Genomic DNA, 107,371 nt, shown 5'->3' with positions numbered 1-107,371 from the left:
TATATGGGATTGATGTGAACGTCCTCCTCACTTTCCAGAAACCCGAGCCCTGCACCGGAGTTCAGTGGGGTGTACAGAAGGGCTGACGAAGCTTCGAAGTGGGTGTTGGAGGTGTGGAGGCTCCTGTCATTTCCTAAGACTCCAGATGGCGCCTCATCCGAGTGGACAGGACTCTCCGCGCAGACAGAAATCTTTTTTTCTAGGATGTTGTTTTTTTTCTAAATAAGTGTTTCTAAAATGTTCGGTTTTGTCCGTTTTTACTGTCTTTCTGTACGTTTATTTGATGCAATGTTTGGAATCCACTGGTGTTAGACAATCATTCTCAGTTTTTATACTGAAGAAACAAATGAACCCCCCACAATGCAGCAGGTACAAGCGTGTCTGCAATCTCCATTTTAGTTAACGGCTTTTTTTTTTATTTCATAAAATGACAATACAGTAGTGATCTGCTTTGTTTACAGGGACCATAAATGGGCTCATTGCATTACGAGAAGCACATCAACGTTCTGCATGATCTTCTGCCAAGTCCTCACCACCCGCCCGTCTATTCAGTGTTATCACAGATGTAGAACAGTGAGCTCCATCCCAGTACACAAGCCCACACCCCACCACATCGAGGGTGCCCTAGGAAAATGTGCCAACTGCACAGACATTCAAAACCAGCCTCCTGGAGCTGTGAGGCAGCGGCACCACCCATTTAAGATCTGAACCGTATCTTAAGCCAAAACACTAATTAACAAGAAGATCCATTGCTTAGCAGTGGCTACTTTTCAGAAAAGTGCCATGTAGGTTGGTTTATAGAGAATTAGTGCAGTGTGTGGCATTTGTATGAACTGGTTTTACACCAACGCTATACTGGGAGCGGCCTGTTCCTGCTATCAAGCTCATTTAGAAACCTGCTGTTCAAATGGACTCCAGCATTCCATAGCCAGAACCTGAGGATGAGGCTTTATTCAACTAAACAAGTAATTAGCCACACGACTTAAATGGTTTAAAACCTTACGATTTAATCAGAAACGACAAGCTGCCTTCTTACGCATTTATCCATCACCCTTGCACGTATTCATCTGTGAACGACGTTTACTTTAGGAAACTGGGCACAGGCTTGTCGTTCAGCAAATCAAATGTAGTTCTTGATGTCTAACAGCTGATCACTGCCCTTATTTGAGCCCCTAACACCTGCCCCCTGCTGGGGGGCTTACTGACTTAAACCACACTTCAGCAATGAAGTCGAGTTGCCAAGTGGTCAGTCAGCATCTGGCACACTTTTAGAATAAACAGAATCCATGAATTCACAGTTGGCATTCAGGACAACCATACTGAAGAAAAAGGTTACGCCAGGGAGACGAGAGGAGAGGATTCCAGCTTGTCCCCCAATCACGCCGATTATCTAATCGAAGGGTACATTAGAGCATCAAACTAGAGGAACAAGAAAGTCCCATCGTTAAACAGGAACGTCAAGGCAAGCGAAAGCGTCGCCTCTTGACCAGGGAGTCCAACTGCTTGCAGCAGGCCACTGCACTTCATCAAAAGTCCCATTTGCTTCACAAGTTGCAAAGCCAGGACTTCAGTCGAAGTGCGTCCCCATCTGCAGGTTTTCTGGCTATAAGAAATGTATTTTATTTTTGGCGATGGCTTATTTGTCAAATTGGACTTTTATTTATTTTTGTAATGAACTGATAAAGAATGAAATGTTTAAGAAAAATAAATGTGTTTAATTTATTCTGAATAACTCGTAACATTTTGGCATGTGACTTTAAAACAGGGGAAAACATTTAAAGGTTACTAACACAAGCCTCTGTGAAAAGACCAGTAGTGGCAGACAACTTTACTACAAATGTCCATCTTGATCCTGCAAGGTTAGCGGTGGTTGGCTATGGAGGTTCTCTGATAGGATGAAGCCAAGTGGTCTTTCTGTAGCTCCTGCAGGGCAAGTCCATCAGCCTCCTGAAGGTTTTCGCAGTCCAGCAGCAGTGGAGAAGGAATTTTAGTCAGGTACTCCCGATCTCCACGACAAAACCTTTTAGGGTTGGCCAACTCTGGAATACAAAAAAAAAAATATGGACTTGTGTAAAAAAAATAAAGTACAAAAGATACTACACAAATATTTATTATTATTATGAGAAAAAAACACTTGTGAATATCAAGATGTGGCTACCATCTACCAACCTTCCAGTCTCTAAACGGCTTATCTGTACCGTTAGAATTTGTGATTCAGCATGTTTTGTAACATCACCAAGGACCCATAAAGCAGCACACACATTTAAAAATGTCCAAAATTCAACTGAGTATCTGCAAATTAATTTCACTAAATTCTCCATAATCAAATCTTCACCTCGGCCAGTTAAGATGCTTGGTGTGAAGGCCGGGCTTTGATCCTGCACAGGAGACGAGCTGTAACACGGCTGATATATGGTATGGACATGCAAGCAGTTTATGGATCATCAGAAATTAAGAACACAATGCTTATACAAGAAAACCTGAATTTTAATTAATCTTAAAATCACTACAGATTAGCCAGATGTGTTAACATGGCCATAGTGTCACTATCAGTAAATTCACTTCACTCCACTGACCATGGCCTCGTCTTTTTGAATGTCTAAACACACAATCTGACTTTCTGTCTCCAGATAGTCAGGCTTACTGGTGAAGATGGAGACCTGCTGCTAACCTCCAGAGACGAAAGCCATTCCTGTCAAACATCATGGCAGCCCATGCAGTCTCGAGCCCAAATGCAAGTTCAAAGTTTCTGACATGATTGTGAGAGTCCTTTATGAACTTGAGGCCTTGTATGTGCCTGAAGCCTCTGGTAAGACTCTCTACATGAACTCATTATAAAAAATGCTCAGGAGAATGGAGGATGACCTGTGTTAATAGATGTTTAAAGCAGATGTTCTGGAGTCAGCCCAAACACTTAAGGAGGGCAGACTGCTTTGGAGACAGGGGTTCTAAATGACAAATCAAGCCCAAATTAAAAAAGAGGCTCTGGAAACCCCTGGCATGTTTCCAACTGCCATCTAGGATGCTTTAATCCTAACCTTTAAAGTCCAAGTCACAGTGTGTCTAGCTTACGGAAATCCTCCAGGCTCCTCAATGACCTGGCAAGTCATCAATGCACAAACACAGCTGGCTAAGTCCATTGCTTCCTCAAAAACGGAGCTAATCAGTTGCTGCCACTGTGGATAACCAGAACATTTCAACCACATTTTGCACCATCTTAAGCCTCCAAACCCACTTCGATGATGTCCTGACTGTCCGGAATGACATTTCAGTGTGATTGTTGAAGTTCATGGGTGTGTGCGTGTCTGTGATGTTCCTGCATGAGGATTACTTCAAATTATTTTTACTTGGCACCCATCTCGGTGCAATCTGAATGCTCAAGTGTCTCACTCAGAATGCCGATTCCAACAAATCCCTTTGTGACAGACCCCAACCCCTAAATTTAAACCAAAATGTAAACTAAAACTAAAGGCCAAAGAGCAGGATGCAACTTGTTACGATTTCAGTGAGGACGTGTTGAGTATCTGAGAGCTGATCTGTCACCCAAAGTAAACAACGAAACGCTCAACTTGTGCTGCTCCGCTGCGGAGGTCTACCACAACAACTTAAAACATCTGAAAAGCTGAGGAGCTCCACCATGTGTGAAATAAGGTGGCTTCAGTGGTAAGTGAACCGTTAATGCTAAGTGATGTATACAGATTTTGTTAGAAATAAACTAAAATTCTGAGAAACACAACAAGCCCAAAACACCTTATTGAAAACAAAGGATGAATGCAACACACACAAATACATACATGGGGGTGATCCCTCCACTCATGGCCAGTGCCTGTGGAATTGATGGAATGCAATGTGGCTGTGGTGTCAGGTCTCCAACTGGTGATGTTGGAGGACCATCTTGCTAAGAGTGAACCACATGACTCGCCACCACTAAAGACTGCATGATGAATGTGAGTGAACAGCAGCATTGATTGGAAATGTCTGAGGGGAGCAGAGCAGGCAGGTGTGGCCCAAACCCTCAGCGGGAGGCAAACTGCTGCACACTGCGGAATGGATCAAACTGGAATGGAATTTTCCTCCTCTTCCTCCCAACAGAATTTCAGTGACAACCTAAAAATGCAGGCTTAACTACACACAAGCAGCAGAATCCATTTTCTCAACGCAGCACACAACCGGACACCTTCAAGAGCGGACTGGACAACAGCAACAAAGGACAAACCCCAGTGAAGAGGGCAGCCTGTGCTGGAGACACCACCAGTGACCCAGTCTGGTCACGGCTTTGTAGGTCAGAAGATGGAAGAGCCGACACCACATCATCTTTTGCTGGTGTATTTCCAATGCCTTTGGCCACAGTGCCAATAAAAATTATTCACCCCTATAAGTTTTCCATTTTACTGTTACACAACTTTAAACCATAGTGGGTTTAATTTCACATTGTTGACACTCATTAACAAAAAAATGAAAAAGATCCCTGCAAATTGCACAAAATGAATTACAAATCTACAACAAAAATATGAATAACCCTAGGTATTCACCTCCTTTAATATGACAACACCTAAATCATCACTGGTGTGGCCAACTGGTCTTAAAAGCCACAGAAGTAGTCCAATGGTGGCCACCTTGTGGGGTTTTAGTTGACTTAACTATAATACACACATCATCTGGAAGGTCCAACCTGCGGTAAGTCAATATGGGGGCTTCACCTACATAAGAGTATCACTTATTTATATAGCACAAAGTATAATTAAACACACACTTCAAGGAGCTTACTGAAGAGTACACATTAGGATGGAGACGAGAAAACGTCCAAGTCACTGAATATCCCTTGGAGTTCAGTTAAATCAGTCATGAAGAAATGGAAAGAGAACGTCACAGCTGTACATCTGGAGAGCAGGCTGCACACAAAGGGTTAACGAAGAGGACAAGTGAGGGAGGCCATCAAGAGTCCTGTGAGTTAAGTGACAAGCTGTAGTGGCCGAGATTGGACAGACAGTGTAGACAACAACTGTTGTGTGGGAGCTTCACTGGTCACAGCTTTATGGGAGAGAAAAACCAGGCAGAGTTTGCCAGAAGGCACATGGGAGACCATGAAGTCAGCTGGAAGAAGGTTCTATGGTCTAATGAGACTAAAATGGAGTATTTTGGCCATCAGACTAAATACTTTGTTTGAACACTGCACATTTTTAAAAACACCCCAAAACCACCATGAAGAACTGTGGTGGCCACATCAGGCTGTGAGGAGGCTCCACTGCAGCAGGATCTGGAAGGCTTGTAAGGACAAAACCAATGGAGCCAAATACAGTGAAATCCTGAAGGAAAACCTTAGGCACCTTAAAAGAAGATTTGTTTTCCAGCAAGACGATGACTCAAAGCTACACAGGAATGGCTTAAAAACAACAATGTTAATGTTGTGGAGTTAAGACAAGGCAGAGTGTGGATTTCATGGCAACTGGGTATTGAAGGCTGGACTTGACAAGGGCGGCTCACTTGTGATCCCCATGAAGCCTGACAAGAGTTAAGCAAAGAACAAAAAGGGAAAACGTTGGTGTGCAGATGTGCAAAGCTGACAGAGACCTAAACACACACACTCGACGCTGTCATGGCCGCCAAAGGTGTATCAGCTAAACATTGACTTGAAGGAGGTGAATACTTAAGTGATCGATTATTTTGGGTTTTAAATTTGTAATTAATGTAGACCACTTTGCAGAGATCTGTTTTCACTTTGACATTAAATAGTCTTTTGCTTTAATCAGCATCAAAAATACCAAATTACATTGGTATCCGTCAATAAGGGCGCGCACATAAAGGCGACCTCAATTGGGCGCGGCGAATAAAAGCACACATAAATAAAAGCGATCTTCAAAAGGACAACCTCAATTGAGCGCCGAATAACTGCGCGCATAAATAAAGGAGCGCTTCAAAAGGGTGACGTCAATTGGGCGCAGCAAATAAAGGCAAACGCAACAAAATTACAGAAAATTTATTAGATAAAGGCAATGATTGAACGTATAAAAAGGTGAAAGCAAGAATATTAAAACATCCAATTAATTAATGCATGAACTTCTAACGAACTACTTCTAATGAACTATTTCTAAAGCTCTCTATATTTCGTTGTTTTCAAAATTACAGAAAATTCGATTAAGGCAATGACTGAATGTATAAAAAGGTGAAAGCAAGTTACACTTGAAGCTGTAGATTATGTGCAATGCCACGTAGATATTCGAGATGCGGTCTATTAGCATAAACAAGGACAATTAATTTAATTCGCTCCGAAGGTCATCCTATTGAAGCGCTCCTTTATTTGGCGCTCAATTGAGGTCGCCCTTTTGAAGATCGCTTTTATTTATGTGCGCTTTTATTCTCCGCACCCAATTGAGGTTGCCCTTTTCAAGGTCGCCTTTTTGTGCGTGCCCTTATTGAATAGAACCAATTACATTAGCTATGATTCAATGTTGAAATTGCCAAGGGAGTGAATACTTTTTTTTGGTCACGGTATACCCTTCTTTACACTATAAAGCAGCTATACGACGAAACAACAGATTGAGTCCATTGCACTGCTAAAAGAGTCAACAATTATGTATAAAAAAAACATAGGAAGGACAGCTCTTTCAGTTACGAAAAAAACAAAATCAATGGTGCCCATTAAGAAAGCAGATATTTAAACGAAGAACTGACTCATTTGACCAAATGTTCTGTTTACCCGAGTATGGTAGATTTTTAAGGTAGCAGAAAGTAGGTGATAAAGCCTGTATGCCTAAATGACCATTAGATGTTGCAAGGAACCATGTCTTTTTGGTAGGCTAATTGGTCCAAAGAGCGGACAAAGACCACTGTAATAGAAAACCCAAATAAAAGTGAACCAAGAACAGGGATTCCTGGACTCCCTCATGCAGCCGGACCCCCGCTGATGGTGTTCTGTGTTGCCTTTCTGCCTGCATCAGGGTGGGTACGACGCCAGTCAGGAGACGGCCCTGGTAAATTCAGTGCAAAGCGTGTCCTGTCAAGGGTGGCTGTGTATGTGGCGAGGGGGAAGTTCTTTCTTTGCCGGTGTTTCAAGTCTCCCTGTTGTGAAGCTCCCGACACACAGTTAATAATAATAAACTTGACTTATATTGAGTTTATAGCATACATGAAAGGTAGCTCACAGTATTTACAAATTAAATAAGAAATCTAACACAAGACATAAAACTAAAGTCATACAAAATGAACAAAAAAGGGACAATAAAATAAAAAGGAAAAAAAGATACTTTAAAAAGCCAAAGTGAAAACATACGTCTTTAGCACTGTAATTTTTTAGAAATAAGTTAGCAATTCAGCTTCTATAATTCCATCTGGTAGCGACTCCATGACTTTAGGGCCTACTAGCTCTGTGCTGACTCTCCACTTTATATTTGTTTAATTCTAAGTATATAATGAATCTTATACTGTAATTACTACATCTCAAGGTTACTGTAAGAGTGTATAAAGTCTGAAGTTCATTCATGTATGACGGTACTAGGCTGTTATGTGCTTTAGAAGCAAGTCAATGAACTTTAAAAATCTACTGTAAAAGACACTGGGAGCCAATGAAGATTGTACAGAAGTGGTGCCGCATGATCAGTTTTCTTTGTTCTTGTCATTGTTCTGGCTGCTTGATTTTGAATAATCTGTAGTTTACTAATGTAATTTTTGATAGGTCAATAAAAAGGAAGTTACAGTATTTAAGGTGACTAGTAATAATGATGTCCTTTCAGATGTTAGTTATTAGTAACTGAGGGCAGTAGTGAATACTTACTCATCCTTTGTTCTGTTGACTTGCACCATGGAGTCATTTTGCAGGTCAGAATGAGAGCCCTACAAACATGGCTGCTGCTACACAGAGCAGATAGGAAGTGCAGCAAAGGATCCTCCCGCTCTTCAGTAACCTCAAGTAATAAAGATCAGCAAATGAGAGAATTCAAGAATGTTAGCACACATTTAGACAAAAATGTTTTAAGGCACTAAAATGCACAAATGTACAAAAACAAAAGGCAATATGCAATTAAATACACTTTTATAAAAGTAAAAACATTACGGAAAGGGCCTTAATTTAAACAAATCTAGTGACTGCAGCTGTTTTATGTTGACTGGGAATGAAGGCCAAATTTCTAGAGCATTGTAATTAAAGGCACGTGTGCCTCAAAGATTTTGTTTCTGCCAAACTGATCAGATAAAGATGATGATGAGAAAACACTGCTTTACTGTAGGCATGAACGACTCCAAACTGGCAAACAGGCAGGAATACAGAGGTTTGAACATTAAGGCAAAAATGCTGAAGTGTGTATGCTGTTCATCAAACTACTTAAAATGGGCTAACTGATCAGAGCCTTGTATGTATCGGAAGATGAACAGATCAATTTATATTTGGACTGCTTTACAAGACCACAATACAGAATGTTTCACTGGTTCAGGTGTGAAAAAATAAAAGCATGAAAAATATAAACAAAATCAAATTTCAGACATGTTTCTAAAGTGAAATGGAAGTGCATACACAATACTTGGGTTGCGAAAACTTGAAATAATAAACTGGGATAATTCTTAAAATGAAATAACTTAAAATTAAGATTTTCAGATTTTTGCAAGAATCATCACATCATTTCAGTTTTATTCAAAATAATACTCATTGAAGCCTGTAATTAATTAAAAGATTATGAAAAAAATACACAGAGGGGTCTTTCTGTACACGACAGTAAACCTGAAATTGAACTTAAAATTGTTGATCTGCAATAGTTAATATAAGGGACCTAATTACTGTTTATAGAAACAAAACAGGATCTAAAATGGATCCCTGCAGGAACAATGATGGCTGATCTGAAATGATTTACTTCACTAAACTGAACACAGTTGGACAGATGCAGTAAGTAGCAAACCATTCCAAAACTGTACTTATGGTGTCAAACTTTATTAAACATTAAAGTTCAGTACAAGATAAATTTAATACTCAAACCAAAGTAGTCACAAAGCTGTGGGCCTCTTTAAATCTAACCTGTAAGTATTAGAGCAGATCAGTAGGCAAATGATGTTACAACTTTTTAAAAATAAACATCTCTAGAATTATACACAGAAAGGAAAGATAAGACATTAACCAGAGAAATTCTTAAATATCTTAGAATTTTATAAGCAATAGGAAATTAACTAACTTTAGAAAAATCTGTGACTAAGCTAGATATGACAAATTGACCCTTTGAATAATCATGTAGATAACAATGAAGTAGACCACCTAAAAACACCATTTTGTTTACATGCAGCTTACCCCATGTGGTTTATGTGTGGTTAAGCACTTTGTATAGCACATTTTCATACAAAAAAGTAGCTCAAATAAATGCTATTATTATTATTATTATTATTATTATTATGGACATTCAGCTAACATTCTGCCTTTTGAACTGTAGAAATGACTCTTGACCAATGAATGAGGGGCAGAGGTTGACCTTTAAGTCAAATGCACAGTATTACGGGAATGACATTCTTCCTGTTGATATTCAGTACTTAGTTTTCAGGAAGTAACTGTGATTAGAATGCAAAAATTTTGAATGTTATGACTATATCAATGGATAACAGACATGTAGGATTATATGACGCAAGTTACATAATAATTTTTTTCATTTTTTCATGGATGTTTTCACATTGTTTGTTGTTGAACAGAACTGGTCACCATTAACAGTCTATTGTCTATGTAATAAACACGAGATTAACATTTTTCCTTGGCCATCACTGCAAAGCACATGGGGTAACATTTAAATAAAATATGATTTTTGGATGGAGTATTCATCTAAGGTTATATACACTGTATACAGAGTCTAATAAGCAGATAGTGGTTCTTAGGCACTTAGGTACGTTAACAAAATCAATAACATTAACACAGGGGTATGCACAGATTTCTAAGCTAGACGTACATTTAAAATCCTTAATACTGGACAACTTTTAACAAACATTCCATTAATGATATACATCCAATGAAGTGGAAAATTGGTCAAACATAGAAAATAAAAACTGAGGTTTGACTTTATTAATAATGATAAGGGGATAATTAATAGATATTTTTTGAGAGCTTAGGTTTTTCTGAAAACATTTATCTTACCCAAAATCTGCTTATAAACATTCTGAATTTTCAGTTTCTATTTCTTTTTAGTATTGTGCATTTTTGATATGTTAAATAAAAGAACATTTGGAAAGATGGAAGAGATTACTGAAATAATTATAATTATAAAAACAATATAAACTAAAATGTATAATATTATATACAGTATAGGTAATTGCTGTGGATATCAAGGCACTGACTTAAGTCAAAAAATTCAAGTATGTCGGTTTTTGAAATGACACCAGAATGCAACAAGGCTTCAGTAACAGAACTTGATGCAATGTTCTTAAAGAGTCAGAAAGAAAGAAATATGTCCAGAGATTTTTGGAAACTTTAAGCTAAAGAAAAACGGACCTGAAAAACAATACTTCCACATTAATTGAATAAAAATTTTAAAAAGTACAAAAACAAAAACATTAAAAGCAGATTTTGATTGTGCTTAGAAAATGGTTCAAATTAAAATCCCTCACTAGGATTAATCTACTTGTAGATATAGTACAAGCAGCATTACTGCCTATAAAATGCTGTATCAATACTCAAAATGCTGCATGCAACCCCCTGAGATGATGGAATGAAGGTGGATGTCTCAGCTGAACACAAGATCAGCTTCGTCAAATTCTGTCATGTGAAGCATGAAAACTAAGAGGTTTGCTTTAGGAACATTTATGTTGGGTAGAATGCCCAGTGGAGGGCCTTGGGACCCCTATAGATTGTTTTTTTTCTGTCCTCCCAGCCATCTGACCTTACCTTGTTTTGTTGTTACTTATTCTTTAATATTGTTGCCTAATCTTATTTTTTTTTTCTTTTCTTGCAACTTTCTTTTCAGCATCTTGTAAAGCGCTTTAAGCTACATTGTTCTAGGCTATATAAATACATTTTGTTGTTGTATGCCTTTGAATTTCCCTATGGGATTAATAAAGTGTATCTAATCTAATCTAAAAAAAAAAAAACACACATTTGATGGTGAGCACGGATACTAGGCACAAAATATTTAAGAGAGCAAAAATAAGAGTTAAAATAATTTCATGTTTTAAAATGAATTACAAAATCAGTCTGACATCCCTCTTTCTCAGATACTCAGGACAAGATTTATGAAGACATGTAAAGGCCCAGAAGAGACATTGTAGTCACTGTGTCCATATTATTTTGAAGGTAACCAAAGTAGTGCCAAAAAAAAAAAAAAAAAATTTTCTAACATTATAAAATCATAATAGTCTTATCAGATGATAAACACATATTCATAAGTGCCACATATATTTCTAGATATAGGACATGTTGGACATTAAATAAATGAGTTGCTTGAAAAGCACCAGGTTTACTTTACTGTAGTGAAATGAGATTGAATGAATCTTGTTTACAGGTGAATGTAAAATATGAATTTATGACCCGTAGTGAGCTCAATCAGGTACAAGAGTGCAGCAGATTCTTGAAGATGACCCATATATAACTCAACAATTTCATGTTCATGAGAAAACCTGCCTGCCATTCAACAACTGATATTCAGGATCCGTTCCAAGCAAAGATAAATCTCACCCAAGAGATAGATGGGGTAGGGCTGGCAGAGAAACTTCAAGGGTAAAAACAGGGAACTCAGATGCAACTACAGTGATCCCTCGCTATATCGCGCTTCGCCTTTCGCGGCTTCACTCCATCGCGGATTTTATATGTAAGCATATTTAAATATATAGCGCGGATTTTTTGCTGGTTCGCGGATTTCTGCGGACAATGGGTCTTTTAATTTCTGGTACATGCTTCCTCAGTTGGTTTGCCCAGTTGATTTCATACAAGGGACGCTATTGGCAGATGGCTGAGAAGCTACCCAACTTACTTTCTCTCTCTCTTGTGCTGACATAGGGGGGTGTGAGCAGGGGGGCTGTTCGCACACCTAGACGATAGGGACGTTGCTACCTTCTGTGTGCAGCTGCTTCCTGAAGGACATGCTGCACGGTGCTTCGCATACTTAAAAGCACGAAGGGCACGTATTGATTTTTTTTATCTGTCTCTCTCTCTCTCTCTCTCTCTCCCTGATCCTGACGGAGGGGGTGTGAGCTGCTGCCTTCAACAGCTTTGTGCCGCGGTGCTTCACATACTTAAAAGCAAACAGCCCTATTGATTTGTTTGCTTTCCTCTGTCTTTCTGACAGACTCTGCTCCTGACGGGTACTCCTTTGAAGAGGAAAATATGTTTGCATTCTTTTAATTGTCTGTCTTGTCATGGAGCACAGTTTAAACTTTTGAAAAAGAGACAAATGTTTGTTTGCAGTGTTTGAATAACGTTCCTGTCTCTCTACAACCTCCTGTGTTTCTGTGCAAATCTGTGACCCAAGCATGACAATATAAAAATAACCATATAAACATATGGTTTCTACTTCGCGGATTTTCTTATTTCGCGGGTGGCTCTGGAACGCAACCCCCGCGATGGAGGAGGGATTACTGTATACCAAAAAAAGGCCACAAACTGCACACTCAAAAGATGGAAAGATGTGAGATGGAAAAAACAGAAGAAGTCAATTACTTAAAAAAAAAAAAAAAAAATACAAAAAAAATACAAAAACAAAAAATATTCAAGTTAAATGTACACATTTGTAATGGGAAAAATAGAAAGTTTACTGTGCCGCAGTGTAAAGTAATTTTACTTCAGTCCTCTCATGCAAGCTTTTCCCTGGAATCTCCTTTGTGTTAATGTATCAGCAAGGTAAAGAACAATCTAAGTCACTTCTGTGTTTATCATATGTTTTGTTTTCATTATTTTTTTCTACAATCAAATAGACACCCACAACTTTTAAATGTGTTCTAGCAATAAGTCTTAAGGAAGAATAGTTAATTGCACCCAGTAATACCCTGCTTGAGGTTTTTTTAGTTTAACATCTGTCTTACTGCAATAATTATACATCCTTCCCTTACCCAGTGCTCAGCATTCCTTCCCAAGTTGACATATTTAACATGGCCTCTGACCCTTATCAACTTCTGCAGTCCATCCCACTCTGAAGCAGACAAATGCAGCAGCTCTGAGATGATGTCATCTGAAAATAAAACTTGTGCTTCTCCTGTGCCATCTTCCACAACAATCCTAAAAGAATAAGTACACAGAATAAATGAAGTCTCTAAAAGCTGAATGAACATGGTGACATTGTACTTAAAAACTGTTCTCCTAGGTGGTTAATTAAGAAAGCCAAATTTAACTTATTAATTTTTACTGATACTATTGTTAAACAAATAATGTTAAAAGTCTAACATTTGGGTATTTTTGCAGGCAATAACACATTTCTGAATGATTTGCTCCTTGCCAAAATGTCTCAAAATGCCATTAAGGTATAATTGGAAGGCTACAAATATGTCACTATCAACTGTACTATTTGGTAACTTCTTCTATGCCACCTCAACGGACACTTGCTGGGTTCACCCGGGTTAGCTAGTGCCTCTCAAATTTTGAGGTTACGGGAGCAGTTTTTAAGACAAGATGCCATTACTGATGACAACCTTCTTTAGTCACCTTTTTACAACCCCACATCACAAGGTATATGTATGTATATGTCTCTGTCTGAAAAAACAATGCAACATTTACAGCATGTGCATTTGCCATTTATAAACAAATTCAGCCATTTCATTTTAATAACTCTACAAATATGATTAGCAATTTATAGCCTGTTAGTGCTGTACATTTTATTAGTCATTCAGTAGGTGCTTATTTCGTTAAAGTTATTGATTTCAATATTATACTCTGTCATTGTGAGATTTGTGTATCTGAAAATATTCATTAATATTACTTTATCTGAAAATGTGAAAACTTTACCCGATTAAAGGCTCTGAGAACTACCATCTGTTCTTACTGCTTATTTATTGGAAGTAAGTGGTTTCGTTACGTAGACATTTATTTACAAATTAAACAAAGCTATCTACCTCCAACACATCAACAGATTTGCCCATGTCATGCATTATCCCAGTCTTCCCCTTGAACTGGATCCCCAAGTAAGGTAACTTTTACACCCATAAGACAAATCATATTTTGAAGTTGTCAATTACTTTATTATTTAACTTAACAGCAAAACACTTGACAGTTTACAAGGGTTATCAATATTAAAAGAAGGCTAATATCATGTACAATTAACAAAAACCCTTGTATAGTTCAGGCATATTGCAGAGAAAAACAAAAACAGTTAATGACTGACGTGCAATCTGCTTACTTAGCCGTCCCATATAAAAATGAAACTAACTTGTCAAAGTATATAATTTCAGGTTGCTAGAGAACAACACTTACTTAGCTTCTGAACTGAAGACGCCATTTTCAGAGTTACAGACCGGGTTCTCCCTGGTGCAGTGCCCCTTTTGAATAAAATAAAGAAAACAGGTTAAAAACGATATAAAGCAAATTGTCTGTAATCATAATCATACAACAGCTTAAAATATTAGTGAAAATGTTTACCTCTTTAAATATACTGCTACATAGAGAACACATCCACTTCAACTCAAGAGAAAGAACACAAGTTACATGGCATAGTACTCTTCCTTGTCTCCAGCTTTGTAAACCACTGGCCCAGTCACCCAGGTGCACCAATGCAGATGTGGCGTTATAATGGTCTATTCTGTTTAACAAAAAACACACAAAATTATTAAAAAAAAAAAAATTCTTTTGAAAGACGGCTGTGAAGATTTATATTTTGAAGAATCTATGCTTCAAAAAGGGAAAACCTACCCATCGTTTCCAAGGAAATGATAACCCATTATTGTCAAAGAACTCAGAGTGCCATAGCAACAATATACTGTGTTAAACCTAGAGAGAAGTAAAAGACAAGTCCTTATTTAGGTTAAAAATGTGCATACAGGCATTATATAGAATACATTCTTTGGAAGTTGATTGAAATATATTGCTTTGCTGTTAAATATGATTCTGAATGGTTCACTCTGTCATCTGGAGCAGAGTCTATGTTATATGCTTTGACTTTTTAAAACAACCATCTCTTAAGTGCTTTCTTTGTACAAGACTAAAGGTTTAATGGCATAAGATAGGAAATATTTCTTATTATGGACTTTAGTAAATAAACAGTTTGTGATCACTTATACCTTAGAAATCTCAATCTACTATTACAAAATCATACAAACAATGAAAATCCATAGCCATTACTCATGCTGCACTTTACTTCTTAAAATACATTCTGTGAAAAATTCAATGGTTACAGCTTTTATATATATATATATATATATATATATATATATATATATATATATATATATATATATATATATATATATATATGTATCTTTTAAATGTACAAGTCACACCCTACTTTGGGTATTTTAGAGGGCCACATAAAATCAATTTAATAACATATGCTATTTATATACAGTATATCTGTCATCTATACATTGTCTTGTGCACTGTATAATTATAGCTGCTGACATGATTACCAGACTTCCTCACTTTCTCCTGCACTACTTTGTATTAACTTGTTGCAGGTATTTAATTACATCATAGCTTTATGTTCAAATACAACATAACCAAAACTCTGCAAACTGTGCAACATGCAACCTCAGACGTACACTTTTTTATTTTTTAAAAAACAGAATTCTGATGCATTTTTATTTTATTGTTTCGTCTTAACGTTGTCACCATGACATATAGTAAAAAACTGGGGATATACTTATTGCAAATGACATATATTCATAACAAAAAAAGAAGACACTACTCACCCACCATGAATGAATGTCAACAAATATGCAGCTGTATTACTCAGTTTTGTGTATCTAGACCTGTTATTCAGTTTTCATTTGACATCACAGCTACATTTTAATCTTTAGTTACTCAGAGAAACTTTTTTAAAGTTAGCAATACATAAAAACAAAATGAATTTTATTTATTACTTAACGCATTTTGATGTGATTTTTATTATTTTTTTTTTTAATAATTGGTAAGGTTCCACTTTTTTTTTAAATGAACTAGATTAGCACTATGCAAAATATTACTATTTATTATAACCATTAAGCAATTGATTAAAAATTATAATTAAGCCCAAAAAGGTTGCTGTAAACATTAAAATGCAATGGAAATGGTTATGTGACTAAGAAAGTAACATTTTATGGAAATGGTTATGTGACTAAGAAAGTGACATTTTCCAGGGAGGCATCAGTACCCCCACCACCCCTTACTCCCCAAAATGGTTGTGCCCCCAACTACTATATCAGATTGTATCCTACAGAAAAAAGTTATGTTTTATGTCAAATTTCAATATTCTTATTACATATAAAAAGCCTTAAACGGCCAAGGCTCTGTTTGCCTATCTGAACTTACACTATACTTACTTACAAACAAGAGCATGCATTATGATATCAATATGCCAGCCTACTAAAGATTTCAATGATTAAGAAAATAAAGGCAGGACGATGAAATTATTGCTAAAGGGACCCAAAACTGTGGAATGATCTGCCAACTTATATAAAAAGTTACTCCTTTGGTCTTGGTTTTTAAAATCCTAGATGAAGACTCACTCTTACAGTTCAGCATACTCTGGTTAGAGCTGCTGAAAAGTTGTGCATATTGCATCTGTTTCTTTAGTCATTTGTATAAAAATAAAAGTAATCCAATAGTTATGATCTTTTACTAACCATCTTTTATTCTGTTTTTTTTCTTGATATCCTGTTGTGGCATTAGGTGCCACTTCTCTATTTCCAAGTAGCTTTCCAGCTCATGAAAAGGGATCTGAAGTACACGGAAGACTTGGAATCATTGGATTGAAATATTCTGTCATCATACTGTATTAGCCAGCTCAGCATAGCTGTATGCTGTAGAATTCTCAAGAGGGAGTGAGCAGTAAGTTGGCCTTGGTCTCCAGGATCTGTGCCCGATTTTGTGTTTTGACTGTTACAGCAAACCATAGGTTTCCACAGATTTATTATCTTCACCAATGCTACTACATGATTTTTTGCTTTCCTCTCCGCCGTCATTGTTCAATCATAACATTAACGGACATATATTGTTAGGTTCCATTTATGCTACTCAGTCTGCAGCCGCTTTCTTTTACTGTGAGTTTAAAGAAAGTTGTATCTTTACATATATGCATTACATAATTACTAATTTGTAAAGTTGCAATTGCATTTTACCTGTGCACTTCTTGTAACACTCTGAGTTGCACACAATGAACAGCACTACAGAAAAATGTACTAAATTGAACTGAACAGGTGATTAATTTATACTTGCCTGTTTTGCAATTTCATTTAATTAAATTATTTGTAATTTAGTTAAAAATAAATAAGTAATATTTTTTTCTTAAAATAAGTAAATATGTCTGCAAAATAAATTTTACTAGTTCCTAAACATAAATTGTGTGTAAATAAAACCGTGTACCTTGAAATTTTCCTCTCCAGCCTGTAAAAGCAGATGTGAGCTCCAGGTACAAGACCAGGTATATAGCAGATCTGAGAGAAATCCATGTAAATGTGCAGAGTTTGAGAAGAAAGTTTCATGTCTCTGACAGTCAGCCGAATTTTCAGACATTCTTCTGACAGTACTCCTATTGACATAAAAAATTATACCAGAACAAAACTGAAACCCGAGTTTAAGTTTAAATATAAGTCTCCTGCTTCAGCATACTGATGGAATTCTATTGTGGTCCATTCTCAGCAATTTAAGTTTTACAACATGTTTTCTGCTTTCTGTCAGTGTAAGATCAAGCTCAAGCTTTCTATTAAGTTTAATTTACAATAGAGTACTCCAGGAATATACTGTATGGAACAGAGATTGCTAAAAAAAATGTACATTCACTGATCCCCCGCTATATCGCGGTTTAGCTATCGAGCCCCCTGCTACATTGTGGATTTATTATTATTACTACTACTACTACTACTACTAGGGGGCTCCGTCCCTTGCTCGCCCACCCCCGGGTTTGTTTTACCAGATAAACAATTTAAAGAGATTATTATTTTCATGGGAATTGTTACATATGCATTATTTTCATTTTTACTTTAAAACATTTGTAAAAACAATATTTGTCCTTTATTTCCTGCCCTGGGCGTAGTTAAATCTCTTTCTCGTGGGACTTATAAACGCTGCTTGCATTGTGAAGGGGGGGTCTGAACACACGCTAAAGAGATGTGATCAGTTCAGCTGCTGTCTTGCTGCTGGGCAGCTGTGTGTTCTGCTTGTCGCGCTTTGAGTCAATCACTTAAATGTCTGCACAGCAGCTGTCCTTTTGCCATTTCGCGTCTCTGCCACTAGCGTTCTGGGGGGGGGGGGGTGGGGCATGGGGGCTGAATGCACACTAAGGAGAAGCGCTTGGATCATCTGCTGGCTTGGTGCAGCTGCTTCTGGCGAGCTGCGTGTTCTGCTTGTCGTTGTTTTAAGAGCTGGGAGCACCTGAAATGTGTCTGCCAAAAGCATTCCAACAACTGCTAGGTCAGATGTCCGTGATCTTGTTTTAAATTTTTTGTAAGCAGGGCGTGTCGTGCAAAAGTCACCGTCTCATGGGTTTTGCTTCCTAAGGTTGTAATGTCTAGTCTCGCGTGTCGTCAAAGTGTCTCTCTGAGATGATCTGGTCTTGATCGCTTCACTCAACCCCCCCCGGAGGTGCGCTATGCTCCTGCCACTTCGCATCTCTCCCACTCGCGTTTTGAAGGGGGGGGGGGGGGCTGAACGCACGCTAAGGGGAAGCGGACGGATCAGCTACTGGCTTTGTGCTGCTTCTGCCAAGATGCCTGTTCTGCTTGTCGCTCTGCACGTCGATCATTTAAAAGCCTGTACAGCAGCTGTCCTTCTGTCTCACCACCTTGTCTTGCATGACGTTAAAATGTCTCTCGCGGGATGTCAAATTGTCTTCAAGCCTCGTCTCCCTGCCAATATTTTTTTTTTTTTTTATAATTGTGAGATGTTACTCATATCCTTAGCCCGACATCCACATATCATATGTGTTTACAAAGTGTGTTTTAATAAGTTTAAAGCATGTGGGAGGGGTATGTTAAGGCTTAAACTAAAAAAATGTTTACTTGTATGGTCTTTCTTATCGCGGATTTTCACCTATCGCTGATGGGTCTGGAATGTAACTTCTGCGATAGGCGGGGGATCACTGTATATAAAATTTGATAGTGAAAGTTTAATAAACTCTGTAAAAGATTAAAAAGCAACTTAACTTCTTAAAGTACATTCTGCTCATTACTCATAACATTACACTACATTACAATAAACCACAGGGTCTAGGTTCTGCTACAGGTGTTGTGAAACGAAAACTATATTATAAATAACAAATACTAAGAAAAATACTTAGGGTGGCCAAAACGTTTCATTCTACATCTGAAAATTTGTGACAGATTCTATCAGCACTACTTATGGAAGATCCTCAGTATTACCTTGGAGGATTCTCTGTACAATTTCCAACGTCAATGATGGCCAGTATTGAAGAACTAAATAATTACATTCGCTGGATGGCACTCTGCATCAGAGTGCTTAACTCCTATCTTCCCAGAAAAAAATTTCACTACCACCAGTTGAGCTGACAACATAAAACCTGTGGCAGCTTGAGGAAGACTTTCAAAGATACTCTCCTTACCTAGCTTGTCAAATCAACATTAGTTGGAAGATTACAGCCAATGAAAACTCCAGGTGTGAAGGAAACAAATAAAAAAGTATTGTATTATATGATGTAATAGGCATTACATATATTATCTGTTAGTATTGTCATTTTGTCTTATTCTTATTTAACCAAACTTGCTCAAAAAGTAAGCAAATGTAAAAGTTTGATTGTCTATGAGAAACAAAAAAAAACAAACTGAATTTATGCACATGCAGGCATACTACTGTATTAACCAGACATCCATTTGAAATCATGAACATAAAAGTCACAGACACACACAACACCTAACTGTATACATGTTTAACCAGTTTCTCACCCTGTTTAGTGTCCTGTATTAGAGAGGCAGAAAGCGGCTTATTTTCTTTTTCCAAACTAATGCGCTCAGTAATCACACATGCAAAAGACACAAGACAGCTGATGGACCTTTAAAAAAAAAAAGAAAGAAAGAAAAGAAATACTTGTTGAGCATATTTAGGAAAAAATCTCACATTGGATCATAATTAAACATTTAGATTAAAAAAGACTTTTGAAAATGATTAATAAAAAAAACCTGAAATTGTGCAACATGATTGCTACTGTGCTCATAATACATAAAATTTAAAATGGAAAATGTTTTAAATCTATAAATTTTATGAATATGCAGTACAGTGTAAAAAAAAATTTTTCTTTCAACTCAGTTTTACTACTATAGAATGGAGCAAATAATTGGAATTCTTCAGAAGGAAGTGAAAAAAGGGTCAATGTTTAAGGATATGTTCATGATTAAGACTATAGTAGTCTGTGAGTAGAAGACTGAGTAGTTGTGAAGCTAGAGAGTAGAATAATCTAGAGTCATGTAGTTGAAGTGTAAATCATGGTATCTGGTTGAGAGATGAGGGCAACTTAGCTATCAGGTAACCAGATCAGCCAGAGGGACTGAATGGTCTCCTCTCTGTTGTGAGACTGTTAACTCATTATCTTGTGTTCAGTCCTTTCAGTGATGTTACAAGTGAAATGGATTTAGCTAGTTTACTTTAAAATTACTGAAAAAAGCTAAATGTATTGCCTTTTAAACTGAGGAGTGTAGGATACATTAGTTAGGTTTTAAAAAACAAAGCTAGAGCTATGTGTAGTGTATTGTACTACAAGAGTGTCACTTGCCAAACAATGAGTTTGCAGAATCTTTTAAATTTGAATTTAAGTATCAGAACACTTTCAAAGATAATACTGATATAGCAGGGACAATCAAACAAGCAGTCCATAAATATAAAAAAGCATTACCAGAAAAAGCAAGTACAGTACTGGTAAAAGGCCCTGTACAATATTACCCACAAATGCCTTTCAATAAATGATTTTTTTTTGTTTGTTTTTTTAAAAAGAGGCCTACCCTGCTCATATTTGATGGTTCACCAAAAATAAACAAACACCATAAGGATTAAACAGAACCCTGCGTGTGCACTGTTAGTGAAAGACAATTGCTTTTCTTGACACTTTTATTGAAAGCATGAAAGTTAAAAATTCTCTATTTGGTAATTTAAGCAAGATGTTTTGACTATGAGAGGGGTGTTTCTGCTTAAAACCTCAATATGGCTCAACAACCTATAAAAATGAGATTAAAACACACATGCAAGATGTAGAAGAGCAAGATTCAATATCTGCAACATTTCTGTAGTTACTACTGGTGGATCATGACTAAAACCTAGAGATATTGAACATGATTTTATAATTGCTACAACACTTAATTTTTAAATATAAAGTTGATAATAAAAATTTGTAATCCTTGGTCCACTTCAGCACCCATACATAAAAAGGTTATTCAGACTCTAGCAATACATAAGAAATTTATTTAACAAAGACGTCTTCAGAGTACCTACAAGATGCGTCATTCTTGTATATAATAATGGGTGTGCCAACAATCCTTTGTTAGACAAAACCGTTATAGTGTATGAATATTCAAGACAATATTTACCATAAAGCTGAGTAGATATTAATCAAATATAAATAGGTCCATATATGGGACATTAGATGATCCTGAATTAGGTTACACAGAGAGATATGTGACACTTCATCCCAAACTAGGGGCTACCTATGGTGTCAGATGAACGACAATATTACTGAAAAGCTAAACAGACTAAAAATATTACATAAATGTTTTCTACTATGAAAGTATGCATATATTAATACCTTAACTGATATGTTGAAATATATAAATATTGCATATATACACTACAGCATGTCCTTACCTGTCAAGCAGTGTTTCAGCAACAGAGCATAACTCATCTTCCACATCAACTTCACCCTAAATATAAGTAAAATATTTTACCTAATTTTCATATTATAAAATGTATTGAGATATTTGTGTAGAGACACCCTTACACTATAACACTGAAAGGATCAGCAACTTGCCTGATGCAAAAGGTAAAGATGAGATAGGCAGTAAACATGCCAGTCTTTCTTAACTGGGATAATCACAGGGCATTTTGATTTGTGAAGAACCTGGTCAAAGAGGCCGGAGCTGTAAAACTGAGTAAATGCTGAATCGTCCTGTTGGTATAATGGTGAAATGAATTTAGACATATGATAAGTTTGAGTTAATTTTTTAGCACTGCTTTAATAAAGAGGTTACCTTTACTTACAGATTTGTTAGGAGCAACAAGTCTATAGAAAATACCAGGCTGAATAAAAGGAAACCAGTGTGATGTAACTCCAATAAACTGCAGATCAACAGGCTGAGGAGTGAAAAAGAAATATATTTGTATGCTGATGTTCAGAAAGGAATTTTCTGGTAAAATGCAGTTAGTGCATTCTTCTGGGTTTACCACTTGCCTTCCATTTTGTCTTTTCAGCAAGCTCCTCGGCTTCCTCTGTCTCTACTGTGTTTTGTGGGTTCCTGGTCCAGACTCTGGGGAGAGTGACTTGCCATGCATTTACACTGAAACACCTCCTCAAACGAGCCTTCCTCGTAACAATATCAGTGTGAATGTTGCGCCACCCAAGGCCAGTCTTTCCACTGACATATAACAGAAGAGATTTACAGGATCCACTGGAGGAGAGTTCTACATTATGACATTCCAAAAAATTCTCTTCACATCTTTTTGATGACTTTGGCCCCCATCTAGTTGTCTCGGTCTCAGATGATGCTCCTACATTCCTCTGTTCCTTAACTTGACTGGTATCCTGTTGTACAAGTCTGTCTTCCCAGTCATATGATATTAATCTTTTCTTTGAATTTAAATATTCATGTTCATCATTGTCTATAGATTGCCTTAGGGATTTAGCTTTTCTTTTCCCAGAAACTTTTACATTATTTTCTTTTGAACAGAACATTTCTTTTTCTTTGGAAAATTTGATATAATCGTTACTTTGCTCACTTGCAGGGGAAGATTTACTTTCAATTTTCGAAGACATTGTCAAGGCAAAATGCTTACTCATTGCTGTAGAATGGCTAAGAATACAGGCATCATCTATGCAGAATACTGCATAAACTCTGAAATTAGAAGACAAAATGAAAATCACAATTACAACTATACTCATCAACATAAGACACATGGTATGTTAAGGAAAATATCAAATCTTTGACTATGACAAAGAATGCAATAAGTAGACAATACAAGTGAGGCATCCTCAACAGCGGAGCATGTAAAAATACTACTTATATTAATCATGAAACTACACTTTTTTGAAACCTCAAGAAACCAGCAATATAAGAAAACCTCTATATTTTGTTATTTAGCTGACAACTTCAAAAAAGTAAACTACAAATAAGTTTGTAGAAACACTATTTGTATAATTGGACGATCAAATTAAGCAGCTTACTCAGGATAACAAAGGCAGTTAGTGGTAAAAAATGAACTAGCAACCTTGTATTTACAGTTGAACATGCTTGCCGTTATATCTGAATGCACATGCAGTATATTGTTATTGTGTTGTATAAACGAAAAAACTAGCACATTACTTCTTGACATGTTTCGTGGAAATTTCATGAACAGGTAAAAAAATACACTAGCCAAACCCATTTTAACTCAGTTGTTACTACTGGTGGTGTGACATATAATTTGAGGAAGCTGCTCTTCGAAAACAATGTTTTAACAACTTCTGCCAAGATTAGGAGAGCACTTACATCACAAATTACATAATAAAGAAGAGTTACATGGAAAAAGATAACAGGAAAAGAGTTGAGCAGCCATCTAAGAACTCCTGTGTCATAAATAAACTTAATGGCACAGAGGATAATATAGGGTGAGCCAAATTGAAGTACCACAATTCTCAAGGTCATTGTGCAAGGTAGAGGCAGCAGAGTGGGTAGGGGTGGGGGTCCCTTGATAGCTGATCCCTTTTCTTTTTCAGGCGGCAACAACATTTATTTATATTGCACATTTTCATACAAAAAAGTAGCTCAAAGTGATAATGAAGAAAAATAAAAGACAAAATAAGAAATTAAAATAAGACATTAGTTAACATAGAAAAAGAGTAAGGTCCGATGGCCGGGGGGGGGGGCAGAAAAAAACGAAAAAAAAAAACTCCAGACGGCTGGAGAAAAAAATAACATCTGCATGGGTTCCAGGCCACGAGACCGCCTAGTCCCCTATGGGCATTCTACCTAACATAAATGAAATAGTCCTTTTTGTATTTAGGGTTCTCATGGAAGGACTTGATGATGATGGTCATGCAGACTTCTGGCTTTTAATCCATTACTGTTGGAACATCACGGTGCTTTGAGTAGATACCTTGGTCCGGTGCACACCGTGCTTTCACTACTCAATGCTCCTTCCGAACGCACTTCAGCATTCCTCCTAATGGTTACATCTCAAATCAGAAAATAATTCTTCAGTGTGTGGCTAAATTTAGACAGACGGGTACAACATTGAACACAATATATCCAGGTCATCCTCAGCCTGTTTGAACGCAGGAAAACATCCACACTGTAAGGGCATCAGTTTTGCAGTCTCCTAGACGTTCAGCGCGCAAACATGCTCCTGCCTTAGGCATTTCCAACATGTCTGAGGTGAATTTTGCATGAGGACCTTAATTTCCATCCATACAAAATGATGGTAGTGCAGGAACTCACTGAGAGAGACTGAGAGAGCCATAGAGAGTTGTGCACTAACATTCTGCAAACCGTTCCTCGAGATGCCATCGTCATGTGCAGTGACTAGGCACATTTCCATTTGAATGGTTGCGTAAATAAGAAAAACTTTTGCTATTAGGCTGAAACCAACCCTCATGAACTTCAGAGACACCTGCACAGTGTGCGTGTTATAGTTGTAGGCCCTAACTTTTTTGAGGATGGGGGGGCAACAGTCACCGTTACTTCAGAATGTTGCATTGAAATGCTAGAGAATGTGCGGCTCCACCTGGAAGAAATGGATGTGGTGGATGCCTGGTTTCAACAGGATGGAGCAAATTGGAGATTCATTTAAGTTTTTTTCTGGGGAAGCTGATCTTCCTGCGCAGTGATGTCAGGTGGCCTTCACGTTCACCTGATCTCACTCTGTGCAATTTCTTCTTGTGGGGCTCTCTCAAGTCGAAGGTATACACACACCAACCAACGTTATTCACTACAAAATCATCACTATTCCCATTGAAATGGTCAAACGAGTCATGAGAGCATTCAGAAATTATCTCGCAGAGTGTATCACTAATGATAGCCACCACCTTAAAAAATCTGTATACCCTTTCTTGTGTCATAATGAAATTTATTTTATCTTGTACAGTTTTTGTAGAATAAAACGTTTGAAATGTGGTGTTTCTTTTTGGCTAACGCTGTATTTTGTGAGAAAATATTGAAATCAATGGATCAGGATCAAACAGTGACTCAGAAGAGTCAGATTTTAGCCATACTGTGAAACATACTAATAAGTGATTTTTTACAATCATTTATGGTATTTAAGCATTTCATTTTCATGTTAGTAATGCATAAAATAAAAGTTGAATGCAACTACATACTTAAAAATACCAACACACATACAATTATATAGCAATACTTAATCTAAGTTTCATGATTTGCTTACATCAACATGATGATTGTATCTTTTTCTTTTCTTTCATGAAAACACGCTTTTAAACCTATGGTGCATGTAAACATTGATATTTTAGAAAGAGTAAATATAGCAAACAGCAACTTGACTAAATAAGAAGCAAATGCATATACACTTTTTTTGATAATTGATGCTACCCTGAATAGAAATTAGTACTATGTGTGTCAGTTAAACCTTTAGTACAAATTCTTTGCTCTTAAAAGAGGATAAGACCGACCAAGGTTGAAGAAGCTATGTGATGCAAGTCATTTTTTCCATATAAGATGTTACATACAGCATTTTGATAGACATGTACTCAGACGCCACCTTATTAGGAATCATTTTTCATTAATAAAGACTGAGTGTTCCTTTTGCAGCATTACAGATACTGATAATTGTTTATAAACTTCATGATATACATCTCAAACACACTTGAGACCAAATTATGTCAGCTAATTTTTGTTAAATCTTCCATACTAACCATTTAACAGTTTGATTACGCTCAAACCCGTAATAAGGTAGCTTTCTTTACAAAGGTGTTATTTTCTTTTGATATGGTTTTCCATTTGATTTCATAACCTGTAAGACTATGGACTTGATGTTAATTTGGGGAACTTAGGTGAACAGCATTGGCAAGCTTTATTGGGCTTAATGGCTTGTTCTCATCAAAATGTTTCTAATGTTCTAATTGTCAACAGTGGGATTGGACTTTCTTATTATTTTTCACTGGTTCTTTAATTTTAGGATACAGTCCATCACATATGCTTATCTCAATGTCATTTTCTTTTCAGTTATATTTATACTGGTTCAATGGTTTATCAATATTGTCTGTCCTTTTGTTACTTTTATGTTCAGGTAGATATCAAGGTAAACTGACAGACTGTAAATTCCTTTAATAAAGACAAACTCTGTTTCCCTACTTATATAAAAACAGGCGATCAGTTAATAGCAGGATATCAGGAGGTGTGGCTTTATATATAAAAAAAAAAAAGTCATCATTGCCAGTCAAACATTTTGAAAATGATTCTATAAGGAATCCTCTCAGTCAGCTATTTTTGCAAAAATTTAAATGCATTTTCCCTTGATTGTGTTAAATCAATTATTGAGAATTGCTTTGAAGCTTTCTTTTTAAAAACGTGCTGCTCCCTGCATCACAGGTTATGTTTTACTTAACCATAATTTCTGGGAAATTTCACAAGTTTGGAAAGCTGCCCATGTGACCTTGCTTATTATTGAGGAGAGATTCTATTGATCTGAATAATTGTTAATCAATTTCATAATAGATTAAACAGCTTGAATACTAGACTAACCATTAAGTATTCATTATTCTGGGTTTAGGTCACAGCATAGTACAATTGCTGTCATTTCCGTGGTTATGAACAGTATCTTAACTGCCCATACAAATTGCTGGCATCAAACTAAACCATTTTATGAAGTAAACCACATTATACTGCTGACAAGGCTTTCATGCACTACTTTTGTTGCAATAGCCTGAAACTATTTCCAAAATTATTCTCTCAGTGTATAAAAATGACTAACTTGTAGATAGACTTTCTTATTGTGTCCAAAGGAGTTCCACAAAGGTTAATCCAGGGCTTATTCCAGATCACTATATACATAAATGACACTGTGACTTTTCTAGAACATGGTTTAATATCCCATTGCTGAACCCAATCCTGAGCATTAAACACGCACAATTCACATTAAACAGTCTTCAAAGAGCACTTTGTATTCATTGTTTACCACAAGTTTCAAACTACAAAGTAAAACTTTTTTTACTTACTAAATCAAGATGATCTGATCAATCCAACTTGTATTTATAATACCGTTTACAGAACATATACAGAATGAGAGTATGAATATAAATGATTTGTCACCTAGCTCAATGATGAATTGTTTTTTAAAAATCATGTAATTGCATTACTTGAGAAATTAAAGGTGAGGCTTATGTTTTTATGTAAAAATAAAGTCAGTTTCTCTACATTTTTGCAGAGCTACAATATTAGAGGCAGTTTTTTTTTTTTTTTCACATCCTTAATTATGGAAAAATGAATTATATGCATGCATCCAATACCATTTTAAAAGCTTTAGATACAGTCTGTCATTCTACTATTAGATTTATAACAAGTGACTCTTATGGTACACACACTGTAACCTATACCAGAGTATATGCTGGCCTTATGTAAGTAGGGAGCAGATCTGTTTTACTGTTTACTTATATAGCTATTCAAAATCTGGTACAATGTTATCTTACCTCTCTTCTAATTCAAAGATAAGAAATGTATGACTCATTCTCATGGCAATCTTTCATTACATGTTCTCACAGTAAATATGTATCTTGATAGTATGGCATTTAGGTTTCAATAATCCAGGAATATATATATTTCTCTTCTGGTTCGTCCTGCTTCCTCTTCAAAACCGGTCCCGCCCACACTCAGCCGACACGGCATTTCTCGATTCCTATTCGTCCTCTTCCAAACTCTTCCCCACGCTGCCTGCGGCCTCCCATACACCTTGCTATTTTCATTATGCTGCGACGGTTGTTTCCTAAGCCTTTGTTATAAAATGAACGACAGTATCTTCTCTGTCGACAGGTTTTTGTACAATGTCATGTTATGGTTTACCCACTTTTATTCCCTTACAGAGACATTGGCTGGCACAAAGATTTACAACATGTTCCCGATAAAAGAACCGGCAAGCGAATAAGGCTTACTAAATGCCAATTTTACGCGTACAGATTAGCAATGAGGAATACATTTAGCATTTTGCACTCCAGCGACAAACTATTCCAACAGTACATCAGCTTTACGGTGATATTAATTTCTTGACTGTGACTCCCCAAGAACTTGCTGCAAGAGCAATACTGAGCGTCACAAACAATGATTCTCTATATATTAACAACAAACTTCTTGATCTTATACAGGATGAAAAAGCGACCTTCAAGAGTGTAGATACAGTAGTCAGTGACGATCCTACCCACTTTTATTCCATTACGGAGACATTGGCTGGCACAAAGATTTACAACATGTTCCCGATAAACAAACCCCCAAACGAATAAGGCTTACTCAATGCCAATTTTACGCGTACAGATTAGCAATTAGAAATACATTTAGTATTTTGCACTCCAGCAACAAACTATTCCAACAGTACGTCGTAGATGCGTATGTTAAAACAGAGGGCACCCATCTCAATTATCTCAGATTAGATCAGATCTGCAGTGGAACAATACAAAGGACTATCAGACGCACTGCAAGCAAACGCTGAAAACAACAACATACCGTACGTGTAGGCAAAGTGCTCATATTACCATCCACATTTCCAGGAAGTCCAAGATACATGCAACAAAACTAACAGCAGAACTACCTTCTCAATGTTTACCACAACAATAAGACCCAGTTGCTCAACTTTACGGTGACATTAATTTCTCGACTGTGACTTCCCAAGAACTTGCTGCAAGAGCAATACTGAGTGTCACAAACGACGATTCTCTACATATTAACAACAAACTTCTTGATCTTATACAGGGTGAAAAAGAGTGTAGATACAGTAGTCAGTGATGATCCTAATGATCAACTAATGTACCCACAGGAGTTTTTACACACCCTCACACCAACTGGCATGCCTCCCCATATCCTTCATCTGAAGGTGGGAGCTGTAGTTATGCTCCTCCGAAATATTATGCCATCAAAAGGTCTTTGCAAGAAAACAAGACTCATCGTTACCCGAATATTCACGGCCTCGGGTTACGACCAGAGTTTTGGAACGAATTATGGTCGTGAACCGAGGTTACACACACATACAGATAGATAGATAGATACATACTTTACTAATCCCCAAGGGGAAATTCACATACTCCAGCAGCAGCATACTGATAAAACCAATATTAATTAAAGAGCAATAAAAACGCAGTGCAAAAAAAAAAAAAAAAAAGTTTTGCACTTAGTGATAGTTTATTTTCCTATAGATCCTCCTGTGACAAAAAGTAGTCCACATACAACACTGCTGTGTTTTCATATTAATATATTTTCGCCTAAATGCTTGTGTTTGTTGTTAAACAGCCTAAAGCAGTATGTTGAGATTTCTGATTACTTCCGTTCTTTTATTGTATTATCCATCGATGGATCCATTTTCCAACCCGCTGAATCTGAACACAGGGTCACGGGGGTCTGCTGGAGCCAATCCCAGCCAACACAGGGCACAAGGCAGGAACCAATCCTGGGCAGGGTGCCAACCTACCGCAGGACACAAACAAACACACCCACACACCAAGCACACACTAGGGCCAATTTAGAATCGCCAATCCACCTAATCTGCATGTCTTTGGACCGTGGGAGGAAACCGGAGTGCACAGGGAGAACACGCAAACTCCACGCAGGGAGGACCCGGGAAGCAAACCCGGGTCCCCAGGTCTCCCAACTGCGAGGCAGCAGTGCTACCCACTGCGCCACCGTGCTGCCCTTTATTGTATTATACTGTACTATATTTTTGGGTGTCACTAGCTTTTTTATGACAAGTCATTTTTACAAAATGTAAAACAAATTTGTTTTGGTGGTATTGCTGAATGTTACCAATTAACAGAAACAATTTCCAATTCCAATTACTTTTTGCAGCTTTGTAAAAATTTTAACATAATCTTCTGTAATTCAGTCATAATTCTAGAGCACCTGTAGAAACACAAATACATCTCACATATATATCAGCATCACTGTGCTGTCAAAACTATAGTGGCTGCCACCATCTGGTTACTACAGTATACATTTAAGAAATATTTTTGACATTGTATGATAAAAGTTACTTTCATAACTGTAGTTTTTTACTCTCTCGTTTACGAAGTATAGGGAAAGTATTGAAATCGCCCAAAGATTCAATATTGAGATTTTGATGAATCTCAATGTTTTAGACCTCCCTGAGTCTGAAAATACCATGTATGTGTAAGTAAACACAATAACTTGAAGTACATTTTCACTTAGGTCAACCACATTTTGCATACACGTACAGTATTAGGTACAAAACGTAGATTTCTATCAACTCTTTGGGCTATTTCCGTTAACTGGAAGTGGTACTTCACCTAATAGTCAGGCAGCTGCAGAATCCGATTTATTCAAGTTTACTTTTATAATAATTGTTCAATATATTAATTTGATTTGTTGTTGATGGTTCTTTAATGTACATAATACAAAAATATAATCATTGTCTTGTGGTTTACTCCTCAAAACATCCATCCCCATATCTAAGTATACGAGAAAGTATAGGGGAGACCACTCCCGATTTTTATGTTCTATATTGACTAATTTTTTGTCATCTTGCTGTATTTTCTATGAAAACTGTTACAAGTACATTAAATCAGCTGAAAAATATTCTTTAATGTCAAAGTGAAAACTGAAGTCAATAAAGTGGTCTAAATCAATTACAAATATAAAACACAAAATAATTGATCATGGAAGTATTCCCTCCATTAATATGACACACCTAAATCTTTACTGGTACATCCAATTGATTTCATAAGTCACATAATTAGTTAAATGGAGATCATCTTCTGTGGCCATGGGGTCTCAATTGATTGTACTCTAAATGCACATGATCTGGATGGTCCAAATTGTGTTGCGCCTGTATAGTGGCCTAATTTGCACAATGATGACTAAAAGAGAACTCCAAGCAACCCCATGAAAACATGACTCAAAAGCACAAGGCAGGGAATGGAGACAAGAAAATATCCAAGTCACTGAATATCACTTGAAGTACAGTGAAATCAATCATTAAATCAATGGAAAGAGTATGCCACAAATGCAAATCTGCCTAGAGCAGGTTGTCCACAAAAACGGAGTGATTGTGAGAGAAGATGACAAATGAGGAATGCCACCTATGAGAGCTGTGAACAAGTTACAAGCTACAGTAGCCAAGACTGAAAGGACCGGCCAAAGTTACAGTGGCCGACATTGTGCATACGCCATCAGTTGAACAGATGCTTCTCAGCTTTTTGGAAGAGTGGCAAAGAAAAATACACTGTTACAAAAAAACTCGCACGACACCTCGGCCTGTTTGCAAGAAAGCACATGGGAGACTCTGAAGCCAACTGGAAGAAGGTTCTATGGTTTGATGAAAGCAAAATTGAGCTTTTTGGCCATCCAACTAAACACCTTGTTTGGTGTAAAACATTGCACATTATCAAAAACACACCATCCACACTTAGAAGCATGGTGATGGCATCATCCTGTGTGTGTGCTTCTCTGTAGCAGGCCATAGGAGTCTTCTGTGGATAGAGAGTAACAAGAACACCCTGGAGGAAAACCTAATGCACTCTACAAATAACCTGTTCCTTGGGAAAAAGATTTGTTTTCCAGCAAGACAATGACCCCAAACAAAGCCAAAGCTACAGTAAGATGGCTTAATATTAATGTCCTTAAGTAGCTGTATGAGAGTTCAGATATCAAACCAACTGAGAATTTGTGGCTGGACTTGAAAAAGGATGTTTACTCATCATAAAATCTGACAGACACTGGGCAGTTCTGCAAATACGAATGGGGGAAAATTGCAGTGGCCATATGTAGACCTATCCACACAGACTCAAAACTGTTAAAGTCACATCTACTAAATATTGACATGAAGGAGGTAAATTCTTATGTGATCAAATATTGTGTTTTATATTTTCAATTAATTTAGACAATTTGCAAAGATTTGTTTTCATTTTGACATTATAGTCTTTTCCTGTAGATCAACTTCAAAAAATCAAAATTAAAAAGAATTGTTATTCAATGCTGTATAACAATGAAATATGAAAACTTTCAAGGCGGTGATTACATTTTCCCCAATACATCAACCTGGTATTAATGTTCCTATTACAGGCCAATTTTTATTCTCATGCTCCTTAAACTTCACTAAGACACCACATCCTCTCCATATATCAAAATGTCATAATATCAAAGTAAACGAAACATACTGTTTATAAAACACAGTCAGGTAATAACACCATCTAGTGGGTTAAAAGGTGAACTATATCTAAACAATTTTCTCACCTGCTTTTCTTTTCCTGGACAAACTTAGGGTCTTCTAATTGTTTCCACGAGGGAAAATTGGTCTTTAAAAAACGTTCCATTACCAATGTGAATTCTTTTATCATCAAGAGACAACCTATAAATAAACAGAACACAAAAGACTTTATTTTTCCTTCAATTGGTGTCAACTATGTTAATTTTAACAATGTTAATAACATTAATGTTAACAATGTTAATGGTAACATAGCTCAACAATAATGTTAATGTACAGATATTGTTAAACTTCATTTATGTTAATGTTTGGAACTGCCCCGTTTTGTGTGTTTGAACAAATCTCTGTGTGTGTGTATTTTCATTATGTAATTAAGTATGTAAGTTGCAAAGTCTCTTGCAGTTTACCTGTGAACTTGTTATAGCACTCTGAATTTGCACTCAGGGGAGAAAACTAAACAAAAATTAACTGAATTGAACTGTAAGCAACCCTGTGCATCCCTAGACTAAAGGGCATACATCTGGGCCCAATGAAATGACATTTTCCACTGCTGGCATAACTGTCAAAAAGGCAGAAAAAAATCATGTGCATATGACGGTTTTCTTAAATAAAAATATGTAATCTACAATTACTAGTAGTTAAGCACTAATTTGTATATTATACTGTATGTTATGAGTGAAAAGAACACATGGCCTATATCGAGGCTATATACTTAAGATATTTAAAACAGCTTGTATATTTAGTATGGTGGTGCATTATTTTTTTATTACATCATTTATGTCAAACAAGCAAATATGTATCCCAACTTTAATAAACTGCGGTGGAAAAAATGACATTATATATCTTGTTTGACATTTAACCAAATTTACTAACCCTAAGTATACTCTAATAACAAAATTTGCACATCCCTAGCATTTACCCACACTCACACAGTTCTCCCATATAAACTTTCCTGTAATTATTCCCTCTTAAACAGTAGCTTGCATTAAAAAAAAGAGTGGGGTTCGAGTTTTTTCACTCATGTTTACTAAACAATGGTATTAGCAAGTGATGCATTTTGAGCATGGGAAAGGTGCTATATAAATAAAATGCACATTTTTGTTTACTAAACTAATCAGTATTGTGATTGATACAAAACTCACACAGTATGTAATGCTAAACAAAAGTTTTCATTAAGAGTGAATTGCATTCCCTTGCACTAATTTTAACATGTTTAGTTGTAATCATTCTGAACAGAATGTGTTGACAAAGCAGTTCTTTTCATATGTTAAGATGGTGTTAGTGAAGCTATGGTGGGCTAAGGAGTGAACTTTACAATAAACTTTTTACATTTCACATGTACAGTGGCTAGTTATGCTGCCTCACAGACTCAGTGTTTTGGGTTTGAATCCTGTTAGTGCTGGTGTTGAGCTTGCATGTTCTCTCCATGTTTGTGTTGGTTTTCCTTCAGGCACTCTTATTTTCTTACTAAATCTCTAAAGATGTGCAGGATAGGTTAACTGGTTATTCTAAATTAGACACTGTGTGAGAAAAAGTATATGCATGTATGGTATTGCGATAAACTAGTGCTCCTGCTTTGCGAGCAATGATGAATGGATGGGCTCCGAGATCCACAAAGATCTGACTTAGATTAAGCAGGTTTGTTAATGTTATCTTGTATTTAAAAATCTAAATGAACCAAATAATTACATTTTTTTGGCGTATGTACCTGACCAGGATGTTTCCTTTAGAGCCGTTGTGTCACCGCCTTTCAAAGATTTTTGTATTATTACACAGTCTAGCTCTCCAGTCTGGTCTACCAGCTGCAAACAACTGCTCCGGTATGTTGATTTCAGAACCCCAACAAGCACCTAGAAGAATAAAGTTGAATTATTAATAACTGTGAAGTTTGGGAGCATGAGCTGAAAGCACGTTGATGGACCCACCACACAACGAACCACCTGGATTGGGGCACGAGTGCAGCGGGTAACACCTCAGCACCACACTGGAACAGTGAGGTTTTTTACGGTGGCTGGAGTGCCAATCTTGCCACCAACTCCCTAGTTTTCCCTGCAAGTTGCAGGACCTGCTTGCAGGGCTGGATGCAGATTAACGTCAAGGTCTACTGGAAAAAAATGACACTGCAGTAACAAACAAATTTACAGATGTCTTAAAAGTTTTTGTCTACCCAGTTGAAAGGCATTATTTGAGGAAATATACAGAAAACACAGAGCAACAAGATTGTTTATACATTTCTTCACTAGAAAAATACATTTTATGATTAATGTACCCAGTATGACAAGTGAATTTCTCAAAACAACAAAAGACTGGAAAAAAGGTGCAAGAAATTATTAAAAAAAAAAAAAAAAATAAACACTCAGATTTTTCTCACTCTTCAGACACTTCAATTGTGTCAAAAAGACACTCTAATAGCCTCAAGAGCTCCTGTGATGTGTTCACTGTGCTGCAATAATAAATCTCAAATGGTTATTTTTTTTGATATCCCACCTATTCTACAATATTGCAAAACAAAACTTGGAAACGAACAGTTAACACTGTTCATTTTGCCCTCCTCTGTGTTAACACCACTTTAAAACCTGTAAGTCAGGGGAAAACATCAGAACCATTATGTAATAGTTTCATCCTGTTGGATTAGCTTGTTTTCTTGAGTTTACCTGACAGAGGAAAGATCATTCTTATTGTTCTTGATTTATTGGTCAGGAGCACTTACTACATTATTTTTTTTTTTCCATTTTTGAGTCTATAGTGTCCTTTTGTACACTATTTTATCCATTTACAAAATGTAAAGTGTGCTTTTTAAAGTTTGAGTATAAATCATTAAAGTTGATAATCATAATGGTTATACAGTGTATGCTTATGTTAAATTAGAAGCCAAAACCCAATATGTTAACCAATTTCTGCCTTGGTGCTACAGCACAATGATCACTAATCACAAGGTGGTACAAAATGGACCCTTTGAATTTTTGATATTTGGGAAAACATCTAAATACTTACAACTGGAATCTTTAGGTTCTGGGAACTAGAAGTGTAAACAGACCAGGAGAGATTGATGTTGAGTTCTGAGCTTGTTAAATGCTGAAGCTTTGCTCTAGGGGGCAATGAAATCAAACACAGAGACTGCCAGCCTTGGGACTCAATCAAGGTCTTCAAGTCAGCAATGGTGGGGACTTGCCAGGAGGGTGTAAAAGTGTTGTACTACAAAAGAAAAAAAAGCAGGTTTGTCCAAAATTACACACTATGGACAGCCCAAAGCCATTTAAAAGATTATCAGCAATAGATAAACAACCCTTGGTTAGTCAAACAGAGGAAGGTCTGACAAACAATTGTTTTTTGCTACCTCCTGCAGAGGGCAGTGATGTGGATACCCTAGCATTTCTCTATAAATGTCTCTGGAATGAATATGATTTGCTTCCTTAATGATTAGACTTGCTCTCAAGAATCGCCCAGCCACTCCATTCCAAGAGGATGCCATTTGGACAGGTTTCACATACTTAGGGCAGAACCTGGAAGAAGCAAAGAGAAACAGGCTCAATATTGTTTAAAATAATATCAAATTCTTGTAGAAGCCAGGGAATTAAATATGTATAAAAATAAAGCAGAAATGCAAACAGTATTGTAATGTGGGAGTGTGATCTTAGATTAGCAGGATGCCTTTCTAACAAGATTTTGTAAATAAACAGAATCACCACAGGACTACACTCCTCCACTGCTGAAGTCACCTTACATAATGTCTCAGCTAACATCCTACTTCCCTATTGTGTCAATACAAAACTTCCCATTTGCACTTAACAAGGTGTCAAGTGAAGTAAAATGAGTCATCTCAGCCACTGTATGATTAATCTTTAGGTTGCCTGTAGTGAACAGTGGATTTTCCCCAATACATCTTTTATTTGGAATGCTACAGTACATGAAGACTAGCATCTGCATCAATGAGAACCTTGGGCTACTTAGAGTTAATGAAGAAAGTGACTGGAAAGAAAACCTATAGCCACTGCAGACCATTGACAACATTGATTTCCAGTATGGTTACTGAACTTGAAGAAATTGGATGTACATTTCCACATTGAATGCTTTTATATTTTGTCTGAACACTAAATTAAAAAAAAAAATACAATAGCCTCCTTAGCATTATATTTACTCCCAGAAAAATGTGACAACAATATTGATTTTTTTTTTTTTTACAAGAAAAATAGGAAAGGTATGTCTAGTGTCACCCGCTATACTGATACAGATTTAGTACATGTCCTTCATGCGATATGTTTTGAAATAGTCAGCAAGACAGTCCGATGTTGCAATCAGGACAGTAGATGCATGTTTCTTTGAACACCTTTCTTATCATATTTTTTGTGTTGCTTATGCATGAAAGGATGCAATGTCAGTGACTGATCCACACAATGGCCACACCTTTTGTGTTATTGTAGGCTACCAAAGCGCAAGGCTTAGTGACTTCCATATTTCCCCTGAAAATAACATTGACAATTAATAGCAATCATTTTGCCACACATCTGCCTGCACCATGACAAAGCTTCACATGACTGGCTTCACCAGGCATATCACAACAGTTTGATCTTACAGTGTTGTATGCATCAGTTTCACTATCTGCCTCAATGTTTGATGTCAAATTCATATTGTCATCACTATCACTTGATTCAACTAATTGTTCAATTTCAAGGTTTGTTCTAAAACTGACTTTATGGCTATTCGTTTACACACTATTGTGCATTTTCGTTGAAGGCTCTACCTCACTCATGAACACTGATGAATTACAATAGAGTGCGAAAAAATGTTCAGAAATCTTTTTTTTTTTTTTCTTTGCAGCATGATGTTATTTCATCCACATGATGACCATACAATTCTGTCCTAAGCATTACTGTATTCACAATTAACATTGTATGTTGGATCATAACAGCTTAAACCCGACAGATACTTGGGTTTACCTGTTTTTACCCAGAATTCAGAGTCTGCGAGAGGCTTGCAGTTAATGCCAAGGAGGTTAAACTTGTGCAATAGTGATCTTAGCTCAAGAAAACAAGTGTATTTACTCTTAATTAATAATTCAAATGGAATTAAAAAGCAGCCAATCTGAAACAAGCAGCCTGGGATTAGAATTAAAAAGAACAAGCAGAGCTTCTACATAAATTGCTACAGTATTTGTAATTATTACCAAATTAAAATGTTTTTGAAATATAGTGAATTCAGAAAGTATTCAGATCCCTTCACTTTTTGCATATTTTATTGTGTTGTGGATTTAATTCTAAAAGGATATATTTGCCTTTTTTGCCCTTCAATCTACAGTCGTGTCCAAGAGTTTTGAGAAGGACGCAAGTATTGGTTTTCACAAAGTTTGCTCCTTCAGTGTTTTTAGATCTTTTTGTCGGATGTTTCTATGGTATACTAAAGTATAATTACAAGCATTTCACAAGTTTCAAATGGTTTTATTGACAATTGCATTAAGTTTATGCAAAGAGTCAATATTGGCAGTGTTGGTCCTTCTTTTTCAAGGCTGCTGCAATTTGCCCTGGCATGCTGTCAATCTGGGCCAAATCCTGACTGATGGCAGTCCATTCTTGTATAATCAATGCTTGGAGTTTGTCAGAATTTGTGAGTTTTTGTTTGTCCACTCACCTCTTGAGGATTGACTACAAATTCTCAATGGGATTAATGTCTGGGGATTTTCCTGGCCATGGACCAAAAATTTCTGTGCAACTAAAAATGACCCTCATGCTTCACCATAAGGAAGGTATTAGGCAGGTTATGAGTAATGCCTGGTCATCGCAGGACACAGTACTTAGAAACTGAACTGTTTGGGCAGAACTCCAATCATACCACAGAATCTTTATCCTCATGACGTCAGAGTCAAAGAGGGCTATTACATGCCTTTTACTCAAGAGTGGCTTCTGTCTAACTGCTCTACCATAAACACTAGATTGATGGAGCACTGCCGAGATTGTCAGGTTCTCTCCCATATCAGCTGAAAATTTCCAAAACTCTGTTAGAGTGACCACTGGATTCTTGGGTACCTCCCTAACCAATGTTCTTCTTGCCTGGTTATTCAGTTTGGCCAGGCAGCCAACTTCTTCCATTTCACAGTTATAGAGGCTGCTGTACTCCGGGCAAAACTCAAAGCTTTACAATTGTTTGTATACACTTGCTTTGATCTATGCCGCCTCACCCCAATTTTATTGAGGACGTCTACAGATAGCTTCTTGAACTTAATGGCTTGCTTTTTTTTTCCCTGACATACATTATGAATTGTGGGACTTTACACACGCCCGTCCTCGAACCGCCACCTTACCGTGGTGGAGGGGTTTGCGTGTCCCAATGATCTTAGGAGCTCTGTTGTCCGGGGCTTTATGCCCCTGGTAGGGCCATCCAAGGCAAAATGGTCCTAGGTGAAGGATGAGACAAAGAGCGGTTATACAAACCTCCTATGACGAATAAAAAATTTGGACGGCGTTTTCCCTCGCCCAGACGTGGGTCACCGGGGCCCCCCTCTGGAGCCAGGCCTGGAGGTGGGGCTCGATGGCGAGTGCCTGGTGGCCGGGCTTGCACCCATGGGGCTCGGCCGGGCACAGCCCGAAGAGGCAACGTGGGTCCCCCTTCCCATGGGCTCACCACCTATGGGAGGGGCCAAGGAGGTCGGGTGCAGTGTGAGCTGGGTGATGGCTGAAGGCGGGGACCTTGGCGGTCCAATCCTCGGCTACAGAAGCTGCCTCTTGGGACGTGGAATGTCACCTCTCTGAAGGAGAAGGAGCCTGAGCTTGTGCGTGAGGTTGAGAGGTTCCAGCTAGATATAGTCGGGCTCACCTCGACGCACAGCTTGGACTCTGGAACCAATCTCCTTGAGAGGGGCTGGACTCTGTACCACTCTGGAGTTGCCCCCGGTGAGAGGCGCCGAGCGGGTGTGGGTATACTTATTGCCCCCCGACTTGGAGCCTGTACATTGGGGTTTACCGCAGTAGACGAGAGGGTAGCCTCCCTCCGCCTTCGGGTGGGGGGATGGGTCCTAACTGTTGTTTGTGCGTATGCACCGAACAGCAGTTCGGAGTACCCACCCTTTTTGGAGTCCCTGGTGGGTGTACTAGAGGGCATACCATCTGGGGACTCCCTCGTTCTGCTAGGAGACTTCAATGCTCACGTGGGCAATGACAGTGAGACTTGGAAGGGCGTGATTGGGAGGAATGGCCCCCCCAATCTGAACCCGAGTGGTGTTTTGTTATTGGACTTCTGTGCTCGTCACGGATTGTCCATAACGAACACCATGTTCAAGCATAGGGGTGTTCATATATGCACTTGGCACCAGGACACCCTAGGCCTCAGTTCGATGATCGACTTTGTGGTCGTGTCGTCGAACTTGCGGCCACATGTCTTGGACACTCGGGTGAAGAGAGGGGCGGAGCTATCAACTGATCACCACCTGGTGGGGAGTTGGCTTCGATGGTGGGGGAGGATGCCGGTCAGGCCTGGTAGGCCCAAACGTGTTGGGAGGGTCTGCTGGGAACGTCTGGCAGAGCCCCCTGTCAGAAGTAGCTTCAACTCCCACCTCCAGCAGAACTTTGACCATGTCCCGAGGGAGGTGGGGGACATTGAGTCCGAATGGGCCATGTTCTGTGCCTCTATTGTTGAGGCGGCTGACCGGAGCTGTGGCCGTAAGGTGGTCGGTGCCTGTCGTGGCGGCAATCCTCAAACCCGTTGGTGGACACCGGCGGTGAGGGATGCCGTCAAGCTGAAGAAGGAATCCTACCGGTCCCTTTTGTCCTGTGGGACTCTGGAGGCAGCTAATAGGTACCGGCAGGCCAAGCAGAATGCAGCTTCGGTGGTTGCTGAGGCAAAAACTCGGGCATGGGAGGAGTTTGGGGAGGCCATAGAGAACGACTTTTGGACGGCTTCGAGGAGATTCTGGTCCACCGTCCGGCGTCTCAGGAGGGGGAAGCAGTGCAGTGTCAACACTGTATATGGTGGGGATGGTGCGCTGCTGACCTCGACTCGGGACGTTGTGGATCGGTGGGGGGAGTACTTCGAAGACCTCCTCAATCCCAATAACATGCCTTCCAATGAGGAAGCAGAGCCTGGGGACTCGGAGGTGGGCTCCCCCATCTCTGGGACTGAGGTCACCGAGGTGGTCAAAAAATTCCTTGGTGGCAGGGCCCCGGGGGTGGATGAGATACGCCCGGAGTTCCTAAAGGCTCTGGATGTTGTAGGGCTGTCTTGGTTGACACGTCTCTACAACATCGCATGGACATCAGGGACAGTGCCTCTAGATTGGCAGACCGGGGTGGTGGTCCCCCTCTTTAAGAAGGGGGACCGGAGGGTGTGTTCCACCTACAGAGGGATCACACTCCTCAGCCTCCCTGGAAAAGTCTATTCGGGGGTTCTGGAGAGGAGGGTCCGTCGGATAGTCGAACCTCGGATTCAGGAGGAACAGTGTGGTTTTCGTCCTGGTCGCCGAACAGTGGACCAGCTCTACACCCTTAGCAGGGTCCTGGAGGGTGCATGGGAGTTCGCCCAACCAGTCTACATGTGTTTTGTGGACTTGGAAAAGGCATTCGACCGTGTCCCTTGGGGAATCCTGTGGGGGGTGCTCCGGGAGTATGGAGTACCGGACCCCCTGATAAGGGCGGTTCGGTCCCTGTACAACCGGTGTCAGAGCTTGGTCCGCATTGCCGGCAGTAAGTCGAACCCGTTTCCAGTGAGAGTTGGACTCCGCCAGGGCTGCCCATTGTCACCGATTCTGTTCATAACTTTTATGGACAGAATTTCTAGGTGCAGCCAGGGTGTTGAGGGGGTCCGGTTTGGTGGACTCAGGATTGGGTCACTGCTTTTTGCAGATGATGTTGTCCTGTTTGCTTCATCAGGCCGTGATCTTCAGCTCTCTCTGGATCGGTTCGCAGCTGAGTGTGAAGCGGCTGGGATGGGAATCAGCACCTCCAAATCCGAGACCATGGTCCTCAGCCGGAAAAGGGTGGAGTGCCCTCTCAGGGTTGGTAGCGAGATCCTGCCTCAAGTGGAGGAGTTCAAGTATCTCGGGGTCTTGTTCACGAGTGAGGGAAGAATGGAGTGTGAGATCGACAGGCGGATCGGTGCGGCGTCCGCAGTGATGCGGGCTCTGCATCGGTCTGTCATGGTGAAAAAGGAGCTGAGCCATAAGGCAAAGCTCTCAATTTACCAGTCGATCTATGTTCCTACCCTCACCTATGGTCATGAGCTATGGGTAGTGACCGAAAGAACGAGATCACGAATACAAGTGGCTGAAATGAGTTTCCTCCGCAGGGTGTCTGGGCTCTCCCTTAAAGATAGGGTGAGAAGCTCAGTCATCCGGGAGGGGCTCAGAGTAGAGCCGCTGCTCCTCCGCATTGAGAGGAGTCAGATGAGGTGGCTCGGGCATCTGATCAGGATGCCTCCTGGACGCCTCCCTGGTGAGGTGTTCCGGGCACGTCCAACCGGGAGGAGGCCCCGGGGAAGACCCAGGACACGCTGGAGGGACTATGTCTCCCGGCTGGCCTGGGAACGCCTCGGGATTCTCCCGGAAGAGCTAGAAGAAGTGGCCGGGGAGAGGGAAGTCCGGGCATCTCTGCTCAAGCTGCTGTCCCCGCGACCAGACCTCGGATAAGCGGAAGAGGATGGATGGATGGATGGATGGGACTTTAAACAAACAGGTGTATGCCTTTCTACACAATGTACAATCAATTCAGTTTGCAACAGGTGGACTCCAATCAAATTCTAGATACATCAAGGATAATTAAAGCAAACAGGATTCACCTACCACAGCAAAGGGTCGGAATACTTGTATAAATGAGTAATTTCTGTTTTAGGTTTTTAATAATTTTGCAAACCTTTCTGAAAATGTGTCCACTTTGTCATGATGGGTTATTAAGTGTAAACTGATGGGCAAAAATATCCATTTAAAATTAAATCTACAACACAATTAAGTGTGCATTAAGTGAGGAAGTCTGAATATTTTCTTAATCCATTGTAAGAACAGTTTTGTATCCTTAGACAGACAATGAAACCAGCTAAAAAGACATCTGGTTAAAAACGAAGCTTATGACTTTGATTAGGAGACTTGGTGCAAGGAAAACAAGGTGTCACACAAGCCTTTTAGAATCCGGTTTTACAATTCCTTGTTTTTATTTCAGTAATAGTAATAAAGTAATAAATTTTCTCAAGAGATGGCAAAGTCATAAAAAAAAACCATTAACTTCCTAACTTTGCTTTAGCAATTTGTACTGATAGACCTATACAAATGTATGCACTACAGATTTTAAAAGAATATCATTCAATTTCTCATCTACAACTGCAAATTCTCTATTTAGGAATTCTAATATCACAGGGAAAGACAAAGAAAGAAACAGAAAGAGAGATGTCTGCATGGTAATAAATGGCAGTTTAAGACTAGATTCTTGAGCTCAAAGGATTTAAACTATTTCATGGAAAATAAATCAAGTGCCTAAAAAATGAACACCTCAGTTGGCTAGAAATGCATCCCACCTGTCTGAAAGAGAAGTGATGGTCCGGCACAGCCACAGATATTCTGGCAAGCCGAGTTCTCCTTTGACTAAAGCATGGATGTAAAGGTTCTTGTCATGTGTAAAAGGCTGGAACTCAGACTCCAGACTGCTGAACTCTGCCACTTTTATTGTACTATGTAAGCAGCAGCTCAGCATTGCAGATGGAAACCCTTCTGTATGGCAATATAGGAAGTGGACATGGTGAAGCTGAAAGAAAAAAAAGGCAGGAAATCTGACTTCATTGCAATAAAAAAAACACTCTCCCCAAATAAAAAAAAAAAACAATCATGCTTCATATTTTGCACATTTTCGAAGTGTTTAAATGATTCTTCACTTAACATGCACAAGGAAGCATAACTAGAAAATGAATGATTTTCACCAAATCTTTGTATTCTCAATAACGTAAAATGGTGCTAAGTCACACTAAATCAAATTTAAAAGAATTAAAAAGGATGCCCGCATTCTTGACATTTGTGCTCATTATAAAGTTTCAGTGTCTATACTGTTTCCTCCAAATGCTTTAATATTTACTGCTTCTACAAAAACACTTCAAGTAGCTTAATCTAAGCTACATAAACATCAATTCAACATAAAATCCCACCTTACTAAACACCTTTGCCTGTACTCGTTAGCCTTTTTAAAGCATATTGTGGCATATTTTTTCTCATCAGGTATTTCAGTTGTTCAGAAATATACACATTTTCTATTGGTTGCATTTTAAAAAGCAGAAAAAACTAATGTTAAAACATTAATGCATAACTTCTAATATGGCTTGGTTATCAGAAAGCAAAACCAATTATTATTCTCACAATATGAGCATTATTTCCTGTCTTGAAATCAAAAAGAAAAACACTTAAAACACACACACAAATACATACTGTACATACATGTTATTGCCCTTCTTGGCATTATGGAATGAATGAACGAACTAATTCATTGCAGGGCACAGTTATAAACTCACATTTGACATACCACACAAATGTACAAAACCACAGTCTCTCTTTAGCTTGATTAACTAAAAAAGATTAAATTGATGGTATTTTACCTCTATCTTTGCTCCGGGACGCAGACCATGTCCACCATTCACAAGCTGTTGATATGCCAAGCAAAGGCCTACTTCTCTATCAAGTTCAAACAGACCAGCTGTCGAATTTAGCACTCGAGTAATCACACCCTGTGATCAGAAGATGACACAAAATATATATCAAATTAAAAAAAATGCAAAACAGATATACAGTATTAACTATATAACACAAAATATACAACTAACTTATCAGAGTAAAATATTTGTGAACATTCACTAAAATATACAGTACTATATTCAGCTGAAAAGGAAAAAAAAAACCTGAGAAATTTCACTTTTTCAGTTATTTTTGGCTAGATTTTGTAAAGGACCACACTCCTGGCAACAATCCCTATATAGGGGCACTAACAGTGGGTGAAAATGAAAACCTTTGCAATGAGCTGGTTAGACAGTTAGATTGGTCAAATTCATTATTTTTTTAATGGCAACATCAGTAACAATATCAAAAAATTTGAGAACAGATTTCAATTGTCAATAGAAGCACCTGAAAAAGACATATTGTGGCAATTTTAAAAACTGACTGACATCAATTGAATTGCTTAATATTGAACACGGAATGAATGTTCAAAAAAATTTACTGAGATATGTACTGTATATTGAACAGTTACGTTTTTTGAATATTACAAGTCACCATAGCTGGGAGACAGTGTTGTTTTAGTAAACTAAAATTGATTAATAATAACTTACACTCAACAATATACCAAGAAGCGCTAAACAGTTTTACAATCCTGTCCGTCAAATGGGAGTCAAACTGGCACATGAATCTGCAGATGCCTTTAATGACTTCACAACTGCAAAAGATGTGAGGTGGACACTGTAGAAATTAGTGGAATGAGAAAGAACCAGGTATTTATTACATTTGTTGATGTTAAAAGAATATTTTGGAGCACTTTGTTCGCAGTGCTTTAAAATACCCATTGATAGCCTTTTTTATTTGGCTTGAAAAGTAAAAAAATATAAACTGGTAAAGTTTTGTATTTGGTCTGTAATGTTAAAAATACACATTGATAATGTTCTGTTATCAACACTTTTATTAAACAGCCATTACACAGTGAGCCCAAGGCTAAGGAGTGACATATTAGGACAGTTCTGTACTGGACCCTGACATGTATCATGGGAAGACCCTGCTCCGATATACAGTATTCTGTTTACAACATAAATTGTTTCATCATTTAGACTGCTAGAATAGCACAAAGCCTTAATCAACAGTTCATCCAATTTTGGAAAGCAAACTTTGCACAACCTACAAAAATGTTTCCATACTCTCATCTATTGCTGTTTCACCATATTTCTTTCAGTTATAGACACTGTTTGAATGATTAAATATGTAAGTTTCTGGTTCTGAACCTGGTTTATCAGCAAATAATTTCTCCTGTAATATTTAAAAAAACTATTTTACCAGGGAAGTACAAAAGTACAACCACTGGATAGCTCCTTCTAAAAATTCACTTCCTCTACATTGCACGGTCCTGGGTATCCTTAGCAGAGAGACCTATAAATGGTAGAAATATTCACCAGAATAGTATTAAAGAACAAATTGTGATGCTTACAACAGCACAACAATTTGGTATTTACTGCACGATATGAATTTTAAGAGATTCCTGCACCAACATTTTCGTTCTGCATTGCAAACCCTTACCTTATATGAAATTACTTTGGATATTTTTTTCCTTTGGCAAGTCTGCTTACAATTTTCTTTCAGAAGACTTTGTGACTCTGGTAATTCTTCAATAGTGGTCTCTTGCTCTTCTTTCAACTCAGGAATCCGCTCCTTCGAACTGTGCGTTACTAGTTTCCAGCTGATCTCAGATATTTGTGGGGCACTGTCCAAAGGCCAGAAGCGGGATTCTGGTGTTACACAAAATAACCTCTGACCTGTGGTCTTCAGAAAGCACATGCGAAGAGCAGTGATGAGATACCCCTCTCCTACCTGTAGAAAGTAATGCCAGCAAAGTTTTCCGCATTCCTAAGAAACAAAATATGATGAAAGAAGACCTAGTCATTAGTATACTACAGTAATTAAAACTCAGAATTGTGCTTTATTGATTTTGTGCTTTTTATGCTTTTGATATTTGAGTAAATATAAATTCAGATTTTCATAATTAATACTACATTTTAACTGATGAAAATAAAGTGTTTAATTTCAAGAATTGCAATATGTAATCAGCAACCTCTTTCTGAAAGAACAAAAACTGCTTAACTCAGGAAATTTCCAAAGAAATTCAGTTACATCTTAACTATCTACATACTGTCACAACTACAGGTACAGTTGAACTGCTCTCAGCCAGTGGCCCTTGTAGTCTGAAGTAGAAGAATGTCTTGTCCTGAATTTTCAATACGGGGCAGAGGTGAGAAAGAGTACCAAAGACTGCAATCCTCAGGCCATGCCACTTGTTCCTGAAATAAAAATCTATTTAAAAATTTTCCATTTTGGCGCCAAACCTCATCTACAGGTTAGTTAACCACAAAAAAGTACATGACTTTTATACTGTCTTTGTGTATATATAAAAAAAACAAAAACAAAAAAAAAAACAATCAGGAAAGCTTAGTAACATAATAACAACAATAATCAGCCTTACTTGTGCATCAGGAGCCAATATGCATTGTTGGAATCAAGTGCTGAGACTATTCCTGGTTCTGGAGGAATAGATGCATTCAAACTAGTGACAATGGGTAGGGGACGCTCAGTGATCTCAAGGTAGCCACCCACTTTCCTCCCAAAGTAATCTGGTCTCTGGGGGATAAAAATCCAACCAGGGAACAGCATTAAAGCATCGAGCCATTCAAGTTCTGGATTTAACACCTACAACAATAAAAAGTAAAATTTTAAAGACATAGTTAATGCTGATATTTTTCTAGAAAAGGTGGTATGTATGCAGTAACATTTTTAAAACAGAACTTATTAAAGATTACCTCACAGAAAATGGTTCCACTTCCATCTCTAATGTTTAAGCTTCCATTGTAAACCTGCTGTAGCTGGTCTTCAGAGTAGCCTGTCAAGCAGCCCACCAGAATGAGATTAGCTCGAGATAGAGCCTTATGATCAGGTACAAGGTTTTCACCTTTCTTGGCCCATTCCTTGAAATCTTTAGTGCTCCACATTAAATGACTACAGCAAGGTTTGTTCTGCACATGTATAAGCTCAGAAACGGAGATGAATCTGTTGAAGAACACATTATAAAAAAAAAAAAAAAAAAAAACTTTTTCAATGACTGTGTGCACCCAATTACATTATCTGGTTGGTATAATGTGCACCTGGCATTAATACAGGTATCAGTGCAATCTTATAGAAATACTCAGGCTTCATGTAGAAATTATAATAGTTCTTTTCGAATCCACTTAATGCAGTTAAGGGTGACAAGGCAAGAGCCTGTCTTGGCAACACTGTACCCAAGCCAGGAAACAGCCCTGAACAGGATACCGATCCATCCCAGAGACCACTCTCACAAGCACACCCACATTTACCCAGAGTCAATTTAGAATCACCAACCAACCTAACCTGCTTTAAACAACCTTGCTGTCCAAAAGAGGTGCCCACTTTAATTTAAAGCACAAAACACAGGACTGAATTCCTTAAAGTAGGTTGCCATTTGTCTAGTTTCACAGGGCGACTTCTCAGATTACTTTTTTTTTTCCCAGTTAATTACTCCATCTTTAATGTAAAGGTTAATATACCAATCGCCTCTCATTCACTGATTAAACAAAGATCAGCAAGTGGAAGCTTGCTTTAACTGCAGGTAGTTTGCTGCAAACAAAAAAAAAAAAAAAAAAAAAAAAAGACACACACTGGCTCAACCACCTAATACCTTGCATAAAGCAGCATTGCAACTAAATTGCCATAAAGCTTAGAAATGCATGGTCCGAAAATATTGTTTTTTGTGATCAACATTTTTACCAATCATCGGCCAATCGATCAAAGCATCTCTAGGAGAAATTATGAATTATCTACAACAGGACTGTTTTACTTATGTGCAATTGTATGCAGCATGCTCAAAAATGGGTGGCAAAATGGTGCAGTGGCAACGTTGCTGCCTCGCAATGAGGAGACCAGGGTTCATGTTCCTGTCACATGAATATATTAATGACAAATTTCAGTTTGTGGTTTTAAAAAAATTTACAAACCTTTCTGAAAGCATATTAAGTGTAGACCGATTTAAAATTACATCTACAACACCATAAACTGTGCAGAAAGTGAAAGGGTCTGAATACATTCTGAATCCATGAATACGCGAGTGTGTGTGTGTATATAGATTTGTGTGTGTGTTTATGTGTTTGATCCAATATGTAATGCTAAAGATACCAGTATTATATGACAATATTCAGTGTAATGTTTGGCTGAAATAACAATATCCAAAGACTGCATGGAGTACAGTGCAACCATAAGCAAAATGGGCATATCTTGAGTTGTAGAAGCTGAATCCTTACTCAGAGTGTTGCAATGTTTTTATTAGGTAACTGTAGATTTAAATATGTTCAAATTAAATAAAATGTACGAACAAACTAAAAATTTTATGCTTTCAGTGTGCTTATTATCTATGATCAATCATACTAGAACACAAATGTTTTATTACCAAATAAAATACATATTTTCTCTCTTTTGCTTTTGTTTAATATTATTTCATTTTATTTGAGAAACCTCAAATAAAATTACTTGGAGATTTACATTTTTTAATAAAACATTGAAAGTCATGAGTTAGTAAATTCTACACCGATACTGATAAATTTCTGATATTGTGCTTAATGGCACAAAGAAACCATTCATTATCCTACCAAGTCTATAAACTGTTAGATTTTAATTCTGTCAACTCTACAATCTTCCTAAGTACTGTATCTAGTATACGATATGCTGATTACCCAAGAGTGGAAAATAAAAATAAAAAGTATTTTTAAAATACAAAAATGCACTTTAAACACAATATAGAGTAGAAATACACCTACTTACTTTGAAATTCACCACTTTTTGATGTACGGTATACATTTATCAATTTAAAACAGAAATAAAATAATTTCAAATGCACCTGGGTTACAACAAATAGTTCTGTTAGTACATGTGGCTAATAAAAATTTAAAAACCTGGAAGAGACTAGTATCAAATAAGACAAAACCATCTGCCAAACAACAAATCTGCATAGGATATAACAATAACAAGTTTCATTACATTAAAATATGGTCACTGTTAAAGGGATGCAAACTTCTGTTCATTAATCAAACATTTACAAACATAACAAATGCAAGACGATCAAACACAAAAATGGCACAATACCTATAGCTGATAGGTAAGACTGATCCACCTTCTTTGCTAGCTGTATTTTGGTTCACTAGCTCCTGTACCAAGCTTAGTAGTGCAACTGGAAGCTCAGCTCCAGCATTTCTCGCAACAGGAAGTAGATGTTTCTGGGTAAATGAGTACAGGTCCTCCAGCCATACAACCTCCTATAATAAACACCCAAAAGCATGGATCAGGTTTACATAGTTTTACTGTACATTCTTTTTGGGCAATATGTACCTTTAACCTCTCAAGCCTTTACTCTACAATAGTTTCACTTTGCAGACATCTGAATGTAATATGAAACAATATTTACACAAATAATTTTTAAAAGAGAAAAACCATTGCCAATAAGAATTCATCCCACAAAATAAGGCCTTTAGACAAACTTCAAATAATGTATTCCATATTTTTCAAGTTCATGATCACATTGTAGAAAATGTCATGCAACAATAATTTGCATATTTCTGCAGCATATTTTGATTTGTCTGCTTGTAGTGTGAACATGAACAGACTTGTAATACAAGAAGTACAAAACAACAAACTACAAGTTAGTACCTCAAACTTCAATATCATTTTTTTCTTCTCTCAATTATCACATTTTAAAAGTACTTTTTAAAGTGACACCTAAAATTCTTAAGAATAAATTTAATATTTGCATGTGGTCTATAGTTGAGGAACAGTAATTTGAAATGACTGGCATGTGTAAAAAATTGGCAACAAAACTTCATTAGTACCCTAGGCACAGATATGTCTCAGTTTATGATGCTGCTTTGGAATGGAAGCACAAGGAAGACCAATTTAATGATACTATATACTGTATATAACACAATAAAGACATTGCAGTCTCACTGAGACGTACACTTAGTAGGGCTGCTAAAAATTAATAAGTAAACAATAGAATTGTTATGCTCATTGGGGTTTTGTAGATAAAGGTCTGCATGAAAGCAGTGAAAGAACATATGGCCCTTATGTATACAACACAGGGGAGACTGATCAGTCCTCAAATCTTAAAACATTGATATGATGTGTTGTGTAGCACATTATTTATTCCTTAATATCTAAAAATGTATACTGAAACAAATACATTATAAATAGTGAAAAACACTATAGTGAACTCTATACTCCACAAAGAACATAGCAATTATATGGTAATATAAATACAGTTAATATTAAATGCAAACTGTCTGTAATCAAATTTATTAATTGTGTTTTTAAGGAATTTATAAGTTCACTTATTTCACAGAATCCTTCTACAAAAAACATAATACACAAAAAACATTTTTTGATCAAGTGCTTAACATTTTTTCATGCTGTGTTTATTTAAGGGAAATGACAAAGATAATGTTAATAAATCTGTGTTTGGTAAAGAGATAATAAATGACAATTTCAGCATCAACATTATAGCACAATGGCAGCAGGAGTACAGTACTTGTGCCAACCTCAGTATATTGGGATGCTAGTCAAAGAAATATAACAGCACAGTACATTCAAAGTCACAAGATCTTTTCTTTAGTTTTTGAGCCATTATTATTTCTAATACTAATCTGTATTGTTAATAATTATCAAATAAAAGTATTTTAAGTGCAACACAGGCTTGTTAGAATCAATTCAGCAAATGTTCACTTAACTAGAGGTGTGAATGTGAAGCACCACTGGAATTTCTTTCCCCCATGGATATTTACCATTGACCATTTATCAGTGTTTTAGAAATGAATAATGTTTTACATAGTTTCTGTGTACATTGCAGTCTCACTGAGACGTACACTTAGTAGGGCTGCTAAAAATTAATAAGTAAACAATAGAATTGTTATGCTCATTGGGGTTTTGTAGATAAAGGTCTGCATGAAAGCAGTGAAAGAACATATGGCCCTTATGTATACAACACAGGGGAGACTGATCAGTCCTCAAATCTTAAAACATTGATATGATGTGTTGTGTAGCACATTATTTATTCCTTAATATCTAAAAATGTATACTGAAACAAATACATTATAAATAGTGAAAAACACTATAGTGAACTCTATACTCCACAAAGAACATAGCAATTATATGGTAATATAAATACAGTTAATATTAAATGCAAACTGTCTGTAATCAAATTTATTAATTGTGTTTTTAAGGAATTTATAAGTTCACTTATTTCACAGAATCCTTCTACAAAAAACATAATACACAAAAAACATTTTTTGATCAAGTGCTTAACATTTTTTCATGCTGTGTTTATTTAAGGGAAATGACAAAGATAATGTTAATAAATCTGTGTTTGGTAAAGAGATAATAAATGACAATTTCAGCATCAACATTATAGCACAATGGCAGCAGGAGTACAGTACTTGTGCCAACCTCAGTATATTGGGATGCTAGTCAAAGAAATATAACAGCACAGTACATTCAAAGTCACAAGATCTTTTCTTTAGTTTTTGAGCCATTATTATTTCTAATACTAATCTGTATTGTTAATAATTATCAAATAAAAGTATTTTAAGTGCAACACAGGCTTGTTAGAATCAATTCAGCAAATGTTCACTTAACTAGAGGTGTGAATGTGAAGCACCACTGGAATTTCTTTCCCCCATGGATATTTACCATTGACCATTTATCAGTGTTTTAGAAATGAATAATGTTTTACATAGTTTCTGTGTACATTAAAGTTTAACCATTAAATGAGAGCAAAGCAATCCTAGCTTTGTATATATTCAACAATATTTTAAAAATAAAATATTCCTCTATCGATTATTGGATGGTTGGCATGGTCGCCCTGCTACAAACAAAAAGGCTCAACTCACAAGGACTTATCCAGTACAAAAGTCTTATTATAATCCAGTATTTGTATGGGATGTACTATAACTGATTATATTGCTGTGTTAATATAGGGACCGCTAATAAACATAAAATACATGTATGCTATTTAAAAAAGTGTGATGGTGTGAGTCAAAGGTTGCTGTAATTAGAAGAAACACACTAGTATTTTTGTCTGTGGGATTGTGGTTTTAACTTTAATTTGAATAAAATAAAATAAAATAAATAAATGGAATTATTTTAATTGAATCAGAATACTTAATACATTGCAAAATTGTAAACTAAAAAAATCATAATATTATTGTACTGTATTAATCAAGATAATACATTGTGGGGGTCCTTGGGAATTCTAACTCCAACGCTTAAATATATGTATTTCTGTTTACAGTGTATAAAAAGCTGCTTCAGTATTGCGTTTGTACATTTCAGCATAAAGTATATATGCATTTTGATACAGAGTGCATTTACTTTTAAGGAAAAATTTACATCATAAACAGCACATGTTGAAAGAATGACATAACTGCTGCAATTAAGGTAAATTTTTGTATCCAGTTATTACTAATTGTAATAACTGACGAGTCTAAAAGCAAATGCAAAGCAAATACTGTATCTTTTCAAATAAGATATGCGGAGAACAAAACAAAAACAAATACTGTTTTTTTTGCAGGTATTATAAAATTTTGGATGGAAAAGCAGAGATAATTTTTCTTTAAAAGTTATTATGGTAATTATACTTCCTTAACGTGTAAACTTAACCCATAATCTCATTACAGCAAATGTAACGTATCTGATTGACTGTTTTGTTTAAAATCTTGATTTGAAAATTCTGGATACAAACACAGACTTTTAAGAGTTGCTGGAAAATAAAACATGCTATGTAATCTCCAGGGCCAGTGCTATTATTTTTGCTGCCATAGGCAAAACTGTAAATTGTGCACTCTCAACACACTTGCCAAACCTTTTGCCATTTTACACTTTGACATAGTATTACTACATATTTTATTTGTAATCGGGTACTTTAAAAGGATTATGAACTGTTCTAGAGTATCTATTGAAATTCATGTATGCATTTTTGTGGACTATAGATATATGTTTTAATGAATTTTCAATGCTTGGAAAATTATGTCAACAAAGAAACCTACAAGTTTACTACAGATATTAGGTGTCTTGTATGTCTGTAGTACTAGGGTGTTGTACCGTGTTAGCTATTACGAATGTAGAGAAAAGCCAAGCAAAATGACACCTTTTATTGGCTAACTAAAAAGATTACAATATGCAAGCTTTCGAGGCAACTCTGGCCCCATCTTCAGGCAAGATGTAGAAGGGGCCTGAGTTGCCTCGAAAGCTTGCATATTGTAATCTTTTTAGTTAGCCAATAAAAGGTGTCATTTTGCTTAGCTTTTCTCTACAGATATTAGGTAAACAGATGCATGTTCGACTTAGTATTTTAAAATTAAATACATTTTGTAACAGTACAGTATAATACTACTGTATGTAGGTTGATTTTTTGATGGTAGACTAATTTTAAAATAATTACCAGTTAAAAAAAATAATATGTTTAATGAAAGTTCTTTACAATAATATAAAAACAAATCACTGAAATTTAAAATTGCTTTTTTCCTAGAATCACCTTGGGAACTAAGAAACTATTTTTTTAAACCTACTGTTTGACCTACTTCTAATTCCACCGATAAGTTGCTGAATATCACTACCTACATTTACCTGTACAGAATAAATTTAAAAATATTTGATGTCTCTTGTCCTACAGGTTCCTCAACATTCCTTCTGCTCCTTTCCCTGATAGCCTCATGTGTCTCAATCCCTCTTGCCTGGCACCTCCTCCCTTAAATGCATTCCCATAAAGCCTGCTCCTTAGACTCTTATCATTTTGAGGTGACTTGCTTACCTCTTGTATGCTTTTGTGACTACCACCAAAGATACATGGGCTTGCATTATCCTCTGTGAAGACATTCATATTCTTGTGAATACTTTAGCTCTGTAGGTGAATCGGGTCGAGCCATGTTAGTATTTAGCAACTCAATAACACTCAGTATCTTATTTGCTTTGTTGTATTTGAAATGCTCCATTTTAACTCATTTTTTGCAAAACAATGTAAAAAAATCATGACAATCAGGAATTGAACTTTGTACCCCAACATACTGCATCATCATCCCTACCACTGAGCCACCTAAGACAAAATGACCAATCAGAATGCTTGGAGGAACCAGATACACACACACAGTAGTGTTTTATTATATATTAGATTAGATAGATATATACATACATATTCTTGCATAGTTTGCTATCAAATAATGCAAAGAGTACGCGTCTATGAACGCAATGAATATTCTTATACAGTATATGTAGTTTTTATACAGTATGCATACACCACACAAATGGCTGCTACCTCTTGAATGGCAAGATTTTTCCATAACTTTAACAGATTATTCATGTTAATTCTAAAATAGTGAAATGACACTGCCATATTGCATCAGCCCGGGTAGGAGCCACCACCACTCTGACCTGGCATTCCATCAAGCAAATGGGCAGCTTCGGAGTCAGCTGCAGGACTGCCTATAAAAACAGCAAGCCTGCAAAGTCACATAGGACTTCCATTGAGAGTGGCGACAGCAAGTGGTTCTTTTAAGGATAGCAAGCTACCTAAAAGAACAAAATGAAAGAGCCAAGAATTCATTTGGAACCTGGCACCAGTGCTACAACAGAATAATAATAAAAATGCTAGTAATAATATATATAGTATTAATTATGCAATTCAAGAAATACAGAGGTTGAAGAGAGTGTATACTAACCAGGTGAGCGAGTAGGCTGAATTCCATACATTGAGTACTTATGTTGATATTCTGGGTCAGTTAAATAAGGCCAGAATTCAAAACATGCACATAAACAATCCTCTTAAAACTACTCATAATGTCAATGAACATTACTATCAAAAGAAAGAAACGGAAGGAAAAATGTTTATACCTAAAAATATGCATCAACCCAATGTTAGATGGAAAATAAGATGACAAACTTGTTGAAAGGAATGCAGCATTAAAACAAAGTAAAGAAAGAAAAAACGAATCCGCAACGGAAGAAAGAGTAAAGAGGAGCCGATTTGTGAAGCCGATTACAGTGAATCCTGGGATTTGGGAGGCAACACTCATTATAATTTTATCTATTATCTATTGATATTTCCTGAGATTATGCAAAACTTCACAACATAATTTCTAAAACTAAATACAAAACTGCTACATTTTATTAATCTATTTAACATGGGATAACATGCACAAAGCATGATTGGAAAATCACTCATGCAGGCATCTCTTGATAATGACTAATTACAAATGTTCGATTATACAGGACAAAACCGGAATAATTTCAGAGAATTGTAGTATACTGTGTAAAAGCAACATTACGTCTATGAAGAATCTCAAAACTGAGAGAATGCATTACCATGGTGCAGGTTTTGATGACATTACAGAAATATTCCGCGAATAATCTTCCAGAAATGTTGGCTTTAAAGACGTACTAAACCTATGCTTTTTGGATTGGTAACATAATTCTGTAAGACACCCGATAGCTTCTATTATCACCTTAAAAGAATTTAAAAATATCGAAACGAATGAATGTTCCGGGTATCCATGTCAGCACCACGCAATATGCAGTATTTTGTTAAAAAAATCATTACCTTATAAAATAGTTCAATATATCACCTTAGAAATTACTGGTAACATGCACAAGCCAGTTACATGATTCTGCTTATTGGAACTGATTTCTTGTATCATGTGCTTAACAGACAAATAAGAATAGTGTCATCACTACATACCGCACTGCTCAGACTTCCAAACTGTTTTAGCAAAAGATCCATAATCTGCCACAAACAATAGTTTACGGTAACAAGCAGACGTAAACATAACGAGTACACTCTTGTCAAAGAAAATTTTACATCGAGCGCCAAACAAAACTTCGCTGACGCAGCGGAAATTACTACTTTAACAAAGTTCCGGGTGGAAATTTAAAAAAGCATATTATTTTGTTCCGCTCGCTGAAAGTACAGTAATTTGGAAAAGGTCGGAGACGAGCGGAGGTAATAGCGATATCAAGAGATGAACTGGTGCCCAAGGAAGGAGGAAGTATATGGAAGGTAACTAAAACAAATGGTCAAAAGTTAAAAGACATACGGTAGCCATCAAAGGAAAGATTCAAATTACTCAATTAACTGGCTTGTTAGCAAAGAAAGAAAGAAACAAAGAGGAAATGGACATTCTCAGGTACTAAAGATAAGAGATTTGAAAAATCAAATTTCTCAAAATAACTTTATTGAATTACTATTTTAAAATGTATCCGATGGGAATTTAACCATTAGTAAGGATGAGATGCAAAGAAACAAAGCATTGAAACTTGAACGATTTTAGGAGATTAGGTAGTTGTAGGACAACAACCTATTTAAAGGGGGATTAAGTTTAGAGGAGCTAACTAAAACTATTTGAAGAGGAAAATGGTTGAGGGAAAAATAGCGTATGGTAGAAATGATAAAACGGTAGCACTTCGAAAGAGCTCGGTGATAAGGTTAGCAGTGCACCATCAATTAGAATGTATTTTGTACTGCTTGTGAATTTCCACTTGGGATTAATAAAGTATCTATCTATCTATCTATCTATCTATCTATCTATCTATCTATCTATCTATCTAGTAATAAAATGCATGGCATTTGTTATTCTAACAGATATCACATTACAAACATTTGAAGTAACAAAATGCATTGCACAGTAAATTCAGATGGTGCATCACAAGCATGAATGCCGTTTTTACAAATCTCATACCAAGTGGGACATAGCAGAGAAACAGCAACCCAACAGACACATTTACTTTTATTAAGGAGGACTATTCTACATTCCCATGACATCAACATGTTTTAATTGTCAAAGATTTGGGCATATAGTGGCAGTGTATAGGAGTGAAAAATTCTGTGATATGTGTGGTGGTGAACATAAATATGAGAAATGTGGATAAGTGGCTAAGATAATGCAAGGTAAGAGGGAAAGGAAAGGAGGCTGAAGCACCAGAGGTCAAAGGAAAAATGACTTAACAGGAATGAGACAAATTAATGTCAATTAATGTAATGATCATTTGATTACAGAACTACCTTAATAAAAGGACAAATGTCTGTGTGTCTGTTCAGTTGATGTGTCACTGTTATATGCAATTTGTTATAGGATTCATAAAAAGCAGTGATCATTTTTGTGATGTGCCATCTGTTGGAATGAAAAATGCAATGCATTTTATTACTAAATGCATTATAAAATACATGGCAGTAGATTCTGTACTGCAAACACTAACACTGAGGTCTGCGTTGATTCCTTAGATTTAACTTAGATGGATGACACAAATAGTATTATATACATGAATAAAGTCCATTTTATAGATTTTATCATTGATTTTATCTTTGTTAAATGGTGCGACTCAAACCACCTACACCTGAACACCAGCAAAACCAAGGAGCTGGTGGTTGATTTTAGGAGGCCCAGGCCCCTCCTGGACCCCGTGATCATCAGAGGTGACTGTGTGCAGAGGGTACAGACCTATAAATACCTGGCAGTGCAGCTGGATGATAAACTGGACTGGACTGCCAATACTGATGCTCTGTGCAAGAGGGGACAGAGCTGGCTATACTTCCTTAGAAGACTGGCGTCCTTCAACATCTGCAATAAGATGCTGCAGATGTTTTATCAGACGGTTGTGGTGAGTGCCCTCTTCTACGCAGTGGTGTGCTGGGGAGGCAGCATAAAGAAGAAGGATGCCTCACACCTGGACAAACTGGTGAGGAAGGCAGGCTCTATTGTAGGCACGGAGCTGGACAGCTTGACATCCGTGGCAGAGCGACAGGTGCTCAGCAGGCTCCTATCAATTATGGAGAATCCACTGCATCCACTAAACAGTATCATCTCCAGACAGAGGAACAGCTTCAGCGACAGACTGCTGTCACCGTCCTGATCCACTGACAGACTGAGGAGATCGTTCCTCCTCCAAACTATGCGACTCTTCAATTCCACCCGGGGGGGTAAATGTTAACATTATTCAAAGTTATTGTCTGTTTTTAGCTACATTTTTATTACTCTTTAATTTAATATTGTTTTTTTGTATCAGTATGCTGCTGCTGGAGTATGTGAATTTCCCTTTGGGATTAATAAAGTATCTATCTATCTATTGAGGTAATAAACTGTACTTGTCAACCTAAATATAAAACAAAAATTGAAAGTCATCTTAAAGCAGCTGAAACATGCCAGCATACTTGTGGTATTCGTTTAAAAAATATACCTAATTTTCAGTTTTATTACTGGGCAGCAAACATACAAGCCATAAAAACCTGGACACAAAAAAACGAACATACACAGGCTTGGTCCGCAATAGAAGTAAAATCCTGTAGTACTTCTTTATACTGCCTGCTCTGCACTCCAATAAATGCAAGTTATCTCAAATATACTAATAACCCAATTGTGCTTGACTCACTCAGAATATGGAACCAATTTAGAAAGCATTTTAAGATGGAAAATCTTTTATCCGTGGCACCTCTGCAAGAGAACCACCTCTTTCAATCCTCGCAAACATATCCAGTTTTTAATACCTGGATAAGATTTGGGATTAAAATGCTCAGAGATCTTTATATAGACAACATATTTGCATCTTTTGAACAATTACATTCCAAATTCAACCTCCCAGCTACACATTTCTTTCACTATCTTCAAATTAGAAACTTTGTTAAACAGAAACTGCCCAATTTTCCACACCTCGTACCCTCCACCATGCTGGAAAAAATACTGCTCAAATTCGAGGAATTAAACACTATTTCCACATTATATAAAATCTTATTAGAGTCCCTACCTTTCAAAGACCCAAGAGGACATTGGGAAAAAGATCTCTTAATCAATATATCAGAAAAGGAGTGGAAGGTAGCAATGCAGAGAATTCACTCAAGCTCCATATGTGCAAAGCATAGAATTATTCATCTACAAATTATATATCGAGCTCATCTGTCTCGCTTAAAACTGTCCAAAATGTTTCCAGGGCAAGATCCAACCTGTGAATGCTGCAACCAAGCTCCTGCTTCACTGGGTCACATGTTCTGGGCCTGCACCAAACTAATATCATTTTGGACCAAAATTTTTAAGTGCCTTTCAGACAGCCTTGGTATCACAATCCCTCCTAACCCATTAACAGCTGTGTTCGGTGTTCTTCCAGACGGACTTGAAGTGGAGAAGGACAAGCAAACGGTGATTGCATTCACTACACTTGTGGCACGCAGATTTATTTTGTTAAATTGGAAGAATCCTAACTCTCCTCTGATAAGTCAGTGGGAAACCGATGTTTTATATTATTTGAAATTGGAAAAAATCAAATTCCCAGTTAGAGGATCTGTACAGATTTTTTTCAAAACCTGGCAGGATCTAATCAATAATATTTTAGAATAAGAGAAATAATTATTACTGCTTTATTTCCCTTCTCCATTTTTTTTTATTTACCTATATATATTTCTTCCTTTCTTTTGTTTATTTTTGCCCTATTAAAACGCCCTAAGCAATTCTCCTTTGGCTAAGCTCTCCTTCTCAAGGGTGGGGTTTGATTTGTCTTTAATTCTTTTTTTGTTATGAATTAATCTATATTGTATGGAATGATTACAATAAAATTAATAAATAAATAAATAAAAATATATAAATAATATTTTACCTAAGGGTCATTAAGGGTTTTTCTAATTAAATAATTTTTATTTTACAGTGGAATGCAAAAAGTCTGTTAGCAAATGCAAGGTATGCATAATATGTATACAAGAGAAATGACTGAGACAAGAAGTAAACTATAAAACTTGTGGACATTCATGCATAATCAAACATACAATAGATGTTAATGTTGGTTAGGGTATGCTTTTTGTAAAGAATTATATACCATTGATTTTAGTGCAATAGTATTTGGATTAGCAAGAAATTTTGACAATTGTTCAGTAACATGACATCATGGATGATTTTATTTAGTCTATGTAAATGATTGGGAAGTGGCTGATAAGACATCTTGTCTAGATTTAGTATTAATATCTAGCGGTTTGGCCTAGAAATGTTTATGGAATATGGTTAACACATACCCAATAGATAGTGACCATTTTCCTCTCTTGATTGATGTAGGAATAACTCTTAATGATAGAAGATTTTGTGAAGTGGCATTTAAAAAAAAACAAAAAGGAAAAAAATATTGTTAATTGTGATTCAAATTATACAAGAAATTAGTACACTAAAGATGTAGATATACATAATGAGTATACTATGTGTTTAAAGCTATTTAAGAATCAACCATCAAATGTATAACTAAAAGGAAAATGGGAGAAGGCAAAATAATTGTGGCTTGGTGAAGTGGTGAATGCAGTATTGCTGCACAAAAGGAGTGTTGTCGTAGGGTAGCTAAGGATTGATTGTAAATGCATGCAAGCCTGACCTTTGTAATAAGTGCCTGATAAATCTCAGGGAAAAGGTGCAAGCCAGTTTCTTTCCTAGTCTACTGGAAGCAGGGAGGACTCAAGAGACTGACTATAAAAGCCATTTTGAAAATAATGTGAATGGAAGAGGTTGTAAGGGAATCCAATTTTTTGTGCACACCTGGGGGAATTGTGCCATAAAAAGATTTGACATTAATGAACTTTATAATTGATTTAAGTCAAGTTATTGATGCACTAAATTTTCCACAAAGTTATTCAGCATTTATTGGATTAATTTTTTTTAATTGCTTTTAAGTCCTATAAAGTAAAAGCATTTTAAGGTGTCCATTTATTGTTGGCTTAATCACTCATTCACTGGTATTCAGTCTCAATATAACATCAAATTCCTTTAAATTTTTTAAAGTAATTGTGAAGAAGCCTATATGGACATATTGTATATGGATATAGTAAGGAATTAAATGGTTGATGGACTCTCTAGCGTTGTTCCTGACCATGCACAATCCTTTATGGCCACACTCTACCCTTTTTCAAAATAGTATTTCCACCAGGACAATGCACAATGTCATAAAATATGCATCATCTTAAGCTGGATCAATAAACATGATGGCAAGTTTAGTTTATTCAATGGCTTGCACAATCCCTAGATCTTAATTCTAAAGAGCACCTTAAGGATAATGTGCAATGGGAGAATTTTCAACATGAATGCGTGATCAGAAATATGTAGGAATTTGTTGTGATGCTGCTGAGTCAGTAGGGATCAAAATCTGTACAATATGTTGAATCCAAGCATTGAAGAATTTAGAACACACTCATACATACACTTACTTAAATTCCGGACCAATTTAAAGTATCCATTTAACCTAATATGCAGAAAGAAAATGGCCAGATGAGGAATCAAACTGAAGTCCATAAAGCTCTTAAGGCATTCTCAGAAACCACTCTCATACTATGCCATGTCCGTTTGATTGCACAAATTTTCCAGACATTTTGTAAAAGATAGTAGGACTGTTTTTTTCAATATAATGACTGGGAAAATCCCAGGATTCGAGGACATCTGTTTCCATTGGTGATTTTCCTCAGGCATCTATTTCAATAAAATTAGACTATGACCAATAAATAACAGAGTACAGAATGCAGCAGAGTTGATGATCAGAATCCTTTCATTACTAGACCATCTGATTAACGTGATGATGACCGAAAAGCCAGAATTGTGTTATCCATCAAAAGTAATGTAAAATCTCACAGTTAAAACCATCTTATAATATAGTACAGATACCTTGTTTTTGGATCCTGAATGGTTTAGAAATAAGAGCCTGTTTTCCCCAGTTTAAGAAAGGATTCATTTATAAATAAACTTCAGTAGATTTATGGAATGATGTTGTATGTGCATGCAGGAAAAAAAGGAAGAAACTCTAATGATAAAGGAGGGAAAGGTGTTAAGGACAGGCAAATGACTGAGAAATTACTTAGGTTGGTATTTTGAGCAAAGTGCTTAAATGAGGTGAGATTTCTAAGGATGTGCAAATTTACCCAGAGCTGGGAGACAGGAAAAACATACAGCACAGCATTTGTCTCATGCAGGAAGGGAAATGCCAGTCAATTAAAGCTGAACCAGATAGGACAACAAGTGAGTTCAAAATGCTGAGTCATGAGTACAAGAGAGTCAAAAGAATATAAGTGAAAGACTATGTAACAGTTTTAGGTTTATCTGAGTTAAACATTATTGGACAGTGTAATGTAATTTTAAATGATTTTAAAAATGTATGTAATATTTACAGAACTGTGTAAGCCAGCTTCATTTCTATCCTAATACAGAGAAGTAGAGGAGTGTTATGTTTTCATAGCATTTTCCCTGCTACGTGGAAACTGATGTGAATGATAAATAATTTAATGGTGTGTGGTGCTATACACCTTGAAAAATTTTACTTATAGAAATTTTACACTGCTATTTTATCTTAAGTACAAATTCATAAACTGTCATGCTAACACGCAATCACTTGTACTCATTCTTGATAATAAATATGTATGATTTTGGATTGAATTCCCATTCTTAAATCATTAGGCCTGTAAAGTACAAATAGCAATGACAAATACATTATGAATTATTTTTACACTTGCTGCTATTATATATAAAAGAATAACTGCCATGTTTGCAACTATGTAAATTTTAATTAATGGTTATAACATGGTAGGTATTCTACACAGCTTCACCTTAAGAAGTTATAAAATGTATGTTACATGCGTAAAAGTAAATAAAAAGCAGATCTGACACCTATGACCTCCTCATTGCAAAAGAAAGACATGCATTTTTTGTATTATTTAGCATTTAATGCTTCTGAGTCTCTTAAGCCTTCGCGAAATTTTACTGTGAAATTAACTGTAAGATTTAAAGAAATGTAAGTAATTTTGCAGCAAAGGACAAGTTGTAGAGCAGTAATAATAGCTATTTCAATAGTTTAGTAATAATGTTGAAATGTTATAGTACAGAATGCACCACAGCCATAACAAAACTCAATCACTGAGAGACTAACGACGGTCGAGCAGCACACACAACCTCCTCCTCCCAAAGCAGCATTCTTGATGGAACCCCACAAAGTGTCCGCTCCCACTCACTTCAACTCAAGTATAGATCTTGTCACAAATGGGTCATTTGCTTGCTTATTATTTGCTCTAGAAAAAACTGAGTATGACCTTTTCTTGTTTTGTCATAAAACAAGCATTCAGAAAAGGAAAAGTATTGTAATACAATCAACTGTTAAAGAATTACTCGACTCCAAACATTAAAAAAGAAATCTTGTTCTTTTTCAACATGCTTAAATATTTAAAATTTCTCAGTGGTTATTGTGGTCAACATAAACACCTGAAACTGGCACTGATTTGTTATGCATTCTTTTCGAATTATTTTGAAGTAAAATTACATCATCATGTTATTTTCTGGAGACACTGAAGTTAAAATGACTAAAGATCCAGCAAAAATGGCAAGTTTTAGTGAGGTTACCTCAGTTTTCATTTTTTCTAGATATGTGATAGCAGAAAATGAAAAATTTTATTTGCCTAGGCTATATTCAAAGTTAGACTATAAATACCATAAATAATTAGTTTTATACAAATAGATGCAATGTTTTTCATGTGGTGCTTGAACAAACAGACAGAATTTCAGTTTTATATACAGTATAATTTATACTAATATATATATAAATATACTGTATATAACAATAAGTGTAAACATATGGCAAAAACAAAGTACCATTCCTTTTGAGTAATTTCAATAAGGCACACTATTGACCTTTTGCTGCCATCTAACATGTAGTACTATGAATTTATCTAATAATGGCAATGTTTAGAGTGTGCAATGGACAGCATGTACAGTGCATCCGGAAAGTATTCACAGTGCATCACTTTTTCCACATTTTGTTATGTTATAGCCTTATTCCAAAATGGATTAAATTCATTTTTTTCCTCAGAATTCTACACACAACACCCCATAATGACAACGTGAAAAAAGTTTACTTGAGATTTTTGCAAATTTATTAAAAATAAAAAAAATTGAGAAAGCACATGTACATAAGTATTCACAGACTTTGCCATGAAGCTCAAAATTGAGCTCAGGTGCATCCTGTTTCCCCTGATCATCCTTGAGATGTTTCTGCAGCTTAATTGGAGTCCACCTGTGGTAAATTCAGTTGATTGGACATGATTTGGAAAGTCACACACCTGTCTATATAAGGTCCCACAGTTGACAGTTCATGTCAGAGCACAAACCAAGCATGAAGTCAAAGGAATTGTCTGTAGACCTCCGAGACAGGATTGTCTTCAGGCACAAATCTGGGGAAGGTTACAGAAAAAATTCTGCTGCTTTGAAGGTCCCAATGAGCACAGTGGCCTCCATCATCCGTAAGTGGAAGAAGTTCGAAACCACCAGGACTTTTCCTAGAGCTGGCCGGCCATCTAAACTGAGCGATCGGGGGAGAAGGGCCTTAGTCAGGCAGGTGACCAAGAACCCTATGGTCACTCTGTCAGAGCTCCAGAGGTCCTCGGTGGAGAGAGGAGAACCTTCCAGAAGGACAACCATCTCTGCAGCAATCCACCAATCAGGCCTGTATGGTAGAGTGGCCAGACGGAAGCCACTCCTTAGTAAAAGGCACATGGCAGCCCGCCTGGAGTTTGCCAAAAGGCACCTGAAGGACTCTCAGACCATGTGAAAGAAAATTCTCTGGTCTGATGAGACAAAGATTGAACTATTTGGTGTGAATGCCAGGCGTCATGTTTGGAGGAAACCAGGCACCGCTCATCACCAGGCCAATACCATCCCTACAGTGAAGCATGGTGGTGGTAGCATCATGCTGTGGGGATGTTTTTCAGCGGCAGGGACTGGGAGACTAGTCAGGATAAAGGGAAAGATGACTGCAGCAATGCACAGAGACATCCTGGATGAAAACCTGCTCCAGAGCGCTCTTGACCTCAGACTGGGGCGACGGTTCATCTTTCAGCAGGACAATGACCCTAAGCACACAGCCAAGATATCAAAGGAGTGGCTTCAGGACAACTCTGTGAATATCCTTGAGTGGCCCAGCCAGAGCCCAGACTTGAATCCGATTGAACATCTCTGGAGAGATCTTAAAATGGCTGTGCACTGATGCTTCCCATCCAACCTGATGGAGCTTGAGAGGTGCTGCCAAGAGGAATGGGCAAAACTGGCCAAGGATAGGTGTGCCAAGCTTGTGGCATCATATTCAAAAAGACTTGAGGCTGTAATTGCTGCCAAAGGTGCATCGACAAAGTATTGAGCAAAGGCTGTGAATACTTATGTACATGTGATTTCTCAGTTTTTTTATTTTTAATAAAATTGCAAAAACCTCAAGTAAACTTCTTTCACCTTGTCATTATGGGGTGTTGTGTGTAGAATTCTGAGGAAAAAAATGAATTTAATCCATTTTGGAATAAGGCTGTAACATAACAAAATGTGGAAAAAGTGATGCACTGTGAATACTTTCCAGATGCACTGTATGTATGTGTTAATCTTGTATTTGTTTTGTAATCTTATCAACAATGTTGTTAATTAATTTTAAGTGTGTGACAGCATCAGCACTGTCTGCTAAAATTAAATTTTCTGAAATAGGATCTGTTTCATGGGTAAGTAACTTCTGCTGAATGTTAATTCTTTCTTCCCTATTCCTCATGAAGAAGGACGACAAAAACATATACTGTAGCACATAAAACATTTAAGGAAACTGATTGTACATCTTCAATCAGTGGGGATGCTTGTATTTATTTGCCATGGATGTGATTTTTATCTCTTTTTTTCCAAATTAAATGTATTTATGTCCAACAAACTTAGTATTTTTTAAAAATATATTGCAAGATTATGTTTTATTAGTAACATGTTAATCTTTTTTATGTTTAATGAATGAGTGTTACAAGTATCATGAGTGATGACCATGTGCAGGTTTGTTTTCCCAACTTGTGCCTACTGCCAACAAAATCGGTATCAGCTTTCTATGACCCTGAACTGGGTAGACAGGTTGGAAGAAGTATGTATGTAGGGATGGTAAGAGCATTTATTTTTATCTACACTACCACATTCTAAAAATGAACAACATGAAGTAATTTTTCACTGATTTTTTTAAATGATTAATTTATTTTGCTTGAATACAATGCTCTTGTTGCACCTCTATTCTGCACTAATAAACAACTGACTCTACTGTTACATTGCTGATAGAATGCATATTAATTTCTGAAAATGCCTCTGACTTGTTTCATGACTGTGTTACTATTGATTGTGTAAATTAAGAGCTACAAAAGCTGAAAGGCACAAAAATTGGTGTTTGCTACTAAAATGGTGAAGATAGTAGTTCAGTGTACCCAGATGCATCTTTTCAGTTGGGCAGTGAAAACAGGGTATATGTCCTCCTCCATTAAGAAGGGATGGGCTGATTCCATCTTCTTAGGAGAGTATATAGTAGAAATATGCCAAAACTGGACACCAGGTAGATAAAGGAGTCACTTGTACTTGAACCTGCCTTCTACTACAGCAAATCCCGGAGTTCATTAACAGTTTATCAGTGACAGGGTGAAGAAGGCTGATCAAATATGACAAGATTTATTCTTGACACCTTTCTTGCTGTAAGCACAGAGACTCATATCTAACTTCTCACATAATTGATCTTCACAAAAAGAGAAGTTGCACTAATTCATGCACTGAGACGAGGGAGTGTGAAACTGCAGCCAGGAAAATTCTTTTTAAGCTAATTTTTTCACCTTGCTGACAGAATGTTAGTCACCTGATGGCATGATTAAAATTAAACAGTGACATACACTGATAGGAAAAAAGGAAATGCAACATTTTCTGGAATGTGAAAACTGGAGTTCTAATTTGTGTACTTTCACAAAAAGGTTGTCAGTTTGTTTAATTTTCTAACCAGCAATACAAATTGTGTAGTGGGGTTTTGCAACTTGCTAAACACAGAAAGCTTATAATATGCACTTTTACCCAGAGAAGTCCAGGTGGAGGAACATCTGATCATTGTATCTTTATTAAGGCCTGAATTCAAAGCTTAGGTCATAGCAAAGTCAAAAGACGCACTGAGTCAGATATTGTTCCATTCCATCATGTCTAAAGTGTTACCAGAAAAATGGGCCAGCGCCTTTAACATGCTGCACTCATGCCCTAGTCCTTTGTGTTCCAGTTTAAATAAGGCTTCAGCAGACTGGCTGGACTGATGACTTTCAAAGGTATGGTTCACAACAAAGTAGTAGTAACACATCAGATTTGTCTATCTAAGAGATGGTTTCAGATATTCCACTCATAAAACTGCTGAAAGGACTGTTAGATACACAATGCCTACATTAGTGACAGCACAGTGAGGTGGACAGCTAGAGAGCAGTGTGACCTGTCAGAATCTCTCTGCTCACATCTGTCCCTGCGGCAGAACAATACCAGGCCACAAACAGCTGCTGTGGTCACAGTTGCCTTGAAGAATGAATGCTGCTGTACATGTGCTGCTGCCTTGGCCAGTTCTCTCTCCTGTAATACTATAGGCTCTCAGAGATTGGGGTCCTCATGCTGTGAAGACTGCACATAGATGGATGAAAAATAGATGGGAATAGGAAATAATAATAATAATAATAATGGGACGTAGATGGCCTCATAAAGTACAGTAGTAAGCTGCCTAAACATTCATCAGGTTTATGTGCATCGTCTCATAGTCTGCAAGACTGGTAGGTGGCCACTAGTGTTTAAATCTGCCTTTAAAAGATGAAACACTTAAAATGCCAAATAATTGCTGTATAGCAGAACAACATGCTATTGAACTCGAAAGAAAACTAGGCAAAAATCCAGATTTCTACAAAGACTATAAAGCTTTCATGAGAGACATTATTGAGAAGGGTTATGCTGTCAAGGTACCCAAAGAAAGCCTGAATAGTAATGAAGTCATAACGGTGTCATCCAAAGAAAAATAAGTTTCAAGTGGGTTTTGATTGTACGGCCACCTTATAAGGGACTTCTCTTAAAGAATAACCATTGAAAGGTCCCGACCTAACTAACACACTCATTGGTGTCCTAACAAGAGTTAGAGAGTAACCAGTGACATTAATGGCATAAGAGCACCTTTGGAATGCCCACTTGGAGAGAAAAAATATCCTACAAGCTTCGAAAGAAAAGAGGCATATTAAAAACATTGTTTAAACCGCTATTAAGACGTCTGCATTCGTGCATACAGTCTGCACTTTACAATATCTGTAATTAAAATTCGATTGGTTAATGGTGTTTAGCTTACATGAATTAGTACCAAGCACAACGAAACCCGACAAAATCAGAACCACCAGTGGCCCCACAGTATGAGTGATCCATTTTTTCATAGTTTTTGAGGAGCAAACCTGACACCTAGCGGTCCTTAGTAAAATATACATTAATGTTCTATGCCTTGCAGTCTTTACGTAGTACAGTACTTGAAATTATCCACCGAACAGAAATATCAAAGACAATTTTGAAAGTACTACCTGGTTCTCGCACGATTCCAATCCGAAATCACAAAGGTTAGATGTTCTGGTGAGGAATGTGCAGTATTTGTCTGATGACTGTGAGCACACTTCACGTTCGAGCGACTGCACCACGTTAGAAATGGCAGGGAAACAGAAGGCAATGTGACAAAATGTCACCGACGAGGATGGGATTCGAACCCACGCGTGCAGAGCACAATGGATTAGCAGTCCATCGCCTTAACCACTCGGCCACCTCGTCTTAGTTGTCTGATTGTTGGGAATATTATCTTCGTTAATAATCTTTCATTTAAAATTACTAGAAGATTATAAATGATGTATATTGTCTGATGTCACTCTTATTTGTAACCATAGTGATGGGAACAACAGCGTAAAGCTTTTACGGTAAATAATATTGTAAGGGCAATCTGTTAGTTAGGTTATGTTAAAATATTTGTCTATTTATTAGTGCCTAGTCAATGGAAGGTTGTATTATAACCACCACAAGCTAAATGCCAAATGGAATGTTCTAACTATTTACAGTATTGTCATTCTGATAGCAGACTAGTTCAGTGTATGATCTACCTTGCTGGTTGGTAAGGCATGGAGGGCAAACAGTTTAAAGTCGTACGTATCGTATGTACAGAATGTACTAAATGAAGCCTATGTAAGTTTGCAATTGAGAAACAACACAAATAGAAAGTAACTGAAGTTTAACACGAAAAAGCCAAGACTGTAATGAAACAGAGAATAAATAATTTTTCCTTTTGCATATTCTGCGTACGTGATATTTTTCTGAATTTTTGTGGTGTTCCGTTTTAATTTTTCACTAAACAATTTAAAGAATAACTGTACTGGACTGAGAAATTTCTATTTTGCGTTTGACTCATGCTAAATCCTACCATGCTAACTCAGTAGCGGCTCGATTTTTGGAACCTGGAAAAGACGCCGCTGCAAATATAATTAATTATTAAATAATGGTATGCATTATACTTGTATTAACTTCAATTAATATTGATTCAAATTACTAATAAACAGTATTAAAACGTATAGGTTCTTCCGAGGAAAGAAAAGTAAAAGGCAAATTGGCAGCGGTGGGATTCGAACCCACGCCTCCGAAGAGACTGGAGCCTAAATCCAGCGCCTTAGACCGCTCGGCCACGCTACCACATGAGTTAAGTGTTTGTTTTCTTTCTTCTTAGCTATACAAAGAATAAATCCTGTTCTGATTGGAGTTTCGTATTTTGATTTGATCGAAATGCAATATTATATTAAATATGTTCTCAAGAATTTAGAAATTATTCTGACGAGATCTCACGCATTTATTTTGCTGAAATGCATCTCTAAAAACATTTGCGCGTCATGTCTGCTTAAAAATGGGTGAGGGATGTTAAGAAAACAAAAGGGGACTTTGGTGACTCCGCCGCAATGGTAGCTACTTCTTTGTAATGTAATGCTTTGAGACAGTTGTGCTGGGAGATCTTGAAGTGAATATTGCAGATAATACGAGTTGTCTCCAGTTTGGTTATTTTCAAAACCTATCCACAATGTGGATGACAACCCTCTTGCACTTAATGTCATCCTGAAACACCCGGATAATAAAAGAGATAGAGATAGAAATTTTATTAATCCCCAAGGGGAAATTCACATACTCCAGAAGCAGCATACTGATATAAACAATATTAAATTAAAGAGTGATAAAAATGCAGGTATAACAGACAGTAACTTTGTATAATGTTAACGTTTACTCTCCCTCGGTGGAATTGAAGAGTCGCATAGTGTGGAGGAGGAACGATCTCCTCAGTCTGTCACCAGTTTGTCCAGGCGTGAGGCGTCCCTCTTCTTTATGCGAGAGCAATATTTATAAACCTGAGCCCAAAAGCCTTAAATCTTAAGGAAGCCCTCTACGCAACCAGCACGCTCGTGAGGTGTAGGACATTTCCTCCGCCACACTGATCTTCAAATCTAGTAGACCTCACTTCCCGCAGCGCCATTGTTTCAATAGCACGCCGTCTGCGCATGCGTCTCACCACAGACTTCCTGCTCAGATTTTACCAAAAAGTTCATCTACCTAAATAATACATTTCATAATATAATCAAAATAAAAAATAGTGGAAAAATTATATGTTAGTGTAACGTAAGTAAAATAATTATTTCTGGAACAAAAGTATGACGGAGTGTGATATAAAATATTTACAAGTTATCTCTTTAAAATGACTTAGAAAGGATTTGGCTACGAAAAGGGAATTACAGTATACTGGTAGAGCTACAATGAGGGAGATCTCTGGGGCTTCGGCCATCCTTCATTCCTATCAACCCAGGCCCACAGGATAGTGTGCTGAGTCCTCCACTTCTTATTCACCTATGTGTGTATGGCAAGACACAGCTTCAACTCCTTTATAATTCTTCTTGATGACACCAACATTGTGGACATGGTCACCAAAAGTGCTGAGATGGCTTACAGAGAAGAGGTTTGCAATCTGACACAGCGGTGACAAAACAACAGCATATTAGCAAAATGAGGGACCAGGTCATTGACTTCAGGAAGCAGATCACATTCCTGTCTGCATTTGTGGATGCTATAAAGAGGGTCAGCAGCTTTAAATGTATTAGAATTACCATTAGTGAGCAGAACATATTCCACCACTCTCAAGAATGCTCGCCAGCACATTTAAATGTGTGCCCTGTCTGCTGCTTGCAAAATGAGTGCTAGGCTACAAGTACATAAATCATGAAGACATGAGTATTACTAACACAAAGCAAATTGCAAATGGGTTCCATATAAAACAGTGGCAGTGCCAGGCAAGAAAAAATAAAGAAACAACAACATTCTGATCCTTTCTTCGACCCTCTTATTCTAATTCAGAACTTGGTGCAGAGTTTGCTGGCTAGAGAATATTCTGGTAGCAATGGTCACAAGTCAGGAAGCAGGCCTGAACAGGGCACCATTCCATTGAAGGGTCCACTTTAAAACAACCTTACATTTCTGCCCACAATAAGGCCTATTTAGAAAAACCTGTAGGTCTTTGGTGATGTGGGAGGAAAAGCCAAACAGACATTGGGAGAAGATGTAAGAAATCCATCAGGAATGGTATCTTAACTCAAGATTCTGGAATTCATGAAGTAGCAGTGCTAACAACTGCTCCTCCATGTCACCCTATGACATTGCATGTCCCCTGCAATAAAAAAGTCTACTCATCTAACTGTGCATATAACATTTAGGTGGAAAGAAAGGAATAGAGCCTACACCTTCTAGTATAAAATGAAATGAGTTGAAGTGATTGGTAATTGCTATAGCATACTATTGCTAGTTTTTTAAAATAGATTTTGGACAATTTTATCTTTCCTGTATTTATTTTTCAAGCAGCAGACAAGGGACACACATTTCTTTGGCATAGCCCCAGCTTTGGAAATGAGTGTCCCCACCAGCAGATTGTGCAGAGGAGCATAAAATATAAGAAATTGATTTAGAATACTGCCTACAAACTTTTAAAGAGAGTGTGAACAATTGTGGCCATCCAATGTTCATTCTCCAAGCAGCACACAGGGAACATGCATTTTCATGACATAGTTCAAGTTGTGAAAAATGGTGTCCACTCTGGTGGATGTGATGGAAGGTCAAAGAGCAGAAGAAAGTGTTATAGGAGACTGTTTACAATCATTTTAAATAAACCTTTAGCAGTTTTCTCAATACAGTGTTTGTTTTGCAAGCAGATATCAGCGGACATACATTTCTATTGCATACCTCCAACTGTTGAAATAGTATAGGTGTTCACTTCAGTAGATAGAATGAAGTGCTGGAAAAGATTCTCTAGAAGATTGCCTGTAAGCTCATTAAAGAAATCGTGCACACTTCAGTTTAAAAAATATTTATTTTGTAAGTATAGCAGACAGGGGACACCAATTTTCTCAGCCTAGCTCCACCTATTGTAACGTACATCCACTCCAGTGTATGGGACATACTGTAGTAGGTATGAAAGTGATATAGGAAGCTGCCTAAAAGAAATTAATGAGACTGTGGACAATTTTCACTGATTTAGTGTTTATTTTGCAGGCAGCAGATGAGGGAAAAAATATTCCATTGCATTGCTGCAGCTTTGGAAATGTGTGTCGCCTCCATTTTGAAAGAACATGAGGGCGCAGTATAGAAGGTACTGCAGTAGACGTTGAATAGAGCACGTTAAATAATTTAATTTAATGCTAATGTAACGTAATATGGGAGAGAAGCTGGTTGAAGATAAGACTGAACACTTTCTGAAAAATGCCATTCTTCGACACACTTTGACATTACACTGCAACACAAAGTGTATTCTCAACTGTCACGATCTGCGCTATAAACGAAAATAACACGCAATCCACCTACAACCATCAGAATGCAGACTTAACAGCGAAGCTATGCGGGAGGAAGAGACAAAGAAAGCGGCTTTGCTTGCTTCTGTACCGCGGAGGATGGCGGCGCTTGGCATAGAGCATGCGTGAAATTAAAAGGTAGGCTACGGACCCGGTGCGCAAAGGTGCAAGTAGGAACAGAAGCGGTTACGTTGGAGAAACAAATGATGTGCGTCTACTGAATTATGTTATACAGTACCCCCAAATTATACCCATTTTTCATACCACCTCCGTATTCATTTGCTAAAAAAGACCAGTCTCTTCAGTTTAGGCAGGCGTTACAAAAAATCAAACATAGCTCTTTCTCCTAGAGGCGTGATTATTTCAGTTCGATCAAATGAAACTATAGTGAGTAACCCAACTTATCAGCAAGTTTTATCCATTAGTTTTCATATGCTTATTACAATATACATTGGGTGTACGAGCAGCATCCGCAAAAAATAATCGTGAACGGGACGCACTTCATCATAAACACAAATAACCAAGAGAGTCTATCTGCGGACCCTTCGCCAAATATTCTCTGTGGGCGGCTGACATATTATTATTTAATATTCGCCATTTAATCTCCAAAGCCCAAATGATAAAGTGATATAACACACAACAAATATATTACTAATTACGATACATTCGTATAAGCGTTCATTTTCTTTTAAAATAGGCCTATGTAGATTTGTAAAGAAAAAAATGAAAAATTGCTTTCAATTGCTTTCAAGACACAATTAACTGTCTATGAACGAAAACAGGATATACATAAATCGGTATCAAAATGTAGAATGTAACTTGTGCATTTAAGCAGCCTATATACTATGCAACGTTTTTAATTTCCATTCGCTGAAAGTCATACCTCACACTGATGTTGTTTACTGTAATACTAACACAAGCATTATTAAGTGTTGCGTTGCAGTCATGTTCCAGACATTTTAATTTGGGTAGTAATGTAGAAAATAGCGTTACTGTAACGTATTATTACTTAAAGGCAGAAAACAGGAATAAAGTGAGATGTTAGTGGTCTCAGTGGCAGTATTTTTTACTTACGTTATATTTCGAAGTATGCTGGACATGTAAATTACAGGAGTTAAGATTACCATAAAAGTGATACACTTTATGGAAATATCTTAAAAAATGTTCACAAAGTGGTAGCGTGGCCGAGCGGTCTAAGGCGCTGGATTAAGGCTCCAGTCTCTTCGGGGGCGTGGGTTCGAATCCCACCGCTGCCAGGATGTTTTCTTCACAAATTTACTTTCATTTGTGTTGCTGTTAAACTGCTTTCAATTGCCAAGATTATTTTCTGTAGTAATCACTACCCCAAGCAGTACTTCAAAATCCTGAAAGCAACAAATGTTATTAATGAATTGGGAGTTTGCAAAACCGTGTTAAACTCACGACGGTCGTGGCTATACAGATAAATGCGTTACTTCTGCGTTTCGAGAGGCACGAACACCGTGGAATTTTTCACCACGTAATCAGTCTGTTACAACGTTGTGTACTTTTGAAACATTTTACTATAGTGTCTATGAAAAAAGTCAGTTTGTTATTATACAGTATACTTTACATCCATTCTTCCAATTATTTCTGAAACCGCAGAGTCAGGGTTGCAGTGAGCCCTGAGGGTTAGTGGAGTATAGTGGTGTAATCGCTAGTATTGCTGTCTCACGTCTACATGATCTTGAAGTTAAAGCCAAACTCTGCCACTGTCTTTGTGATGCTCGTGTGTTTCTCTTTGTCTGTGTACTTTATAGGTGTTCTGCATTTCGTCACAAAGACAAGCAAGTTACGTTGATTGACCGATCTAAATTAGCTCAGTACGAGTACTGGTGCCCCGCCTAAGTTTATCTTCTGCCATGTACATCATGTTCCTGCGATACACAGACCCTAAATAATTCAGAAAATGAATAGATGTATGGGTGAAGGAATACGTTAGGCCAGGCACTTATAAGTACAGTATTGGTGGGTCTTTTTAGACGCTTTAGCATTATAACTCTCGTTGGTAATGACCACAAAAGAGATAAAGATGAACAAGTCATACAAATTAAGATACAAGCGAGCCTTCTATTCTAATCTTAGCTAAATGTATAGAACTTGTGAGATTTTTTGTATTCTAAAAATACAGATAAGTGATAAGATTTACAGAACAAATAAACTAATTCAATTAATATTTTCCGAGTTCAAACCTTCACTCCACTGATATCTATAACCATTCCATTCCCTGTCAGAGAATAATTTCCACTTTCCAACATTCATTCTTTACCCTTCTTCCCCAGCCCAAAGTTTCAACCTTTGGGACCCTTCATTCCAACTAACTTTTAATCCAGGTCTTTCATCACTCAGAACATTGAGATACTATTCCTGTCTGCTGCAAATGTGTGCATGAGTTAATGAAATTCTAGGGTGTTAAAATCTTGAAGGAGGAGCACTAAAGGTTAAATTGCTTTTCTAACCATGCAGCAGTCTTGACATATATTTTGTTAGAGTCCCTATAACACATAACTACTTTAACCCATTCTTGCTTATTTCTAACGATTACTTTAGCTTATACATTGACTTACGACAATAACGCAGCAGCAATGTTGAGACTCTCAAGTTTATTTCTGTTGTTTGTACTAGCAAAGCTGCCCATGAAGTTTGTTATCAGCCTTCCTGTTAGTTTTTAAGATCTTTTTTTTTTCTTTCAGAGAAATAACACTTGTTAAGAGATGCATGATGACGTCTGCGTGAACATATAAAAGCAGTAGCCTGCTCAATGGAAGGAGCACACACACACATCTTAGGACATGAAACAGGACCCTAGTAGGGCGTAGGGCATTTGTTTGTGTCTAGCAATAAACCCTTGCTTTAGGCTGATCAGTGGTTAAAATGTTTGATTTATCTTATTTAGGTAAATTCTTACTGAACCCCTTCCTTCAAGTGATATAGCAAATTCTTGTGTTTTCACTTCAGTTTAATATTCTAATATGCTTTAAAGGGCACATAGTTTTAGGTCATTCTGGTGACTGAGATTCAAATATGTCAATAAAACAGACTCAGTCGTCCTTGTTTCAAGTTCAAGTCTCCACGCATGCTTTGAAACTATTGGGTAACAGACACATACTATGTGAAAAGTGACGCGGATTTGCCAGCCTTCTTTCCGAGGAGATTGGCCGAGGAGCGTAGGTGGGGCCGTGACGTAAACACAAAGTTAGAAAGATCCGCTGTTTTCGGCAGCTGGTCTCTGTCGCGCCGACTGGGGTGGTGAATAGTGTAATTAGAAATAAAGTGCTGTTAGTTCGGCGCACTTTTCCCCTTTTAATCCAGTCTTTAGGATTTGGTTTCCTCCCCAGCTAGAATTCAAACTTTTTCTTTTTGGACACCATCATGAAAATCGAGTTTGCACCTTTGAATATTCCTTTCACCAGGAGACTACAGACAGCCGCCGTGGTCCAGTGGGTGTTTTCTTTCTTAGCTCTGGGTAAGTAGAGAATATTGCAAAATAATACATATATATATACACCAATGTAAATATATATGTGTGTATATACAGTATATATATTTTGCTGCGCTGACTACTTCCCTTTTGCTGAGGCAGGTACCAATGTAAAGAATGTGACGTTCCAAAAATGTTCGCAGATGAAAAACAACATGCACGAGATATGTGCATTTATCAGTTAGTTTTACAATTAAAACTGTATTAGTTACTATATTTTAAAGTTGCTTCAAATTTGTACATACGTTTAAAGAAAAACTTTATTTGTAAACTTTAATATTCCTTTAAATAACTGAATAAGATTCTAGTTTCTGTTTAACTTTTGTTAAAAATTGTCCCGGAAAGTTTTGGCTGACAGACTTTATTATTGAACTCTTTTCCGTGCATTTTACTTGTTGAATGGATCATTTTCTGGTGCAGTATGATTTGAGACATCGCTGTTATCTTCCTAGACTTTGGCCCAATGCGCATTAAGCAGGTGAATTTTAAGCGTTTCACATCATTGCATGGCAACTGCGGATCATTTTGAGAACTGCAGTTGATTTTTCATGGAGTTGATTACGCCTTTAATAACGATTATACTCATTTTGTCTCGATTATGAGGTAAAGAGACTGTAGTATGTATTGTGTATTTTATAGTATACATCTCACTATAGCAGGAGCATTTAATTGCACGAACACTTTAAATACTAATAAAGTGCACTCGATGTAAAAATTAAACAAAATAGTAAAGTGAGCATATTCAAATATTGCATCTAAATGGTGCAGTAGAGTTGAAGAGGAGTGCAAAGGAAGAGTGCTGAAAAATGTTTTTTTTTTTAAACTGGGAAGACTTAAGTGGCTTTTAAAAAAAAATTTCTTTAAACATTTTATTGAATTTATTAAAGTCAAATAACATTCCATACAAGCAAGTCAAATTTTACAAAGCTAGGTTCGAATCAAATCAACCCCACCCATGAGAGAGCTAGGCCAACAGAGTAAAACTTTAATAGTAGGAAAAATAAATACAGTAGAATAAAAAAAGGGAGGAGAATCCACTTCCTCAATTTAAATGCTTATTCTAAAATGTTATTGATTAGATCCTGCCAGGTTTCAAAAAAGTTTTGCACAGATCCTTTAAGTGAGAATTCGATTTTTTCCAATTTCAAATTGTATATAACATCAGTAACTCACTAACTTTAAAGAGCTGTTAGTGGATTAGGAGAGATTGTGACGCCAAGGCTGTCTGAAAGGCATTTAAAGAGTTTGGTCCAAAATGAGGTTAATTTGGTGCACACTCAAAACATGTGGCCTAATGAGGCTGGAACTTGATTGCAACGTTTGCAGGCTGAATCTTGCCCTGGAAACATTTTGGACAATTTTAAACAAGACAGATGCGCTCGATAGATGATTTTAAGTTGAAGTATTGTATGCTTTTTCGCATATCGAGCTAAAGTGAATTCTGTGCATTGCTGCCTTCTACTTCTTTTCTGAAATGTTGAATGAGAGATCTTTTTCCCACTGTTCTCTAGGATTTTTGAAAGGGAGAGACTTTAAAATGTTTTTGTATATTACAGAAATGCTGTCTGAGTCCTCAAGACTGATCAATATTTTTTCCGGAATAGAAGTAGGTGGGAGATGAGGAAAATTGGACAGGTTTTGTTTAGTAAAGTTTGTAATTTGGAGGCAGTGAAAAAAATGTGTTGCTGGAAAGTTAAATTTGGAGTGTAATTGTTCGTAGGATGTGAAGGCTTTGTGTATGTACAGATCTCTAAGTGATTTAATTCTGAATGTTTTCCAGACATTTAAAATTCTGTACGTTTGAGAGGGTAGAAAAAGGTGGTTCTCGTGCCAATGTGCGACGGATAAAAGCTCCTCTATCTTGAAGTACTTCCTATATTGGTTCCATATTCTGAGAGAATTAAGCAAAATTGGGTTGTTAGTATATTAGCGATAACTTGTATTTATTGGGGTACAAAGCAAGACTTGGATTTAAAGCCTCAGCCTGGATCAAATAATCTTCACTGCTGGACATGGGGAGAGAGAGAAGAAGAAAGAGTGAGCTCCAAATAATTGTTAAATGGAAGTTGAGCATTTTATGCCTTGGGATAACATGTTTTTCATCATAAGGATTCCTGAATTAGTGGGGCTTACTTATCGTTTGAGGAGCAAACGTTCACATTAGTGGATGGGTGCCTGATTTCCCAGTTTTGTAGAGGAGTATCCAAATCCTGACCTCACTGTTACAATGTTCAGAAAGGTATAGACTTTGCTTTATTTTTCCAGGACTTTGGCAGTAGTATTCTGACTCTATATTTATCTTTTACCTTATATAGATACAAACCTTTGAAAAGAAAATTGAAAAAAATGAACATCAAAAATAGTAGTTTAGGGAAAGGTATGGTTAAACTCAGAGACTCAATGTTCTTAAATATTTTTCACTTGTGTCCTGATTGCAATCATTTCTCCCAGTGTAGTTGTAGTACAGTTGCTAGTGCTCTTGTTCAAAACCTGTTGTAATCATCACATTTTCTTTAAATTTATAGTGATAAAGATTTTGACAGCATGCATTAATCTACGAACAGTACATGAACACCCAGTAAAACAGCAAATTTCAAATTATGGCAATATAAGTATATTAATGTTATAATTGAGATATGGCTAGCTGACAGCGGTGGGAGGGAAGAGTGCCTCCATATAAGGAGAAAAATAAGTCTTCGGCTTTATGGTTGGATTTAACAGTAACAATCCTAATCAAAGTTACAGTCCTTGAGATGCAGAGTGACTGGTTTCCCAAAAAACATTCTACAATATAAGTACAAGTTCTGGGCATTCTAATGTGAAGATGGGATCCAAAGATGAAAAGATCTAAGTTTCACTGTCACTGGAGATGGACTCACTACACCTTGTTAGTGTTTACGCTTTTCTGATATTAACTATATTTAACTTTGAAAAAGAAGCAACCTTTTGTTTGAAAAACTGATAGTATAGACCTAAAACATCTTTTCTGAAGTGCCCATATTTTTTGAACATGTGAAACATATTATTATTATTGTTACCGTTATTATTACTAAAAAGTCTTTGACTCGTATGTTTAACCAGGCAATTGTAAGGGTTAGTACTTGTTAGGATAAGACAATAGATACCATGGAATCATACTAGGTCTTTGTCAGTGGAAGAGATGAAGTGAACCCCAACAGAAAGAGACTCTAGTTCAGTGGCAGAGACCGGCGGATGCAAGCACATAACAGGAGATGTGCAGTGCCAACGGTGCCAGTAACACACTTTAGAGTGTCAGAGTTTTTAGTTCTCTGTGGAGCTGAATAATTAATCTATGGAACCACAAGTGGTATTCTCTAAACATTCTCTCAGAAAGAGGGGAGTTCATATCTGTAGGGACCAAGTTCTTCACTAGTGACAAAGAGAGAAGGAGTCTTTTACAGATATGCTACCTGCACAGAGCAAAAATAAAAAGACAATCACTTATTTGCAGAAATGTTTCTAGCCAGAGCTATAGTGGATCACATGGTCAAAGTTCACAAGGACTTTGATGAAGGAAGGCTACCTCTTCAAGACAAATTTAGAGAGAGAAGTGATAGTTAAAATGCAGAAGTGACTGTGTGGTTTTGTCTGAACTTTTTTTTTCTGCGGAAATTTGATGCCACATGGGTGTCTCGAATATTGGTGCGGGATAGAAGAGCAAAGGTTTATGTGGACTTTGGCTGCCCTTTGGAACAGATGAAATCTATTCCCAGGAGGAAGGATTTAATTTGAAGTGGAAGGACAGTGATATACCGAGGAGGGCATGTTTAAAGTAGGGGATTTGATTGGGAGGCAGGATACCAACATGCATGCATGGGAGTGTATTAATAAAGTCTAATAGTAAACATGAGATAAGAATTTAAGAATATTCTATAGATAAAAATTACCCAGGAATGAAGAAGATGGCTAATGCAGGCTGTATTGATCAATATAGCTAAGACATTAATAAGTGGGGAATCTGCTCTTAATTTTTAGAGTTTTAAGTTCTCTTGCAGCAAATGGATTTTTTTTTTTTTTTATAATCACACTCGCTATAATGAATATGACCACTTTGCACTATGCATCAATACTTAAGTGATGTTGATTTGGAAGCTAGGAATATCAGAGAGCTATCTGGCCCATTTGGGCTTTGTTGGATTTAATTTTGACCTAATTTGTTCACCTTAAGGTGATGGCATTTTCTGCTGGGACATCACCTAAATACAATGTGGTGATACTTTTACAATGGTCCCTTCAGGTTAGTATTGTTGACTCTGGTTCTGATCAGGCTGGCAGATTTTGCTACGTGCTGCTTGAAATTAGTGGCCAGAAACTGGCATTTTGTTGCATTTATGCGGCAACACTGTTTGACCCTAGGTTCTTCAAGGATATTTCTGGGCAATTATTGCAATTTAATGGATACAAGCTGGGGATGCTGGTGATATGAATGCAGTCTGGGATTCTTTTCTGTGAAACTGAAACAGCGAGTCCTCAACTCTACTTGTGTGTTTTCAAAGTTCTTGGCTGAGATCGGTTCAGTAGATAGTTTCAGACTTCTTGATCCATCTGATTAAGAATATTCATATTTTTCTCATAGACACAAATCGGCCTCTCGTTTAGATTACATATATGTATCTAAGTCATTGACGCAATTTGTCATAATTCGTCAATTCTACCTACCCCTCTCACTAATCATATAGTCCATATCACTGAGTTCTTGGAGAGTTCAAGTCTATGGTATTTTAATATATCATTATTGTCCAATGAAACATTTTGCTCTGAATTATCAAAGGATCTAGTGGATTTCATTGATATAAATCTTCCATCAGTAGGGAGTCCCACCTTTGTATGGCTAACTGTTACGGGCTTTGTTAAAGATTATACCATTTCTTTTGCCTCTAATTTGGCCCATGGGGCCAGAGAGTTCATCTCCAAAATGAGGTGCGCCTGATGGAGCTGGAGCATGCCAGGAACAGGCGTCTAGATTTTGAACTGGATCAAGAACGTAAAATTTTAAAAGCTGCTCTCAGTGCATTACTTTTGAGGAGAGCAGAGTTTCAGATTCTCCATACAAGGGCTCGTTATTGCCTCTCCAGTGCCAGACCAAGTAAACTTTTAGTGCTGAGGCTCCACAGGAATCATTCCTTAGTAACTATATCTGCCATTAAAACTAAGGAAGGGGTATTAACTAGAAATTCTATCTGTACATCAATGACAAATGTATGCAATTTTTACAGATTTATTTAACTCCCAGAATATGGTGCCATCAGACTGTGAAACTGAACTTTTTCTCTCAACCTTCTTTTGACCTTCCAAAACTGTCGGCAGAGGAGGTAGTAAAATTGGATGCTGCTTTGCGAATGGAGGAATTGCAGCTGTCATTGACTTCATTTAAATCTAATAAATGTCCTAGTCTGGAAGGATTGCTAATTTAGTTTTATACAGCTTCTGGTCTCGGTTATCTGTCCCTCTGTTTGACAAGTTAAACTCTGTCATATCCAGGGTGGGCTTACACCCTACGGTTATCAATCCATTATATGCTGATGATATACTTCTTTATCTTGGCAATGTCGTGAGTAACATCCTAGCAGTCTTTTCAACATGAATTTCTTTTAGGTTATAAAATTAATTGGTCGAAATCTGCTCTCTTGCCACTGGACATCTCCATTAATCATTTAACGGCAACTTACAGTATACCCATGGTCAGATCTTTTCGATATTTATGGCTCAGTTTCTTCTTCTGTGAGTGCAATTTAATTGGTTAGTTTAAATAAAGCAATAAAGGAGTCAATATATGCATGGGATAAACAAATTTTATCTTTTCAGACAAGATTTTCTATTACTAAAAATTATTTTTTATCCTGTTTATATTAACATGATGGTTCCTCTGGCCCCACCCCCTTGTTTTTGGGGAAGAAGTTAAGTTGGTGTCATCAAGATTTTTATCAACTAAAAAGAGGTTAGCACTTAGATTTAACAACTTGATCCTTGCTAAGGTGGATAGTGGGCTTGTGTTTCTAGATTTTGATCGATTTCATGTTGCTTATGTTTTTAAAGCTATTTGGCAATGTATACTAAGAGGGAGGTGACTCCATCTTGGTTAACTCTAAAACAGAATTTGGTACCTTGCGTTCACTTACCCTGTCTCCCTTTCAATGGCGTTAAATCTAACACGTTACTTCTACAATTCTTACCCATACTTAGACATGCACTGCAGATTTGGGTTCAGGTGTAGTTTTACCCCATTCGTAAGTGGCACTCATATTCACCTATTTTTGACATTTGTGCCTTTAATATTGGGGTGGGAGGGTCATCTGAACACTTTCCCTGTGTGGTAAAAGGCAGGTATTTTGTACATTAGGTGATATTTTTTATTACATTGGCCTTGGTCCCTTTCAGTTATTATGTAAGGAATTCTTAATTCTAAATTCTTCCTTTTTCTTCTTTCTCCAAGTAAGATTGGCTATCAAAGCACTGGGCAATGTTCTATCTGCTCCTCTACCTATGCTCCCACTAATTAAATTTGCCTTTTCACTTAGCTCTTATTCCAGACCTTCCTCTGAATTTTATACTACACTTTGCAGTGCAGCAGCTAATCCATTAGCTATTCAAAAAGTCTGGCAATTTGGATTTGCCGTCTGCTGCAGAGACTGGTTGGTATACCATTTTTGATAGCATAAAAGCCTCTTCTAGAAATCCAGATTATCAGTATGTGTAATTTAGATTTGTTCATTGTGTATATATCACACATAATCATTTTTGTATGGGTAAGACCGTTTCCTCAGATTGTAATTTCTGCCTGTCTAAGGTATCTGGCACCTTTAAGCATGACTTTTGGGAATGCTCCTGGGTGGCGGAATTGTGGAATGTTGTTGCGAGGACCCTTACCTCCATTTTGGATGTTCAAATACCTGTATCACCACAATTATGATCTTACTGGATTTTTCAGTTTATCTTGCGTCTATATCTCAGCTACACAAATACATTATTTCTATTACTTTGTTTTTGACCTCTCTAACATTCTTAAATTTATGATTTTTTCAAACATAATTTGTAATTTCTCTTTCTTTGACTTATCAGTAGTTTTATACTTTATATATTTTCCTGTTTTTATATATATATATATATATATATATATATATATATATATTTATTTTCTTTTTTAAATAATCCTAGTTCTGAGTTTTATGGTATTGTTCATGGTCATGGGGAACAGTGATCTATCCTAGCAGCAAGGGTGGAAGGCAAGGGATTATGGTAATCATTTCAGGCACTTGGAAGTTAAAAAATTAAATGCAGACAAATGTCAGATAAGCTATTGTACTGACTAGTCCCTTCACTTATAAACTTTAAAAAATGATTATTTATTTTTTGATTCATTTAATTTTTTTAGTTCCAACGATTTTTTTTTTCTAAAACAGCACATTATTTTTAAATCCTTTTGTTTTTGTTTCTTTGAACAGACACATAAAATGATCGTGTTAACTAAACTCTTGTAATGTTAAAGTAACCCATAAAATGTCTATATGGAAATAATCTTTTGGCAGTTGATCTAACACTAGGGTTGATGTGTAAGGTCTATAGAAGAGAATTTATCTTATTATAAGTGGAAATGGTAGCAATATGTATTATTAATTGATCAGTAAATAAATGCTGGGCTGTATAGATTGCTGCCCAAAAAGTCTTATTTCTTTCTTATTATCAAATTCCTGATTGCAGTTTGCATGTTCTCCCCGTGTCTGCGTGGGTTTCCTCCGGGCACTCCGGTTTCCTCCCACATTCCAGAGACATGCAGGTTAGGTGGATTGGCGATTCTAAATTGGCCCTAGTGTGTGGTTGGTGTGTGGGTGTGTTTGTGTGTGTCCTGCGGTGGGTTGGCACCCTGCCCAGGATTGTTTCCTGCCTTGTGCCCTGTGTTGGCTGGGATTGGCTCCAGCAGACCCCCGTGACCCTGTGTTTGGATTCAGCGGGTTGGAAAATGGATGGATGGATGGATGATTGCAGTCTTACCTTTACAATAAGAAAACAGTTTGTAATTTTAGAAACAAATCAAATAGCTAACAAAGCATCATTCATCCAGTCTCTGGACAAAATGTGAAAAAGAAATCACTGATTGAATGGAAACATTTTGGGTTCAATGCAAATTTCACTTTTTTCAGTTCTCATTTTTACTTTGTTTTACAGCCCAATGCTGTTTAGCGGTCTTCATTCTCTTGTGCTTTAGTGACTACTGGCCCCTGGCAGCACTCTATGTTGGCTGGCTTTACCTTGACTGGGACACACCTGTCAGTGGTGGTCGGCGATGTCAATGGATTCGCAACTGGAAGGTGTGGACGTATTTCCATGATTACTTTCCTATCAAGGTAAGTCAGTTTGAAGTTTAAGTTAAGAAAGAAGACCTCTACTTAAGAATTTTAAGAAATTTATTTTAACCTAATTGATGTTAATGTTAAGCCCTCTGTCTAACCAGAATTGAAATGAGTGAAATCACTTATAAAAAGAGAAAAAATTAAGTACTTGACAATAACCGTAAGCTACTCTTTGTTGTGGGGAAGAGTGTTGATAATAGCCTGAGTTACACTTTAAATGAGAATGTTTGTTTTGAAATGCCAGTGTGCAAAATCACTGGTTCTTGAGTATAAGACACATTGAAATTATGTCTGTCTTGCTTTACTTTTGTAGTTGTCTTTATTTGAAATTACAGATGTTGGTCATGTTGCTTTGTTGAAACGGTAAAGACACATGTACACCCTTAAGTTAAAATTGTTGATGGGTCCCTCTGAACTCGGGACACCCCTGCCCTCCATCACAGCAAGGGTATCTTTGCAGTTTGCAGCAGAGTGTGTGTGCACGCAACCCAAGTGTCATTAATCCTGGACTGTAAGTGGGCAGTGAGTGAGTGGAAATAAGTGTCTTTATTTGAATTGACGTTAAAAGCCAAAAACATCAGGGTAGATCTCAAAACACCAACAATAGCCAATCTGTTTGGAGTTAGCAGGGAAGGGTTCATGCTGATAGTCTATGTGTCAAAGTAGTGTTAATTAAAGGAAAAGATTGACGTAGCCTGTGTTATGTTAAAAGTTTGTAGGGACTTAATTTTAGCATTTTGGAAATAAAAAAGAAATCTACACAGCTGAGAATAATTTGTATTATACTACAAAGTGTAGATGATTTTAGACCAACATTTTAGTTGTGATATTTCAGTTATGCAAATGTTTAACTGAATCCAGCAACAGAGGTCACTTAATCTGCCTTCATTGTGTTTTGTAGATTGTGAAATTTATTCATTCATTCATGATAGTAGAGAAAAGCCAAGCAAAATGACACCTTTTATTGGCTAACTAAAAAAGATTACAATATGCAAGCTTTCGAGGCAACTCAGGCCCCTTCTTCAGGCCTGAGTTGCCTCGAAAGCTTGCATATTGTAATCTTTTTTAGTTAGCCAATAAAAGGTGTCATTTTGCTTGGCTTTTCTCTACATTCATAATGGCTAACACGGTACAACACCCTAGTACTATTCATGATAGTGAAATATAAATTTTTAGTGGTTTGTGCACTTCCATTTTTAATAGTACTTAAAATATTTTGTGCAGTCTTGCTGTTTGCATTATGGTAACGATGCTCTAATTAAGGTTCAGACTGAAACTATTTTGAAAATTGATGGTTGCACTCTGCAGCTTTATTAATGGTTTCCAATAATTCTGTTTCTGCAGGCTTTGGCTGTGAGAGGAGCATTGACTATAGTAATTTTTCAGATCCTCATTATTTTTCCCTAATTTTTGTTGCAGAAATACATATACATTATAGTGGTATACACTTTTTAACTATTAACGGGTTCCATTTAAATGTTGCTATATTTAAGCTACAACTCCAATTCCAAAAAAGTTGGGACGCTGCGTAAAATATAAATATTAACAGAATGCAATGATTTGCAAAAGTCACAAACACGTATTTTATTCACAATAGAACACAGAAAACCTATCAAATGTTTAAACTGAGAAAATATACCATTTTAAGAAAAGAATAAGGTAATTTTGAATTTGATGGCAGCAAAATGTCTCAAAAAAGTTGGGATAGAGCCATGTTTACCACTGTGTAGCATCCCATTTTCTTTTAACAACAGTCCATAAATGTATGGGAACTGAGGAGACCAGTTACTGGACATTTTGGAGAGGAATGTTGTCCAATTTTTGTCTGATATAGGATTCTAGCTGCTCAACAGACCTTGGTCATATGTTTCGTTTCATGATATGTAATTGGTGAAAGGTCCTGACTTCCAGCAGGCCAGTTCAACACCAGGACTCTTCTACTATGAAGCCATGCTGTTGTAATTGATGCAATATGCGGTTTACCTTTGTCTTGCTGAAATATGCAAGGCCTTCCCTGAAAAAGATGTCATCTGGATGGGAACATATGTTGCTGTAAAACCTGTATATACCTTTCAGCATTGATGGTGCCTTTCCAGAAGTGCAAGCTGTAAATTCTATAGGAACTAATGCAGCCCCATACTGTCAGAGATGCAAGCTTTTGAACTGAGCGCTGATAACAAGCCAGATGGTTCCTCTTCCTCGTCCATGTTTTCCAAGAAGAATATCAAATTTCCATTAGTTTGACCACAGAACAGTTTTCTACTTTGCCTCAGGCCTTTTTATGTGACCTTTGGCCCATAGAAGACACCAGTCTTTCTGGGTCATATTCATATATGGCGGTCTTCTTTGCATGATAGAGCTTTAACCTGCATTTGTGGATGACCTGGCGAACTGTGTTCATAGACGATGATTTGTGGAAGTGTTCTTGAGCCCTTGCAGTGATTAAATGACAGAATTATGCTTGTTTTTAATGAAGTGCTGAAGATCATGGGCATCCAATATTGATTTTCGGTCTTGTCCTTTGCACACAGAGATTGCTCCAGATTCTCTGAATCTTTTCATGATATTATTTACTGTAGATGATGAGATATTCAAATTCTTCGCTATTTTACATTGAGGAACATTATTCTGAAATTGTTCCACAATTTGTAGACGTCATTTTGTGCAGATTAGTTGACCTTTGTGCATCTTTACTTCTGACAGTCTCTGCCTCTCTAAGATGCCCTTTTTATACCCAATCATGTCACTGACCTGTTGCCATTTAACTTAATTAGTTGCAAAATTTTCCTCCAGCTGTTTTTTATTTTTAGTACCACTTACTTTTAAAGACTTTTGTTGCTCCTTTCCCAACTGTTCTGAGACATGTTGCTGCCTTCAAATTCAAAATGAGCTAATATTTTTCATGAAATAGTAAAATGTCTCACTTTCAAGATTTCATATGTTTTCTGTGTTCTGTTTTGAATAAAATATGGGTTTGTGAGATTAGCAAATCATTGCGTTCTGTTTTTATTTACATTTTACACAGCATTCCAACTTTTTTGGAATTGGGGTTATATATTAGTTATGCATTTTATTTGGGCATTAAACCATCATTTCTAATTTTTCCATTTTTTCCTCTCCCTTGTAGTTGATAAAAACAGAAGATTTGGACCCCAGTCGAAATTATTTATTTGGATTTCATCCACATGGTGTTTTGGTGGCTGGTGCATTTGGAAATTTTTGCACAGAAGCATCTGGTTTTACACGCTTGTTTCCTGGATTGACTCCATACCTGCTCATGTTGCCTTTCTGGTTCCGTGTGCCTTTCTACCGTGATTACATTATGAGTGGAGGTATGTCCACATTTCTAGCTGTCAGTTTTGTTAAGATCTTTTCACAGATTGGCAAGTAATACAGGTTTTTTGCAACATTTTTTTTAGCACAAATGTCATGACTGTTTTAACATCAAGGTTAAATGCCAAGAATGCTTTTAAAATTGGAAGATCTTTAAAGTTGTGACACAATAAAGAAAGTTTCATTAGATCTTGCAGAACTTTTAAAAGATGAACAAATATGGAGAAACTATTAATGGCAAATGATTCCCAAATACAGTGCATCCAGAAAGTATTCACAGCGCATCACTTTTTCCACATTTTGTTATGTTACAGCCTTATTCCAAAATGGATTAAATTCATTTTTTTCCTCCGAATTCTACACACAACACCCCATAATGACAACGTGAAAAACGTTTACTTGAGGTTTTTGCAAATTTATTAAAAATAAAAAAATTGAGAAAGCACATGTACATAAGTATTCACAGCCTTTGCTCAATACTTTGTCGATGCACCTTTGGCATCAATTACAGCCTCAAGTCTTTTTGAATATGATGCCACAAGCTTGGCACACCTATCCTTGGCCAGTTTCACCCATTCCTCTTTGCAGCACCTCTCAAGCTCCATCAGGTTGGATGGGAAGCGTCGGTGCACAGCCATTTTAAGATCTCTCCAGAGATGTTCAATCGGATTCAAGTCTGGGCTCTGGCTGGGCAACTCAAGGACATTCACAGAGTTGTCCTGAAGCCACTCCTTTGATATCTTGGCTGTGTGCTTAGGATTGTTGGATGGATGGTTAGTTTAGTTTTCCTCCATATACACTCAGCTCTCCAGCATTTTGTCTTTAGTTCAGACACTCTGAGTCTTCCAAGGTATTTTTGTGTTGGAGGATTTCTTAACAGTTTTTAAGAGGTAACTATGTCACCTACAACTCTCATTTTACCATTCACACATGCTGTATTAGGACAAGCAAAAAATTTGGACTGATTATTGAGAATATTAGTAAACCTATATGCTTCTGTGTCATCAAAATAATGTTAAACAATAAAAAAGGCATTGAAGGTTCACATAGGGCAAAAGACAGCAAATATTTTTAAACTGTTCCATTACAAGACTTGCTGCGAGTAAGTAATAAAGCATTATGTGTTTTTTTTTTCCTGTCCCTATCTCCCCTATTAATGGACATTTTCAGTGCAAATTTACACTTCCTTACAAAATCTGGATACAAATGTCATCTGGAATAGAACTTGTTTGTAACCCAAGACCTGCATGCATTTGATCTTTTTATAACTAAAATGGTTGCTCAATTTACAGGTTACACTGAACTAAGTTTATTTACAGGTCATTCAGAGCTGGTAAAATCATTACACATATATACAGAAGGACCAGGACAGAATTTGAGCTTGAACTTTAATGTAAATAAATGTCAAGTTTTACACGCCTGTATAAATAATAAATAACAAAATGTGGTTTCTGATGCTTGAATACTGTATATTATTCTTTATAAAACTCTTGTGATTCTTATTTGGACGGCTTAAAAAAATGGTAGATTTCTCTTGTCAAGTACAGATGTGTTTTAGTTCATGCTTTTAGTATTTGGCAGGTTTATGAAATTTCATAATTCTGTTAGCAGTAAAATAATATGATTGTTGTTATATTTTGTCTATGTGTATTTCTTAGACTTTTAGGGTAACATTTAGAAACTTGCCATAATTTATAGCATACTAGATTAGCATTTATCATTGTGGTAATATTCTGCAAAGTGTTGTGTGTTGCACATTGTGATGACCGGCACAGTTCTATACTTGGGTTTGAAGATTTTAAGTAAACTATTCTGTAACAGACTGGAAGGAATCCAACAGACTGAAATCCAAGAAAGAGGTGATGTTTGCATAATGCAAAATAACTGCCAGCCTAGAGACTAGAGCTGAGCAATTGTCCCTTCCCTCTGCGCTCTCTCATAAACATGTTTTAAGACAAGTTGCCCAATTACAAAGGTACTGTGAAATCAAATATGTGCAAACAGCTGTTCTACCCTCTGTACAGAAACAGAACCAGTAGTCAGAAGAAACTTTAATACTTGCACAACAGTGTTTCTTTTTATATATATATATATATATATATATATATATAATATATATATATATATATATATATATATATATATATATATATATATATATATATATATATATATATATAATATATAAAAATATACAGTGCATCCGGAAAGTATTCACAGCGCATCTCTTTTGGTGGCTGGTGCATTTGGAAATTTTTGCACAGAAGCATCTGGTTTTACACGCTTGTTTCCTGGATTGACTCCATACCTGCTCATGTTGCCTTTCTGGTTCCGTGTGCCTTTCTACCGTGATTACATTATGAGTGGAGGTATGTCCATATTTTTAGCTATCATTTTTGTTAAGATCTTTTCACAGATTGGCAAGTAATACAGGTTTTTTGCAACATTTTTTTAGCACAAATGTCATGACTGTTTTAACATCAAGGTTAAATGCCAAGAATGCTTTTAAAATTGGAAGATCTTTACAGTTGTGACACAATAAAGAAAGTTTCATTAGATCTTGCAGAACTTTTAAAAGATGAACAAATATGGAGAAACTATTAATGGCAAATGATTCCCAAATACAGTGCATCCAGAAAGTATTCACAGCGCATCACTTTTTCCACCTTTTTTTGTTATGTTACAGCCTTATTCTAAAATGGATTAAATTCATTTTTTTTCCTCAGAATTCTACACACATTATGGGGTGTTGTGTGTAGAATTCTGAGGAAAAAAATGAATTTAATCCATTTTGGAATAAGGCTGTAACATAACAAAATATGGAAAAAGTGATGCGCTGTGTATACTTTTCCAGATATATATATATATATATATATATATATATATATATATATAATATTTGCAGCTGGAGATCCACAAATGGAGAAAAATTAATCACGTATCATAAAGTAGTTTTTTATTCCTGAGCTTTCAACATGTATCTATGTGTGTGTGTATATATACACGTTCCATAGTATGTAGTACATAAGCATTTTTTCCAGTTCAGTTACTCTTTTCAGATATTTGAGAATGTTGGTACTTTTAAATTGGCAGCTTCATCAAGTTCATTTAAATGTTTTCTACCCCCCCTCCCTCCTTTTTTTTTTTTTTTTTCTTTCAGGCTTGGTGTCTTCTGACAAGCGTAGTGCCAGTTACCTTTTGAGTAAGAAAGAGGGTGGTAATGTGGCTGTTGTGGCAGTTGGAGGTGCACCAGAATCCCTGGAGGCCAGACCTGGTGCTCTGACTCTGCAGGTGTTAAGCAGAAAAGGTTTCATCAAGATGGCCATTTCTAATGGGTGAGTAATACAAATGCTTTTTTCTTTTCATTTTTCTGAGCTTATTTTCCATATTAGATTTTGCCCAACTGCCAATCTAATTTTAGTTCCACTGATATCCCACACCAAACCACACTTGCATACAATTTCATCCCACCCCATTCCTGCTTTCAGGGCATGAACTTTGGTTAGGTTCAGGTCAGTATTTATTTATTTTTTCGTTCCTGTGGTAAAATTTTTCAGACTTGTCCCAAACATCTTTCAGCTCTTGTTTAAGTCCCTGACACATTCTTAATAAATAAAGTCCGTTCAAATTCTGTATTTTCCTTTAATGCTAATTGTTCCTTTGTTGTAACATTTATATGCTAATCCTTCCACTGACACTGTTTTATTGACAGTGTATCCTTTAATTTCTTTCCCAGTTTATCACTTCTTCATTATGTGTGGTCCTTTTTTCTATTCTTACATTCCCAAATATTCAGTAACCATGTCACTTGTTTCCCTATCACTGTACTTCCCTTTTCATTTGTAATACTATATTTTCTGTATAACAATTTCTTTGTTTTTTTGTAAGCCTTTCTGCAAAATTGCCTCTAGATTTTTAATCTTGCAGAGGTTTCTTTGCTGTAAATCAATGTACTGGTGTATCATCTTTGAATTATGTTAATTGCTTCTGTTTGATATTTGAATATATTTAACTGATGTTTTTGTTAATGATCAATACTAAAAAGCTTTAATGTCAAAATGAAAGTTATAAATAAACAAAGCAACTGAATTCCATTAAATTTCAATGCATTTGCTGTGGCACCTAATTGATCTTTGATGTGCGTTTAATTCTGTATATATGCAGAGTCTAATAGTGTGAATCCAATAGGGATTTTACACAAGTTCACACAAATTACACCTACTAAATCTCTGAATTATAATGATTGCACAGTACATTTTTTAAGCATTTAGAGTATTGCATGAATCAAAGGACACCATATTCACCATATTTCCTTTCTCATCTGCAGCAATGAAAAATTGATTTTTCCCAATTTGTTGTAAAATAGTTTTAAAATAATGTTTTAAAGAACATTTTCAATTTTACAGACTCACATGTAGCTACCTAAACATGCAGTTTCACACTCCTCTAGGTATAACTTTCCACATAACCGGATATTGCTGCAATGTTTGTGTTGTAATTAGTGTCTGTGTTGGCACACCTTCTCTAAAAATTGAGAAGTAGAGGTTTTTAAATACTTAAATTATTATGTCGTACACCCTTTGTCTTGATTGCAAGCTACCTGACTGCAGCAATAAAATGAAATGAACTTCTGTGCCACAAAGTAAGTTGGGTGCTGCAAGTCTTGTGAGAGTGCATTCCTCTGGTTCCTACAAACATTGCCTCGATATGTGACAAATCTGAACTTCATATGTAATGCACTAAACTCACTCTCTAGCTATATATAGCCAAAATAAGACAATGGATGTCAGTTACAGCGCCATTGGGTAACTGGATGTATCATATAAATGTGTATTTTTATGTGTACAATGTTTGTGTTGTATTTATTTATTTTTTTTAAACCAAAGGCTCATAATATTGGCAGTAAGTGAGGTGTAGTGGTTAAGGCTTTAGACCTAGGACTTCAAACCCTGAGGTTGTGGGTTTAAAGCCTGGCACTATGTGACTGTGAACATGTCACTTCACCTGCCCATGCTCCAGTTGGAAATGCAAAAGAAATCTCAAATGTTGTACGTCACTTTAGATAAACATACCAGTCAAATAAGTAAATATATTTTTAGTTTACTGGAGCTGCTTAATCTTGAATATGCTATATACAATTACATGAGTAAAACATTCCTGTCTGATATCAATTTCTGCTTTTGGTAGTGACTTGGCTTTTGTTGATTGTCTTTGGAAAACACAATTTTACATGAAAGTGTATTCTTTTGAATTCAAATAGGTAATCAGTTGGAATAATGTGAAATCTGAGTATATTTTATCATCATTAATAATACTTAATGCATTTTATTTATATAGCACCTTTCCCTTGCTCAAAAGCTGTATCCTGCAGGGAGCACTCTTTTTCCCCTGGGATGCATTTCTTGATGTAGAACAGACTAGAGTCAATACCATCCCTTTTGTAACCAAGGTGGAAATAATTACAAGAGAGAAATGTGATACAGAAAGAGATAGATGTATTTAACTTGCTTTAAAAGGTAACATTCATTCCATTCACAGTGTATAATCATAAATACATACATACATACATATTCAGGCTGGAGAGAAGCCAAGGGACATCAGAGCCAAATAGGGGAATGCTAACAACCAGATGTCCCATCCGGAAGAATATTGACTTCATGGAGGTGCTTCTGACTTCGTGCTGGATCCTCGTCATTATAACCACTCACATATTTACTTATTCATAAAATTCTTGTCAGATATGGCCAACTGTCAGACAGACTGTCTGGTTATTAATACCTTCAACTGATCTCATCATCACAAGACTGTGTTTTTTAAAAATATTGGTCACGTAGACATCAGGACTTTTAAAATAACCTGCTTGTGTGTACTTCACATGTTTTTTGTCCCTCTCTCTAACCTGCCTTCCAGTTGTCATTTGTCCGTTTCCATCTCTCTGGCAATTTCTCTCTTTCTCAGCTGAATTACCTGGCTCTGAAATAAATTTCACATATTATATCGGCACAGAATAACCTTCTTGCTACAAAAGCGCCTAACAGAAATTCAGAAAGAACAGGACATATACAAAATTGTATACAATTAATATCTGCATAAAATAGTAAATAAAGATAAATACAGGATATACAAAGCATTGAAATAGAGAAAACAATGATAAACCAGAATAAAACACAAAAATATGAATTCTACAAGAAATCCTGGAACAAATAACAAATCTTCTAGGGTATTTGGACATACAGGTTAAACAGAAAAAAGGCTCCGAAAGTCAGGGAAGGTTAAATGTCTTCCTGAACAAATTATGTGTTTTAAATTGTTCAGATGGCTGATCTAATTATTTTAGGGAGGTTTTTCCAAAGTCTGAGCGCTATAGAGCTGAAAGCTGTTATACCCTTAGAAAACAGGTTAGTTTGGAGCACAACAAGTACTTGCTGCTCTGGGTCTGCGTAAGGATTCTTGCAGTAGAGTTCTGAACCAACTGGAATTGAAATAACATGTTAGAAGGGGCACATGCCAGTAGGGAGTTACAGTAGTTGATGCAGGATGTAATAAAAGCATGGACAAGTTTCTGAGCATTGGAAAAGGAGAGGAATGAGCAAACACAAGATGTGTTCTGAAGGTGAAAGTAAGAAACATTCTTAATGTAGTGATTGTGGATAGACTTGGAAAGGGAGGTGTCAAAGATGACACCAAGATTCCTAGCAGAAGAAGAAAGTGTAATGACATCATTGTCAAGGGAGACTAAGAAGGAGATAATGTTCTTAAGATGAGCTTTACTGACAGTTAGCATGACTTTGGTTTTGTTAGTTTTATTTTAAAGAGTAACGTTCCGTTTTAATTTTATTGAGGCAAGTTGTGAAGTAAGTAAGCTCTGATGAACTTTGACTTTTAATGCTGCAGTAGTTCTGAGTGTTAAAAGTAAAAATTTATTACAAACAATATGATGTTTACAGTCTGTACATTTTGGCTGGCCATGGAATGAACTGAATGGGGTGGTTTTCTCTAGTGCTTGAAGTGAAAGAAAATAAACACTAGCACTGTAGTTAAGAGTACTTAAACGATTGGGGGCCACCTTTAAAGTCTGCAGGTACGAATGTATATTGTTGTATTTGGGCTCTTCTTAGTTGCACAAAAAGACAGCCAAAAGAGAATTGGGCAAAGAGACTTTTATTCTGGCACTTAAAGAAAGAGTATTGGAGCTTTATTCAAACATGCAGCAAACCTGACAACTTCCTACTTGTTTTGCTCCTTTGATGGTTCCTTCAGATTAAAAGAACTCTATAAAGCGTCTTCCTTGAAATTGTTCAGTTGAAGGGGAGCAGCAAATGGTTTGTACAAGACAGAGAATGAAATCATAAGTAAATTAGCTAGATTTATAGCCATATATGACTTATGTGCTATTGAGATCAGCTACTCCTGTACAAATAAAAATTTAAACTGGTTGAAAGTATGTATTGTTTGTGGATAATCCAGCACCAGGGAAAGAGAGCATAGCACAATCAGTCACAATATGTAAAGAATTTTGGAGAGTGGGGTGAGACATCTCTATTTAATGTATATAGATGCACACACAAATGATTTTGGAAGCTGAGGGTCTCCTTTCAAAGTCTGTACATGTAAATGTATATTACAGTGGAGTAGCTCGTGGGAGACTTTTTAAATTTTAAACTTCTGCCTCTACTTCTAGTGCAGATCAGGTAGTGACACTCTCTCCCTGTCTTTTTGCTTCTAATGAAGTAACACCAACACTCACAGCTACGGCAGACAGTACCCTCTCTAAAGCTTTATAGCGAGGTTGCAAACCATTGAGCTTTGCAACTTTCTTGAGCTTCACCAATCTTTCTCTTACCACTTCATACTAGACTGTAGATGCCAAATGTGATTATGTCTGGGATTTCCAGTCCAGGTACACTGCCTGTTCTTCAGTCTTCTGTTCACCCTATTGTTTGCTGTCAGTCACTCTTGCTGCATCTTTCATTTGTGTAAAGCCCCCTGTCAGCATACAATGGAACATGTAAGTTAGCAAAATATTAGTAAATTGTTATCGACACATAAAGAATTTACCAACAAATATGAAAAAACTTAGCTCCGCTAATTTTCTTTTTTCTATAACATCACCAAATTCCAATCAAATCCATTAAGCCATTTTTGAAAATTTTTTTTTTTTTTTTTTTGCTGTGGAGTAGGTTTTTACTCCTAAATATTTATTATTAAATATTATTGAAATGTCCTTTCTCAGCAAATACCTACAGGCCTAGATGTACAATCCACAAAATTTTAGCTTTTTAACTAAATGGGAAGTGGTGTTTTTGTTGAGTGAGTCAGTTAACTTTGCCACGTTGAGTAGCTGTTAAACTAAATTAAAAGTTGTATTGACCTCCTTGGTACAAATTCCAGAACCTAGCTAAGGACTTGTAAGTATCTCCAATCCTTTACAGAGCATTGCAAGTTATAAGCATCATTTGTTCTGCCTATAATGGCCATTGAAGTTGTTGATCAGTTACACTATGATGCACACATCCTTCATTGTTTCCTATTTACCGTTACTTTTGGGTAGATATGATGAGTGGCATATACATGTGAGTGTATTTTATGTTGTACCCAGGATATAAACACTAGTATTTTGCCTACAGAAAAGAACTGAACAGCAAATTGTGTTGCACAGGTTTTATTTTATGTATGTTTGTCCCCACCTGTGATGATTTGCTTTTCTGCTTCCTTTGTGTAGGGCTAATCTTGTTCCCGTTTTTTCCTTTGGGGAGAATGAGCTATTCAATCAAATGCAAAATCCACAGGGTTCCATGCTGCGCAATATCCAGGAACGTCTGCAGAAGATAATGGGTGTTGCTCTACCTCTCTTTCATGCCAGAGGAGTATTCCAATATAGTTTTGGGCTGTTACCTTTCCGGAAACCTATATTTACAGTTGGTAAGTTGGAATGTGAGAGTTTCTTACTTACGTTAGGTTATTCTGTTTAAGTGAAGTTATAGTTGATTTCTTCACGTACGTTAGCTGTCAAGGTTATGCTCCTCACAAATATCGAAAATGGTTTAGTGAGAATCATAATGCATCATCTAAAAACCATATAATATAAAGTATTTTTCTAGATAGAAATGCAACAGTCAATATCTGAAAATGTTAATAGAATCAATATTATCTAGATATACACAAACTACAGAGTTTTGAATAGTAATCAGTTGATAAATATGCCTACGTGTTGGCATTGTTTAAGTCAGAGCAGTGTTTCCCAAACTTGGTCCTGGGGTCCCACTGTGGCTGCAGATTTTTGTTCCAATCAGATTAACAATCTGTGCTAATAATCAAACTCATTTAATTAGCTGGTTTTATCTCCTCTTTTATTCTACATTCAGAAAAACATGACAGTGTTGTTTTTACAATTATGCAATATTTAAAAATATTTCTGATTTTGCTATAGCTTTAAATGCTTAACTCTCTTTTGTTTTTGTCCTATTTTTACCCTTTTTTCTGTGTAGTTTGCTCCCTTCATTGTATCCTAATAATGACAATTAAAAGAATGATGAAAAGCATCAGACCCACTAATTAGTAATCATAGTTTAAATAACCAGAACACGTAGAAAAGAAGAGTGAAAATCAGGATAAAAATATTGTTTTTAGATCAACCCCAAAACATAGACACTGGGAAATAATAGCTTACTTAATAAGGCTAGGAATGCAGAAGTTGGATGGAGCAAAAACATGAAGCCACAGTGGGTCCCCATGATCGAATTTGGGAACTGCTGAGTGAGAGAATGCACTTTAAATCTAACTATTCTAAAAGCTTTTTGAATAGAGTGGTGATTTAAAAATGTTCTTAGTTATAGCATAGCAAACAAACAGGTGCCTCCATTCTACTAATGTAATATAGCATTTTTTTTCTCTGGAGCCTAATTGGTCTCTCCACAAGTTTATTATAAATACTGACCCAATTTTGCATCTGAGAATTAATGTTGACCAGCATATTTGACCTTTTCCTTCTTCCTGTAGTTGGCAGGCCAATACCTGTTCAAAAGAACCCCAACCCGTCAAAGGAAGAGATTGACAAACTTCATGCCAAATATTTGGAAAGCTTGATCCAGCTATTTGAAGAGCATAAAGCTCAGCATGGAATTGAAGATCACAAACATCTTGTCTTAATATAAAAGCAAAAAAACAATCTTTTCATCAAGCAATGGATTGTATCAACAAACTTCCATCCAGGATGTCTTGAATTGATGGTTGTGAGGCAATGGTGGGTTATGAAGTTTTGGTTATTCCAACAGTAGTTCTCTATATGGCGAGCTCAGGAAAGCACATCTCTGCTTTAATTGTTGAGGCTGCCTTTTGGCATATGGCAAATGCTAAATATCTACAGAGACTTATTTTATGAACACTTGCACTTTTTTTTTTTTTTTTTTTTTTTTTTTTGTGCATACACATTTAAGTAGCAAACACTCTGATAGTAAAAATCACAGGAATTGACTCAAGTTCTTTACCTACAGTGTTGTGGAAATATTACTTAAAGATGTTGTCTAACGTGCAGCCTAAAATGAGCCTGCCAGTAGGTCTCAGTGTTTTCATTCTAAGATAACCCCAGGTTCTTCTTGTCCAAATGTTTCTTATTTGATGGGATGATCCATTATCATCCTGTTGTGGCACAGACTACATTTTGCTGCTTTAGTTTTGGTTTTGTCAGTGAAAACAAACTTCTACTGCTATTTGTTTCCAATAATAGCTTACAGTTGAGGCATGGGGTTCCACTCTAGCTGTTTTGAAAGGGATTGTTGCCTATATCTTAAAACGCAACTGTTTTGTCACTAAACTTAATCCTTCATCATAGGAATTACATTATCATCTTAACAAGGTAGGATGACATAAGCAAATTCCCTTTTTAAAGCAAGGACACTTGTGTACATTTTTAAATAATGTGAAGGATATTACCCAGTTACTATTTTATGTATGTTTGCCATTTTTTTGTGCCAAGGTCAGCTTTGTTTTTGGAGGGTGGGTGAGGAATCAAAATCTACCCTCTTCTTAAACAGAAGGCACTTTACAAACCTTTGGTTAAATTTGTTGACCTGGAAATTAAGTGTAAACTGTGAATGACAAAAGGGAATAAATATGAAATATATTTGCAGAAAGGGTATAGTGTTTTTTTTTTCTTTCTTTTGTGTGGTATTATAGACTTCTGGATTTCAAAATGAGAAATTTTAATCTGGATCTCTACCTACATAGAATGCTTACTGCAGTGTTTACATCACACCTTTATTGCTTTATTGGACGTTTAGTTTACGTGCTTATGTCTTGAAATACCAAAGGAAGGAAATGAGTGATCATTTAGTATGCAGGGACTGAACATTTCTTGCAGTTGTGAAACAAGATTCTGTATACAGCTGTTGAGTACTGTAACATGGGAGAACATCACATTGATATCATAAAATGCATTCTGTGGTACAACATTCCTGGTATTAATATTCATAAGTTATCCATCATAATCTACAAAGTAGTATTTCTAATTAAATACTAAACCTGCAAATTAGTCCATACCTAATTTGCTAGCAATGTTTCCCACATTAATTGTTTTATAATATAAATATTAACACTGTGAAAGGTATTTTTTATCTCTTGAGAAACAGATATGTTTAATAGGTAAACACAAGCAAGCAAGTCAGTTCTGTAACACGTCATATTGTATTCCTTAAAAGAGTCGGCTGTTTAGATATGAGCAGTATTGGGGATATTCAGGTCAAATTTTAGCCCTAGGATGTATGTTTATTTTGCACATTATTCTCATGAAATACATATTAGTCAGTAAAATTTTTAATGCTGAATATATTCACCACATTTGAATATTAAATATGAAGGACCACAATGGCTTGCATTTTATGTTTGATCTAGTTTGCAGAAGTTCTGACCTGTTTAACGTTGTAATTTTTAATTATTATATAATTAAACTTGGGGGGGCAAGCCCACCTGGCAACTTCGGCACCCAACCCCCAGTTGTAGTCAGAATATTAGTAAAATCTGTAACTGTACAAAAGAAAAATTATTTTTTATAGGGCGTTTGCCCCCCCCCCCTGCTCACTTCGCATGTCAACTGTCCCAGCCTGCACAATGCGCCAGCCACTTCGCGTCTCAGTCTCTCACGTTGTGAAGAGGGGCTCGTCCAAAACCCCCTCTTAAATGGTGATACAATGGGAAACAAATAGTTTTGTTTTTTTTAACCTCCTCTTTGCTCAATCAGCTGCTGGATTGCTGCTTGCTCCCATGCCGCATGATCTGTATCTCAAACAGCACTTCAAACATTTAAAATCCTGTACAGCAGCTGTCCTACTTTTTGTCTTGTATTTCTGGCTCTGGGCATGGTTAAATCTCTTGGCACAAAGTCTCATCTCGTGAGATGCAAGTTCTTGATATTTTTTAGTTTAAAAGTTAAAAACGGAATAAAAATCTGAAAATCTAGCAACATCATATTAAAGTTCGATAAATTCTGAAAAGAATGATACCAAACATATATATGTAGGTTTTGCTTTGCTTGTGGATTTAAATGAAGTAGGAGTAGCCAACCTGTGCCCTGTCCATCTCAGGTAATGTATAGTATATGACTAAAATTCAGTTTTCAGATTATTTAATTGTACCATTCACATGAAAAAAGCTGTCACTTCTACATACATTAATCAAAAATTGTTGTTCCTTTAGTACTGTAACTAATTTCCAGTAGCGGGTTGGAAAATGGATGGATGGATGGATGGATGGTTATATTTCATCTTTAAAAAAAAGTTTGGCATATACATTACATATTTTTAAAATATTGCACAGCAGAACTATATACTGTACTGTATTTATTAAAGCTGGCTGATTTTAATGCCTTAAAATTTAAAGAGCATAGGTAGCCAAGACAAATGTATTTGATTAAGCATCAATCAAATATAAAAAAGCAGTTACCACATTGTCACCTATCAGCTAAGGGACTGAGGTTTAAATCATCATGCTGGCAGCATATGACTTGCTGTATGACCTGCAACTACCTGCCTGTGTTGTAGTCTGAAGTAATAGATGAAGAATGTTAATATTAACTGTGTAATTGGAATAGTATTCAAAGTTGAATGGCATTATGTCAAATAAAAAGTGTGTGCCTAATAAAGTTTAAAAAAAGTAGAAGGAAAAATATGATTTAAAAGGGATATATAAAAATAGTTGAATAAATTTGTGGCAAAATGTTAGGAAAGACTGAAGGTTTGTAATGTAAGGAGTGTAACATTCTGCTAAAATGGAAACAAGGTGGGAAAACACCTCTATGAGTGGTGGCAAATTACAAATCAAAGGAAAATGTCATTTTAATAAAAAAAAGGGAAGTTTGCCCTAGCAATCAAAAGGGGAATAGTGTGTAACTATACCCCCCCCCCACCATAAAAAAACTGCCTTTAGAAGGAGTTTATCACCTGATTGCCTACAATTTACATGTATACTGTAATCCCATGGAGGAATAACATTTTTGTAACGAAGCAGGGCCTTTAGGTGTACAACCCCCCACATTTTACCTTCTCTATTATGGATCCACCACTAAATTCAACATAGTAGAGAAAAAAAATCAAAGGCATTGAATGTTTAAATGAGACTGGAGCAGTCTGCTGTACAGACTTAAACAAAATTTAATTGCCATAAATCTGTTTATATGCTGTACAAGGTGAGGGCTGCAATTAAGGATTATGTTAATAGATTAACAATCTCCAATATATTCTGAAAGCATTTTTTCCTCTCGGAGGACACCCTTGCCCAGAGGGGGCTGGGTGGTCTCGTGGTCTGGAACCCCTACAGATTTCATTTTTTTTTTCTCTCCAGCCGTCTGGAGTTTTTTTTTGTTTTTTTTTTCTGTCCCCCCTGGCCATCGGACCTTACTCTTACTCTATGTTAATTAGTGTTGTCTTATTTTCATTCTTTACTTTGTCTTTTATTTTTCTTTTCTTCATCATGTAAAGCACTTTGAGCTACATTATATAGCACATTTTCATATAAATAAATAACGTTGTTGTTGTAAACACTGCATAGGGCTACAGTTGATAAATGGTGGAGAGTTTGGGCATTATTTCTAGAATATAATTGCAGCATAAAGTATTCCCTACACACCACTGAGATGCCACATCTCCACTGTGAGCTGTGTTATAGGAAAGCATTTTGGCAGCAGGACATGACTGCTTTGTCAGAATCAACGCAAAGAAAAGATGGTGCAGTTTAAAGAAATGGTGGGGAAAAAAATCTGTGCCTTACTTGCTAAAGAGTGAATTAGGGAACAGAACAACAATTCAAAGGAGACTGCCAGAGCAGAACTGAAATGGCTTGAAATGAATGGAAAAAGAATGTCCTTTTGTGAACTTATTCTGTCCTTGAACTCACTGAAAATCTGGCAAGACCTCAAAATTGCTGCCCATCAGCATTCCACAACTAACATGACATGGCTGGAGGAATTTTGCAAGGGTAAATAGGCAAATATTGCTTCATCACAATGTGCAAATTTACAGATTTATCTGTAAAAGATCACTGTCTCTTACTACAACAAGAGGTGGGTTCAGCATAATGTTAACCTTTAGAGATAAACGCTTAAAAAATGATTATGTCAGTGTTTATTATTTGTTATTTTAATGTTTACTATAATCCTTTTTTTGGGAGGGAGATTGTGGGGAAAAAAGGTAAATTACACATAATATTTTTTAGTGTATTGTACCAAGATCTAGGCCATGAGACTCTTAAATTTGAAAAATCTGCATGTGGCCAGCTAGTTTTACAAGAATCCATGTTTATTTTGAAAATATATGCATTAATGATTATAAGTATTTTGTGGTTTGATAATTTTGTTTTGCACCATCTAATAAACCTATATGATGACAAGCAGATGTAGATGATAGTGTCCTTCGGCTGTCTACAAACCCAGACCAAAACTATCAAAATAAAGGTTTTGTTTTAGAATTAAATATAGGGCGGAATAAAGAGAGGACTAGTGAAAATCCAAAGTGAATAGAAGTGCAATTAGCAATCCCCTGTAGCCACTTGGGGCCTACCTAAGATGAGCCTCCCTTTCCTGTCTGTCCAGTGAGGTGGTCAGTCCGATTGCCCATTTCAAAGTACTGTAGTCAAACAGAAACGATTCCCTCTAGTTCAGTACCCTTCTCTTTTTCTGAATCTAGGACTCTGCTTGATGCCAGATCATTGCTTACCTTTACTCACTTGCCAACAGAACACTTAAGTGGCCATTGATGCATGGTGGTTCTTATGCCCCAAGACAGTGTCATTTCTGAAGTCTTTACTGACCTCTGATAGTGCTGGGGACTCAATCACACAGGTCTGACTGATAGCACCACATGCTCCTCAACACCTGAGGCACAATTAACAATTAAAGGCCAATCTTCACTCCGTACAATTTAGTACAGGGTCCTGTGGTGTACCCAAGCAATACAACAGGCTAGCAGCAGTACTAGTCCCAAAGAAAATTTCACATGCTATAAAAAGAAAACTTTTTATTGATATAAAATTGCATTGAACATATCCTACAAAATGGGCGGCATGGTGGCGCAGTGGTAGTGTTGCTGCTTCGCAGTAAGGAGACCTGGGTTTGCTTCCCTGGTCCTCCCTGTGTAGAGTTTGCATGTTCTCCCCGTGCCTGCGTGGGTTTGCTCCGGTTTCCTCCCACAGTCTAAAGACATGCAGGTTTGGTGGATTGGTGATTCTAAATTGGCCTTGGTGTGTGTGTGTCCTGCGGTGGGTTGGCGCCCTGCCCGGGATTGGTTCCTGCCTTGCACCCTGTGTTGGCTGGGATTGGCTCCAGGAGACCCCCGTGATCCTGTGTTTGGATTCAGCGGGTTGGAAAATGATGGATGGATGGATATCATAGAAAACTGGAAAAATGTAATTATGATAATTAAGAATAGTTTGTTATAAACATTTTTAACAATAGAATAGTAAAGCATATGGGCCCATAGTCTTGAAATAAGTTTGGCTCATATATAGCATGATGAACTTTTCTGCATTGTCAACACATTCTTTTTGTTGTCATCCTTAACAAGTACAGCTTCACATTCGTCATATTTTTGATGTAACTTTCCTAAGTAGTGCTCTTCAAACAAACATTGGCCTAAAGATATCAAAGCAATGCCTGCATATGGACAAGAGTTTAGAGTATTTAATGTGCAAACCTTTCCATTTCGATGACTAATTCTTTCATTTTCAACATTAAAAAAATACAATGTGATATATCACTTCGCTGATGCAGCTTTGGTAAATTGTAATCTTCAAAGAAACATTGATATTCAGATTAAAAGTAATGCTTTCACGTGATCAGAAATTACATAATCTTTTTAACTGTTGCCAAGCATGTCTGTGTTTATAAATGAAGTTAAAGATAAGGAGCTGTTAATAATTCTTATGTTTTGTAAATAATTACTACAAATGGTAGATTTGATGATCTACTCAATTGTTTCCATGCGTTTCTGTCCCTGGAGCATTTTTGCAGTTTTATTCTGGACTTTCTACTGAAGTCTGTGAGGAATTCCTCCACTTTTTCCGTAACAAAATTAAAGATCTAAATAATTCAACTAACATAAATATATCATCTGTTTATATCTCTCCCTGTTTTCCCACTCCATCCAGCTCCTTCTCTAAGTTCTCACCAGTCACCTCTGCGTTTGTTAATAACCTGCTTTGTAAGATGAGGCCGACTACTTGTGTACTGGACCCCATCCCCACCACACTACTTAAATCCTGCCTTCATGCCATAATCCCGACTGTTACAACAATAATAAACTCATCCCTTGACACTGGCTCCGTGCCACTCACTTTTAAAATTGCTTCTGTAACCCCAATGTTAAAAAAGTCTGGCCTTGATGCTGACAATCTTAACAATTTACGGCCTATTTCCCACTTACCTTTCCTGTCAAAAGTTCTTGAGCGTGTTGTAGCTTCCCAACTCACCAATTACCTAACCTCTAATAATTTGATGGAACCCTTTCAGTCTGGATTCAGGGCGCGGCACAGCTGTGAAACTGTTCTGCTACGGGTAACCAATGATTTGCTTATGGCAGCAGACTCTGGACAAACTAGCATATTAATTCTGTTAGACCTCAGTGCAGCATTTGACACAGTCAGACATGACATCCTACTGTCCAGAATGGAGAACATGCTGGGTATCTCTGGCACTGCCCTCTAGTGGTTCAAGTCCTATCTGAGTGATAGGCAAGAGTTTGTTAGTCTTGGCAACAGCAGATCCAACTCCGTGCCAGTCACACAAGGAGTCCCTCAGGGCTCTGTCCTTGGTCCTCTGCTTTTCTGTATTTATATGCTTCCCCTTGGCCATATTATCTGTAGTTATGGATTGGGTTATCATTTTTATGCAGATGATACCCAGCTCTACTTCAATGTTAAAAGTGGAACTTCATCAGAGCTTTCTCAGCTCACAACCTGCCTTAGTGAAATTAAAATCTGGATGGAGCAGAACTCTTTAAAATTAAATTGCAATAAAACTGAACTCCTGCAAATTGGGACTAAAATGCAACTTAATAAAATGAACTCCTTCCCAGTCCATCTTGGCAGTGATCTCATCAGACCTGCCTCTACTGTAAAAAATCTTGGTGTCATTTTTGATTCCTCCCTCACTTATTCCACCCACATAAATCACATTAAGAAACTTTCTTACTTTCACCTCCGTAACATATCCCGTGTTCGCTCCTTCCTCTCCTTCTCTAATGCTGAGAAACTTGTCCATGCTTTTATCACATCCCGCATCGATTATTGTAATTCCCTACTGGCAGGTGCCCCTTCTAATCTTATATCACAGCTCCAGCTTATTCAAAACTCAGCTGCAAGAGTCCTTACTCGAACCAGCAGCAGCGAGCACATCACACCCTTCCTGCTCCGTCTTCACTGGCTCCCTGTGTCCTACAGAATTGAATATAAAATCCTACTAATAACCTACAAAGCTTTAAATAACCTCGCACCAAACTACATCAGTGACCTCCTCCATCACTATGTGCCTGCCCGCCCACTAAGGTCCTCTGATTCTGGTAATCTTGTTGTGCCCCTCACTAATCTACACTCCATGGGTGACAGGGCCTTCAGCTGTATAGCGCCCAGACTCTGGAATGACCTACCAAAATTAATCAGGTCAGCTGACTCCATGAATTCCTTTAAAAAACAACTAAAAACTCATCTGTTCAGGAAGGCTTTTAGCTCTATTTGACTTTATTACCTTTCTCTCAGTTTACATCTCTGTCAAGATGCCAATGTAACCTGTATGTGTGTGCTAGACCATCAATTATGTTGTCTGTTTTTTTTTTCAGAATTTACTGTCTTAATCTTCTTTATTTATCTGGTTTGTACAATGCTATATACTGTATATTCTGCCGTTCTTTATTATATTCTGTAAGTGCCTTGAGCATGGGAAAGGCGCTATATAAATAAAATGTATTATTATTATTATTATGTGTATGAGCTTCTTGTCTGCTTCTGAATTACACTCTATTCTGGACTAGAAGCTGCACCCAGCTTCAGCATATTCTGCCGGTTCACATGCACTCAGCCACCAGGTGGCACTGTCATTCAAACTGTAGTTATAAGAAAACAAAAGAAAACAAAAGTACCCCCAGCTTGGGACATGGTCTATGGTCTTCCATATGATCAAATGGGGTAGGTGTGCAAATTTTGTCAGACACTGGTCCAATAGTGTTGATATGTATTCTGGACACATGCATACACACACACACATTTTGAACTTTACACATTACATTATTTCTTGCTTGTCAATGAGGTTCAGTATCTTGTGTGCTTACTTTCTCATGCTTCATCATGTACAGTAATTAATTACCTTCTGTGATGTGTTTGACAATTAGCAAGTGTTGCAGCTTTTTCTTTCTTCTTAATATAGTGTACTTGATTGTGTACAAGGCCCCTGCGATCTGCTTGATGTTCAGCAGAACGCTGTTCTATTTCTTTCTGGCACGTTGCCTGGTTTCAAGAATATGCTTTATGTTTTCGGCCTGGAGCCTTCACACTCTAGTTTAGGGCTTCAAGTAGGAGGAGTTCACTCCAA

The 107,371-nt window shown here is 36.8% G+C and overlaps 2 protein-coding genes and 3 non-coding genes across 5 annotated transcripts; 2 read left to right on the top strand and 3 right to left on the bottom strand.

Moving 5' to 3' along the window:
• Positions 1 to 1,694: 1,694 nt before the first annotated feature.
• ctc1 (CTS telomere maintenance complex component 1) lies at positions 1,695 to 56,274 on the bottom strand. The gene is made up of 24 exons (XM_028798253.2): positions 56,119 to 56,274; positions 49,488 to 49,657; positions 47,138 to 47,384; positions 46,804 to 47,027; positions 46,474 to 46,621; positions 45,864 to 46,190; positions 44,186 to 44,314; positions 43,121 to 43,347; positions 35,970 to 36,135; positions 35,627 to 35,827; positions 34,341 to 34,482; positions 32,662 to 32,776; positions 22,458 to 23,118; positions 22,268 to 22,360; positions 22,038 to 22,175; positions 21,875 to 21,930; positions 19,969 to 20,075; positions 17,435 to 17,600; positions 14,789 to 14,866; positions 14,519 to 14,678; positions 14,354 to 14,418; positions 13,000 to 13,165; positions 7,772 to 7,901; positions 1,695 to 2,039 (listed from the first exon to the last, which is right to left on the bottom strand). The coding sequence occupies exons 1-24, from the start codon at positions 56,158 to 56,160 to the stop codon at positions 1,861 to 1,863; spliced, it is 4,137 nt and encodes a 1,378-aa protein (XP_028654086.1). The 5' UTR covers positions 56,161 to 56,274; the 3' UTR covers positions 1,695 to 1,860.
• A 12,660-nt stretch (positions 56,275 to 68,934) lies between these two features.
• Positions 68,935 to 69,016, bottom strand: trnas-gcu (transfer RNA serine (anticodon GCU)). The gene has a single exon. It is a non-coding gene; the product is annotated as a tRNA-Ser (tRNA).
• Positions 69,017 to 69,840: 824 nt separating this feature from the next.
• Positions 69,841 to 69,922, bottom strand: trnal-uag (transfer RNA leucine (anticodon UAG)). Its single transcript has one exon. It is a non-coding gene; the product is annotated as a tRNA-Leu (tRNA).
• A 4,356-nt stretch (positions 69,923 to 74,278) lies between these two features.
• Positions 74,279 to 74,360, top strand: trnal-aag (transfer RNA leucine (anticodon AAG)). Its single transcript has one exon. It is a non-coding gene; the product is annotated as a tRNA-Leu (tRNA).
• Positions 74,361 to 76,330: 1,970 nt separating this feature from the next.
• mogat3a (monoacylglycerol O-acyltransferase 3a) lies at positions 76,331 to 99,437 on the top strand. The gene is made up of 6 exons (XM_028798246.2): positions 76,331 to 76,588; positions 84,788 to 84,966; positions 88,100 to 88,304; positions 91,466 to 91,640; positions 97,028 to 97,227; positions 98,305 to 99,437. The coding sequence occupies exons 1-6, from the start codon at positions 76,495 to 76,497 to the stop codon at positions 98,457 to 98,459; spliced, it is 1,008 nt and encodes a 335-aa protein (XP_028654079.1). The 5' UTR covers positions 76,331 to 76,494; the 3' UTR covers positions 98,460 to 99,437.
• Positions 99,438 to 107,371: the final 7,934 nt, after the last annotated feature.

The sequence above is a fragment of the Erpetoichthys calabaricus genome, chromosome 3 (genome assembly GCF_900747795.2).
Source record: "Erpetoichthys calabaricus chromosome 3, fErpCal1.3, whole genome shotgun sequence".
Classification (NCBI taxonomy): domain Eukaryota; kingdom Metazoa; phylum Chordata; class Cladistia; order Polypteriformes; family Polypteridae; genus Erpetoichthys; species Erpetoichthys calabaricus.
The sequence above is the reverse complement of the archived record's forward strand: the minus strand, read 5'-3'. Positions and strand labels throughout refer to the sequence as shown.

Excerpts from the sequence above, each read along its gene's own strand:
- ctc1 (XM_028798253.2), bottom strand. The coding sequence starts at position 56,160 with ATGGATCTTTTGCTAAAACAGTTTGGAAGTCTGAGCAGTGCG. Across the intron at positions 43,348-44,185 it reads GTCCCGGAGCAAAGATAGAG|CTTCACCATGTCCACTTCCT; the intron begins GTAAAATACCAT and ends TTTTTCTTTCAG. Across the intron at positions 32,777-34,340 it reads AAAGGAAACATCCTGGTCAG|GTTGTCTCTTGATGATAAAA; the intron begins GTACATACGCCA and ends GTTTATTTATAG.
- mogat3a (XM_028798246.2), top strand. The coding sequence starts at position 76,495 with ATGAAAATCGAGTTTGCACCTTTGAATATTCCTTTCACCAGGAGACTA. Across the intron at positions 76,589-84,787 it reads GTTTTCTTTCTTAGCTCTGG|CCCAATGCTGTTTAGCGGTC; the intron begins GTAAGTAGAGAA and ends TTTGTTTTACAG. Across the intron at positions 84,967-88,099 it reads ATGATTACTTTCCTATCAAG|TTGATAAAAACAGAAGATTT; the intron begins GTAAGTCAGTTT and ends TCTCCCTTGTAG.